The 143,594-nt window shown below is 44.1% G+C and overlaps 4 protein-coding genes across 8 annotated transcripts; 2 read left to right on the top strand and 2 right to left on the bottom strand.

Annotated features, from left to right (window-relative positions):
• Positions 1-41,342: 41,342 nt before the first annotated feature.
• Positions 41,343-55,258, bottom strand: HIF1AN (hypoxia inducible factor 1 subunit alpha inhibitor). Its single transcript, XM_046652039.1, has 8 exons — positions 55,064-55,258; positions 54,537-54,787; positions 51,674-51,822; positions 49,630-49,775; positions 48,563-48,669; positions 48,085-48,148; positions 47,745-47,855; positions 41,343-46,890 (listed from the first exon to the last, which is right to left on the bottom strand). The coding sequence occupies exons 1-8, from the start codon at positions 55,238-55,240 to the stop codon at positions 46,846-46,848; spliced, it is 1,050 nt and encodes a 349-aa protein (XP_046507995.1). The 5' UTR covers positions 55,241-55,258; the 3' UTR covers positions 41,343-46,845.
• A 5,739-nt stretch (positions 55,259-60,997) lies between these two features.
• On the top strand, positions 60,998-65,610 carry NDUFB8 (NADH:ubiquinone oxidoreductase subunit B8). The gene is made up of 5 exons (XM_046655204.1): positions 60,998-61,156; positions 61,409-61,535; positions 62,809-62,908; positions 63,314-63,469; positions 65,430-65,610. Exons 1-5 carry the CDS (start codon positions 61,072-61,074, stop codon positions 65,520-65,522), a joined length of 561 nt encoding a protein of 186 aa, XP_046511160.1. The 5' UTR covers positions 60,998-61,071; the 3' UTR covers positions 65,523-65,610.
• Positions 65,611-67,899: 2,289 nt separating this feature from the next.
• On the top strand, positions 67,900-98,212 carry SEC31B (SEC31 homolog B, COPII coat complex component). Of its 5 annotated transcripts, none has more exons than XM_046654671.1 (26): positions 67,900-68,132; positions 70,646-70,732; positions 71,055-71,178; positions 77,773-77,968; positions 78,172-78,267; positions 79,234-79,377; positions 79,746-79,888; positions 80,748-80,847; positions 80,979-81,140; positions 82,000-82,134; positions 85,033-85,311; positions 87,195-87,269; positions 87,533-87,631; positions 87,987-88,086; positions 88,611-88,789; positions 89,061-89,187; positions 89,568-89,713; positions 90,457-90,630; positions 91,140-91,301; positions 94,265-94,442; positions 94,866-95,180; positions 95,438-95,496; positions 95,806-95,952; positions 96,239-96,358; positions 96,764-96,891; positions 97,120-98,212. In XM_046654671.1, the coding sequence occupies exons 2-26, from the start codon at positions 70,654-70,656 to the stop codon at positions 97,259-97,261; spliced, it is 3,609 nt and encodes a 1,202-aa protein (XP_046510627.1). In that variant the 5' UTR covers positions 67,900-68,132; positions 70,646-70,653; the 3' UTR covers positions 97,262-98,212. The 5 variants fall into 5 exon arrangements, with proteins under 5 accessions (XP_046510627.1, XP_046510628.1, XP_046510626.1 ...); XM_046654670.1 differs by lacking the exon at positions 67,900-68,132 and adding an exon at positions 70,506-70,564 and having other exon boundaries at positions 82,045-82,134; XM_046654674.1 differs by lacking the exon at positions 67,900-68,132 and adding an exon at positions 70,507-70,564 and having other exon boundaries at positions 85,033-85,263; positions 96,820-96,891.
• Positions 98,213-102,162: 3,950 nt separating this feature from the next.
• Positions 102,163-125,303, bottom strand: WNT8B (Wnt family member 8B). The gene is given in 7 exon segments (XM_046648706.1): positions 102,163-102,708; positions 102,921-103,043; positions 103,045-103,064; positions 103,846-103,971; positions 104,835-104,973; positions 105,708-105,741; positions 125,236-125,303. Coding segments are annotated over 7 exon segments (1,056 nt in total).
• Between the last annotated feature and the right edge of the window lie 18,291 nt (positions 125,304-143,594).

The following is a 143,594-nucleotide window of genomic DNA, read 5'->3' as shown; positions in this document are numbered from 1 at the left end:
ACTCTGATCAAATATCCACTCAGTATTCAAATTTCCCTGAATCGGTTTCTAATCCAGGTCCACCCACTGTATATGGTTGATGCAGCTCTGAAGTTTCTTTTATTCCATAAATTACACTTTCTTTCCTTTTTTTTCTTGCAATTTATTTAATGAAGAAACTATGGGCCATTTGTCCTCTGGAATTTCCTTCATCTGGATGTTGCCGATGGCCCTCCTGTGGTATCATCTAACATGTTTCTCTGTCTCTTTAAATTGGCACATTCTAGAGTTGCTTGGCTTTACGTTTGATTTTTTGGAAGAATATTTTACAGGTGGTGTGAACTTCCTATTGCATCGTATCAGAACCACATAATTTTTTCTCATTTTTCTTTTTATTATATTAAGATTAATCAATGGGTTCAGTAGCTGTCAGCCAGATCTATCCATTATAAAGTTCCCCTTCAGCTTTTTTCTCTCCATCAGCTTTTCACTTAATGGTTTTAGCAGCCATTTACTATCATTGACTAGATTCATTATTTCATTAGGGGTGACTGTATTTGTTTTGAAATTGTTTCTTTTCTCAAGCTTTTTATTTTGAAAATTTTCAAACCTACAGAGAAGTCCACTGTTGCAGTGAACACTCATACACCCTGACCCAAAGGGACAATTTATAACTATTCCCCACATCTTCTTCTTCTTTCCCTTTCTCTTTCTGAAACACTCATGTTTTAGTTGCTGACATAAATGACACTTCACCCCTAAATACTTCAGCATTTATCTCTTAAGAACAAGGACATTTGGGGCCGGCCCCGTGGCCAAGTGGTTAAGCTCGCACACTCTGCTTCGGCGGCCCAGGGTTTTGCCAGTTCGAATCCTGGGTGCAGACATGGCACCGCTCATCAGGCCATGCTGAGGCGGTGTCCCACATGCCACAACTAGAAGGACCCACAACTAAAAATACACAACTATGTAACAGGGGGCTTTGGGGAGAAAAAGGAAAAACAAAATCTTTAAAAAGAATAAGGACATTAATTGGTACTGCACAGTGCAATGATCAATTTCAGGAAATTTAGTGTTTGCCTAATATATGAGTCCTTATTCAAAACCCCTCAATAGTTCCAATAATGTCCTTTATAACTCCCCCCACCCCCTCCAAGATCTTCCATGGCATTAGTCATTTTGTCTTTTTAATCTCATTTATTCTGGAATAGTTCCCCAACTTTTTTTTTCTTTCATGAATTTAGTAGTTTTGGAAAGTTCAGGAAGCAGAGTGTCCCTCAATTTGGATTTGTCTCATTGTTTCCTCATGATTAAATTCCAGTTAAACATTCTGGGCAGGAACACCACACAGGTGATGTTTCCTTCTCAGTGCGTCACAGCGGGAGGCACATGATATCAGTTTCTCCTGTTACTGCTGATGATAAGTTTGATCATTTTTAAGGTGGCATCATTCAAATTTCTCCACTGAGAAGATGGTCTTTGTCCTTTATGATTACTACATTATGGGGGTGGGGAGGGCGGGATTTGAGACTGTGAATATTCTGTTCTCTAAGCATCTTTTATGCAGTGGTTTTAGCATGCATTGATAATCTCGCCTGAATCAGTTATGAATACAGTGGTTACAAAATGGAGAATTCTCTAATTCCTTCTACCTTTATTAGTTGGCATTTTTCTGTAGTGGCATTTACTTTTAATAAGGGAGGCTGTTCCCATATCGGAAGTCTTGATAGAAATGAGGAAGCTGTGCTGGTCGGGACCAGAGATGACTGTGGTCTCTGGAGATCCCGTGCCCACAGAAGCAGTGCCACTAAGCAACAGCCTAGGTGTCCCTGTGGCCCCAGGGACACCTTCCCACAGGACCAGGTATCCCTATGGTCTATAAGGGCCCCACCCCATACAAGCAGACACAGCCATGGTTTCCTTGAAAACTACCTGCAGGATCAGGTATGTCCATGATCTCTGAGAATACTACCCACAGGAACAGACAAACCCGTGGTACATGGAGAATACAGGTGGAATGCAGGATCGTGTACACGAAAAGTCTGCAAGGAACACCACTCCACAGAATCAAATCTAGCCAGTGTCTTCAGAGAACACTGCCTTCTGGGTACAGCTCCAGAACACACAATAGCTCATTATGGCTTCTCGCCCTGATTCTTTACTTAGTTCTTTTGACGCTTTTTTAATCCTAGAGTAGTTTACTGGTTTCTTGGCCCAACGCAGTTAATGGGACACTTTGGTGCGCCTACTGCCTCTGGTGTCGTGGAAGGCTAGGCTGCCTGCTGGGCAGGGAAAACCCAGGTCTGAGCCTTCCAGCTACTGCTCCTGGGATGAGACAAGACAGTCCTACTCAATGGATGACAGGCAGACTCAGTACCAGTTCTGGAGTGGGCTGACCTGCCACCATCTTGGAGCCCTTAGGAAACAATGAAACAGAGCTTCTGAAATGGCAGTTGTGTAAGTTGCTAGAAGACTCTTCCTACTAAAGAAGAGATAACTTCTTTAAGTCAGCCATGTTAATAAGACTGCAAATGAAAAAAATAAAATAAAAAGGCTGCAAATGGCAGAAAGAAACCTGCGCTAGCTTAAGAACAAATGGATGTTTACTGGCAATATCCAGAAGTATCTCACACACCCAGACTAGGGAAGGGCAGCTCTGTGTCCCCAGAAGCTGAAGCCCATTGGCCTATCCTTCGTGCTGCCATGAAAGTGACTCTCCTTGTAAGCATCCCAGCCTCCAGGCCCATTGGTTCAGATCCCACCTCCCAAGAGCAGGAGTCTGATTGCATTAAGTATCTGGCCTTACCTCACTCAACTGTGGCCAAATGTGGCTCCTAGGAATCCACTCCTGAGGGTAGGAAGAGTACTTCCCAAAGATGCTGGGCAGACACTCCAATAGGTGCATGTCACAGAAATAAACTCACAAACTCTCCAAAGGATGGGCAGATAAAAACTCTTGAGAAGAACAACTCCATCGTAAAGGGCAAGGCCTTGCGTCTAGGCTGTGCTGACCAGAGTTGAAAGATGGAGCCAACAATGTCACTTTTCCAAGTCCCATGGGCCAATCACACCGTAATAGGTCTGAAGGGACGTGGTATACAAGGGGAGGTATATCCAGAAGGTGCAGTTCTGAGTGTCTGTAGATGTCTGGTCAGGTTGAGGCTGGAACACCAGATACGGATCCAGCTTCAGGAGTAGAGGCAGGACTCTGCATCTCCAGATGGTAAGGCTCACCCAGCTTCCTGCCACCCGATCCGTTATAGGACATACACCAAACCCTCCACCTTGGCCTCAAATCCTAGAGCTCCTTAGGTCCCTCTCACTCACAGAACCGAGTTTGAGAGAAACACCAAGGGCACATCAGTGGTATTGGGTATTTTTGAGCCCCATGGAGGATTCAGTCCTTTCCCAGCTCAGGCTGTTACCCCTGCCCACTTTTGGAGAATTCTGGTTAGTGGTTTCTTCTCACCCCTAGACTTTGCAAAATCCAAACACTAAAAGTTTACAATAAACGTGTACCTAGACCGTGCACCAATTATAAGCTGCGCCTGAGAAAAATAGCACGTTTTTTTCTTAACAGTGCTCTGTCTTGGTGTACCCGCCCCCGCGCCCAGCCCAGGCAGATATAAGCCAAAGCAAATGCAGTCAGAGCAGGAAGCTGTCCCCCAGCTCTCTAGCCACGACAGAGGAGCCTGCCCAGGTGAGACTCAAGCTGCTCAGGCAGGACCTCTCCAGCACACTGATAAGCAACTCTCCTAGTTGGATTATTCCTTCTATCAGTAAGTAATGTCTTGTTTTATTCCTATTAAAGCTTCTGCTCTTAAATTCTTGTCTGATATCAATATTGCCAGCCCAGCTTCCTTTTGGTTAATATTTGCCTAGCATTCTTGTTCCATATCTTGATTTTCAATCTTTCTGTGACTTTACGTTTTAGGAAAATCTTTTGTGAACAGCCTATGCCCGGATTTTTAAATATCCAAGTGGAAAGTCTGTTTTAATGGGCAAATGTGATCTGTCTGCCGTGATTATGATTCATGCATTTGGACTTATTTCTATCATCTTACTTCGTGTTTTCTATTTTCCATGCTTTCCTTCTGCTTTCCCTTTTTTATGCCATCTATAGCATTGATAAAGTTTTTTTTATTCTGTTTTTTAATCTTCTAGTTTGGAAGTTAAACATCGTAGTTCCAGAGAAATAGAGTTACTGTTAATTTTTTTTAACATGCATGTTTTACTTAACAAAGACTAAAGTTAATCTATATTTCTGTTCTCCTCAAACAATAGAAGAATCTTAGAAAGTGAACCAACCTTGTCCAATTTTTATGTTATTTGTTGATTAGCATTTTTGTTCCACCACATTTTTATACTCTTTCAAAATGGTAATTATTGTTATTATTTAGATTTACCTGCATATTTACCAATTTCTTTGCTCACTATTGCATCGATTAGCCAATTCCTCCTTTTGTGAACCCAAAAGGAAGAATTTTCTTCTCACTGAAGTCTTAGAAATTCCTTTAGCAAGAATCCATGAATAGTAAACTCTCATTTGTATCTGGAATTGTCTTTATTTTACCTTTCTGTATTGAATGGTAATCATCTAGTTATAGTATTCTAAGCTGACAGTTACTTTCCTTCAGCATTTTGAGGCTGTAATTATTTATCTTCTGGTTTCTGTTGCTCCTAATGAGGAGCCTGCTCCCTGTCTGACTGTCATTATGCTGGTAGCTTTTAAGACTTTTGTCTTTGATGTTCTGCAATATCACTACAATGTGTTTAGATGTAAACCTATTTTTATTTATTCCTCTCAGAAATTCAGTTGTACTCCTTCTTACTGAGAATTCACTTCTGCATTCAATACTGGTAAGTTATCTACCGTTGTATATTCATATGATGCTTCTCTTCTTTTTCTCTCTGTTCTCTTCTGGAATTCTTAATATCTCTGTTGGACCTTCTCATTTTATTCCTTACGTCTCATTATTTCTCCTTCATATTTTCCATGACTTTAATTCTGTGAGCTGCATTTTAGGTATTTTTCAATATGTTTTCCAATTCACTAATTCTCTCTTCAACAGTGTTGTCAACTGTTTAACCCCTCCATTGAGTTGTTTTTATTTAAATATTTTATTTCTAGAAATTCTTTCTGGTCCTTTTTCAACTCTGCTTTTTTTGTTCCCTGTTGTATCTTATTCTTGCCTTTTGAATTTTATTCTTTCCTTTATTTTTTGGAACATTTTAAATATATTTATTGTAACGTATTTTCCATATTGTTTTGTTACACATACAGTTATTTGAATTCTCTAATGTATTGTCTTTGCCGACTCTCTTTCTTGTAGTGGTTCATTTCTTCTTGTGGTTTGTAGTTTTTGCTTGTGAACTCATCTCTAGCAGGACTTGGTTTCTGTGAGATGCTTATACGCCCTTGGCCATGGAGCAGGCATCGTGTTGAGCAGTTTTGCACCTGCTGGGACCCTACAGGTTTCACCATTTCTGGACCAGTTTATTTATTATTTTCTTGAATTGAGTTTCCCACATCTTGTGAGTAGTGCAAATTCACACCACACATCTATGTTTGACACAGGCTTGGGGTTCTGATTTCTCACAGATGATTCTTATTCTACCCTCAGCCCCAGAAAGATGACAAGCTTCTCTACCGAATCCTCATCAGCGAATGGCATTTTCCGGTTCCTGCTACATGGATAAGTAACCCTTCACGGCTCCTAACTTAATAAAGGGAGCTCAGTTTCAGCTCCCCAACATGCAGATGTCTGGGGCTCACTCTTCTGTCTTCATCACTGTTAGACTCTAGCTCTTGTGACTTATTGCTGGCTCTAAGGTCTCTGTGAACTCCCCCTGGTTACTTTGGCTCTGAGTTTTCTTTTCATTCCTGGATCTTAGGGATTTCCATTTATTGCTTTAGAATGTGGTTATATACTTTTCAATTGTCATATTTTATATGTTTTTAAATTTATTATATATATATAATTATGAAGTTTATATTTCCAGTGGGGGACATCTTTCCACATCAGTTCACTCTGCTGCAGTGACCTGAAATCCCCTTATATTTTTGTGTTTATGATCCAGTTCCATCTCTTCCAATAAATTATGAACACTTTTAAGGACAGAGAGTATTTCCTATTCATATTTTTATCCCACTCAAGTACCTAGCCTAGTTCTTTGCACTGAGGAGGTCCTCAGTGAATGTTGTTATTTTTCTTATTGTTATTCATTTTACTATCACCAACCTCAATGTTCAGGGGTGACAGAAAACCAGATTCTGGATCTGCTATGAGCATTTAAAGCATTCATCAGTCTATTCAGCCTTTGGCATTGCTCATCTGAATTTCATTATTCATGAACAACATCTTCCTCAGTCACCTTCAAGGACAAGTCATCATCTATTAGACCAATGTTTCTCAAAGTGCAGGTTGCAATCCATTAATGGGTCATGAAATCAATTTAACAAAATAGAGTAAAATAGAAAATAACCTACGAAGGTGCACCACATATGAAGGTGTAGGTACTGCTTATTGAAATTTTTGTTTCAGATGTGTGTTTGTTTGCATCGGTGTATAAGCACGCTGGGTCACCAGGCAAAATGTATCTGGGGCTGTAAGTCAGTGTAAAAATGATAGTCACTGATTAGATAATAGTCCACTTTTCCCTGAGACCCCATTCAACCTACCACCTATTTCTAAGAGGCCGATCTTCAAGAGTATTACTTGAAAAGCTAGGAAAACACAAGGCCTATCTTTCCCATGTGAAGTTCTTAGAGTATGACATCATGCTCCGGGACACAAAGGCCCACAGTTCCCTGGATTGAAAGCTCCACACATGGTCAAGGATACCCAGTGAGTCCTGAGAATCACAGCTATTCCCTGTGCTCCAGGCCCCTGTACTCCACCCTAATACCCCAGCAACTCTCTAGGCAGGCCTTTCAGCTGCTGCTCAGCAGGGTTTTGAGAGCCTTCAGTGCTGCTTCTCCAGGGTCTTGACCCCTAGACGGCTCTTTGAATGTGGCTCTCAAGGCCACCATGTAATATCCACCTGGGAGGACACCTGGGCAATTACTCCCCTGCACTCAGCTCCCAGGGACACCATCACCTGCAGAACTCCCCTATGCAGTCTAGAAAGCAGACGCATCAGCTGTAAAGACTTCACTTTGAGCATCAGCATTGTTATCAAGAAGGACCCCAGCACTTGTTCCTCCTCTGTACCATCTTGAACGTCTGCATATCACACAAGGATTCAACCCATTTCATATACAATGAACCCTGGTATGAAGGGTTTTGAGCCTCATTTAACTTCCCCGTTCAGTATATCCCAAGGTTTCACAATGGAAGAAAGAGCCAATTATCTCTCTGAAAAATCAGACTGGTATGTGTTGAGCTCCTACCCTGTGTCAGATACTTTCATACGCACTATCTCGTTTAATCTTTACAGCAACCCTATGAGGTCAGTATGATTATCCTCATTTTACAGATAAGGCATGTGAGGGTCAGAGAGGTTAAGTAACTTGCTAGAGGTCACCTAGCCGGTAAGTGATTGCTGAGCTGGGATTTGAACTCCAGTTGGGCAGACTCGTGACCTGAGCACTTAACCACTATTCCATACAGTCCTTCGATAAAGGAGCCTCTCTGTCAGTAAGGACATGGACTCCAGGACCAACTCATGCAGAACCAGAGCTTTCTCTGCATGACTGGCCTAAGAAGTGACCTGACCAGGCTGTAGATGCCTGCTCTCCAGCTACATCACTGTGTGTCCTTGGGCAAGTCACTTACCTCTCTGAGCCTCAGATTCCCCATCTATACCAATACTTGGACTATCTCCCTCAGAGGCTGATGCAAGGAAGACATAAGATAATTATGTGAAAGTATTTTGTAAAGCATAAAGTGCTTTGCCAATGAAATATCCTATTATACAAAGCCACATAATGAATTAGCTGAGTGTGTCTGCATTTTCCCTGTTGGATTGGGAACCCCTTCATTGGCTCCTGCTGCTCTTAGAATCAAACTCAAAACATCAGTTTCACCTGTGAGTCCTGCATGTTATGACCCTTTGTTCACTGCCCCTTTCTCAATGTGTTCCAAGTTTGCTGGCCCCTCTGTTCCTACCTCAGGGCCTTTGCACATGCTATTTTCTCTACCTGGTACATTTCTCACCTCTATCTACAACCTCTACTCTCCCCTCCCGCTTTGCCTAACTAACTGCTTAACTTGTAAATGGCAGATTAATTTCCTTGGGGCAGTCTTACATGACTAGGTAAGGTCACCCTATTACACACTCTTATAGCATTCCCTGTGCCTTTCTTCTTAGCATTTTGGAAAACATTTACTTTGCACCCTGTGTATAGTGAGGGTGGCTGTTTGTGGTTTAATATGTGTCCTCCTCATTGGAGGGGAAGCTTGGTGAGAGCAAGGGCCATATATGTTTAAGCAAGTGTTGCCTCCCCAGCAGCTGGCAGAGCACTTGGCACAAAGTAAGGGCTCCACAGATATTTGTGGAACACATTTGAAAAATCAATAAATGTGAGCAGAGACTGCTTTACTCATATTTTATCACCTATTTGATGTGCAACGAAGGTTTGTTATGCTACAACCATCTTGAGACTGGCATTTCTGAGCATGAGATCCATAAGATATAAATAGGTGTTACAGAAGAAAAATGGTCATGTAGTCAAATAATCTGAGAAACAGAAAGTTACATGAATGCAAACAGGATTTTAACTTTTTTTAACCACAGGACATCTTAGAGCCATGTTGGGGCCCTGACAGATGTCACTGCAGAGCAGAGCCCCCAACTCAACCATAATGCGCATGTGGTGTGAGTGAGAAATAAACCTTCGTTGCCCTAAATTACTGAGAGTGGGGATTGTTACAGCTGCATAGCCCAGTCTATCCTGACTAACACATCATCCATACTGAGTATTTTTTTTTGTCTAGGGACACTTTATGTTTTTTATTGAGGTAACATTGATTTATAACATTATATCAATTTCAGATATACATCATTAGATTTTGATTTCTGTGTAGACTACATCATGTTCTCCACCAAAGACTATTACCATCTGCCACTGTACACATGTGCCCTTTTACTCCTTTTGTCCTCCCCCACTCCCTTCCCCTCTAATCTTCCACCAATCTAATCTCCATATGTGTTTGTTTGTTGCTGTTTTTTAATCTTCCACATGTGAGTGAAATCATCAGGTAACTGTCTTTCTCTGACTTATTTCGCTTAGCATAATACCCTCAAGGTCCATCCATGTTGTCACGAATGGCAAGACTGCATATTTTTTATGGCTGAGTAGTACTCCATTGTGTGTATAAGAACATCCAACCCTCTTCTTGGGAACCCCTCTCATCTCAGGAAACTGCTAAGAATAAAGCAATTGGTCTTTAAGGGACACTTTCCCGACTGCAGAAAAATGTCTCCCAATCTCCAGCCTTTCCCTGTCCTCTGCATACTTGCCTGCATTCATTTATTCATCAATAAGACAAATATTAGAAATAATATAGTGTAGTGCACAAAAGCACGGATTTTGGAATTGGACAGAAACTCAGCTCTACCACCTAATAGCTATGAAGCCTTGGGAGAGTTCCTGAACTTCACTGAGCTTCAGTTTCCTTCTCTATAAAATGGGGATGATAATCCTTCCTTCAGGTAATGATTAATTGAGATACGTATGGAGCATTTAGCGTGGTGCCTGGCACGAAGTAAGCACTCATCAGTGCTGGTTATTATTACTGATATTCTTAAAATAGAACTTTCAACAACCTGCACTTACCTGGCTCACTGGCTTAAGTGACACCATCAATTCCTTTGTAAAACATGCTGACTTACACTCATGGCTCATCAAACGTCCGTGGCTAGGACGCCGAGCACTTGTACTCCCCCCATTTGGTTGAACTGCATGTTTACCAAGAGTCATTTGTTTTTAACTCAGCCTGTTTATGCCAGCTGTGCATATTATTCTTATTATATAATTTAACTAAATGTTACATAAACCAATAAAATATGAGTACAAAACTAATATTGCTGTTTGGAAAGATTCCATAATAGCAAGTTGATAAAAATTTTTGTTAGCAAATTATGCATTCGTGAAACAACTGGAAAAGAAGGGAGAAAATCATTTAAAAAATCTAGGACTCTGCACTCAGATTGTTTCTCAAGTACTTTTCAGTTTCCAACCCATGTTAAAGAAAACAAAACCAAAAATGGCAGCCAAGGCAATTTGGGTGGCTCATGCAAGAAAGACGATGGGATGCCAATCAGCATGCCCATACACAATGACAGGTCTTGGCCCTACATCTAAAAACTGGCGAGCAACTATTCTTTTATTTGTTTTAATCTAAAAATAAAACATTTAAGGTATTCAGAGGCAAACTGAGAGGTGATCCCAGCTCTCTAGAAATGTACGGTTCAGAGGGGGAGACTGAAAAGTAAGTTATTGATCCTGGTTGATTAGAATTCAGGTTAATGGAGCAGAGGGGAGGGGACGTCTAACTTAGGCAACTATGTGTAGGATTCCTGGAGGAGGTGACTCCTGAGCTGGCTCTGTCCTCCCCCACCTCTGTCCTTCAACTTCTTTCAAATCTTCCTCTAACATAAAAACCTGAAACTTGACCTCCAGCTTTGCCCTATGGTTCCCCTAATTTCAGGTCCTAGTATTGACAAAACCCCAAAGAGTGTTAGAGGGGATATGGCTGCCCTCCCTGGCATTAAGGGGGAGCCCTAAGGATCACAGAATGCCTTAGGTACCTATCATACATGCATTTCTTTAGACCTTCTGCGATTCTGTATGTATTTTCAGCTGTGCCCATCTCCCAGGGTGAGGTCTGTGAAGGGCTTGTGCAAAGCAGTGCTAATTTTCTTTGATCATTTTTCAAAATTAAACTTTTTATTCTAAGATGATTCACATGCATGTGTAAGAAATAATACACTTTACCCACTTTCAACAAGTGGTAACATTTTACAAAACTATAGAATAAAATCACGAACCAGATATTGACATAGATATGGCTGTGGTACAGAACATTTCCATCACCGCAAGGACCTCTCGTGTTGCCCATCTATAGCCGCGCCCACTTCCCTCCAGCCCTCACTCTCTCCTTAACCTCTGGCAACCATCTGTTCTCCATTTTTAAAATTTTGTCATTTTAAGAATATAGTATAAATGGAATCATACAGCATGTAACCCTCTGAGATTGGCTTTTTTTTTTTTTTTTTTTTAACGCAGCGTAGTTCTCTGGAGCGTCGTCCAGGTCGTGATGTACAGCAGTGGGTCATTCCTTTTCATTGCTGAGCCGTAGTCTACGGCGCGGATGTACCACAGTTTATTTGCCCGTTGAAGAACACTCATTCACTGAAGGACATTTGGGTTGTTTCCAGTTTTGGGTTATTATGAATAAAGCTACTGTGAACACTTGTATACGGTTTTGTGGGGACGTAAGTTATCATTTCTCTGGTGTAAATGCCTAGGAGTACAATTACTGGGTTATATGATAAGTGCATGTTTCATTTTTAAAAATAAATTTTCAAACTATTTTGTAGAGTGACTGTACCATTTTACATTCTCATCAGCCATGCATGAGTGATCACTTCTCTGCATGCTTGCCAGCATTTGGTATTGTCACTATTTTTTTCCTTTAAGCCATTTTGATAGGTGTGTAATGATCTCTCATTGTAGTTTTGTTTTTCATCACCCTGAATATCTTTTCATGTGATTATTTGCCATATGTATATACATAGCACATATGTATATCCTCTTTGGCAAAATGTTTCTCTTCATGTCTTTAGCCCATTTTCTAATTGGATTGCTTGGGTTTCTTACTATTGAGTTATAAGAGCTCCTTATATTCCAGATACTAATTATTTGTTGGATATGTGATTTGCAAATATTTTATCCCGGTCTGTAATTTGTCTTTTCATCCTCTTAACAGGGTCTTTCAACAGAGCTAAAGCCTTAGATTTTGATAAAGTCCAATTTATTAATTTTTCCTTGTATGGATCATGCTTTTGGTGTCAAGTCTCAGAATTCTTCGCCTAGTCATAGATCCTGACAATTTTCTCCTATGTTCTTTTCTAATGTTTTATAGTTTCATATTTTACATTTGAATCTGTGATTCATTTTGAGTTAATCTTTGTCTAAGGGGTGAGATTTAGGTCAAGGTTCTTCTTCTTTTTTTTTTTAACCTCTGGATATCCACTTGCCCCAGCACCGTTTGTTGAAAAGATTATCTTTCCTCCACTGAATTGCCTTTGCACCTTTGTCACAAATCAGCTGGGGCATAACTGTGTGATCTATTTCTGGATTCTCTGTTCTGTTCCATTGATTTATACCTCTACCAATACCACACAGTCTCGGTTATTGTCGCTCTATAATGTCTTGAAATTGTATATATTGATTCCTCCCACTTTATTCTTCTTTTTCAAAATTGTTTTAGCTTTTCTAGCTCCTTTGCCTTTACAAACAAATTTTAGAATAATTATATTTACTCAAAAAAATCTTGCTGGGATCATAAGAATGGTGTATCGGTTTGAGGAGAACTGCCATCTTTATGAAGTCTTCCGATTTGTGAATATGGTACGTCTCTCCATTTTTTAAAAGATCCTCTTTGATTTGTTTCATCAGCATTTTATAGTTTTCAGAATATAAGTCCTGTATGTGTTTTTTTAGATTTACACTTGAGTATTTCATTTTATTTTTGACTGATTATAAAAGTATTTTATTTTAAATTTCAGTGTCCATATGTTCATCACTAGTATATAGAAATACAATTGATTATCTATATTTATCTTGTATCTTGCAACTTTGCTGAACTCACTCATCAGTTCTAGGGGTTTTTTATTTGTTTGTAGATTCCTTGGGGTTTCCTAAGTAGACAATAATGTCTTCCTTTCTGATCGGTACGCCTTTTATATCCCTTTCTTGCCTTATTGCCTTAGCTAGAACTTCAAGCACTATGTTGAAAAAGAGTGATTAGAGTAGACATCCTTGCTTTGTTTCCAGTCTTGAAGGGAGGACATTCAGTCTGTCACCATTGAGTATAACTATAGCTGTAGGGTTTATGTGGATGTACTTCATCAAATTGAGCAAGTTCTCCTCTATTCCTATTTTTCAGAGAGTTTTTATATAAACACCACAAAATGCTGTTGAATTTTGGCGAATGCTTTTTCTGCATCAACTAATATAATCATACGATTGTTCTTTAGCTTGTCAATAGGGTAGAATACATTGATAGATTTCTTAATATTGAACCAGCCTTTCATGCCTTTCATGCCTTTTATTTCATGGAATAAACTCCAATTGGTTGTGGCAGACAATTCCCTGTATATATCGTTGGATTTGGTTTGCTAGTATTTCGTTGAGGACTTTTGCATCTATATTCAAGAGAGGTGTTGGTCTTGCAGGGTGTTTTCTGTGTGTGTACTGTCTTTGTCTGGTGATATCCAGGTAATAGTAGCTTCATAAAATTAATTAGGAAAGTGTTCCCTCCTCCTCTGTCTTCTGGAAGAGATTGTACAGAACTGCTGTTTATTATTCCTTAAACGTTTGGTAGAATTCCTCAGAAAAACTGTCTGGGTCTGGACATTTCCTTTTTAGGAGTTTTAAAATTATTAATTCAACTTCCTTAATAGCTAGAAGGCTGTGAAAATGATCTATTTCATATTGGGTGAGTTGTAATTTGTGTTTTTGAAGGAATTTTTCCGTTTCATCAAAATTGTCAAATTTAGTGTAGAGTTGTGTGTAGAGCTGTTCATAGTATTCTGTTACCCAGTTGATGTCTGCAGGGTCTGTGGTGATATCCCATTTCACTCTGACATCAGTAATTTGCGTCTTCTCTCCTTTTTCCTTCATCAGTCTTACTAAAGGCACGTCAATTTTATTGATCTTCTCAAAAACTCAGCTCGTTTCACTGATTTTCTCTATTTTTCTGTTTTCAATTTCATTGATTTCTGCTCCTATCTTTATTATTTCTTCTTCCTTTGTGTTTATTTTGCTCTTCTTTTTCTAGATTCTCCAGGCAGGAGCTTGTATTGATTTGAGACTTTTCCTCTTTTTTTTTTTTTTGGTGAGGAAGATTGGACCTGAGCTAACATCTGTTGCCAATTTTCATCTTTTTCCTTGAGGAAGATTGTCCCTGGGGCCGGCCCGGTGGTGCAGTGGTTAAGTTCACACGTTCCGCTTCTTGGCGGCCCGGGGTTGGCCAGTTTGGATGCCGGGTGTGGACATGGCACTGCCTGGCAAGCCATGCTGTGGTAGGCGTCCCACATATAAAGTACAGGAAGATGGGCACAGATGTTAGCTCAGGGTCAGTCTTCCTCAGCAAAAAGAGGAGGATTGGCAGTAGTTAGCTCAGGGCTAATCTTCCTCAAAAAAAAAAAAAAAAAAAAAAGATTGTCCCTGAGCCAACATCTGTGCCAGTCTTCCTCTGTTTTGTGTGTAGGATGCCCACACAGCATGGCTTGATGAGCAGTGTGTAGGTCTGAACCTAGGATCCAAACCTGCGAATCCTAGACTCCCAAGGCAGAGCACACAAACTTAACCACTATGCCACCGGGCCAGACCCCAAGAGACTTTTCCTCTTTTCTAATGCAGGACTTTAGTGCTATAAAATTTCCTGTCAGCACTGCATTAGTTGTGGCCAAGAAATTTTGATATATTGTATTTTCATTTTCATTGAGTTCAATGTATTTTTTTAATTGCAGTAACATTGGTTTATAACATTATATAAATTTCAGGTGTACATCATTATATTTTGATTCCTGTGTAGATTACATCATGTTCACCACCCAAAGACTAATTACAATCCATCACCACACACACAACTATAGTTGAAGACTTCAACCCCCTTCACTCTCCTCCCTCCCCCCTTCCCCTCTGGTAACCACCAATCCAATGCCTGTCTCTATGTGTTTGTTTGTCATTGTTTTATCTTCTGAGTGAGATCTTATGGTATTTGACTTTCCCCCTCTGACTTATTCCACTTAGCATAATACCCTCAAGGTCCATCAGTTTTGTCACAAGTGGCAGGATTTCATCATTTCTTACGGCTGAGTAGTATTCCATGGTGTATATAGTTCAATGCATTTTTTATTTCCTTTGTGACTTCCTTTTTGACTCATGGATTATTTACAAATGTGTTGTTTTGTTTTGAAGCGTTTGAAGAGTTTCCTGTTATCTTTATGTTATCGATTCCACTTTTAAAAATTCCATTTGTGGTCAATGAACACACTATTTATAATTTTAATTCTTTTAAATTTGTTGAGGTTTGTTTTATGGCCCAGGATATGGTCTTAGTGTACGTCCCATGTACACTTGAAAGTAATGTGTATTCTACTGTTGTTGGATAGACTGTTCTATAAATTAGATCCTGTTGGTTGATGGTGGTGTTGAGTTCTGATGTTTCTGGTTGGTCTATCAGTTATTGAGAGGAGGTGTTGCAGTCTTCAACTATAGTTGTGTATTTTTCTCTTTCTCTTTTCAGCTATATTATTTTTTGTACCACATATCTTGCAGCACTGTTGCTTGGTGCATACACACTTAGGATTGTATGTCTTCTTGGTGAATTGTCCATTTTATCATTATATCATATCCTTTTCTGTCTCTGGCAATTTTCTTTGCTCTGAAATCTAACTTGTCTGATATTAATATGGCATATGGACTGATATACATATAGACTCCTGCTTTCTTTTGATTAATATTTTGTGATATGTCTTTTTCCATCCTTTTGCTTTCAACCTACCTATATATGAAGGTTATATTTTATATTTGAAGTGCATTTCTTGTATATTTTCTCGTATATTTCTTGCATATAGTTGGGTCATGATTTTTCATCAATTCTGCCAATCTGTCTTTTAATTGGTGTTTATATCATTTACATTTAATGTAATTATTCATATGTTAGAGCCTAAGTCTGCGCTTCTTTTTTTTTTTTAAAGATTTTATTTTTTTCCTTTTTCTCCCCAAAGCCCCCCGGTACATAGTTGTATGTTCTTCATTGTGGGTCCTTCTAGTTGTGGCATGTGGGGCGCTGCCTCAGCGTGGTTTGATGAGCAGTGCCATGTCCGCGCCCAGGATTCGAACCAACAAAACACTGGGCCACCTGCAGCGGAGCGTGTGAACTTAACCACTCAGCCACAGGGCCAGCTCCAGCGCTTCTATGTTTTATTTCCTGTTTGTTCTCTCTGGTTTTCATTTCTGTGTTCTTTTCCCTGCCTTTTCATGCATTACTTGAACATTTTTTTAGAATTCTGCTTTTATTTTCTATGAGGTTTTTGAGAATATCTCTGATAATTTTTTCAGTGGTTTCTTTAGGTATATTATATGCACATATCACATAGAGCGTACTTATACAAATCTAGATGGTATAGCCTACTACACACCTAGGCTACTTGGTACTAACCTTGACCATCATTGTATATGCGGTCTGCCATTAGCTGAAACATTGTTATGTGATGCATGACTTTATTGTATTTCTGTATACTAGCAATAAACAATAAGATATGGAAATTTTAAAAACATACCATTTACAATAGCATCAAAAAATAGTAAATACTTAGGGATTAATTTGACCAAAGATGTGTAAGACCTGTACTCTGAAAACTATAAAACATTGCTGAGAGAAATTAAAAAAGACCCAAATAGGGGCCGGCCCAGTGGCGCAGCGGTTAACTGCGCATGTTCCGCTTTGGCAGCCTGGGGTTCGCTCGTTTGGATCCCAGGTGCAGACAGGGCACCACTTGGCAAGCCATGCTGGGGTAGGCGTCCCACATATCAAGTAGAGGAAGATGGGCATGGATGTTAGCTCAGGGCCAGTCTTCCTCAGCAAAAAGAGGAGGATTGCCAGCAGTTAGCTCAGGGCTAATCTTCCTCAAAAAAAAAAAGACCTAAATAAATGGAGAAATATTATGTTCAATATTGTTAAGATGTCAATACTCCCCAAATTGACCTATAGATTCTGCAATCTCAAAATCCCAGCAGGCTTTTTATGTGTAGACATTGACAAATGGATTCTAAAATGTGTATGGAAATACATAGGTCCTAGAAGAGCCAAAACAACTTTGAAAAAAATTTGGAAGGCTTACACTAACTGATTTCAAGACTTATAAAGATCCAGCAATACAGTGTGGTTCTGGTATAAAGACAGAAAAACAGAACAATGGAGCAGAATAGAGAGTCCAGAAATAAACCCGCACATAAATGGTCAGTTGATTTTTGACAAAAGTACCAAGGCAATTCAATAGGGAAAGAATAATCTTTTCAACAAATGATACTGGAACAATTGGATAGGCATATACAAAAAAAAAAAAAAATCGTTGACCCTTAATTAGTTTGAAGAGGATCCTAGACCTAATATAAGAGCTAAATCATAAATCTTCTATGAGAAAACACAGGAGAAAATCTTAGTGACCCTGGGTTTGGAAAAGATTTCTTAAATATGACAAAAAAGTGCAAACAATTTGAAAAATCAATAAATTGGACTTTAGCAAATTAAAAATGTTTGCTTTTCAAAAGACATTGTTTTAAAAAATTAAAAAATAAGCCATACAATAAATATAGGAGAAATTATTTGCAAAACATATATCCAGCAAAGCACATATGTTCTAGAATATATACTGAACACTTACAGCTCAACAGTAAGAAGACAACAATCCAATTTTTAAAATAAGCAAAAGATTTGAACACTTAACCCAAGATGATATACGGATGGCAAATAAGCACCTGAAAAGCTGTTCAACATCATTAGTTATTAAGAAAATGCAAATTAAAACCAGAATGAGATACCACTACATACCCACTGGAATGGCTAAGGTTAAAATGCTGATCATACCAGATACTGGCAAGGATGTAGAACAATTGGAATTTTCATACACTGATGGTTGGTGTGTATAATGGTGCAACCAATTTGGAAAACAGTCTGACAGTTCCTTATAGAGTTAAACATACACTTACTATATGACCCCGCCATTCCACTTCTAAGAGAAATAAAAGCATGAAGATTTTAAACAAATGTTCTTGACAATTTTCTTTGTAACAGCCCCAAAGTGGAAACAACCCAATGCCCATCAACTAGCCAATGGAGAGGCAAACCGAGACACACTGCTGTGTGTTCATAAGACGGACTGCTACCCAGCAATAAAGGGGTGAGCTACTGATACACGCAACCGCACGGATGAATCCCAAAATAACGATGCTGAGTGAGATAAGTCAGAAACAAGGAAGAGTCCACTGACATAAAATTCTATAAAATGCCAACTAACCTGTACTGACACAAACAGCTTAAAGTTTGCCTGGGGATGAGGGTGCAGGCTGAGGAGGGGGAGAGAGGGATCATAAAGGGAAATAAGGAGACTTTGAGGGTCTGGATATGTTCATTATCTTGATTGTGGTGTTGGTTTCATGAGCGTCCGCATATGTCAAAACTTGTCAGATTGTTCATTTTTATTACGTGTAGTTTATCATTTGTCACTTATACCTTGTATAATGATATAAAAGAATATTCTTTGGCCCCACCCCAGGCCTGCTGAATCAGAAACTGTGGGAGTGGGCAGTTTGTGATTTCACACTCGCTCCAGGTGATTCTGATACACAGCAAAGTCTGAGACCACTGATTTAGGCGATAAACTCCTAGCGGATGGTTGAAATAAGGCTCTAGCTTGGGGCACAGTTGTCCCTTGGTATAGAGGGGATTGGTTCCAGGGACCCCGCAGATACCAAAATCCGTGGATGCTCAAATCCCTTGTGTAAAATGGCGTCATTTTTGCATACAACCAACACACATCCTCCCTGATCCTTTAAATCATCTCTAGCTTACTTATAATACCTAATGCAATGTACATGCTGTGTAAATAGGTGTTATATTGTATTGTGTAGGGAATAATGACAAGGAAAAAAGTCTGTGCATGTTCAGTACAGACGCAACTATCGTAGGCCTTTCCATCCACAGTTGGTTGACTCCGCAGATGCCGAATTTGTGGCTAGGAAAGGCCAGCAGTACAGATTTGAGAGCCACCCGCTCGGAAGCCATAGCTGAAGCTGTAGGACGAGGGGATTTAGAGAGGAAAGAACAGAAAGCAAGAAGTGGGGACTCAGAGAAAACCTACCCTCAGGAGACAGGAAGAAAAGAGGAGCAGGTGACAGAAGCAAGGAAGCAGCCTGCGGTTAGCAGAAGGGACACAACAGACGCTGAGGAAGGGGTTTTAAGACACCAGGTCATCAATAACGATGATACCAATGTGGTACCTTATATCTGCCTAAGTGCTGTCCAGTTTCCAAATCATTTCCATATACGTTAGTGCATGCTCCATACCACAGGTGGGCAGACAGCACCGATAACGTTATACCCAGTAGGCAGCACAGTCTGCAGGAGAAAGCCCAAGATGTGGAGTCAGACAGACCTGGTGGAATCTGCCTCCTTCACTTACTCAAGTGTGTATTTGATCAAGTTTCTTGAACTCAGTTTCCATTTCCCTATTTTCAAAATGAGGATAATTCTACCACTAACAGGGTAGAATATCTGTGATAGGTAAAAGGACTCACAAAGCTGTTAGTCTGTTAGAGAAGCTGTTAGAGAGGATGGCTCCAGGAGAGGGACTTGTCTTATTTCCCATTTGTCTCCCACAGCACCTTGCACACCATAGGAGCTCAAGAATTATTTGAATTGAAAGACTCAGAGGAGATTCAGAAAGTGGCCAGTGACTGAGATGGACATAAAAGATGGAGAGAACCGAGGTTCTGAGTTGAGGAGCTTGCTGGACCCGCCTCCCTTGCTGACGTCTATATCTGCCACCATTTCCGTGCCCCTTACCAAAACTGCAAGTCCCCGGAGGCTGGAAAGTGAACAGGTCTCAGAGGAGGACTTCAAAGGCCTCACCCCAGGCTCCTGGCATCTCTGGCAGGGAGGATGAAGAAACGGATGGTCCAAAAAAGAACCCGAGGCCAGGGCTGAGTTGCTGGGTTTTGGAGGAAGCCTGCCTGGGTTGCTGAGGGGAGGGAGGAGGGGAGGGAAGGCTCTCTACCTTCCCAGGTTCCCATGCGTCTTCACTGTCCAAATCCAGACCCCACTCGAGGCAGCCTCCATCACACAAATGACACATCTTATTATGGGGTGCAGAGGGTGACTCTTAAAGACAGAAGCGGGGGGGGGGGAAGAAAGCAGAGAGGGAGGACATGGGAGAAGGAGGAGAGAGGAAAAGAGGGACAGAGGGAGACAGAGAAGGAGGAGATAGGATAGAGTGTTGGGGGAGAGGGAGACGGGGTTGGGGGGGAGGCGGAGAGAGACAGAGAATTTTTCCCAAGCAAGGAAATTACATAGTTAATAGAAACAAGTATCTAACAGTTGATAAACAAACATCCGGGTCATTGAGTCTGATTGTCTTTCCAACTGTCTGCCCCGCAATTTATCTGTTTATCTCTATGTCCATCTCTCTATGCATCCATTCATGTACCCATTTCTCTCTTTCTGCATTTTTTTTTTTTTTGGTGAGGAGGATTGGCCCTGAGCTAACACCTGTTGCCAATCTTCCTCTTTTTGCTTGAGGAAGATTGTCGCTGAGCTAACATCATGCAAATCTTCCTCTATTTTGTATGTGGGATGCCGCCACAGCATGGCCTGGTGAGCAGTATGTGGGTCCATACCTGGGATCTCAACCCAAGAACCCCAGGCCACCAAAGCAGAGCACGTGAACTTAACCACTATGCCACGAGGCCGGCCCTTCTTTTTGTTTTTCACTTTGTCTAACTAGCCAGATATCTGCATGTCCTAGGTTTGATGACCTGTCTTTTTCCTCCTTCTCATTTGTTTTTCTACCATTTTTGATCTATCTAATCACCCGGCTGACTATCCCATAATATACCCATAATATACTTGCCTGCCTGGTAGTGATCTGTTTATCCATTTTCCTTCTCTCAGTCTCTCTCGCTCACACACATACCTCCATTTGTCTATTTGCTGATCATTCTGCTTCTCTGTTCATCTGTCTGGAGTTGGTACATACATGAACACACTATCCATCTGCCTCTCTGATGGTCTGTCAACCTGCCCGCCATTTCCATCTGTCCATTTCCATTTAGCTATTTGTACAACTTTTTGTTCATCTTTCTACTTTTCCTCCCTCCCTTCCTCTCTCTCCTCCTTCCTTCCCCCGACCTTTCCTTCCTCCCTTCCCTCCACCATCTATCTACAGCTGTTCAGTCATTCATTCGATAAATATTTATTGAGCACCTACTGTGTGCTCAGCTCTGTGCTAGTCTGGGGATATTAAAGGTGGTTAGTAAGATGTGGTTCCTATCCTCAAGGAACTTGTGACCGGGAACTTACCATGAAGAAGAGTGACAAAGAAACCAACTTTCCCCACATAGAGGGTGAGGGCTGATGTGGCGCTGTGTACAGGAGGCCATGGGAACACTGAGAAAGAGAATCCCAATCAGACTGGGGCCAGAGAAGGTTTCCTGGAGGAGTCAGTGGCCTGTTTGTCTGCATATGTCTCCATCTGCCAGTCCTTCCATTTATCCCCCCATGCTCCAATCCATATTTCCATTTGTCTAATGCATCTCTGTCCTTCTGTCTGCTTACTTAGTATCCATCTACAAACCATCTGCCTATCTCTTTGTCAGTTGAAGAATCTGTCTATTGTCTAACTGTTGGTCATCTTTCTATCTGTATGTCTTTCTGTCTATTGGTTGGTCTCTCCAAGCGTGTCTCTCTCCAGTTCTCCATTATTTGTCTGCCAATTTGTCGTTGATTTGTGTTGTAGTTAGGATGCTTTTGGCTGCAAGTTATGGACGACTCTACCAAAAGTGCCTTAGATGATAAGAAAAATATTCTCTCACATAACAAGAAATTTGGGGGCAGGGAGATTCCCAAAATGGTTAATGTGGCCCAGTGGCATCATTCAGCACCCAGATTCTTTTCACATCTCTCTTTTGCCATCCTTGGCATGTCACTTTTAACTCAGGAGGAACCTCAGGGTCTCAAAAAGGCTGCAGCAGCTCAGCACATTACATCTTCATATAGCAAAGTCCAAAATCCAGAAGGAGAGAGGGGGCACATCTCTTCCATAGGTCCTTTTATAAGGGTGATGTAAATTTTCCCCAAAGGCTCTCTAACAGACTTTCTCCTACATTTCAATGGTCAGAGTTGTATCACATATCCATTCCTAAATCAATCCTTGGCAAGGCGAATGGAACTACTATGATTTTCCTGGACCAGCTAAGACTTACCTCTGGGGCAAGGGAGGGGTTCAACCCTTCCCAAAGCCCTTGGTCTCCAAACACCGAACAATAAAGTGGATTCCATTAGCAAGGAAGGAGGATGCAACACGGGACATGGCTGTTGGGGAGGTCCATTCTGTATGCTGAGCTATACATCCATCTTCTCTGTGCAATCAGTTGTCCATCTATCTGTCTATCGATTGATCTGCCTGTCTGTTGGTCTGTCAGTCATTCCTGGAGATTGTCTGACTGCCTGCCTATTCATGTCAGTCTGTGTGTCTATTGGTACGTCTATTTATCTGTGTCTCTATTTGTCTTTTGGTCTGTCTATAAATAAATCTATTAATCAGTTTGTGTGTTTAGTCAGTATGTCTATCTGTCTCTGTTCTTCCATCCATCTTGATTTTCTGTCCACGATTGCCCTTCTCTCCCTCACCTGTCCTGTATTTAACAAATGGATATCTCGTTTCCTTTTCCCCCACAGAATAGTCTGAAATAACTCTTGAAACTCATCACTCCGGACAAAACACAGACCCCAAGGCCCAGATCTACTAACAAGAGAGATGGCAGCAGGGACAGAGAGCCAGAGTTCCCAGCCCACCACCCCACGGGGCACCATCTCCTCTCTTCCCAGGTCCTGCCCAGAGATTCAGCTGCTGTGGTCTCTACCCGTGGAGGTCAGGCCCTCCCTAAGCCATCTGAGCTCTGAGTGATTTCATTCATTCATTTACTTTTGAGCAAATATTTACTGAGCACCTACTATGTGCCAAGCATGTCCTTAGGTGATGGGGATACAGAGGGGATAAATGGTTCTGCTGCTATGGGGCTTACAGTCTGTGCATAGACATGTCCACACATAGCCACACTCACACAGGCTTATACACCATGATGGGTGCTCCCATGTGCATGCACACACCGGTTCTCAAATACGTGTTTATTCAGACATACACAGCCACACTCAGGCCCTGCAAACATTTGTTGAACCTAATATGTGTATGGCATTTAAGTCAGTGCTGTTCAAAAGCACATCTTACATACACACATGCACACACATGTACACACACTTACACAGTTAACTGCCCTGGGACCCCAATAGCAGAGCACAGGACAGTGGCCCAGGAGTCTCATTTCTGTTCCCACATCTAGTCTTGACTCCCTGCATGACCTTGAGTAATGACTTCCTGACCTTGCAGTGCGCCCTTGTCCAAAAGTGGGACACCTGCCCAGGGATGACCCGTCCTCTCATTCCCTTGAACTGCTCTACTCACGCTCCTGATCGGCACGGAAGTTGCTTCCAATCTGTCTCTCACTGAGAGCACGTCCCTTTCCCTCCTCTCCTCTCTGCCTGTCTGGCTCCCTTCGTGTCTCTGCAGGGTCGCCCCAGACAGTGCTCCTGCCTCTGTGTTTCCCTTCAGGGTGAGACTGCGTTCAGGCATGGGTCTGTCTGTGTGGTGCTGGAGGATTAGGATAGAGTGTTTGAGTTCATGTCTGAGTATACATTTGAGCTGCTGTGTATTCCTATGTGTGTCTGCTGTGGGTCTCTGTGTGTCTTTATCCAAGTGTGTGCGCACACACACACTCACACACACACACACGAGTGCCTGGCTCCCCTAATATGCTGAACGGACCATTACGCCTCTTGCATGTGGGGCTGGGGGTGGATGGGGGGGACAGAGGGAGGCAGCAGGATTCTGTAAGAACATTAAATCCCAAATAAAGTAGAAAATATTTTTTAAAATTACCGACTTCCCGTTTTCTCCGAAATGGAGTGAAACGAGGCTGGTCCCGAGGCGGGGGCTCCGCGGGGCCAGCCATTGGAAAGGGGCAGTGCTTTATTTTTTATTTTTGTAATAAGAGGAACTGAATTAGAAAAAACGGGGAAGGAAGAGCAGAGTCAGATTGTTAAAGGATTCAATGAGCTGTGGCCAATGTATTCGAAAGGTGCTTAAGGCAGCAGAGCCGCTCACCAAACACACACTCGCATGCACGCACACACACACACAGTCACACACAGCCACACCAAGGCACCACACGCCGCCATCACACTCACACGACCAAGACAAAGGCACATTCAGCCACACTCACATTGAGACACACACCCAGAGACACACATAGGGCACACAGACACACTAAACCCATCCCCACACATCCCACACAGAGGCAGCACACACTCCAAGATGCACATTTCCATCTCAGGTGCCCGGGCAACTGAGATACAACTCAAGACACAAAATAATCTCTTGCAAACAGATACACACAATGATATAAACGCCCAAAGACAGACACACACATTCACAGTCACACAAAGACACTCACACTCAGCATTCCTGGATCTACACAGTATTTTCATAGATTTTATTACAACTGCCAAATAGACATCTAACACCTGTAAAGTCACCGGCACAACAAACTCATCACTAATAGAATCCACGCTTACTGCCATACTTGTTCACTCACCCAGACCCCACCATGACTAGTACACAAAGACATTCAGGCCCCAGACACACCCACACCATCACACACAGTCACCCAACACGCCCCACGCGCGATTATTAACAGTGATACTGCACGTTTACAGAGAGATTTACGGTTGGACATTTATTTCAGTCTATTTAAGCCCCACAGTAATCCTGTGAAACAGATGCCCTCATCCCTACTCTAGAGATGAAGCATGGAAGCTCAGGGAGGTTAAATGACCTGCCCAAAGCCACACAGCGGCAACCCGCCAAGCCAGGACGCCAGCCCCCTGATTTAAAATTTAGATTCCCACACGCAGAGAGCTGAGCAAACACAAACACACGCGGTCTTGCTCACACATTCTTGTGCACTCAGCCTCCCACTCATTGATTGACGCAGGTTCAAATCCACATCCACAACAGTAACCCGCGTGTGGCGCGCACAGCCTCGCGCGCAGTCACCCTCTTCTAACGCCCTTTCTGGTTTTCCGTTTCTCCAGTGGCCTCCTAACCCTGCCTCCCATGGACAGGCTGAGCCCAGGTAATTTTTTAGTGGACAGAGAGGGGGCTGGAGCCACACTCTTCTCCTTCCACCTCTGAGCCGCATTCCTCCCACCCCACCGAAAGAAACTCCCCCTCGTGGCTGCCCCCACCCTCGCCTCGGGGCCTGGGAAAGGTGAGCTCCAGCTTCCCCCAGCCTCACTCCTCCCACACATTCTAACCAAGGGGACATTAAAAAGTGCTGACAGGGCAGGGGAGAGGCCACCTGCCTGCCCGCCAGTCGGGCCACTTTCATCTCAACCGCCTCCTGCCATAGCCTCCCACCCTGGCCTTCCCTCCCCCAGGTCCTTCCTTATTAATCTGGCCCCATCTGCTCAGCCCCGACCCGCCCAGTCGCCCCCCCATCTCCCTTCTCCCCTCCAGCGCCAGCCAGCGGGGGAGGCTGCAGCTCCCCAACATCCCAGGGGTGCCAGGCGGAGGCTCCACTCCCTGCATCCATCGTCCCAGGCGCGTGCAGAGCGCCTCCAACAGTCCCTGGGAAGCTTGTTTTCCTCTGGATTTATGGCAGAAGACAGGGGTCTCCTACACCCCCCAAGACACACAGACACATCACTCCACCCGAGCCTCGCCCGGTCAGGGCACGCATCCCACACACCGATGGTCCTACATTCCAGGGCACAGCAACATGCACAACCACCCACCCTCAGCCACACCCACTGTTGTTGTTACATCAAGTAATACACACCACAAGGACAGTCACACACAATGACACCCAGAGGAGACTTACACCAACAGTCACAGGATAACAGTTACTCACAGTGGTCATCATTTAGAGCACACGGTCAACACATCCACACATAAGCACTCACATGTACTGACACAATGCATCCACACCACACACTAGGACACATCCTGTTGGACGCCCATAACAACAATGGAACAGTACCTGGCCCACAGTGGCACTTAATTTAATATTTGTTAAATTAATAAATGATATAGTAGCAACACATTCTCACACTACAATGCACACATAAACCTTAGAGCCAAAATGCATACGCCACAAAAAGTGGAAACAAGGCCTGCTAAGAACACCCCAAGCAGCATGTGACTGAAGTCAGAAAAACAGGCAGAAGGAGATGGAATGAAAGGACCCTCACCGGGACAGGCTTGAGGACACGTCACTCAGTTACCTTTTGCAACTGGACCCATCTTTCTGAAACGCCAGTCGAATGCTAGAACAAAGCCCCAGCACTCATCTCAGTTGCGCGGCCCCATCCAGCATGGCTCCCGCTTCCCGCCTCCAGCCAAACTGGCCTTCTCTCATCCCACGCCACTCCGTCCTGCCACAGGGCTTCGCACATGCTGCTTCTTCCACCTGGAACACCCTTCTCTCCTCTATTCTCCCAGTTTACCTTTAGCTCTCGGCTCCAGGTCACTTCCTAACTAGGCTGAATCCCCACTCTAGGGACTAAATTTTGCGTCCCCCCAAAATCCATGCATTGAGACCTAATCCCCAAGGTGATGGTATCTGGAGGTGGCACCTCTGGGAGGTGATTAGAATGGGATTAGCGCCCCTGTAAAAGCAACTCCAAAGAGCTCCCTGGCCACCAGGTGAGGACACAGTAAGACAACGGTGTTCTATGAACTGGGAGCAGGCCCTCACCAGACACTGAATCAGCCAGTGCCTTGATCTGGACTTCTCAGCCTCTAGAACTGCGAGAACTTAACTTGTGCTGTTTATAAGCCCCTTGGTGTACAGTGTTTTTGTTCTAGCAGCCCGAATGGACTGCCAGGCCACCTACGAGCCCGCCTATCCACTGTTGGTCATCTTCTCACAGAGGTAGTTTTTCTGCCCGCATCGCTAGACTGAAAGCCCCATGAGGGCACACAGTGTCTTTGCTTCCACTGACTCCCAGGACTGGTACCTAATAACCCAAGAGCCTACTGTGTACCCAGCACACAGTAGCTGCTCAATAAACATCTGCCAAGTAAGTGAACGATGAACACAAAGTCATAAAAAAACACTAGAGGGACAGCTCAGCTAGAAGTTAGTAAGTCTTTGAATACTAGAAGCGGGAGGAATTTGGGGAAATCCTGAGTTTTCGCTCTTGCTGTGTGACCTTAGGCGAGTCCCTTCATCTCTCTGGGTCTGTTTCCGCGCCTGTAGATGAAACACATCAGACTTTCAAAATGTGCTCTGTGGAGCTCTCAGGGTTCTCGAGAGCGCCCAAGGCTGCTATGGGCAAGGGCTGGGGCAAGACGGAGCAAGCTGGAGCCATAGCACCTCTGTTTTTATGTGTGTGTGTACGTGTTTTCAAAATTGAATAGAAGGTTCCAAAGTTTAAAATATTCTTTAAAACCCCTAGACTAGGTGACCTCTAGTTCCCTTCCAGAATATTACAGTGCCACAGAAGAAAATGCTTCCCAAACGGTAAAATAGCAGACACGTGCTGCTGTTTATCTACCAGGTTATCTGAGTGGACCCCCCACCTGCAGAATTGACAGAGGAAAGGAGCAATAAGAATTGAATGAGCCCAATTGGAGGAGGAGTCCTAGAGGAGAGGAGTTTTCAACGTCCTCTGCTGATTCCTGACTCTGGTGTCAGACTCAGGGGCCAGGGAGCTGGTGGGGGAGGGATCAGGGCACCACTTCCCAGCAGGAACTGTGATCAAAGCAATGCCGAAAAAGGCAAGTCCGGCCTGAATGGGAGTCGCAGACGATGATGGGGGAGGGGAGAAGGGCGCAGGGTAGTCCACAAGCTTTCTGAAAAGCCCCACGCACTGAGGGTGGCAAGCAGGAAAGAACTCTACAGGCATGTCACCATCCGGGAGCTGACCTTTGTCCTGGGGAGGGAAGGCGGGAGCACAGGAGTCTCGAATCGCCGAGTCTGGAGGGCACAGTAGGAAAGTCAGATAAATCAGGATAGTCACAGGCCACGGGCTATCCTTTTCTCTGCCTCCCTGAGGCCAGGGCAGAGGAAACAGCCTGAACTGGGGCATAAGTGAGGGGTGAGGGGCACAGAAAGGCCACAGAACTGAGCCTGGAGAAATCCACTACTTCGTACCTAAGGTGGGGCTGGTTCCTTGGGAACCCCTTAATTCAGAGAAGAACCCCCACTTGTGTTCCTTCCCTTCTCTCAGCCTGTGTTTCCTCTCTCTCACATTCACCCTCTTCAACCTGCCTTGGGAACCACAGCTCCATCCCCGTCTCCTTGAATTCCCAAACTCCTCCAGCCCACAAGCCACCTTCACCCACTGCCTCCTCCCCCTGCGGCCTCACTGCCCACCTCCAGCCTCCACCCTGCTGCTGTCCTGAAGTCACTTGCTCTGGAAGCAGCTGGCCGCTAGGCCTCTTCTCTGCGGTCCCTGTGCTGGGGATGCCCTCCCGGAAGCCCTCTGCGCCCTCCTAGTTCTCCGACTCATTCGTCCCAGCAACTCTGCTCCTTCCCTCTCTGCAGAAGGGGCCCAGGCTCAGCCTCAAGGTTCCAGTGGTCCCCGTCCACACTCTCTTCCATGACCAACTTATCTACAAGCAGGGCTTCAGATTCAACTAGCAACCCCATTGGAATGAGCCCCCAAAGGGGCCCTGTTTTATATGCGTATTGAGTGTCATGGGTACTCAATAGGTGTGGATTAATGCCTCCCAAATCGGTACTTCAGTCCTGACTTCCAACCGGCATCTCCAGCACCTCAGCAGACATCTCCTCCCAGACTCCCCATCATCACCTTAAGTTCACTGCGATCACCTTGAGTCCCAAACCCGCCCACCTCTCCCAGAATTCCTTCCAGGTTACGTGCCTGCTGGATCCAGCCTAGCCCACTCTCATTCACGCATCTTCACACTGGGCAGTCTTCCTCCAAATGTCCCTCAGTGTGCTACTTATCTGCACGCCCAGCCCCAAACCCAGCCCAGCTCATGTGCCTTTACTGCCAGGGTTTGTTCCCACTCCCCTAATGAGCCCCAGATTCTCTCCTCCCCTCCAACCTCTTCCCCGGCTGCAGGAGCCATCTTCCTGAATATGGCAGGGCCCTGGTCCAGAACCCCCTGGCTCTCCACTTTTCCTGCTCAGTGCCCAGACCCTCAGCCTGGCCTTCTGGGGTTTGGTCCCAGCCCACCTTTGCAGTCCTCCTCTGCCCTCCCCTCCCCTGCAGGAAGCCTTGCCTCCAACAGGGTCTGAGACTTCCCAGGCCCTCACAGACCTCCAGGTTCAAGCCGAATGCCCCACACTTGCTCCAGCTGCTCCGATCTCTGCAACTGCTGCTCTTCTGAGGAGGTAAATCCCAAGCATCCTTTCCAGCTGAGTTTCTCCTGCACACTCTCACTGGGATGTGAGTGACCACTATTACCACTCCTGAATCCTGCCCACCAGAAGCCAGGGGCTCTTCCAGGCTACTCTGACAGCAAAAATGTCCCTGGTTGAGAACCACTGGTTGGAAGCTCACCTTTCCCCCGCTCCCTCAGCCTCTCTAAACACCAATATGCCCCACGACCTTCTTTCCTTCCTCAAAGTCCTTAGCTTCTGGCTGGAGGCTGTGAGGAATACAGATAATAATAATGATAATAATAACAGCATCGCTTAAGTAGCACTATGTACTAGACACTGTTTTAAGTCCTTACATATATTAATTCATTTAACCCTCACAACAATCTATGAGATACTATTACTATTAGCCCCACTCTTCAGATGAGGCAAGTGAGGGAGAAATTAAGTAACTTGCACAAAGTCACCTACCTTGTAAGTACCTGATAAAAAGACATAATAGAAAACACAGACTTTGGAGTCAGAAAAACCTTTTGAACACTAACTCTGCCACCAACTGGCTGTGTGACCTTGGCCAAGTTACTTCCCCTCTCTGAACCTCAATTCCCTCCTTTGTAAAAAGGTAATAATAGCACCTAATTCATAGGCGGTCTTGTGAGAATTAAATTAATGTAGAACAGTGTTTGGCACAAAGCAACGCTTTGCATCTTTCTGCATCTCCTCGTGTTCTCTCCACTCAGAGCCCACCTCAGATACTTAAAAAGAGTAACAATGACAACGCCTCACATTTAAACTCAGGCTCTTGACCCGCACTGTTCCATCAAGCCTCCCAGGCCAGCCTCTGGCAGCTGTTCCTCCCTCCCTCCCTGCCCTCATGGTGTCCTGGCCTCTAGCTCCTGAGCCTGCTGTAACCTGGTCGCACCACAGCTCTCTTGCTCCATCCTGCTCCCAGAAGCAGAGCATCAGATCTGGCCCAAGGCAAACTCCAGCCCAGCCCCACCGGGCAACACATCAGATGCCCAGACTGCTCCTTCGATTCCCGCCTTCCTCTGTGGCCCTCCAGCCCAGCCCCGCCCTGGCCACCTGTACTTGAAGGAGCTGACCTCAACCTTGACTCCGGCTTTTAGGAGATCGAAGCCCGGGTCCAGCTGGAGCCCCTCGACTTCACCCCTTTCTCCCCATCTCTCTGAGACTTTGACCTCTTCCAGGCTCTGGCTCCCTGTCCTTCCTTCCCTTCTAGAACTTGCTTTTCCCATGTCTGCCCTGTCTAGTAGCTTCAGTCTCTTTCTCTCTGATGGCTCCTCCTCTGTCCTCTATCTCCAGACTTGCTCCTCTCCCCCTGGCTAACAAACCTTTGCTGCAGCTTCTTTTTCAAAATACGGGCCTGTCTCTAATCTTCTGTGAATTTCTCAAAGGATAACCTACGTTTGTCTACACTTGCTGCCCCATTGCTTCTCCATTTACTCACTCTTTAAACCCTACCAGGAGGAAGATGGGCATGGATGTTAGCTCAGGGCCAGTCTTCCTCTGCAAAAAGAGGAGGATTGGCAGTAGTTAGCTCAGGGCTAATCTTCCTCAAAAAAAAGGAAATAAATAAAAATGAACCCTACCATTCTGCTGACTTCTTAATCACCAACTCTAATGACCTTCCCTGGGTCCTCACCCCCAACTCCTACCCCAACTCCTCTTTTGAGTTCGAGGCTGTGGCCACCCACCCTGTGTCTCCCTCCATCTCAAGGATTCCACTCTCTTGCTTCCGCTCCCGCTTACCTGGGAAACGCTTCTCTGGCATGTTCACGTCCTGCCCTGAAACCCTCTTCTCCTCTCTTTGTCTCCTTGGGTGCTCTCCTCTGCTCCTCCAGCCTCAGTCCTCACTGTCTCTCCTGTGAGCCCAACCCTGAGTTTCCTCCCTCTGGCTGCAGCCTCACACCTCCCGCTGTAGCAAATCTCTCTGCCCTTCTCTCCCACTCTGCCCCAACAGTCACCCAGCCCTCTAACCACGCTGGTTTCTTTACTGTTCGAACCTCGGAGGGATTCAGGCCTCTGTAGCTTTGCTCCCCTGTAGACAGACCAACACGCTCCACCCTCTCATCCCAATGTTTTTTGTTTTTTTCATTTTTCATAAAATCATAGTCAGAAAAAAATAGCTAAAAAATAAATCCTACCCACTTTTTGCTGCGGCTCCAGCTGCCCTGCTCTAGGGAGCCTTCTCCCGTAGGCGCTCGCCCACCGCTGACTGCCCAGGTGTCTACTGCAGAACACACAACCCACGGCCTGACTCTCGCGCGTCTCCCTTTTCTCTAGGTAATGTGTGAGTCTCGTCTCCCACACCAGGTGCTGGGATCCCCAGAGGCTTAGAAGGCAGGGTGTTCACACTAGGTGTCCGTTCCCAAGGATCAAGCTGGGGGAGACTCTTTCAGATGGTGTCTAAGTTCTCTTCAGCTCCAGTGTTCAAGGATTTGGGATTTGAGAATTCTCTCTAGAATGTTCCTCTGGGAAGGTCTTCAGAGTTTCTGGAAGGTGTTTTCAGTTAGTAGACATCCACATGTCATGAGCTGCTGATAGGAGTGCCCCCTTTTGGGGAGCTGAGCCCCAAGAGAAACCAGGAAGGTCAAAGGTTACTCTGTGTGTTGAGGTAGGGCAGAGGAGGGTATCCTGGAGACTGACTGCCTCTCCTCAAGTCAGTCAGGAAATCGAGGAAGGTCCTCTGAAATCTCACTGCATAACCTTCCCCTCCCTGTACACGCGCACGCACACACCTTCACCTAGCCCCCTGGGGCAGGAAAGTTCCCCCAGAAGTTCTTAAGGAGCATCCCTCTCCCCTGTTACTCCAAAAAAGGGAACAGTCAGAGCTTGGGCTCAATGCCTCACCACAAATCACAAAGCATGGCTGCCCCCACGGGGCTTCCTTGAGCATCGCAGTCTCCATCATCCCATCTTCTTGGCCCCATCATGATATAACAAACCTCCACCTCCAGCCCCTCAAGAAAACGCCAATGTATTCCACCCCATCCTTTCCTCCTTGGCCCACCCTGACCTCATTCCCTTTAACAACACATTACACACTACACTCCAATACTCACACACCCTCATTGCCCCACGGCTAAGCACTCCCCACCCCTGGTGCTAGCACCCCAACTCCTCAATGGCCCTCAGTTCATCCAATCCCCCCAAGTCTCAAACACCCATTTTGAGCTTAAATATTGTGTCCCCATCTCCAGACCCACCCTCCTCCTCCCACCATCCTGGCTACAGTCATCTGGAGAGCAAAACTGTGGACTCTAGTCAGTCCAGCCCCACGATCGCCACACTGTTCCTCCTGGGGGCTCCGAGGAAGAGAACTAATGTACACTCGGTAGCCTTGCATGTCCTAGGTCAGTTTCTCAAAATGTGGTCAGAGGACCATGGACATTAGAACCCCTGGGAGTTGGTTAAAAAAACATTCCTGGGTCCCATCCAGAACTACGAAATGATGGTCGTGGGGCCAGAAATCGGCATTTTCAACAAGCTCCTCTGGTGACTCCTTTCAAAGTTCAGCATCATTGCCCCAGATGCCTGACTCGTTCAATCCTAACAACTCCATGAACTTGGCGATGTTATTCTACTTCCAACAGTTAAGTAACCCAGGACATACAGAGCTTAGGGAAGTTGGTGACAGTCGTACAGCCAGTCAGTGGCAGGGAATTCGGGCCCCTCTATGACCCCACAGAGATGGAGTTCTCCGTAGTTCTGCCATAGGAGCAGTCCTCTGCACCCTGGGCTTCACGAGGGCAGACAAGAGGCCGCGTGCAGAGTAGCTCAGGCCGGAAGGCGCAGCCCTAGCAGGAGCCACATCTGGATTCCACGTGTGTCTGCGCCGCGGGCGAGCTTTTCCACAACCCCGCAGTCTTCTGGCCACACGAGTCCCGGCCGGCTGTGCCTAAGCGGAGCGGCCCCGCGGGCTCCTCGCAGTGGGGAGTGTGGGAAGCGCCGCTGCGGCCCGGCTGCCCACTCTGCCTGCGCCATTGGCTCAGGATCCCCGCGTGGAGCGAGGGCGCCACGCTGTGACACAAGTGGGAACTGCACGTCCCGGGGGGAGAGCGCTGAAACGGTGGTGCTTGTGGTCCATTTTGCAGGTTCCTTCCCACTTCACTGCTCCGTTTTCTACCCACTTCCACGCTGACCCCCATCCTAGATCCCTTCTAAGTAACCCATAATCCCCCGACTTCAGGAAGCCCTGGGATGAGATCTATAGGCCAATGCCTCTGGGTACCCACAGGAACTGAGGAAAAGTAGATCCCATATTTTCACCCAAATCCCAGAAAAGTGCTCCAGATACAACTGTCTTTGCCTGGGGCCAAGTTATCCACTCCTGCCCTTCATTCTAGAACCGCAGCACCATAGAATTTCTGGCAAGTTTCCGGCAGTATTCAGGCCCATTAACATGCTGGCTGCTTGTTCAAGATATTCTCTCATTTGACATTGACTTCTTTTAAAAAAAAGGACCTCAGAACTGGACCCAGTATTCTAGAGGTGGCCTGACAATCTCGGAAAGCAGTGGGGCAAACGCCTCCCGTGACCTGGCTGCTCCTTTTTGGTTAATGCAGGTCATGATTGTACCAGAGCTTTAGCAGTCACGTCACACGGTTGACTCTTATTGAGCTTGCAGTCAACTACACCCCCCGGGTCTTTTCTCCATGAACTGCTGTCAAGCTGGGCCCGCCTCCCACCCGGTACTTATGTAATTGATTTTGTTTTAACCTAAGTGCAGGACTCTACATTTATCCCTGTTAAATTTAATCTTGTTGGTTCCAGCCCAATGTTCCAGCCTGTTGACATCGTTTTGAATCCTGACTCTTTCATGCAAAGTATTAGCCGCCCCTCCCAGTTCTATCACCGGCAAACCTGATGAGCTGCCGCCTTGGTCAGTTGTCAATAAAAATGTCAGACAGGACACAGGCCCAGACTGGGCTCCAAGGCATACTGCTGGAGACTTCCCTCTAGTCCAGGCCGCCATGGACCCATTAATCAACCCTCACTGGGTCTGGCTCCTCCCCAGGCCTCATGACCATTTGGTTCAGATGTCTCTGCTACATCTACAGATACCGTGAGAGGCCGTCGGCTGCATTGCTGGAAATTTCTCCTGCGCCAGGCAATGGACCTAACACCATGGCCATGCCCGCTTTCTACTCTCCAAACCTCCAGCATCATTTATTTAACCATAACTTTAGGGGATTATAGACTTTCAACAGCGCCCCTTCCTGCATTGCTTGAGGTGTTAAGATGTTTCTGAGCTTCTGGATCTCCCCGGGTGTAGCCAAATATTGTTATTTCCTATCCCATCATCCTACGCCTCCTGTGAGACCTTATTCTCACACTTAAAATTCTCTCTCCTACCGCCCTCTCCTGTCTACAAATATGTGCCGTGGCCTCCCTCACCTAAAAAGCCTTCTACTAGCTGCCTCCTTAAACTGTAGTTGGGTTCTGCCTCCGTCCTTCTCTTGAAAACCCAAACACTTCCAACCTCACCTCCCATGTCTCCTGAACCCTCAGCCATCTGGCTTCCATCCCTCAGCTAAGTAACCACATTGCCCAGACAGTGAGCAGGGATGGTGGGAATGGGGTCCGGGTTTGGCAGTCTGAGTCAGAAGATTCACAACCAAGCCAGAAAGATCAGGTACAGTCAGGTTTGGGAGCCCCATAAAACAGAGAGCCTGGGACCCCTCACGCACCAAAGTGAGGCGGTGGTCAAACTACGAAGGTGATCAGGAAGTTCACAGGAACCGAGACATGAGGTTAGAGCCCAGGCAAAGTGGGCAAGAGAAGACCTGGCACTGGTCTGGTCACAGGCAAGAACAGCAAACACGAGAAGTCCGAGCCTGGGAACTTCTTACGTATTTCCTACAGGGGCCGGAACCAGCCCTGGGGCCAGGTGGCATGCAGCCTGGCCAGAGTGGGGACGAGGAGAATAGAGAGGAGGGCGGGGCCCGCACTTTTCCTGAGCCCTCATCCCAGTCTATATATCAGGTGTTAGGAACCTCAGAGAACCTCTAGTTCAGGGGTCACACGTCCAAGACTTTGTGTGGGCCAGACAGGTCACTCAAGTGAGAGACACAAACCAGGCGAAAAGTACCAACATGAGGAGCGAAGATTACGGCAAACTGGAAGGAACATGCCCAAAGCAGGGGTAGCCACTCAGCTCCAGCCAATTGTTGTCATATGGAAAATGTGATTTTATTGTTGCCAGATCTTATTTTCCAGAGAAGCCAAAAATCTGGCTTGTTAGATTAAAGTTTATCTTAAATGTTGCCAACTAATTTTTTAAAAACTCAAAAATATGTCTGTAGCTCTGATTCGACCCATGACAGCCATCTTAACTGCGGCCAGTGGCCTGGTAGCTGGAGAGCTAAGCGGCTCGGGTTTGTGGTAACGCTACGTTTAGACAGAATCTCTCCTGGGAGTTTCCTGATACCCATGAGGGTGACTCTCATGTACGGAAATGATTATCCAGAAATTACTTTGGTTTTAAAAGTTACATTCAATTTTCAAAGTAACAAATTCAAAATCTTAGTTCTTGTCTAAAATTTTAAATTCAGCTTACAAATATTATTTTGCTTATAAAACAAACTAGATTTAACGTAGTTAATATATTTGATTTCCTTAAGTACTTCATTTATCTGATTAAAACACACCTTCCCAAATACTCAATTATTATACCTCCAATAAATGTATAAATACAGCAAATCTTAAGTTATTTTAAATGTTCCAAAACTATAAACTTAGCAAGATTTCAACTTAAAATTCAAGTCAAAAAAAAATTACTCAACACTCTTCAGTTGGTATTACAAGGTAAACCTGTTCATCTAAGAGGCAAATTCTCTTCCACATGTCAAGGATTTAAAATACAAACTGCACAGATTCCTTAAAGCCAACATAGTAACGCTGGGGGGTTGATGGTCTTAAACATGTCTTGTCCTTCATTCTTCGTTATCCAGTGTTAAAAGATGCTTCCCTAGCAAGGAAACAACTGATGCTACCGCGTATATTTTGGAGGATGCCTTCTCAGATGGCTGAGGTTATAGAACAACCAGAAACATTGGTTGGGCCACTGAGTGGATTCTAAGAAGGGACTCAGAAAGTCCTACTTGTGGCCTCTGAAAGCCAAGTCACAGAGCCTCCATTACTTAAAGAGGTAGTCACACAGGTCATATCTCTGGGTTTGATGCTCTTTAGTACCTAACTGCATTTTCTCACAGAAGTCTAGAACCCCACCTAGGCTGCCATATACCTTGACTGGGTGGTGCATTCCCCTGGCTCTGAAAACACTTAAAAGTTTTCTCATCTTGACAACTTCTGGGTTGGTTGTGTTTTTTCTTTTTTTTTTTTTGCTGAGGAAGATTATCCCTGAGCTAAAATTTGTGCCAGTCTTCCTCCACTTTATATGTGGGTCGCCACCACAGCATGGCTCATGAGTGGTGTAGGTCCACTCCTGGGATCCAAACCTATGAAGTGGAGGGTGCCTAACTTAACCACTACACCACAGGGCCAGCCCCTCTTTTTATATTCTTTCTTTCTGAGAGGACTACAACTCCTACAGGTACAGATGGTCCTCACTTATGATGGTTGACTTACAATTTTTCAACTTTATGATGGTGCAAAAGTGATGTGCATTCAGTGGAAACCATATTTGAAATGTGTAATTTTGATCTTTTCCCAGGTTAGCGATATAGGTGATACTCTCTCACGATGCTGGGCAGTGAAAGTGAGCTGCTGCTCCCAGGCAGCCACGTGATCACGAGGGTAAACAACCAACACAATTATAACCATTCTATACCCAGACAACCATTCTGTTGTTCACTTTCAGTATCACATTCAATAAATGACATGAGATACTCAACACTTTATTATAAAATAGGCTTTGTGTTAGATGATTCTGCCCAATTGTAGGCTACTGTAAGTGTTCTGAGCACATTTAAGGTAGGCTGGCCTCAGCTATGATGTTTGGTAGGTGTATTAAATGCATTTTCAACTTCTATTTTCAACTTGCGATGGGTGTACAGGGATGTGACCCCATCAGGAGGGGAGGAAGATCTGCACTAAGATGACAGCTGGCTGAACGCAGGACTCTCTCACAACTTTGACTTGCAGTCACAATTCCTAAGTTCTCCAGGCAGAATGCTGGTCTCCTCACGCTCAGCTCATCGTCCTATCCTCCACTCCACGCTGCCCCTCTTCAAGCGGCTTTTCCCTCTAGCGTTCAACACCCACCTTCTTTCTTGAAACTCTCACCTCTCAACATCACCCTTTCTTCATCCCACCCTCATGCCGACTAGATGCCCACAGGATCCCTACTCCATCCCCAATACTGTAGAGTCCTGCCCCATTCTCCATGATCCTCCCTGACTCATTACACTTCTTCAGTGCAAATGACCTCATCCTAGAAAAGAAGGGAAATCTGATATTATTTGTTCACACTAAGGCATGGACAACAGAATCTCTCATATGCTGGGTGTACTGGACACTTCCTAAGGGAAAAAGAAATGAAAGAAAGGGAACTAACATTTATTGGGCACTTACTAGGTAGGCACTAGACACTGAGCTGTTTCACTTGAGCTGCTCATTCGTTCTCAACAGCGACATGAGGGGATCTGTTAAGAAACCAAAGCTCTGAGATGGTAAGTAATCTGACCACCCCAGTGTTGGTAATGGCGAAACCAAGGTTCAAACCCAGTCCATGTAACTCCAAAACATATGCCCTTTCTCACCACACTGCTCTTCCTTCTTAAATCAAAACAAGATCCTACGACTCAAATGTTGGCAGAGAGAAAGAACAGTGTTTTAGTGGGAAATGCTGCTTTATTATTCCTGCTGGAAATGTGAGAGGCTCTAATCTGTGAACTTCTGCAATTCTGTGACCCACCCTCTCTGGAAAGCTCTCCTAAACCCCCACCCAACGACGACCCAACAACTAACAGAGAGTGCTCGGTTTAGACAGCATTTTTGCACACCCTGTCCCACGAACCCTGTAAGGAAGGTAGTAGTAGTATTAACCAATATTAAAGACGAGGGGACTGAAGCACAGACAGATGAACATGCCCCAAATCACCCGGCCTGTGAAAAGTACACCCAAGATTCACAAGGAGGGTCACTGCCCCTGAACCTGTTTTCTTTCCACTCAGCCACACTGCGTCCTCCACAGACACCCTCCTGCCCCACTTCCTTTGTTCTTCAGGGGATCAGGTGGTAACCTAGAGCCTAGGTGTCTGCTTCTGTTCAAGACCCCATCCTAGAAAACCATGTTTGTCCCTAGCCCTGCCTTTCACGGACGTTCAGTCTCTTCCACAACCTTAAGACCTTTTCCATTTTGCTTACCCCACCCCAAGTCATCTCCTCTGTGATTCCACCTCGAACGTTGTATCTTGAGAGTCAGAGTAAGACGAGAAAAGCCCTGCTGCCAGCAGTTCCTCTCTCTCCAAGCACTAACTAAACATTGTTGACACACACTTGGTCTTCATAATGAACCGTTTCCTGAGTGCCCACGTTGAACTGGGCATTGTGATAAAAGATTATCACAAACCCTCATAACAATGGTGCGAGCCATGTGCTGTTTCCCACCCCTCACAGGTGAAGCGGCCGAGACCCGGAGACCTTAACTTACCTAAGGTCACAAAGTTAGGAAGCAGCAAATAGGGACTCAAACCCAGGAGTCACACCCACTGCATCTGTTCTTGTCATCACAAAGACCCTTGTGAGAACAATGACCACACGGATTGTAAAGAGGACGCGGTTTTGCTCAAACAACAAAGTCAAAAGCTCACTTATTCAAAAATTTGGAGGGACCCTTCTCAAGCCCATGGTCCTGCAGCCTCTAGACTAGCCAGCAGCCTCTGTGTCCATCTCGTCTCCTGCATCCCTGCCTACTGTGCCTCCAGGTCACACACACCTTAAGTGCCTCTTACCCCTTGGGCAGCAGCAGGTCTGATGTCTTCTATTTTCACTGACAGTGTTTCAGGTATTTTTGATATAGAAATTTTTGGAAGCTCATTCCCCAGCAATGGTGGTGTGATAGGGTCCTCGTGAGTCAGAGGTCACTGAGAAGAGGGAGGGACTGGTAACACGAACAGGAACATTTACGCTCATACTTCTGCTCTGCTCATGAGCCAACAACTAGACTTGCCCAAGACTAGAAGCAGGACCTTAGTCCGAAAGCTAGATGGGGAACAGGTAAAGGCTCTGAAAGAGAGAAAGGCTGGGCCCTTGCTGGGGAAGTCACTCTGCTAAGCCTTTCTTTACATACCTTATTTCATGTAACCGGGACGACATAAGTAATGTTAGCCCCATACATATGAAGAGGGTGAGTTTCAGGCGGTTTGTCATTTACCCAAGGTCACATAGAATGACAGATCTAGGATTCAAAGCCACGTGTGCAAAGTCCTCATTCTCGACCACTACCCTATAGGGTACTATACACTACATATTCAAGAGGTAACAAAAACCTAGTCCAGGTGTAGCTTAGATTTTGGTTAAGGAGCAGTGCTTCCTTGAAGGGCAGGATTGACCTCAATGACCAAGTGAAGAGGTTTTAAGCAAACTGAATAAAATAGAGCAAAATTTTTAGGGCCCAAAGAGGCAGCTTCCAAGGCTCAAAGCCAAAGAAATCTAGGAGCCAAAGAGGTGAACGCAGTGACTACAGAACGGCCTACAGTCCAGAGATGGCTTGGCATAAGCTAGAGTGCATTCTTCTTCACCCATGGGGTTGGGAACCAGGGTGAGGAGAAAGAGGATGTGAGTGGCTAGAGAGGAACTGCAGAGGGGCTGGCTCAGAGCAGGGGTGGAGAGGAGTGGCCAGGGATGGGGCAGAACTGAAGAGATCAGTGGGATCTCAGTGCGGAAGAGGCCGAGAATCCCAGGCAGCCAGAATCTCTCTCTGGCTGATGTCTGAGTAATGGGATCCAGCATCTCTTGCAAGTAGTGTGGCTCCAGAGGCCAGAATGCAGCCTTCTGTGGAAGATGACAGCGCAGGGGCTACAACTGAGCCAGTCCAATCCATCTGTACTCTAGGACAATCCTGCCCAGCAACCAAGTGATTTTCAAAGATTCCTGTGGCTGACCAAAGGGTTTTCTTCTTTTAAGGGCTCATCACCTGGCTATTTCCCAGGAGTGCTTAACAAAACCCTTAAACATGGAGGCATCGAGTGTTTATTGAGATTGGGAGAGAGAAGCCAAAGGAGAAATTTATGCCTTTTACTACTCCCCAACCGGTGCTTATCTTCCAGATAGCAGCTTAGACTGTGTCACTTCCTGCAGGAAGCCTACTGTGAACCCTGAGCTCATCAGGTGCTTCTCCTCTGGGCACCTATAATGCTAATTGCCTGCCTCTGGCCCCCAGTGAACCGAGAGCACATGGGTAGGGACTAGCACAGGGCCTGGAATGGAAATGCTCCAGGGAGCTCCACAAATGCTCGCTATTGGGATTCCAGTCTTATAGTTTTCTGAATGCCCCTCTGTCCTAGAACAATCTTAACACATATATAATTTAAACACATTGCAGGGCATAGAATAAAACTGAACCAAGGGAACCTGATTTGACTGCCACAGTGCCTCAGAGTGTGAGGCTGGCAACAGCTTCTCCAGGTCTAACAGGAACTCATTCGGCTGTCCTCACACAGTGTAAGAATAGTTCATACCTGACAACTTCTCGACCTGGCCCCAGGCTGGTGTGCACAGTGGTAAAGTGTGGCTGACCAGGCAGAAGGCATCAGACGCTTCTCTATTTCCCTCCCTCCAGGATGGTTTAAGTACCAAGGCTCTTCTCTCTGCCCCCACCTCAATATGGGTTCCTCCAGGGTTCTCTTCCTTGGTGTTCCCTATGCTTTTCTTGGGAAGGAGAGTAGCCCTGGAAATCTGCTTAGAAATCACTGAAGTCAAGTTTCTGGGTAAGTCACATAATAAATATAACCACCACCACCACAGCCATTTATTAAGTGCTTGCCAGGCACTGTGCTAAAGCTTTACAAACATTGTTTCAGTTAATCCGACATCCCTGAGGTAGATATTTTCAACATCGCCCTTTCCCCGACACACACATCATCACAGTTCAGGAAATGAGGCTCAGAGAGGTGAAGTCAATCAACAAGGTCAAACCCAGCTGGTAAGTAGCAAAGCTAGACATCTGAACCAAAGACGGCTGACTCCAAAATCCATGCTTTTAAACACTACGCTAGATTGTTGCACACTGGAAATTCAAGGACAAATGCTCCTTCCCAAAATACTACCTGACGACCAGACTTCAGGTGGGGAAGGCGGCCCAGCTTTTTAACTTCTTTAATAACCTACTGTACACACTTGGAGGAGTGAAGAGGCAGTCTGGGTATAAGCTGACCACTGGGTCCCTCTCTCCTGCACTCGTTTTCAAGGCCTTTCTCATCCAAGACCTCCACTCCTGACATATGACTACTCAATATGCTGTTTCCCTTCCAGCAAATGCTGAAATGCAGAGGTCAGCCAAACCTGGTGACTCAGAGCATCGCCAGACACCTGAGAGAAATTAGGAGACATTCACAAAATGCCCACCACCCCCGAACGGCTGGACCCCAAGGACACAGGTGGATTTAGATGGAAACAAAACTTTGTGTCTTCTACCCTGGCTTGTCAGGCCCAGCCGGGCCCCACTCCTGGAGCCTTTCTTGCCCAGTCCCCCCGTCACTGGCTCTCCACTGTCCACGATTCTCTAGGTTCTCTCTCCTCACCCATCTCTGGAGGCCTCACTGACCACAGGCCCCTGGGCCTCAAGGCTGCCAGGGTCTCAGACCTCGTCCCCCAGAACCCAAAGTGCTCAGCAGGGCTGAGGATCCCGAGACCTATGAGGATCGAATAGAGCTGAGTGAAGATGAGCAGAAAGGGCCACCAGAGTTAGAAAAGCTAAACCAGGATGTACGAATTGACAAACGAATGGCAAAGAACAGAGCACGGCACAGAACAAATGGACTAATCTGGGGTAAACAGACAGAACTATCGAAGGTCAGAAAAGGAAGATGACTCTAAGATGAACAGGACAACCCCAGGGAGAAGGCTCCTAGACAGTCTATCCAAATACTCGCAGCCATGGAGCTTCTGAGGAAAGGGCAGCTGGTTAGGAAAAAGGACCTTGGTGAAGGGGCTGCTGGAGAGACTGGGCAGGAGGAGGCTAAGTACGAGAAACTGGGGGAGCTCTGGAAAGGAAGCTGGAACATCTCCGTAGAGCAGGCAGATTGAGAGGACACTAGAGAAGTGCGCAGGGACTGGAGGACAAGCACGAGAGGTGCCAGGAAAAGCAGAGAGGACATGCGCCTTGAAAGGTCAGGACCTCTGGAACCCCAGGAGCAGTTTCCAGGTGCATTCCAGAGCCCTACTAAGCTCTGCTCTGGATTTTGAAGGGCAAAATACTCAGAGGTGGGGATTTACCAAGGGGAAAAGCACAGCCCCAACCATGAGAAGTTCACAATCCTTGAGAGGAGACAAAGACCACCACACCCCTGCCCCCAACCCTTGAGGGAGCCTCTGATCTAAGGAACCCACCAGATACAACTCACAAAACTGAGGAAAAAATACCAACCGGTGCAAATTAATATCATCCTTGAAATGTGAGGAGACAGAGGGATGAGAAGTAACTCAAGAGATCTGGGAAGATCCAGGTTGGGACTCTCCACACCTTAAGACTCAGCCTGCTGGTTAATCTCATCACTTGCCACACATCTGGGCAAGAGGCCTCAGTGCCCTCCACGTAACTACAGCTGAATTGACAGGGGGAAAAAGCAACATCGCTGGGAGGCCTCGGGTGAAGAGGTCCTCCCTGAGGAGCCCAGGGGCTTGAAGGAGCCCGGAGGTAGAGCTTTGCTTTCAAGTGATCTTCCTCCTCTCTCAACAGTCTCGAATCTAGTCCTCAGTGTGCATGATACATGGCTTCATAACCTCTGGTGGTTTTGTGTGGTTTCTTCTCCAACTAAGCAGGAGCTCCTGGAGGATAAAGACCAGGTTTTCTCTGCACCTTGCAACAGTGGAATCTAATAAATACTCGTCACAGGTGGTTATGTGGAGTGTTGATTACAAAAACATTTTCTACAAACAGCATACACATGTCAAAACTATTGTTATTGTTTGCCCTATCGCTTGCATTTGACATTCACCTCTCTGTTGGCTCATGCCTGTAGATGTCTGTTCCTGTATCTACCTCAGGCTGGGAACTGGGCCCACCTAGCCTTTGTGAAGAAATACCAGCTCAGCCCGCCTGAGGGAACAATGAAAGTGTGTGGCTCAAGAGTCTCTGGGGGGCAGAGGGAGGGTCTCCCCACACTGGGCTGGCCCACTGATAAGGATCCTTCCCTTCTCTGTCTCCTAACAGATTCAGATTAATGATCGCTCATTCCTAATTGTCAAATTTCTTTTCCTTCATCCTGTGTCTAATCACCAGTGACAGAAACCATTACGCAAATGAGAGCAGACGACTTCTCCCAACTGTTCACGTTGGTAAAAACCTTGTAATTTAGAGCTCTGATTTGTAGGGGAAGCTGGTCTCCCCCAGGCATCCTGGGCATCTGCTCAACTGATGCCCAGAACAGCCCCTCCTCCATCCCCCAAACTCCAACCCCCCAACAAATATTTGACTTCACAAAACAGTAGTTTCCTTTGTACCTGCTGGGGTAAAAATGGGAGCTTGCAACGTGGCTGACCTCCATACAGGCCTAACCCCCCACCTTCCCTGGGTGTGTCTGGCTCTATGCTGTCAGCGAGGACAGGAGTAAACAACAGAGCAGAGATGTTTCCTCTGTTGCAAGTAGAATTTGAGCCTGAATAGCCCTAACCCAGTAAGTGAAGGGAAGAGCCCTGATCTCTTCCTTGGGGGAAAAGGAGGCAGCAGAACATGAATCAAGGTTCTTAGTGATCATCTAGAACTACATCTTCAATTCTATAGATGCAGACGCATGCTGGGAGAAGTTATGGGACCTATTCCATGACACACAAGTAAGGCAATGGGATCCAGAACTCATTTTCCCATAGCTCCTTCCAGCACTCTTAACTCCTAACATGGCTTCCCAGCAGTTTCCCCAAGTCTTTAGCCTGAGCTGTATCTTCTGCACCCTCTTGGGCTAAGCCTGCCTGCACCAAACATCGCCCAGTGGGGTGAGACCTGAGGACGGCCTGCAGTACAAGGGAGAAGGTAAGGAAGGACAATCAACAGCCTGGTGGAAAAGGAGCAGCAGGGGGTTTGTAGCCAAACAGAGTGAGGTTTGAATCCTGATTGCCACTATCACTCACTCTCTCCGAGCCCATTTCTTCAGTTGTAAAATGAGAACACCCACCTTGCAAGATAGTGAGGAACAAAGATAAAAACACTAGGCCCATGTTGGGTGTCTAATAACCAGGGGTCACTATTATATCACCCAAGGATCAGGACCAATCCTGTGAAGGGCCCTCCCACTCAGTCACCTTAGGTCAGACCTATGTCAGCACAGCATCCAGCAAGGATTAGCTGAGTGGCACACGCCTCCCTGCGCACATCACCCACATCTGTGAGGGCTGAGCCAGGAATGCAGCAGATCTGTTGAGGAGAATGAAAATAATCTGCTATCTTTCAAAGTGTGACTGTGGTCAAGTTGCTCCGCCGTGTGCCTTGTTTTCTCTGCCGTGCTCCTCTTGCCCCAGGGACGGAGGATGGAGATCACTGCAGTCACATTGTCCAGCATTGGCTATATTTGAAAGAACTACACTTGAGAAGGTACCGTGTTTGCACACCCACACTACATCAGAGAACCCCAGAATGGGGGACTAAAAATAAACACCCCTCCCCAAAATACACACACAGGTGTGCACATGCATACACACATCCTCTCAGTCCATCAGTGCACTGAAACTGTAAACCGAGATTCGGGGCTAAGAGCTGTAGCTCAGACACTGGAAGTAAACCTTTGGCAAAAAAAAGAGAAAATAAACCCAGAGACTTCCAACTCCTCTTTCCTTCCAGAGAGAAGGGGCATGGAGATGGGAGTGGAGGTGAGAAGACACAGAGCCACCACAGTGCCCAATTCCAGGGGCCCCACTTCTACTGAACAGATGTGAATGATGGCCCTTTGAGTTGTGCAGTGCACAGCTGCCCAGCTGTAAGCTGCAGCCCTGAGAGGGGTTCCCACGAGTAGCTACAAACAGAAAAGGAAATTCCTCTTCGGTGCTCCACCCATTGCCCTGACTTCTGAGGGTGTTTGTGGAACAGTACAGCGGGGTCTGGGGTAGGTGCTGGCTTTAAGAGGCAAGGCTACAGTTTTGCCCTTGCCATGAGGTGGATGACAGGTGGTGCGTCAGCTGCCTAAGCTTCACCCCACATCGTCTACTCAGCCAGGAAGCTCTGCAGACGTGGAGGATGTGACCTGGGCAGGGCGGGTCATAGGACCTGGAGGTTCTAGCCAGTCTGCCTCAGGCAGGCTGCAGTGAGACCTGACCAACATCCAATGGCTAAAACTGAGTTTAAAAGCTTTAGGCTAGGTCAGGTGGTACTGCCCTGCCACTCCCACTATACGTCCCACGGCGTAAGGTTAAGCAGTGGAGAAACTTGGTAAGCACAGAGGCAGGCCAGTGTGGACACATTTGCACACACATCCCCAGAGGCTTGCACTCCTAGAACCTAGAGAAGCCACTGCTAGGACTCCCTTGGTACCTGGCACAGGGAGCAAGAGCTGGTGCTGAAAGAGAAGCTGTATGTGCCTATAATTTGGAACTTAAGCACAATCCTTGGTTCTTGTGTCCCAAGGCTCTTTTCTATGTATGGCTTGAGCTTGAAGGTCCAAGTTGGAACCCTGTCGAATTCACTCTCAGAGGAAGCTATCTAGGCTCTCAAAGGCAAGCCTCCCTCTCACTCTCCCCATTAGAGTCCCAGCAGCCATTCCCGCCCAGCCTAGAGCTGGACTCTGTGAAAACCGGAAGGAGGCAGACGGACCCAATGGTCAGGACAGCTCTGGCCCTGCAGCCCAGGTGTAGTGGGCGTCCAAGAGCATCTCCTTTCTCTCAGGCTGAGGCACTGAGGGTGTAGGAGATAGGGCTGAGAGCCAGAAGTGGCACCCTGACCCGGAGGGAGGGAGCAAGGGACAGATACATACATGTGTGCACGCACACCTCGAGGTTGACAGACACACACACAGACATGATGACAACCAGAAGCTGGGACTCCACACACTGAATGCAGGACTTTAGGGGGGCAGAGAGAGAGGATGCTGGGGCACAGAGGCAAGGGTACGAAGTCCCTCCAAATGGGAGTGGGGTGCCGACTACCCTGCCTTGCCCTAAACACCTGCCTCCAGGGCCATGGCAAGAGTCCAGTCCATTAAGTGCAGCGTGCAATACTAGCGCTTGAAGTCTCCTGTCCTCATCAATGAAGCGGTGTGGACGGGCTAGCAGTCGCCTGGAAGGAGGCCTCGACTCCCAGCAGGCTAGTTGTATCGGCCCTTGATCATTGTGTTCAACAAGGGCCCCACCTGTGAAGAGACATGAGGAGCCAGTCAGAACTGCCTGTCCCCTGGCCCTGGAGCTGGAAGAGGTGTGTCTGGAGATGTTCAACGTCCAGCCAAGAGCAGGGACAAGGTTTCCATTCAGTCTTGTAAACCCTCTAGCCAATTCTCTTCCTGGAGGTCAACCCAGTATTCTGGGGCATTGCCCTCTCCTCTGGGTCCACCTTGTATTACCGCCCTCTCACAATACCCTCTATCTGTAAGCAGCCTTAAACAGACAGACAGAAGGTCAGAGGAGCTAACAATTCCCAAACACCCAAGAGCGTCTGTCTGCATGTTCCTTAAATGTGCCTTAAGAACATTAAATGCCTCTATATCCTGAAAAGGTCACCTGCAACTGGGGCTGGTGCCATCTCCCAATCCCACAGGTCTGCTGGATGCTGAGGCTAGCCACAGGACAGAGGCAAGAGCATTACAAATACAAACCTGCCCCATTTACCCCATAGGCCACTGGCACACCTGTGTGGGAAGGAGATCTCAACATTACCTAGAGCAGCCTGGGCACAGCAGGGAGAGTGTGAGGAGACGCTTTACTGCTTGTTTCCTGTTCCAGAAGAATCCCCACAGGGGTCCCCAGCTGGCACACCAGCCCCATGGGGAACATTACCACTAGCATGGAACAGATTATAATTGATCCGCCAGTCAAGACCAGCTCTCACCAGAAAACAAGGATTTTCCACACATACCCATAACCTCTATGGAGAGAGAGGACACCAGATACTGAAACAGAGGAGCTATAGAGAATGTGACACCCATCCTGACTTTCCCTAGTCACTCTACCCACTGAGCCACAGAAGTGTGACTTTGGAGCAGCCACATACCTCTTGTGGGTTCCCCAAGGCCTCTCCAAGCATCTTCTCAATGTTTCTCATTATGGCCACTTTCTGATGGGCTTTGAGAGGATATTCAATTCTCTTAGGGGTGGGGGCCCCCTGCAAAGGAAGCAGCAGCTCAGGAAATGCCTTCAGCAGAAGGCTTCAGTGTCACCCCGTTCCTAGCACCATCCTTCCTCCTAAAACACCCAGTTCAACCCTATCCCTCCTCATCTCCCTGAAGACCTGGGAATCACTTCCAGAGATAGCCTACTTCCCCACTCCACCCCCAAATAATTTATTGCACCTACCTCACCCCAGTCCCATCTGGGGAAAAACCCATATTCACCTTATACCAGAAGTTCACAGTGATGGTAATCCCCCCATTTAGTAATGACTCTATGTGATGCCACCTGCAAGAAAATAAACAGGCTCCTGTTGGCCACCAATACTTTTCAGAGGGAGGGATGGAAACTGGGCAGAGTCCAGCTAAGGGAATTAATGAAGACAGTATCTTTACACTCATCTCGTCAAACACACCCTTGGGGCTGAGGCAGTGTTCAGTCTCCAAGTACCAAAGCGCCAAGAACACTTTCTCCAGCCTCCAGTCTCTGGGACATCTTTGGACTTGAGCAATTCTCATCTTGTCCTAGAGACAGGGTTGCACTTCCCTCATGTTCAGTAGGCTCACATTTGGATATGCCAACCCTCCTGTAGCTCATGTAAAACCAACGCTGCCACAACTCAGAAGAAGGGACACAGAAAAGGCTTTCCAGGGGATGGGAAAGAAAAGTCCCAAGAAGCCCCTAGTCTTAGCCCCTCCTCACCAGTACATTGGGATGTAAAGAACATCACCAGGGCCAACCACTGTTTCGTAACCAACCACGTTCTGGAAATTGGGGAACCTCTCGTAGTCGGGATTGTCAAAGTCCACCTAAGAGGTTCAAGAGAAAGAAAAAAAATCAATCACCAAATTTTTATCAGTAACTACTATATGCTAGTTACTTTGGCAGTCAAAGAAAGATGACTTAAAAGCTCAAATGTTAAGTGATAAAGAATCCTAGGCCTCAGTGCTCCTGAGGTCAGAAGCAGTCATCACAGCTTGCAGGTCAGAAAATCTACTCATGGCCTGTAGATATGAGGAATTAGGACTCCTCCTTCACCCAAACCTTCAGAAACTTTCTCCCAAACAAACATTCAAACCAGCAAAGACTCCTACATGAGGTAGGTAGGCAGCTTTCTCCTCAAGAAAGGAAAAGACCTCTCTGGTTGGCCACAAAGTAACCATATACGTCACTTAGATCCAGAAAAAACATTAAGCAACGTATCTTAATTCTACTCACCCTTCTCCTTATCAAAAAGTAGCCTCCATAACAAAAGAAAACAATTACTAAATCTAATGGAGACATACACATTTTGCTCCATGAACTTGTATTCCAATCAAACAAGATAACCAGAGCCTACCAGCATCAGTGATGGGGTCAGCTCCAGAATTAGCTCTATGAGGCAATTTACACAGTCATGCATCACTTAACGACAGGGATACATCTGAGAAATGCATTATTAGGTGATTTCATCGTTGTGCGGACACGATAGCGTGTACTTACACAAACCTAGATGGTGTAGCCTACTACACACCTAGGCTATATGGTACTAATCTTACAAGACCACTGGCATATATGCAGTCCATTGTTGACTGAAACGTCATTATGCGGCACATGACTATGCTTATAATCATCTGGGGACCACCACATGGGCCTGGAATATGTGAGCTACACTGTGAAATTATCCTCTGAGTTTGTCCAAACCTGGCAGACCACCACAGGGAAGGGGAAAGACGCGCTAGCCTTGGGTCCCAAGAGTTCTATACCCTCCTCAGACCACACAAGCTCACCTGGCTCTGTCTGTCACATGGGTGATGCACAGGATATGGGTAGAGGCACTCAAACTGATCCGGAGGGAATAAAATGCATCGCTTGTAGCCTTTTATCTGAGCAAAGAAGTTCTGCTGCTCATCATAGTGAGCAGGTGTCACATTTCCTGTAGGAAGAAAGATATTTTCTTATTTAGAGCAGTGGCTTTATTGCACAGGCTGGAACAGCGGCACCAGTGCTGGAGAGAAACCCGGCCTGCCCTCCCAGCTAAGGGTTCCGCATCAAAATTTCAAGCAGAATCAGGGAGACTGCAATTACAACACTCAGCAAATGAGGTGTTACACTTTTAATGGGTAATAAGTCTAGCAACCATCACTGGCTAAGGGTTCACCACCAATAAGCAAAGTAGACTTTCTTAAATGATGGCTGCTGCCCTTACTGGAAGCAATAGCACATTAAAACCATACTCACAAGTCTGGCAAAGGAATATACTGTATATTCTTGTACTTTTCGTGACCATGCCAAGAATTCAAGCGCAACAAAACAATAGTTAGAAACAAGTGAAATGACTGTTATCAACAAGGCATGCATGATCTTCTTTGATAGAATTAATCAGTCATGTTAAATTGTATGAATATGTACTTGCTTTGGGTAGCTCTTCTGGAGCTCAAAGATTTTCAATCTTTGCTCCCACTTCAACACACCTGTGGGATGCAACACTTCTTTAGAGCAACTGGGGCTATTGATTCTCATTGCAGAGAGGGATATCAGATTCCTGAAGAGTGTGGTATATTTTCTTAAGGCAAATTATTTTAAAAGCCATCTTGACTTAGTTCTGCCCTAGTGCATGCTCCATCTATTCCTTATAACTGGGGCTGCCTCTGTTGTTTATCCTTTGCACAATCCTTGAGAGCTGAAGGGCCCTCTGCAGCATATAGAGTTTAGACAATATTCCCCAGGTCAGCCTGGGTGGGCCAGGACAGCTGCCTTATTAAGCGCTGAGAGTCCACATGCATCCTCAAAAGAGATTTGCTCTCTCCTCTCTACCTGAGGGATCCACTTCCCTACACTCCACGACAGGACAGGAAGGCAACAGAAAAACTCAGTCAAGTAAACCAGAAGTGGCCCCTGGCAGGTGACCAAGAGTTGGTTTCAAAGGGGCACATTATCTAATTCATAACCTGCACTGCTGGAAACCTTTACTGATACTGGCAGCAAAGGCTCCAAATCTGAAGAAAGGACAATCAAGGGGGAGAAGAGACTTCAGAGCCCAGTGGTGAATGACAGTGAATAATTATTCTGCTTCCTTGTTCAATCCAATTTATTTGCCACTTACTAAGTACCTACTATGGGCCTGGCAGTGAACTGGTGCCAGAAATAAAAAATAACTACGAGGCAATGACCCTGGCCGGTAAGTAGCTCTCCTTCTCCTGGCTGGAGTTTAAAGGCTTCTCCTTTTATTCAAAAGAAGAAAAACCAACAGAACATATTTACATATTTCCCTGTGCACGCATAAAATCCTCTAGCAGAATATGCAAGCAACTTATAACATGTGATGCCTCCAGGGAGGGAAACTGGGAGGCTGGGAAATAGGAGTGGAAGAGACATTTACCACTAAATGTCTATTTATACCTTTTAAATGTAACCCCATGAATGCATTATCTATTCAAAAGGTAAGGTTCAACTTATATTGGAAAAATAAGTTTCCCTCTTCTACTGGCACAAAAATCTTGTGAGTACAGAGAGATCCAATAGAGATAAGCAGTATTTTAGAGAGATCCCTAATATCTGAGCATACGTACTCACACAGCAGCTAAGGAAAGGAAAAGGGAACTTTCTTTTCAGAGTGCATGAAACTAGCTTAAAGACATAACACACATTATCTCATTTAATCTTCATAGCTATTTATAGGATTATTATCCTGTTCTCTTACAGATGAGGAGGCTGAGGCTTAACAAAGCTATGCGACTTGTTCAAAGTCATGGAGTGAATAAGTAGCAGAGACAGGATTAGAAATCAGGTTATATGACTCCAAGCCATGCTGCTTTCCGAAAGATTTCTTACCTTCCATGCCGATGAGCAGCAGGTTGGAGGTCAGCTGCCCCCAGCCACGCTTTCCCTGTTGCTTATTAATCCAGTTCCAGTTAAAACCCAAGAAGTCCATGACAATCTTCCTGCCCACAGTGTCATTGAGTGTTTGCTGCAGATACAACCTACGTTCCCCAAGAAGAGAATCATTAGTGCATGTACACACAGTTCCTGGCATGGCCTCCCCACACCTGGAAATCCAAACTCAGACCCACACCAGCATCTCCCACAGAGAGCAGATACAGTCATGGGAATTTTAACCAACACGAATTCTCACAGAACTGAATCCTTACGTACTCTTCTTTGAGTTCTGTTCAGCACCAAACATTTTGTTTTAAAAAGTGATTCTTAACCTTTTCTGGGTAACAGGATGAATTCTTTAAGGATGTAAGGAAGACTCCCCATAAAAATGCACACACACACAGAACTTTCACACAATTTCATAGATTCCTTAAAGCTTATCCATAGACCCTAGAGTGATGAATCAGCCTTGTCCCAGAGACTCTCAGGGTCCAAGACATCCCCTTTGGCCCTCGGTAGCCACTGGGGTACATACATTACTCTTCACCAAGAGCTAGCTCTCTCCCTGTTCAGAGGAAGAGTTATTCCTCCGTATCCTCTGGAAGCCAGGCTTGCTTATTTAACTTGCTTTGGCTAATGAAATGCGCAAAGAAGAGATTATGTTGCTTCCGAACTGTTATTTTAAGAACTAGAACATACTACCAACACATCTCTTTCCATCTGCAACAACAAGTGCAAAGTTTCAGATGGTAGCTGCTGGGGCAACGTGGGTCCCAAAGTGAAAAAGATGATCTAAGAGCAGAGCCTCCAGGTGCACCACGATGGGCGTGTAGCATGGAAATAAACCTTTGTTGTTTCAAGTCGCTGAGCTCTGGCACGAAGCCTAGTTTATCTTAACTGACTCAACCACCTATCTGTAGCAGCCTTCTACAGAGGAAAGAAGACACCTCATCAGGCTCTCTGCAAGTCCAGGGCTCCTAAAACGTCTCAGGAACGTCAGAAGTTACTGAAGGGATATGAGAACCCAGACACACTTGAACAAGCCTCACAAAAGCTATTAGTCAGGGCGCAAACCAGAAGAAAAGAGACAGAAGCACTCCTGTCCTGGTCCTGAGAAGACTACTTCAAAAGGCTCGAAGGCATCTCAGTGCCCAGAATCATAATGTTTAAGGCAACATTAATTAGAAAACTTGATAAGCTGGAAATACTAGCTACCTTCTGGGGACATGGAACCCTCCAGACTCGAATGCAACCTTTTGACTCTCCCCAGAGATTATAAAATACATGTTCATACAAAAAATTTGCAAGTTAACTCTGAAAGAGTCAGGAACACTCCCAAACATGAACCTGAGCCATTTCTGTTATACCTTAACCAGAATTGCTCAAAATAGCTCAAAGAGGATCCTAATAGCCTTTAGCCCAGAATCACAACCAACTGTACCATTTTACAGTGGAGTTGGGTGGTGCTAAAGTCAGATGGTAGGGCAACAGTTGTACACAGTAAAAGATTTTCCTGCCATCAGCCATCAAGTACAGACTACACTCATGGCTCATACGTAGGAAGGCGAAATGCTCTCACCATAGGAACCAAGAAACGTAAGTGATCGAGAAACCAGAGGATTCACGAGTCTCATCTCACACTCATTCCAGTGCACACATTCATTCAACAGAATTACACTCCATCAGCACCATTTAAACCACTCTCTCTCTCTCAACACTGGAGGTGTGTGCATGTGAGTACGCATGCTGTTAAATTTGAGGAAATCAACGCATGAGATGATTCAACAGAACCAGTCTTTAAAAGACGTAAAGAAAGATCAATCATAGTTCAGATCTTACAAACTCTCTTGGTCAAAGCCTTATCATTATGACGACTGCTAAGTGTCAGGAAGACCAAAAAAAAAAGGATATTTTAAATCCTTTCATTCAGCCACATACTGCTAACAGAGAGTCAGGAAGAGAACTGAGGCAGGTGACTAGAGAGGAGCCCAGGGTTGGCCAAATGTGAGACGGAGATGACCATTCACCATGAAGTACTCAGCGAAAGCAATTCCCTAGAGGCGATGTTCTAACGTGGGACTGAAAGCTGTCTGGGACCTACGTAAGAGACAGTCCTCACAAACAGGGAGAAAAGCAGAGAGGAAGGATCACTCCCGCGTGTGTGTCTCGTGTTTGCTATCATCATTGCAAGGTGGAACATCAATATGCCACCCCCCCTCTAATCTGATCTTCCCTAAGCTGGAGAATGCTGATCTCCTTCACCCCAGAATCACAAAAGACTCTGCAACTTTTCAGCTTGAACTGTCCCCAGCCAGCCGAATATTTTAGGACAAAGGCTGCAAACTAGCAATCTCAGAGTTAAATCCAACGACAGATATTCTGGTTTGGCCCCCTACAGCATTTTCAAAAATTTGAATTAGCTGCCCACATTTAAAAATCAAACAAATTTTAAATAAAAACTCTGATTTCTGGCTTCTCTTGAAAAATCAGAGTATCTGGCAACCCTGGGGCTGCCCTCCCAAATGGAAACAAGAGAATCAAGTAATGACTTCTCATTTTGAACAGGGCCTATGTCTTCCGCTTCATCACAGCTTTCACCCAAACAACTTCACTCATTCGTTCCCCTACCTCACCCTGCCAGGCAACTGTGATTCTCACTTTATGAAGATGATGAATCAGAGAGTCACAGCTCAAGTCCAGTCATTCCCTCATCCCTCAAGGTAGAGAACTCACCCAACTCCTCCATATCCTCAAACAAGTCCAGGAAAGGAAAACGGATGTCCTAGATCCAATGGAAAACCATGATCTGGGAACTTACCTCTCTTCCCCTCCTCGCTGCTGTACATTCTGCAGTTTCTCAACAAACTCATGAAATTTCATTTCTTCCCTGTTGGACCTCGGCTTAAAGTTCTGGAAATTAGCCATCTTCTTCTCATCATAGTACAAGAACTTGTGGGTGCTGGCACTGTACACAGAGAAGTCTCCGTTGCCAATATTCTCTTGCAGGTATTCCAGGTCCCATTTCAGGGCAGGGTACACAAGATTTGTGTCGGTCAGTACTACAGGCTCCTAAGAGAAAACACCAGATGAAGAGAACAGATGAAGTCGTCCCAAGGAGCTGGGGGATTCTTGTCCCATGATTCCAACTACTTGCCAACTTCAAAATAGTTTCTCCTGCTAACACGAACCCCCCAAGTCCCACTTCTCCTGGCCTCCCTCTCCATCGCCCCTTAGGCCCTAGTTCACAGCCCTGCCAGCGCCCCACCTCTATCACCATTCCCTTTGACCTCTCCTCCCAACCTGGTCCCTTCCCCCTCCCCCTTGAGACGCGGCCCCGCCCCCTACCTCATTCTCGATAAGCTCCTCCGCCCGAGGGTCGCCCTGACTCAGACGCGGGATGGGCCGGGTCGGGAAGCTATAACTGCGCAGTTGGGACTCATCCCAGGCGGGGCCAAGGGCTTCGGCCTCCTCCCGGGGTTCTCCAGAGCCCGAGGCCGCGGCCTCAGCCGCTGTCGCCGCCATCTCCGCCGCTAGGGACGGCCCCACCGGAACCGGAAGCTCCGCCTATTCCGGAGAAAAAAAACACAACGAAAACCATAGAGATGGGCTGCGCAAGAGAACGGTCCAGAGACGCTAAGAACGCGGAGCCGAAGCTTGGGGGAGCTCCTTCTAATGGTGACCTGCGGCTCGCCACCCTAGGCTCTGCCCTTGAAGACCGGCGGCTAGTCCCCCTTTAGTCCCACTGAATAGAGGTGATCACTCGGTTAACCAATCCACAAAATACTGCTGCTGCCGCAGTGTGCCCAGGCCTACACAAGAGGCAAAGAAGGAGGAAGGTTTAGTGGGGCGTTAAACTTTACACTCATGGATAGGGAGAGAAGCAAACTCTTGACCTACCTAAGGAAGTCAGAAGGAAAAGCAATTGTCCCATAAACGTTGCGCAAAGGTTGTTCTGAAGGCCTAGGCAAAAGATATATGGCAAATTGAATTCTTTTAAAATCAAAGATGGTTTTCTTTTGTTTGGCATCATTTGATTTTTCTGCCTGTGTCACCCTCTCTCCTACTTGAAGATGTTTTTGCCATGGGGCCAATGTTATCAGTAGTGGCCAACCATGAGCATCCTACATTTTCAAACAATTTATATTGGTTATAAAAGGTCCTATTAATTACCTCTATTGCTTGCTTAGACCATTCTTAGGCTGGCTGTGGGAGGCCAAATTCTAAGATGGATCCAAAGATTTCCATCCCATGGTGTACATGCCCTGTGTAACTCTCCCCCTTGAATGACGGCAGGAGTTATAAATATGATCACTCCTTCGATGAGGTTACATTATATGGCAAAAATGTAATTAAGGTCCTTAATCAGTTCACTTTGAGTTAATCAAAAGGAGATTCTCCTGGGGGTTAATCAAAAGGAAGAGTCCTGGATGGGACTGACCTAATCACTCCAGCTCTTTAAATCTGAGTCTAGAGGTCAGAGACAGAAATCAGAGAGATTTGAAGCTGAAGAAGCTCTCCTGTTGACCGTGAAGGAGCAAACTGCTATGTGGCAGAGAATGGTGGGTAGGCTCTAGGAGCTGAGAAAGGCTCCTGATTGACAGCCAGCCAGAAAGGAGGGATCTTAGTCCTACAACTGCGAGAAACTGAATTCTGCCAACAACTGCTGAGCTTGGAAAAGGACACAGAGCCTCAGATGAGTTAGCAGCCCCAACAAATACCTTGATTTCAGCCTGGTGAGACCCTGAGCTGTGACCCAGTTAGCCCGTGCCTGGACTCTGGACTCATGGAAAGTTTGAGATAATGAATTGGTGTTATTTTGGGCTGCTCAATTTATGGTAATCTGCTATGCAGCAATAGGAAACTAATACACTAGCTTAACTATGTAATTATGCTGCGTAGTAACTATGCTGCAAAACTGATATTGGGGTTACCTCTGTGGAGGGTTTGGGGCTGTGGCCGCAATTAAGGCTTTAGTTTTATCTGCAATGTTTGAATTTTTACAAGAATATTTGTAACCTTGGGAATTAAAAATAAATTAGACCAAGAAGATTCATATTACTAAAATCAGGAGTGAAAGAAGGCATATTACTACTGACTTCACAAAAATAAAAAAAAGTATAAGGGAATACTATGAACAGTTGTATTATAAAAAATTATATAACCTTGGGGCTGGCCCCGTGGCTGAGTGGTTAAGTTCGCGCGCTCCACTGCAGGCGGCCCAGTGTTTCGTTGGTTCGAATCCTGGGCGCGGACATGGCACTGCTCATCAAACCACGCTGAGGCAGTGTCCCATATGCCACAACTAGAAGGACCCACAACGAAGAATATACAACTATGTACTGGGGGGCTTTGGGGAGAAAAAGGAAAAAATAAAATCTTAAAAAAAAAAAATTATATAACCTAGATGAAATAGACAAATTCCTAGAAAGGCACAAACTATCATAACTGATTTAAGAATAGAAAATTTGAATAGATTTATAACAAGTAAAGAGATTAAATTAGGAATCCAAAAACTTTCCACAAAGAAAAGCCCAGGACTAGATGGATTCACTGATGAATCCTACCAGTCATTTAAAAAAGTATTAACACCAATCCTTCACAAACTCTTCCAAAAAATAAAAGAGGAAGGCTCCAACTCATTCTATGAAGTCAGTGTTACCCTGATATCAAAATGAAACAAAGACATAAACAAGAAGAGGAAACTACAGACAAAAATCCCTTGTAAGTATAGATGCAAAAATCCTCAACAAAATACTAGTAAACAAAATTTATACCACATAAAAAGGATTATGTACCATGACCAAGTAGGATTTATTCCAGGAAAGCAAGGTTGGTTCAACATCTGAAAATTAACCAAATTGATAGAAGAAAAAAAATGTTAAAAGGCACAAACATGCAGTTATAAAATAAACGTTATGGGGATGTAATGTACAGCACAGTGTATTATTTATGTATAACATAGTATAGTTAATAATATTGCATTACATATGTGAAAGTTGCTAAACTTAAAAGCTCTCACCACAAGTGAAAAAATTTTGTAACTATGTATGGTGACAGATGTTAAGTAGACTTACTGTGGTGATCATTTCACAATATATACAAATATCGAATCATTATGTTGTCTACCTAAAACTAATATAATGTTATATATCAATGATACCTCCATTTAAAAAAAGAAAAAATCACATGATCATCTCAATAGACACAGAGAAAACTTTTGACAAACTCAAACACCTTTCAGGATAAGAATGGGGTCCCAAAGGACACCATCATGAAAGTGAAAAGACAACCCACAGAATGGGAGAAAATACTTACAAATCATACATCTGATAAGGGATTTGTATCTAGAATACATAAAGAACTCTTACAACTTAATAAAAGACAACCTAGGGGCTGGCCCCGTGGCCGAGTGGTTAAGTTCGCGCGCTCCACTCCAGGCGGCCCAGTGTTTCGTTGGTTCGAATCCTGGGCGCGGACATGGCACTGCTCATCAAACCACGCTGAGGCAGCGTCCCATATGCCACAACTAGAAGGACCCACAACGAAGAATATACAACTATGTACTGGGGGGCTTTGGGGAGAAAAAGGAAAAAATAAAATCTTTAAAAAAAAAAAAAAGACAACCTAATTAAGAAATGGACAATGGACTTGAATAGACATTTCTCCAAAGAAGATATACCATGGCCAATAAGTGCATGAAAAGATACACAAAGTATTTTTTTTAAGATTTTATTTTTTTCTTTTTTCTCCCCAAAGCTCCCTGGTACATAGCTGTATACCTTCAGCTGGGGGTCCTTCCGGTTGTGGCATGTGGGATGCCGCCTCAGCATGGCTTGATGAGCAATGCCACATCCGTGCCCAGGATCCAACCTGACTGCCGAAGTGGAGTGCATGAACTTAACCACTCTGCCATGGGGCTGGCCCTGATACTCAAAGTCTTTAGTCATCAGGGTAATGCAAATCAAAACCACAATGAGATACCATTCACATCCACTAGTATGGCTACAATAAAAAAAGACAGACAATAGCAAGTTGGTGATAATGTTACCGCACAAAATTGGTTCTCTGCTTGATGCACGTAATGAGCCAATTAATTATGGCATCAGCCTTTGCGGGGAGAAATCAGCTTTTATTCTGCGAGATCAATCTTCAGGGAGACAGGGGGCAAGTGTCCTCAGATCCATCTCCTTGATTCAGGATTTGGGGCAAAATTTAAGAGGTTAGGGAGAATAGGCTGGCACACGGAAACACTGGAGGGACAGGTTTTGATTAGTGAGCTTCAAGCATTTATGGTAAGGTTTTAAACACTTATGACAGGGTTCTAAACATTTATGATGGGGTTCTAAACATTTTTGATGAAGTTGGGAAGGAATTTGAACACTGGATCTTCCTGAATGAGGGACCCCTGGCTTCTGACAGGAGTCTGACTTCCAAATTCCAGTCACGTCCCAGTTCTTTGGTTCCATGAGGAGGAGGATCTTTAGTTTTGAGGTTGTTTCAGGCCACGATTTCTTCTTTTACACATGCGCTGGCTACATGACTTTACAGATTTTCTGAAATGCAATTCTTAATCACTCTGTTGATAAGAGATGGGGTCAGTTGAACTGGTTCTGGAGGGCGTGCAGTTACAATAATATGGAGAAATTGGAACCCTCATACACTGCTGGTGGGAACATAAAACAATACAGCTTCTTTGAAAAATAGCTCGTCAGAAAGTTAAACATAGTCACCCTATGATCCAGCAATTCTACTACTAGGTATGTGCCCAAGAAAATTAAAAACATACACCTACACAAAAACTTGTACAAGAATGTTTACAAGCAGTATTATTCATAATAGCCAAAAAGTGGAAATAACCCACATGTCTGTCAACTGATGAATATATAACCAAAATGTTGCATATCCATATAATGGAATATTATTTGACCATAAAAAGGAATGAAAACTGACACATGCTGTAACATGGACAAACCTTGAAAATGTTACTCTAAGTGACATAAGTCAGACACAAAAGGCCACATACTGTATGATCCCACTTATATAAAATGTCCAGAATAGGCAAATCCATAGAAAGTAGATTAGTGGTTCCCAGCAGGTGGGGAAACATCCTAACCGATATAGGGTTTCTTTTGGGGTGATAAAAATGTCTTAGAATTAGATAGTCGTGATAGTTGCAAAACTTTGTGACTATACTAAAAATCATTTTATTGTACACTTTAAAGGGGCGAGTTTTATGGTATGCGAATCACATCTTTATATAAGTTAATAAATAAATAATTAATTAGACCAACTCTGTTTCTGACGCAAATTAGATCAGGGTTTGCTAGTGACTGAACACAGATATTGTCCAATTATTCTGAACATCAACTAGTGATGCTCATTTACAAGAAGGCAAATTTCTGCGAAGTAGTCCACCTCAAAATTTATATACCGAATAGTACATATTAGTTTTTATTGCTCTGATATATATTCAAGAATGTCTGTAATAATGGATTCTGCTCCAAAACAGTGATCACTCTAAAAGTTGCTGGAAATACGTGTATATTTACACCGCGTAAATTATGCAAATCCCACTTGTGTAAATAAAGTGAAAACATATTCATATGCAAATATAATAATGCCCCCCATTCTTCTGTTAAGCTAGTGTTTATTAGTTGTGGTCCAGCTTGAAATCTGCTTTTGCAGTCGTAGCAAATCTGAGGCTTTAGGCGATCTCCCGAGAGAGGTCTCTGGTGCTAGGATTTGTTTTACAGTTGTTAGGTTGAGGTGACAGGGACATTCAGATGTAAACACGGACTGAAACTGTGGACCCAGTTTGGGCCGATTTGTGTGTTGCTCTCTGCATCCAAATGAAGGAGATCAACCAATTTGGCGAAGAGAACCAAAACAAGCAAGACCAAGGACTGAATCTGAAGGATAATCACGTTTGGGGATGGAAGGAGGAAGTGCCAGTGAAGGAGAGGAAAAAGGAAAGCAGTCAGAGAAGAAGTTAAGACAGGCTCATTTCATTTGTACTGCTCCTGGAGAAGATGGGTCACCTGTCCGCCTGAGATGCTCAGGTTCCGAGTCCCCATCATCCCTGCATGCGTCTACGTCAGCCGAGGGAGAAAAGGGACACGACAGTCTGAAATATCAAAGTAGTGAGTAGCTTGGTTTTTTTCCTTCCCGTTTTCCCACTCTGCCTCTATCCACCCGCTCATCTACCCTTTGGTTTCCCCACGCCGTGCAAGCCCCGCCCTTGTTGAACCCTTAGGACTTTCTTCTTTATCGGCTGCCTGGTCGCGTTTGGCCCGGCTCAGCCGCCGTGACAAGGCCTTTGCGCATGTGCGGGGTGAAACTGAAAGAAGGTGAAGATGGCGGCGGCCAGGGCCGGTGTCCTGGGAGTCCGATGGCTGCAAAGGGCAGCCCGGAACGTGGTGCCGTTGGGTGCACGGACAGGTCCGCGAGAACAGTGTGGGAAGGGGATGCCTGAGGTTTGGTGTGTCAGGGGCAGGGTGGATGTCATGGATACCACGCCGGCCGTGTCCGGGCAGGGGGCGGAGGTGAAGTTGGTATGTCCAGAAGAGGGGGTGGAGGGTCTCGTGGTCCTGCGAGGTCTGGGCTCCGGCCTCCGCAGCCACTGCAGCCTGATGCCGTCAGGGTGGCAGGAGGAACGGGGTCGCTTACGACCTGCTCTGGTATGTCCTCCAGCCTCCCACATTACCAAGGATATGCTCCCGGGACCCTATCCCAAGACCCCAGAAGAACGGGCGGCCGCTGCCAAGAAGTATAACATGCGGGTGGAAGACTATGAGCCATACCCGGATGATGGCATGGGGTGAGATAGAGAGGGTCTGTTCGCACCTTGGTAGTGATGGGAGAAGGCCGGCTGGGTTTGGTGGCTCGACTCTGACCCTTTCCCCCGAACCTGCTCGTGACCCCTCAGAGTCAATGGAGTGGTTGCTTTTCTCGGTGGAGGGAGATGGGAGGGGATTGGTGAGCAGCTGCAGTCAAGAGGATTTCAATTTTCTCCTTGGCTCAGGCTGTTTCCTCAAATGAGGAAGCCGAGGTTTTAATAGCTCCCTTGAGGACCCCTGAATAGCAGGAACCTTCCTTGGCTCCATCCCGAGCGCAAGGTTTCATTTAGATCGAGCATCTGCTGGGCTCAGGTGCTGTCATTCAGGAGCTGGACTCCTGTCATGAGAACCTTATTTGTAGATGTAGTACTCTATATATGTGTGTATATCTTTCTTTAAAAAGTATGTTTGCTGTTAGGGCTGTGGAAATCGGAGCAACTTAAGTAGATTAACAGCCAAGTTCCTTACTCCAGTTGATGTTAGCCATGCTCTGCCCGACCCCGCCAGCCACATAAAATCCCTATGGTTAATTATCTGAGCTGATTACTGTGATCACCCCCATTTTCTGTCCTAGCATCACTCTTTCAATCGTGGTTTCAGCAGCCCGTATTTTTCTTGTTTTCCAATCATCTTCTGTGACATATGTCCAGTTGTCATCATTTCCTGTGTTTTATTGAGTTGTGGACAAGAGCAGCCTTGGTAGCAGTCTGTGTAAGTTGAACCTGGATTTGTTGGTGAAAACCCAGTTTAGCAAGAATTCCCTTGGGGTGTTTGAGACATGGAGATGTATACCAACTTGGTTGTTGAGGAACACAGTTGCTATGAAAACAATACTTTTCTAATCTGTACCCTTTTTGTTTTTATTCCAATTAGCTGGGTGACCTTGGGTTCAGACCCTAAACTTCAGTTTCATTTTCTGTCTAATGAGGGAATCAGAGTGATTGATGTCCTAAATTCCCTTCCAGCTCTAACATTATAACCTTTTGTGACTTTTTTTGTTCAAAAAAGGTAAGAAAAGCTTGTATATGTTATGTTTCAGAGTTTGACATGAACTTTTAATTACCATTTGGACCTCTGTGGTTAGTTCTATGCTTAGTGACTAGAACTTGAGATTTTGATTTGAAAGTCAGTTCCTTCGTCCTTAGAGGAAGCAGTTGTCTCTGTCATTTGGCTTCTCATCTCTGACATGAGGAGAGTGAATTGTCTGAGTGAGGCTGCTCAGAGCCTCTTCTAGAAGTTCTTCCTGTCTCCCAGGTATGGCGACTACCCGAAGCTCCCTGACCGCTCACAGCAGGAGAGGGATCCATGGTATGACTGGGACCACCCAGATCTGAGGCTGAACTGGGGTGAACCGGTGAGAGAACCATACCCGTTTGACTTTTCTTCCTTCTCCCTAATGTCTTCCTGAGGATTCTTTCTTTAACTCAAATGGCACTTCTCTGTCCAAGTAATAATAAGGTGTTCTGAGCAAGGAAGCAAGGTCTGGTGATCTGAGATCTGAGGTTCCATTTGTGGCACGTGGAATGGGACTTTTGGGAATCATCAAAGCTCTGTATTGTGAAAGTTGTGAACTTCCATGATTGAGCTGTCTCTGATCAGCAGGACGTAGACATAAGCCAGCATCCAGTCCTGTGGGCCAGAATATTGCCCAGGGCAGTAGGATGCCTTTGTCAAGCCTTGTATCAGGCTGTGATCACTCTGGACTACCTGCCTTTTTGGGAGGAGTAGTATGTGACAGTTATCTGCCTTTCTGCCTCAGATGCACTGGGACCTAGACATGTATATCAGGAACCGTGTGGACACGTCTCCCACGCCTGTTTCTTGGAATCTCATGTGTAAGCATCTCTTCGGCTTTGTGGCCTTCATGATCTTCATGTTTTGGGTTGGGGACACTTACCCCACCTACCAGCCCGTGGTGAGTATCTGAGAAGTGCTCTCTTAGGCACATTTACTTAGCCCCATTTCCTGGAGGAATGAAATCTCTGGAATAGGGATCCAGCCAATACCAAGCTTGGCTTCTTGGTAAGGCCTGGAGAGGGCCTTACGCACTGGCCTGGCACAAGTACCAGAGCACTGCTCCATGCCTACATCTTGGATCAGTCTGAATGAAAAGAAGCACTTTAGGACTAGGTGAGGAATGAACATGGAAGCCACCTAGTCTCTAGCGTTGCTGTTTGGGGACTCTACTTACCAATTATATTTCAGCAAGTGATCTTTCAAGGCAGAATCAAGGAATCCAGAGCTGAAACTTTATCCTTTGTTGGAGGTATGAAGGACATTTATTTCCCGTAGGGTACTGGAAGCAATTAAGTGTTTACTACAAGCATAGACGGTTATATTTTGGAGAATGTAAAGGACATAGAAAATATACTGTCTAGCTTTAAGGAAGTTTAATTTAGATAAGAAGAAGATTCGGATAAATGACATGAGGAACATTTGAACAGATACGGGAATTTGGCAGTTTTTGTGTGTGTGTATATATGTGTGTGTGTGTAGTGAATGTATGTTCTAAGGGGTATGAGGTGCTGTTAAGGAGAAGGGTTATGCTAGATACTAAAAAAAATACATAGGCTTTGGATTGAGGGGAGAAGTTGGAGATAATATTTGGGGCAAGAGAAGACAGGAGGAAGGAAGGAAAAGGAAAGTGAGTTAGCTGGAGTGGAATAAGCATATAAAATAGTTCCTTGATAACCAGCTGCACTGGTTGCCTGGAGAGCTGCTAAAAATTTCGGGTTCCTGGGCACCACTTCCTGGAGAACCTAATTCAGTAGCTCCACAGTGGGGTTCTAGAATCAATATTTAACAAGTCCCCAGGTAATTCTGATGTCCCGGGAGATCAGGTGTGGAAATTGCTGTGTTAAAAAATATTGTGAGGCGAGTCAGTCAGTCAGGTTGGGCAGCTTTCATTGCATGGCTAAGGGATTTGGACTTGATGGTAGAGTAACGCATTAATTCAACAAATATCTATGAGGCCCCTACTATATACCAGGTGCAGAGCATGCTAGGGATTGGGGTATAGTGGTGACTTAGTCTGTCTCTGGGCAGCAGGGAGCCATGTTGGGCTTTTGAACAGGAGAATGACATAACGAAGGCTAGGTTTTTAGGAAGATTAATCTGGGAGTAGTCTGCAGGATATATGGTAAGGAAAGGAACTGAAAGCAGGGAGGCTGCTGTGTTTGCAGTTGGCTGCTCAGTGCTACCTCTGCAGAGATAGTCAGTGTCCCGATGGTAGCTGGTATGTGTATGTGCACTGACACAAGCCTTCCTACCAAGTCCCAGGGGCCCTAGGCTGGAGAGTGCACTTAGGGCTGGTGTGAGCGCTAACTTCACTTCAGGAGAGCAAGAAACAGTGTGGTTCTTCCATTTTTCAGTTCTGTAAGCACATCACCCTTTTCTCCTCCCCTTGAGCTGTGTTCTCTGACAGCTGTTTGTTGGTAAAGCCAGCAGCCCCTAAAGCACATCCCAGTCGTGTCTCCTCTGTGCTTTCTTCCACCACTGCTCCTGCACACCTCATTTGCTGGGCCACTTTAGTGGTGGAACCATTAGAGGCTGGGTGATTTTAAGGAGATTGAGTCTGTCTCAACCCCGAGAGAGGGATGGATGCATCATCTCCTTTAGAAAGCGTGGCTTCTCTCTCTGTCTCACACACACACACACACAAAATGTAGGCACCACTTCTCTTACAATCTAGGCTTTCTCTCTGCCTTGGGCTGAGCAGGGACGAGGAGTGCTGTTCATGCCATTCTAGCCCAGCTGGATCTGACCAGAGGCTACCATGTACCCATTTACCGTGTGTGATTGTTAACTCCGAGTTGGGGGAAGCTAGGTATTGGCTGGATGTATGCTGTTCTTGCTGACCTGTGTTTTTTCCTTAGGGGCCAAAGCAGTATCCTTACAATAATCTGTACCTGGAACGAGGCGGTGATCCCACTAAAGAGCCTGAGCCGGTGGTTCACTATGAGATCTGAGGAAGCTTCATGGGCTTTGTGCCCCCCGACTCTCATTTCTAGAGATTTAACCTTAATGAAATCCCTAATAAAACTTAGTGCTGTGGTATCTGTGCCTCATTTCCACAGGAATAGACACTGCTGTGAGGAACCTTGTCCTTTTCCTTTTGTTCTGCCTGCTGTCTGTCCCCACCCTCTCCGCCCGTTGGAGACCGGAAGGCCAGGAGGGCAGAGGGAGTTAAGCACAAGAAGATGTTCATTTTGCCAGGACTGTGAAGGCAGTTGAGCAGTTGAGGGTTCCAGTTGTGTGGCAGGTGGTAAGGGTAGCTCCTTTTCCCATTTACGTGGCTGAAGAAGGAAGATATGTTCCTGATTTCCCAAGTTGGAACAAGATTTATTTCCCATAAAAAACCATTTTATAGTGGTTAGTTTAAAAACAAAATTGTACTCTTAACATGTTTCCAGTATATTATGGGATAAATAGGTGTTTCTTGACTGGCCAGGGCTGTGACTGCCTCTAATGTTATTTGTTTTAAGAATATGTATTCCTTATTCCAAGCAACTTCTAAATCCTGGCTTCTTTTAGTTGACAATACGTATATTTATGAATTAGAGACAGTTCAATGAGTTATTCTGAACTTGTGCATGGCTTTTGTTACCTTGATTTATTCAGGCACCTCAAATAGCCTTAGAAAGCAGAAAATCATGTTTTTGAGGGTCTATCTCAGTGTATCTGTATTTAAGTAAACCAACTCATTTCCTTTTCGTCCCTTTGGGGACATTTTCTTAAATTACAATCATCACCTGAAAACCTGTGCCATAAAAAAGCATATATTCAACCTGACCTATAGAAGCAATTCCATTCAAGTTAGATACGGGTTCTTTAGTGGTTGCCCAGGTAGTGAAAGAGACTTGTAAGAGAAGTGGGTACTTCTACTAAAATGCCGCTCTTTGAAGCTCTCCACTGTCTTCATTCTCTGTCCTCTATAGCACTTGATAGTCATTTATTTCACCAACATCTGTGTGCCTTATAGGCCCTGGGAATATAAAATTGAACAAGATAAAATTGCCTTCTAGTAGTTATATAGAAGAGGAGACTGGCAGTTACAAAACAAGGTGAAAAGAATTTCTAAGAGATGTGTGAGTTGAAAGAAGAATGCACTTTTTATTTTTTAAAATCATGTCCTGCTTGAAACTGACCTTATGCCTTTGGTTCAGATGTCTTTTGGAGCACTCCATCTGTGACACTTCTGCCTCATTCCCTAATTTGAGTTGCTGCCTGAGGTTCAGTATTCAACGCTGTTTACTTCCCCTCAGGTCTCATCCACTGTTGTGCTAAGAAGTTCAAGAAATATTTACTGAGTACTTAGTACATAGCGAGTGGGCAGGCACAGACAATGCCCTAAATTGTCTTCTTTCCTGACTTCAGAACTCCCAAGTCAGGAAATCTAGAGTTGTTTCTCAGTGACTTGGGGAGCCCTGTCATAACTGGCTCACTATGTTTGGAGGTATATCAGATGGAAATAACTGCATTAAATGAAAGTATTCAATCAAATAACTTAGGTCTAAGATCTTCAGCTGCCTACAGAACACTTATTTAGAAATGCCATTAATTCCCTCAACAGAAAAAATATAATCCTCTTTTCACCTCTCCCTCCAAGTGCTTAACCTTTACTAGTCACAAGAGCCTGTCCAGGTTTCCTTTACAGTCACTGCCACCGATTTAATCCAGGCCTGCATCACCTGGTAACTGATTGTTCTATTAGTCTCCTAATTTGAGTCCTGCCTCCAGCTCTGTTCTCTCTTCAAGAGGACCCATGTTGCTAGTCTCAAAATACAATCTTTATCTTATTGCATTTCTACCCATAATTTTCAGTACCTCCCAATTATCTGCGGAGTTGAATTGGTATTCCACGGTCTGTATCCAGCCCAGTCCCCCAACCATAGCCTCTTCATGGCATGGGAAATGTCAGGTTGCCTACTAGCCGATTGAGCCCCTTCTTGTGGAACGTCACCTGTCTTGCAGCTTCAAGATACAACACCCATCTCCTGTCCCTGAAACCTTTCAGGAAGCCCCTGGTCTACAGGAGCCTCAACCTCCACACACCTATATCTGTTTATTAGTTCAACCAACAGTTTTGGGGCACCAGTTGTTGCTGGGCTGCAGTGCATCACTCACGGCTATTAATGACCTCGATTGCTTTTTACCTTTTCAAGTAGGAATCTACTGATTGCTCCTGGAGCTAGGGCCAGGTCTTCTCCAATAAGTAGATGATGAGTTAGTATTTTCCCTTTTCAGAAGCTGCCCCTGGAGCCTGGCTCAAATTGAATAGACCAGAACTTTATGGTCGCAGGATCTGACCCACTGCGCCGTAAGTGCGCAATCACAGGACGGGGGGGGGAGGCCCGATTAAAAGCTCTGTATAATCTTATTATATCTTCTCCGTGGGTCAGCCGGGTCCTCCGCCTGGCGCTTCGCGGCGCGCTGGGCGAGGGGTGCCCTGCGGGCCAGGACCGCTTTTGGCCCTCCGCAGCCGCCGTCCACAGCGCCCAGCTGAACCCAAAAGCCCTTCGGGCAGGACTCGCTCCCGTTCCGCCGCACTTGACCCCTGACCTGGGCTCTCCGCACAGGTTGGTTTTCCCGGTCTGACTGGGCCCCCTGAGAGCCGAGGCCGTGCTGGGACCCGAGCGCGCCGCAGGGAGCGCGCCCTCCCCGGGGACCCCGGCCCGCGCCTGCGCCGCGCCCCGCCCAGTGAGCCCCTCAGACCCCCCGCTGCCCCCGCCCTCGGATTGGACCCGGCTCCGCTGTCCCCGCGGCGCCCGGGTCCCTCAGCCCGCCCAGGGTGTCTCCTCAGCGCTGCCCTAGCGCCTTCGCAGCCGCTCTGGGCCCGGAGCCCGCACCGAGTCTCTGCGACCTGCGGGGCGGGGAGGCCTGTCGGCAGGAGCCCGGCGCGCCGCGCTGGGGCAGGGCCGGAGAGAAGCCGTGCTCACCGCCCTCCGAAGGGCCCGGGCCGCCACGGGAGCGGGCCACCTCCAGCCCTGCCAGAGCCTGTCCCGCTCGGGTTGCAGGGTCACAGCTCTCCCCCGTTCAGCGCCCCCCTCCCCCGCCCGCCATTCTCACCCCAGCGGGCGCCCTTTTGTGAACAGATGTCTCTGAACAAACTAGTTTAAAAGCCCATCTTCCCAATTTCTAGACTGTCAGAGGTTTAAACACGTTCTGGAGTTTAGTTTGGTTTAGACTAGTATAACGGTTAAAAGCACTGGGCTCTGGAGGCCGATTTGGGGTTCACGTCTCGGCCTAGCCAGTTTTCTTCTCTGTAAAGTGGGGATGATAATAGTACTTACTTCATAGAACTGTTGTGAGAATTAAATGAGATGTGCACGTCAAACGCACTACTCGAAGCTCCTGCTTTTGTTAAGGGATCTTTCCCCAGAAACCTGAAAATGGCTTTGACCAGCAGGTGGCACTGGTGACTATAGCATGATGTGTAGTCTGTCAGACGATACCTGATGTAGCCTCAAGAGTTTAGAGGGCCCTTGGAAGTCTTGGCTGAATTGACAGCCTGAAAGTTTCTTCGCACAGGAAAGTGCGTTAGAGATTAAGTGATACTACCTCCTGTTTTTGTAGGTTGGGACTAACCTGACTGTGGCTTGCTCAAGCAGGTCACTGTGGGTCCCAAGTTTCCTCCCTCAAGTTCAGTGTTAATTTTTTGTTTAACTTTTCTGCGGCTTTGCTAGCTTGTTGGGATGGCATCTTGAATATGCATTAGAATTGGATTGGAAACCACAGAGTAAAAATGGATGTCTGCATTCATTTAATAAATACTATCAAGCGCTTATTATGTGCCAGACGTTGTTCTGGCACTGGTTATAACATGGTGAACAAAGCAGGCACAGTGCTAGGTCTTAAGGAGTTTACTTATTAGTGGAGACCAACAATGTAAATGTAAATAAATATATAATTATAAATTGCTATGAAGAAAAAAATGGAGGCTGTTTCTGATTGGGTGGTTCACCTCTCTGAGGAGGTGAGAAGCTGAGCTCAGAAGATGTGATAAGGAGCCAGTCATGCCGAGAATGAAAGACGGAGCATTCAAAGTGTAGGAAACAATTTACAGAAGCGCTAAGGTGGGAAAAAGTCAGGAGAGGAAATAAAGGCTAATGCGGCTGGGGCACAATGAATAAGGGGGAAGTAGCGAGAGATGAGGTTGAAGCAGTAGGCTGGAGCTTTTGAGCAGGGCCATAATAAGGGGTTTGATTTTTATTCTGAGTGTGATAGAAGCTGTTGAAAGATTTTAAGCAAGGAATGCTAAGATCCTATTTTTGATTTTAGAAGCTCACTTGTGCTGCTATGTAGAGAGTGAATTGGGCGATGGTATGAGTAGCAGGGAGATAACCAAGGAAGATAATTGCAGTAATCCAGATGAGAGGTGATGGTATCTTCAAATACAGTGGTGAGGGTGGAGATAGAGGAAAGTAGACAGATTAATATATATTTTGGAGATAAAATCTAGAATACTTAATGACAGATTAGAAGCGAATAAAGGGAAGGAGAGATCAAGGGTGATTTTCAGGTTTCTGGGTTGTGCAATTGGGTAGATAGTGGTACCATTTACTGAGATGAAGAAAACTGGAGGAAGAACAGATGTGGTGGGAGGAGATGGTGGAATAGAGAATTCCATTTTAGACAGACTAACTTTTAGGTATCTTTGCTCTATCCAAGTCAAAATATTTGATTAGCAGTTGTATATAAGAACTTGGAGCTCAAAGGAGAGATTTGTCTTGGAGATGTAAATCTGAAGTCATTAGGATATGCGTGATATTTAAAGTCAAGGGAATGGATAAGATCACTGAGAGATTGTCTGGTTTGAGGTTATCGTCACCAGTCGGCATGTGGCAACCAGTGTAGTTTAATATCTTTTAGGGTTTAAAGCATTAGATTTCAATAATTGGGGAAATGAATTGTCCTTACAGATCTACAGATGGTCATGTATTTGTCACCCCGTGTTGCCCTGAAATGCCCGATCCCATGATGGAGAGAGAGAAACAAGATCTGTCCACAGGTGCTCCCTGGATCTGCCCTTAAGCTTGCTGATTTCTATTTTAGTGGGCTGAGGGTCATGTCAGTTTTCTGCCACCTACAGGACAGACCATGAAGCTGAAGGAACTTGAGCGGTCAGCTGTCCAAGTGTGGAGCCCAGCCAGCCAGTACCCTGTGTATCTGGCCACAGGTATGGTAATAGGATCCAATGGAAGCACATAGGTTGAGGGGAAACTTAGTACTATCCAGAATTCTTTATTGAGCTTCAGAGTCATGGAAAGGTGGGGTTGGCAAAAGCAAACAGATGTTAAGTGTTTTTGGTACCTGGGGCAGCCTTGAACTATGGCTCAAGCTAGGCACCTCATGCTTGCTTTGGACTTAACCATTTGAGAAACAGTATACGTAGTCCTCACCTGTTCTTCCTCTTCTCCCCTCCCTAATCATTTGTACCCCAAATCCATGCATATATTGTTGCTCATATGCTGCCTCTTCCTGACTTTTCCTGTGCCTAGGAACATCTGCCCAGCAGCTTGATGCCTCCTTTAGCACAAATGGCACATTGGAAATCTTTGAGGTTGATTTCAGGGACCCCTCTTTGGACTTGAAACGCAAGGGAGTCCTTTCTGCCTCAAGCAGGTACTGTGTCTGAACTGTTGATGGGTAGCAGGGCAGATCCTGACGTAGACCCTGATGGGGAATCCTGGGAGTGGTGTGTGCTTCTCAGGGCTCATGAGGAGACAAGTGAGAGGAGAAAGGCCTTCACCAAGTTGGAGAGAAGTTAACTCTGGGTTTATTTTGCAAAAGGATTTTAAAAACACCCACTCCTAGGGCTGGCCCGTTGGCGCCGCAGTTAAGTTTGCATGTTCTGCTTCAGCCACCTGGGGTTTGCCAGTTTGGATCCCAGGTGCGGACCTATGCACCACTTGTCAAGCCATGCTGTGGTAGGCATCCCACATATAAAATTAGAGGAAGATGGGCAGAGATGTTAGGTCAGGGCCAGTCTTCCTCAGCAAAAAGAAGAGGATTGGCAGCAGATGTTAGCTCAGGGCTAATCTTCCTCAAAAAAAAAAAAAACAAACCCACAAAAAACACCCACTCCCACCTTTCTGGTCAGCAGCAGCAGCAGTGTCGGGCAGAATCATGTGATAGAAATGACTCACAGAAGCCTGGACCCGTAGGTACCTGATTTCTCTCTGAACCTAGAACCATTGGCTATTTCCTCACTTGGTTCGTGTGAGGATAACAGCCTTGCACAACATCTCCCTTTTCTGCCAGTGGGAGGCGAACGAATGATTCTTTCCTCATTGCTCTTAGGCACTGATTGGGTACTCATGGATTTCCTGGCTCTGGCAGGCTTACAGGGCTGGCTACTAGCATTTAATGGGCACATGTATATATACCAGCCACTATGCTAAGGGTTCCGCCTGTTTTATTTATTCCTCCGAATGAGCCTAAGCAATAAATACTATTATTCCCATTTTGCATAGGAGAGAGCCAAAACTGGGAGAAGCTAGAATTTAAGTCTAGGCCTGTCGGACTCCAAAAATCCACCTTCTTTTCATTATTCAACGGCTCTTTTATAGGTTTTGTAAAGATAAGGCTTATGGTCAGAAGCAATGGTCTTCAAATTTGGACCATCAGGAAAAATGAATATTCACTATACTTGTTATAGATTAAATGTAAATAATATGCATATATTACTGTACTAGTAACAAAATGCAATTTCTATAACTTTTTAGATTAAAATATTAATCTTTTTCTTATAGCCCAGAGAATTATCTTGCCCATCCCATTTTAGAGATTGGTCTGCTTTCCACCCTCTTGTGCATTGTTTGATCCATCTAAGAGATTAGACAGAAGTACCTCTTCTTTCTTTTCATGGTTTAACCTAATAATGAAAAGTTAGTTCTTGTTCTCCCTTTCTTGAGCCCCTGTATCACTTTATGATGGTATCCCTTATTTTGCAGGTTTTTTACATCTCTTTGTATTTCCAGTACCTGTACCTTTTGAAGAGCAGGCACTGGAGGGTTTACGAATAACGATGAGATATTCTTAGCCTTTAAGCAAGCATTTCAGAAAGGGCCCCTGAAAGGAGTGAGCTAATTCAATAATGTTTATACTCCTGGAGATAAGAAAAGAGGCCAAGGGCTCTTATCCTTGACCAGCCAAGCAGCAGCTTCAGCACAGTAGTGACTCCTTAGGGCTAACAGTCCCTAAGAAAGAGGCAGTATAATTGCTTAAGAAATCTTAAAACTGAATCCTAAAATCCATATGGACAGAGATTTTTGTTTCTTTTGTTCACTGCTGTATCTCTAGTACCTAGAACAGTGCCTGGCATTAGGTGCTTAACAAATATTTGTTGAATGAATGAGTGATATTAGAAACTTAGGGGGTAACAAACTAAGCATTCATGTCCACCACTTCAGTTAGTTATAGTTAGTCTTCAGTTAGTCTTAGTGCCTTAAGAGCTTTTCAGGGGTGATGATCTGTTTGTTTTGCAGCCAAGTAGATGAAGGGACCGTTTTTGAAACGTTGGTACTAAATTCAGGAATTGTGAAATTCACCTCATAGCCTGCTCCACCCTGCAGGGATTTGGGATCTATAACCCAAATAAATACTACAGTCAACACTATTGATAGTATTTCATCCCTGCTATCTTTTTCCCACCTCTATAATTGTGTCCACAGATTGCTTCTCAGTCCCAAAGACCTAAGGGATTCCCTCTGACATAGTTGTGTTGGGATCTTTCTGAAGAAATCATCTTAGACACCTCAGGGTCTAAGACAGCCACTTCTTTTTGTTCCAGTCTGGGTTAGGTTGCATCACAAACTATTGACCAAGATGATCAGGGTAGATAGAGGGCTACCCATCCTTTGCTTTATGCTTCCCTCTTTCTTTTCTTTTCTTTTTTTCACCTTCTGTGTGGTTTAGTGGAAAGCACAGTTGTGTTGGGTTGCAGCCTTGGCTAAAGCTATGTGACTTTGAGCAAGTTGAGTTCCATCAGTGGTCTTAGGTTTCCTCACTTATGAATAAAGAAGAGGTTGTACAAGATGACTTCTAAGAACGTACTGAGCTCCAAATTCAGGCCTTATGTTCAGTTTCTTATTCCCTTTCTTTTTCTAGCTTAGTCTCCTTCTTTTTTCCTTTTTTCTTAACTCCTCCTTGTGTCTCTGTATTATTACACATAGACTTTTCACAATCTTCCCCTTTCCTTTGCCTGCTCTTTTCACTAGACCCATGCCCCAACCACATCTGAATCCTGAAGATCCTCTTATCCTCAATTCGTGATGCATCAGAGAAATACCTACTTAGAAATACCTGACTGAAAGGGGGAATGTTGTGAAACACTGGTGTGGGTGTAGGTAAGGGACAGCCTCAAGCTATCAATAGTCTAGAGAAAGTGCAAGGATAAATGTCACTGGATGCAATCAGAATCAATATGGATTAGCATGTGCACTGAAGCAAGCGATGTTTGGTGTGTTAGATGAATCTCGCTCAAGAAGAAGGGTTTCTGGGAGAATAATACATTGTTTATGTATTGACTTTTGAACTGAGGACGTAGCTGCTGTAGCTGAATTGATGTCAGAGACCAGTGTGTAATTTGCTACACTCCATCCTCCATCTACACTGAGGTTCTACATCTCTGAGTGGCCTCTGTAACCTCTATATGACTCATCTTCTAGTAACATGGAGAAAGTAGGTGATCTATCTTTCAGTATCTTTATCTCAGTTCTAGCTAGCTACTTGGGGAGCACTGTGACCTCTCTTTGAGTGCCTGTGAAGGAAGAACACCAAGCAGAAAAAGATCACTTTGTGTACTTCTCTTAGTTTTTCTGTTTCCAAGACTTGCCTTCTCTCTCTGGAGACATCAAGATCAGAGTAGAGAGAGTATGGGCTTTGTTATTAGACAGACCTGGGTTCAAATCCCGGCTCTGCCATCTTCTGCCCTCTTGGGCACATAACTTCTTTGACCGTGTTTTCTCCACTGTAAACTCGGGATGCATAGTAGGCACATAATAGGCTGGTGCATACTAGGCATTCAGAAAAGTAGTTCTCCTCTTGGACAGCTATTGCTCCACTCCACTGCCTTCATTCCCCAGTTGGGAGCACTACCTTCAGCGTGCTGTTTGACTTTTAGGAAACTTAGATTTTCTCAGCTCTTTTGGCCTGGATGTGGGCAAACTCTATTTCACTTTAGTTCACTAGCGTGAGGTTGGGATTTTTCAAAAAGAAACTTACTAAGCAAATAAAAGCAAAATCCAAAACAGAGAAGTACATAAGTCATGGAAGCAAGAATTTATACAGCACATATTCCTAATCATAAGGTAGCTGAAGCTTGGCCTCAGAGGAGCTTAGTTGGTGCTACATTCAGGTCTCAGACATCTCAGTTTCTTCTCTTCAGCCTTATCTTTTCTTGCCAGAAGCATAGCCATGAGCTGGTTGTTAGGGCTGGGTTTATCTTGATGAAGTTCAGCTTCTTCCTGTGGTGTTCTAGGCCGGTATGCACTCTCACGTATCTGTAGCACAGTGGTTTTCAACCCTGGCTGCTTGTTAGTATCACCTGGGGGCTCTTGTTAAAAATGTAGACTCTGAGGGCCTATCTCTAGAAATTCTGCTTCACGAGGTCTGGGTGAGAATCAAAGAACCAGTGTTTTCTTTAGGTGCCAGCCATCATTCTCTGAGGCTGTATGGTCTCCATCATTGCCATCATTATCATGCGAACCTCTTTATCAGAGACTTCCACCTGTATTCTCATATTTTGAAAGTTCCCACCTTGCTATACAAACTCTTTTCCCTATACACCCTCCTTAAATCTCTTAGCTCCTATTTTCAGGTCAAAGGCCATCTTTTTTGTTTTTTAACTTTTTATTTAAAAAATATTAAAACATAGAAAAGTTGCACAATGTTACAGTGAACAGTCATATACCTTCACTTAGATTCAGCTGTTAAGAGTTTGTCACATTTGCTCACATGCTTGTGCACTCTCTCTACACACACACGCATGCACATGCATGCACACACAGAGCTACCTGTGTATTCCCTGTCCATTTGCAGAGCAGAGATGCTTGACACTCCTTGAGCTCACTGAATAGTGAAGTCCCCTTCCTTGCCTGACTCATCCCAGTTGTACCCACTCTCCCAGGTGTTCGCCATCGTGTCCTATTTGGGCTCCAGCTTCACCCTCACTAGTGATTAACAATAGGAATGTACTTTATATATGCTTACCGAAAGAAAATCATTTCGTCACATCCTATGTTCTGCATTTTGGTCACTCTAAAGTAACTGGGCCCTTTTCTTCAACCCTTTGGTGACACCCCCTTGAGGTCTCAGGTACCTTTTACTGTGGTCTCGGTCATGTGTTCTGACCACACTGAGGTCACTGGACCGCTTCTACCATTCCCATGTGAGTTTTTCACTGGCCATACCCTCCTCCAATTCCTCTGTGACCTATTATGGGCTTCTCTAGCTACTCGTTAACTTGCCCTCTGCCCACACTGAGCTCTAGCCCCTGGATGTCATGGCAACCTCTTGAGCCAGTATGGAACACACATTCTTTTGCCACATTTTTCTGAACACATTAAAATCAGTGCAACCTTAGAAAACATAGCCTTTCTGACAGTAGCTTTAGAGCCACCATTTGTGTCAGCTTTGCTCTTTTGTTCAGATGCTGACGTCCTAACTGGTGCTTAGCTCCTCACTTCTGACAGGTTGGCTCTGCTCTAATGACTGGCCCAACAGGTTCCTGCCCAGTCACCCCACTCAATTTCTTTGCTGACTGTCCCAAGGTGTGGGAACATTTCATTTCAGTTGGAGTCTAATGAAATCATTTGATGTGAAATCTGGCTTCTCTGAAGGGCTGTGGAAATATCCTTGGCTAGCAGCTGTGAAATGGAGGACAGACCATCTATGAGGCTTTGGAGATTTCACATGCTTTCCCTAAGGCTTTGCAGAGGGCCTAGGGTCCACCTTTTTCTTTTCTGCAAGACACTGGCAGTGTCTTGTTAGAAGCATCCTCAGAAGGCCAGAAAAGTGTTTCCCAAGTGGTGTGTTTATTCTTTGTGCCTCTCTGTCTCTAGGGCTGGCCCATTGCAGCCACGTAGCAGCTCAGTGGGCCAGTCACACGGGAGAGGCATGAGGTGGAGAGGTCCTTGGGTCTTTTCTCACTTCCACCTTGAGAGGGAAGAGGGGATGGCAATTGTTGGTCTCAGGAACCTGCTTTGAGTCAGGTATAGAAGAGTTTGGATCTTCCTCTAAATAGAAGACAGCATTCTATGATGGTTAAGAACTCTGGTTCTCATAAGAAATGATGAAATCCGGCTATCTATGACAGCGTGAGTAGACATTGAGGGTATTATGCTAAGTGAAATAAGTCAGAAGGAGAAAGTCAAATACCATATGACCTCACTCATAAGTAGAAGATAAAAACGACAGAAAACCACATGGCAACATAGATTGGATTAATGGTTACTAGAGGGGAAGAGGGGACAGAGGAGGGCAAAGGGGTGATTAGGGACACGTGTGTGGTGATGGACTATAATTAGTCTTTGGGTGGTGAACATGATGTAATCTACACAGAATTCGAAATATATTATGATGTACATCTGAAAGTTATATAATGTTATAATCCAATGTTACTGCTATAAAAATTAAAATAAAAATAATTTAAAATAAAAGAACTCTGGCTCTGAAATAACTTGGGCCTGGCTTTGAACCTTGACTCTGCCACTTCCTACAGAAGTTTCATAACTTCTCTGTGCCTCAGTTTCCTTACCTGAAAATAGAGTTAATAATAATACTCCATGGGCTTGTTGAATATTAAATCAGCTAATCCATGTAAAGCACTTAAACAGTGCCTGGTATATAGCAAGTATTCAATAAGTGTTAGTTGTTGATGAGTTGTGAAGATTAAGTGAAGTAATCTATTCGAAGTATTTATCACTGGGGCTATATAACCCCAATAATAGTAACTTTAAAAATAGTCTCCCCACACAACTCCAAGGCAATGGCCTCCTGGCTTCTAGTATAACACAGATGGAATATTTATTCAGAGAAGGGGCAAGATGGGGCAGAGGAGACCTCTGTTCTGTGTCTGGGAAATGAGGGAGACGGGGAGGCCCCAGCTAGGGGTGGGGATGCCTGCATAACGGCAGAGGCTGACAAAGACACCTACCCTCTGCTTACTGCTGTGGGACCTGAGTTGGTGCTGATGCCAGTTCCTCCTCTTTGTAGGTTTCACAAGCTGATCTGGGGGATCTTTGGCACTGGGCTTCTGGAAGGCTCCGGGGTTATTGCAGGCGGCGGGGACAATGGCATGCTTACTCTGTACAATGTGACCCACATCCTGTCATCGGGGAAGGAGCCTGTGATTTCCCAGAGACAGAAGCACACCGGGGCTGTCAGAGCCCTCGACTTTAATCCTTTCCAGGTACTGCATTTCAGTTGGTCAGACATGGCCAAGCCATAGAGCAACAGATCTGAATGGAAGCATTCACTTGTGACCTCCAGTTTGTAACTCTGAACCTTCCCCAGGCTGTTATGGGGGAGGCTGTAGCAGTCCCAAATGGGGCTCTCTTTCCTGCTCTCATCTCTTCCCGGGAGGGTATCTCCAAAGGCCTATTCTTCATACAGGGCAATCTCCTGGCCTCAGGGGCCAGTGATTCTGAAATCTTCATTTGGGATTTGAATAACCTGAGTGTGCCATTGACCCCAGGATCCAAGTCACAGGTGAGGAGGCTCTCAGGGCTGCCTGCTTAGAGTGTGCAGCTGATTTTCCCAGGGAAAGTCTTGGGTTCTGGAGACAGCCAGAGCACAGGAGATTTCAGTCTTTACCACTGGAGGGCAGTAAAGCTCCACCGACTAACATGCTACCGGCCAGATAATAGCAGGAACTAAGGGAAGGGTAAGGGTGGGGGGAGGGTTGTGGTCATTAACCATCCTAGGAGTTTCTGGAAGGAAAATGAAGAAGGGTGAGGAGTAACAAACATTGAGTGGAGGAGTGAGAATACTCTTTATCATAGTATAGCTTAGGCAGGGTTAGGTAGAGCTCTGGCCTCAGCGGAGACGGGGCAAGAGTAGGACACCCAGATATACCCTTGTCCTTTGTGTGCGGAGGGCCAGCCTTGGCTCTGTGTCTGGTTCTCCCGTGCATTTGGGGGTCTGGGGTATCTTTGTCTCTTGAGTGTACCTGTCTGTCAGTCTGTAACTGGGCCCATCTTTTTGCTTCCTGGCTTTTCTCTATCTTATGCTTACAGTATCATGAGGTAAGTTAAGTGTGAATTTGTTAGAACCTGATGCCCTAAAAGTAGCAATGGCTTTTCTTTCTGCCTCACTCTCTCTGGGCTTCCTGGGTGTCTATGTTTCCCTCCCTCCCTCACCTTCCTCCTTCTCTCCCTCTCTCTTTGTCATAGACAAGAGGGCTGCTTTTAAATCTTGCCTCTGTCCTCTCAGGAACACCTTGGGATAGGAGTAAAACCCAAGTGTGCCTGCCATTCTTTCAGCTTCTTACACCAGTACCCTAAAGGATCCTGTCCGCAAAGTTCAACGCCTAGCTCTCTGAGACTGTCTTGGTTTGGAAAGCCCCATGTTTACTCTTGGACTTTCTCTGGGTGCTTGGGAGCAGTGGAACAGCAGATGTCTCTTGGTTCAGGGGGTGACAAGTTGTCCTCCACTTCCCACCCCATCCTGCCTCAGCAGCCCCTAGAAGACATCCGGGCACTCTCTTGGAACCGGCAAGTTCAACACATTCTGTCTTCTGCTCACCCCAGCGGCAAGGCAGTTGTGTGGGACCTCAGGAAGAATGAACCTATCCTCAAAGTCAGTGATCACAGCAAAAGGGTGAGTCGTAGAGGCAGAATTCAGGCTTGGACTCTGGCTTCTCTCTCATTTGTAGCCATTGGAACTGCTCTTTCCCTGGCCAGGGTTCTGCTTTTCGTTGTTGCCCAGGTGGATTCAGCCCCTTAGCAGATTTCCTATTGAGAGTGAAAGCTTAGGGAAGCTAAACAGAGCTGATCTGGAGGCTCTGTTTATTCAGGGTCCTTACTTATTCAGGGTCATCAGTTATTCCTTGATGGCTGTGATGTTCCGAGTCACATAGGAGAGACCCAAAATCTACCCTCAGAGTAGTCCCCTTACAACTGGGCAGAAAAGGTTCATAACCGAAAGAGTCAGGTTACATCACCCATTGGGGTCTGCTTTGTTCACAGATGCACTGCTCAGGACTGGCCTGGCACCCAGACATAGCCACCCAGTTGGTGCTGTGCTCGGAAGATGATCATCTCCCAGTGATTCAGCTGTGGGACTTGCGTTTTGCCTCCTCACCCCTGAAGGTGCTGGAGAGCCACAGCAGGTAGCATCTCAAACTCCATCCACATCCTTGGTGGAGGGTGAGGAAGGGAGTGCATAACTGACCTGGGTAGGAGGCAGTTATGCCTCACTTTAGTTACCAAACATCCTTTCTGGCTTTAAAGCCATCCCAGTGAACACACAGTCACCCAGTCCTACCTCCAACCCCAACCAAGAAGAGTCCTTTAGACCCAGAAGTTATGGAGAAGAGCCTGAGATTCCATCTAACTTCTAGAGATGTGAGTGGGGAAGGGGTCATGAGAAATATTGGAGCCAGTGTTTAGTCCCCCTGGGACAGTGCCCACGCTCTGATCTGAGGATAATGCTCATTTCTTTAGATGATAAAGTTGCTTCCTCCAAGACTTATTCTTAATAAAATAACCTTGGCTCCTGTCTATCCTGTGAATAGGCCTGCCTCTGAAGCTGTAGCTCTTGGGTCGACAGCTGAGAAAGCAGCCCCATGGTCTGTTCTTTCTGACTAAAGGGCCATTTTGCCTTTATTACCTCCTTGCAGACTTGTGAGAATTAGGTCCTCACTGCCCTCCCGGCCTAAAAGCACCCAAAGGGATAGTTGTTTGCCTGATTCATAGTCCCCACTGTACTATCAGGAAAAAGAAGCAGGCCATCCTGCAGTGACTTTTGGGAGGCAGAGTGGTAGAGTGTGTAGTGCGCAGGCTCTGGGGTTTGACTTGGGTTCTGGCTGTGACTGCTGAAAGTTACTCGATGTTTCAAAGCCTCATTTTCCTCATTTGTAAAATGAAATTGGAATGCTTATTTTATAGGGATGAGATTTATCCCAGATATATAAGGCACCCTTTTATAGGCATTCAACAAATGTTAGTTCCTCTTTCTTCCCTTTTTAGGGGGATCTTGTCAGTGTCATGGAGCCAGGCTGATGCTGAGCTGCTGCTCAGTAGTGCCAAAGATAATCAGATCTTATGCTGGAACCTGGGGAGCAGTGAGGTAGGCTGGCCCTCCTATGGGCCTGCTGGGAAGGGAGATGAGCGGGTAGAGGAATCCCGACTGCAGCTCTGTGTTCTGGGTTGCCTTACCTAAGTCAGAGTTTCCTTAATGGTTGTGTTCCCTCATGTTAGGTGGTATATAAGCTACCCACACAGAATAGCTGGTGCTTTGATGTCCAGTGGTGCCCTCGAGACCCTCCAGTGTTCTCTGCTGCCTCCTTTGACGGCTGGATCAGTTTGTACTCTGTGATGGGTAGGAGCTGGGACGTCCAGCAGATGAGACAAGCTGACAAGGTTTGAAGGGCTAGGTGGAGAATGCTGGAGGGAAGGGGCTGTCTCTGTTTGGAGGCAGAGAGGACATATGGCCTTGGAAAAGTGGGGACTACTGGAGACTGGGAGGCCCGGGCCCTGGATTTGGGAGAGTAGCCCATCTTCCTGGGAGGATGTCAGTTTCTGCCACAATACAAAGGAAACCTTCACCTGGACTCTTTTTTTTCCCCCCATGTTTTCATTTACGTTTTTTTAATTGAGGTAACATTGTTTATAACATTATATAGATTTCAGGTATACATTATAATTCAACTTCTGTATATACTACGTTGTGTTCACCACCAAAAGTCTCAGAATTTCCGTCTTACACTGTACAAATGACCCCCTTTACCCATTTCATCCTACCCCCTTCCCCTTGGGTAACTACCAATCTGTTCTCTGTATCTGTGCATTTGTTTGTTTGTTTATCTTCCACATATGAGTGAAATTATATTTGTCTTTCTCCATCTGACTTATTTCATTTAGCGTAATACCATCAAAGTCCATCCATATTGTTGTAAATTTTATTTTTGGATGTTCCCTGTGGTATTTCAGGGACACTGGACTCCATGCTGGGACCATTATTTTGGAAGTATGAACTGTCTTACCACCTTCTCCTATAGATCCATTTTGTATCACACTCTATAGACCTTGGATGCAGTAGACTTCCCAAGAGTTCTGTCCTCACTAGCAGTCCCATCCCCATCTCCTAGAATATGGGAGTCCTGCCTTCGTGGGCCAAATTGAGTCTCTCATGGATTCCTCCCAAAATGGAGTTTGTAGGTAGAGTTACTGGCTAAACCATCGCTTCCAGCTGGTGATGCAGGTGTCCTTTTACTCTCAGATCTCTTCTTCCTTCAGCAAAGGCCAGCCTCTCCCACCATTGCAGGTGCCAGAGCAAGTAGCTCAAGCATCATTGATACCTCCCTTGAAAAGACCCCCCAAATGGATGAGAAGGCCAACAGGAGTTTCATTTGCTGTAAGTGTAGTGTGTGTGTGTCTATGTGTTCGTTAAGCCTACTGTGTGCGCAGCATGGAGCTATGTTCTGTAGGAGATTTATTCCCACTGCCTGTGTCTCAGATCAGGTCCTACTTAACGCTCAAGCAGAGAGTTACGATAGCTTCCCTCACTACCCCTTCACTCTGCCTGCTGCGCCAGTCTCGTCTAAAAGGAATTGATTGCTGTAGACTTCTTGGTTATGGAGAACAGCCTGAGGTTCCACCTAGTTTTTCTTTCGCTCTTACATGTCTGGACTGGTAGTGTATGGGTTAGAATACAGAGCAGGAAGGAAGAAAATGCAGATTCCATCCTGTCACTCCTCTGTTAAAAACCTTTGACCCTCATTGGCTTATAGGCTCAAGGCCAAATATACACAAGGCCCCATTTACCTTTCAAGTTTCTATCCTCATGTGTTCCCTATGCTCTGGTTACATATGACACCTTTCTGTTCCACAGATAATTCATCAACTCTGCTGCCTCTGCCTGTACCCTACCCTTCACCTTCTCTCCTGGGCCAGTGAATCATACTGAAGCCTTTCAATGTTCCTCACTTAAATACCACTCCCTGCATGATGCCCATCTTCAACCCAAGTCAAACGTACCCTCACTTCCGTAATCTCACAGATTTATACTCCTGTAATGATACATTCTTTTTTTTTTTTTTAAAGATTGGCACCTAGGCTAATAACTGTTGCCAATCTTCCTTTTTTTTTTAAGGATTGGCACCTGGGCTAACAGCTGTTGCCAACCTTTTTTTTTTTTTTTTTCTGCTTTATTTCCCAAACCGCCCCCACCCCGGTACGTAGTTGTATATCTTAGTTGCAGGTCCTTCTAGTTGTGGGATGTGGGACGCCGCCTCAACGTGGCCTGACGAGCGGTGCCATGTCCACGCCCAGGATCCGAACCCTGGGCCACCGCAGCGGAGCGCGCGAACTTAACCACTCGGCCATGGAGCCGGCCCCAATACATTCTAACTCTACTAAAGTTATTCATATACATGTCTGGATACCCCACTAAGTAATAGACTCCTTGAGGATAGGGACTTCTTGTTATTTTTATCCCTAAAGCAGTGCTTCCCAAACTTTAATGTGCACACAAATCACCTGAGGTCTTATTAAAATTCAGGTTCTGGTTTGTTCGGTCTCGGGTAGGGCCAAAGATTCTGCTGGTCCAACAAGTTCCCAGGTGATGCCCTTGCTGCTGGTCTGAGTGAGGAGTAGCAAGGCCCTAGAGCACCTAGCTCAATGGTTTAAATATTAGATTTGAATTAAAAATGGATGTGTATGGGGCCGGCCCAGTGGCGCAGCAGTTAAGTGTGCACGTTTTGCTTCGGCGGCCTGGAGTTCCCCAGTTCAGATCCCTGGTAGAGACGTGGCACTACTTGGCAAGCCATGCTGTGGCAGGCATCCCACATATAAAGTAGAGGAAGATGGGCACGGATGTTAGCTCAGGGCCAGTCTTCCTCAGCAAAAAGAGGAGGATTGGCAGCAGATGTTAGCTCAGGGCTAATCTTCCTCAAAAAAAAAGATAAAAACGGATGTATAAAAGTAGAGGTTCTTGTTTTCAGAGTCAGTAGTTTTATTAGGGAGGTAAGACCAGTGCACTGAAAAGGAAGTGAGGTTAAGAATTCTGAGGTCAAGAGACCTGAGTTCCTACTATAACTCTGTCACTTATTGGCTAGGTAACCTTGGGCAAGTCACTTGCCTCAGGACTTCAGTATTCTTATCTGTAAAATAGGGATAGAAATACCTGCTCAGCTTATGTTAGTGAGTTGGCATGAACCTCAAATAAGAATATATGTTGGCACTTTGTAAAACTATCAAGTACTATACAAATCAGAAGTTAAGATGGTTTTATTTAGCACTAATCTCGTGTAGATTTTGTGCTATAGGAGTCAAGAGAAGAATTCTGACGGGGAAAGTTCATTAAGGAGGGGGTCTTAGGAAGGGAAGTAGTGAATGGTGGGGGAGTAAAGCAGTGGTTATCAACCACGCTGCAATTGGAATAACCTGAAGAACTTTAAAAAATACTGATGCCTGGTGTCACCCCCAGAGGTTCTGATATATTGTCTGGGCTACAGCCTGGCGGCTTTGGATAGCTCCCCAGGTGGTTTTTCGTGTGCAGCCAACGGGGAGTACTGCTGGAGTAAAGGAACTTTGCTCAGGTCTGCTTTTGTGCCAGATGCTTTATATAAAGTACCTAATTTGGTGAAGAGGATGCTCAGGTGAGGGTGTTGTGATGGGTAAAGGCACAGACACGGGCACTTTGGGGCTGTGGAGAGATCACATAAATGAGCCTGGAGAGAAATGCTGGAGAGGCAGATCTGGTCCTGATTTTGGAGGATTTTGTGCATTACAGTCAGAGGAGCTTAAGCTCTCTCCTGTGGCCTTGTGAAAACATAAGCTCCTGAGTAGCAGCAGGTATAGGGTGGTAGTCTAAGGCTTGGATTGGAGGAGGAAGACCGAGAGGCTAGCAACCTATTCCAGTAATCTAGGTATACTAGCACTGGGAATGGGACAGGGAAGGGACCTGTGTAAGAGACATTGAACAAGATAAGGCTTTGTTGTTGCTTGGCTAAAGAGTCTGTGATAATGCCAAGGTGTTTAGTCCGGGTGACTTGGAGAATGGTGGTACCAGGGCAGGTGAGGGGAAGATGAGTACCATGTGCTGCAGTTTAGCACCAAAAATGCAGAGGTGGTTTTGGTATAGGAACGCATTCCGTACTCAATTCCTGATCCTATTCCACCCCCAGGAGTTCTCTTATTATTGATTTCCAATACTAGGGTCAACCAATAGATAGCCTTTCCTGTGATCCTGACTTGGTGTTAATTTTTAACTTGAAGGTATGACCTTACCCATCTTGTTTTTCCTTACCAGTTTGGGGGGAAGCTGGTTACCTTTGGCCTCCTCAACACACTGGCCCATCAGGTGCCACAGCCTTGCCTCCACCTCGTCTTCATCAGTCAAGTCACCACAGAATCTGAATTCCTGATGCGGTCAGCTGAGCTGCAGGAGGCCCTGGGATCAGGAAATCTCCTGAATTATTGTCAGAACAAGGTCCAACGAGCATCACTGCAAAGCGAAAAGATGCTCTGGCAGTTCCTGAAAGTAAGAAGCCTGAAGCCTGGCTACTCAGAAGTGTTTCGCCAAAGCTGGGTATTCCAACCACTTTCAACTCCAGGAGATGCATGGCCACACTGTGACCCAGACTTCAGAGGCTCTAACCCCTATTAGGTTTTTTCCTACATGACACCCACCCTGTAGACACAAAATCTTCACCCTTTACCAGAGGCTCAGAGACCATTCACAGCTAGGGAACCTGAGGAGTGCAAGTGACTTTTTGCCTTTGTTGCTACTCTTGGCGATGTCCTGGCTACTTTACCAGAGCCAAGGTGGAGGCTTTCACAGTACCATGCCAAAGGGCAGATAAGGTGGTAGGAAAGGAGAAGAAGGGAAAAAGATTGGCTGGAAGAGTACATTGTCATGAAAAGGCTTTGAGTTTGTTTCAAGTCACACAAGGCAAGTCATTGTGGTGGGACTCAGTGCTCTACTCTGGAAGCATGGCTTCAGTTCCAGTGCTAATTTAATTTCAAGTTGCTTATGACACCAGGAGGAGAGCTATACTTGTCAGAGGAAATGGGCAAATGAGAGGAGAGGAGTGAAGGAAGAAAGAGAAATAACTGATTGGACAGGCAGTGAGAGGATTATTCAAATCTTTGGGATTGTAGGAAAGAATAAAACAAGAAGGACAAACTCTGTCCCTGTGTGGTCTAAGAAGGACTTGGGGGTCTTTGCTTCAAACATAGTGGGACTTTATGAAGGTAGACACCAGGAATCTGGAAAAGAGAAAAGGATTTGAGAAAGATCATCAGCTATAGAGTGAAGCTAGAAAAAGGTGTGGGAAGAGTAAGAAATGATGCTTTTGTTATAAGCAGGATACAGGTAATAGTCCTGGAATAGAGGGAGTCATCAGGAGTTCGGCCTTTACTTTGCTGAACAAAGGAGGCAGCGGTGCCCATAGGACAGAGGGGAGTCTGGTCGAAAAGCTACCTAAGAGCTGTCCGTCATGATGGTCTTGAAGCTAAATGTGGATGAACATCTCCAAAAGAAGAGTGTGGAAGAAGGAGGGAGCCCTGAGAGACTATGAGAAAGATGGTAGTCAGAATTCATGGTTCTGTGTAGGATAAATGAAGAGCCCAGGCCAGCTAACCCAGATTAGGGTAGGGCTTCTTGAAGGCTCAGCCGTCAGGATCTGCAACACTGAGTGGGTAGGCTGACTTTGTTTACTATATCCATGCAGCTTCCACCAGCAGTCTTTTCAATGAGACATTTAGAATCACAAGACCACTGTAGGCTCTCTTGGCATCAGTATCCTCAGAAGGATATGGGACGGGAACCACAGCTTGTCAGCAGGGCAGCATCAGGTGGTTCTCTTCTGTGAGAGTCCTTGCAGCAGTTCAGAGTTCTCTCCATCAGTTCCCCAGATGACAGCTCAGGTGCAAGGAGATGAGATGTACATCAGGCAGGTGCATAAGTTGCCCTGGCCCAGAAGCCTTACGCCCTCAAGGGGCAATATCTCTTGTACCAACTCCAAAAGCATAGCTTCTAGAGTCCCTGCAAGGGATCTGTTCAATTACAAGAGTCCTTGCAATCAGGGAAGCCTAGAGCATGGTGTCCACATGGATCATAGTTTAGATAGTTCCAGTCTAGATCAAATTTACCAGTCACAAGCAGTGTTGCCTAGAAACATAGCTGACACTTTACTCTTATCAAGTTACCAGGATAACAGATTTAGGAAGTCAACTGAAGGTCCAATTCTCATGCAGAAGGGGAAAAGGGCTTTATTAACACTATGCCCACAGCCCAGCGGGACTCAGATCTGGGGAGAAAAGGGAAGAGATGATGTTGGCCTCAGTAGGGCACTTCTGGTAGTACAAAGAACTATGTTTGAGGGTACACTGGCACAGATGACCAGCTGGTGTAGGAGAGGGTCATTCACACTCATTTAATGGAGACTTCTGTGTTCTGCGGTTCCTTAGGTGACCTTAGAGCAAGACTCTAGAATTAAATTCCTGAAGCTATTGGGATACAGTAAAGATGAGCTTCAAAAGAAGGTAAGCTGCTTTCACATCAGACACATGTGCTTGATGCAGAGAAGAAGAGAATCCTGCCACTGGAAACCATCTCAGAATACCTCTTCCTGGGCTTTATTAATGTGTATACAGACATTTTACCTCCTGGAGTTAGGCTTTTTACCAGGAAAATAGCTCAAATATCTTAGAGAGTCCAGTTGGTAGGGTATGGAAGTGGGAAGAAAGCATAAAGCTTGTTTGACCTCGTGCTGGGAAGTGTGTTACTCATAGGTCTTTCCCTGCAGGTGGCCACATGGTTGAAGAGTGACATGGGGCTGGCTGAGAGTCCTCAGCCCAAGGGAGATGACCACAGCAGTAACAGACAACAGGCCTTCCACAGCCAGGTGTGGTAAGAACCCAGCCAGCTGGACCTAGGGTAGCCCAGGAGACCTACCTTTTGGGCATCTTCCCCTCCCTGGCCCTTTGCTTTGCTCTCATGCGGTGCTCAGCTTCTGTAGAAGTCTTCAAACTCCTCACTCTCTTGGAGCCACTGTGAGACACAGAGTTCATAAGCTTTTCAGCTGGAGTGGAGCTGTATTTTAACCATGAACTAGAGCCCTTCCCAAACCTTACCTGGTTATTCTTTTAGCTTTACCCATTGAGGGCCAAATAGTAGAGCTCCCAGGGAGAACTACTAAGCCAGCTCTCTGTCTTCAGGGTTCATTTCTTAAGTAGCCACCTCTGCCCTTCCTTGAACAGGCCTCCAGACACACCACGGAAGAAGCCTCTGCCTCCTCAACCTTCTTTGATGAGCTGATCCCTCAGATCTTGACTCCATGGGCGATCCCCATCACAGAAGGTAGCCTGACCCTGAGGGAGAGAAACCCTCTGTGTAGGAGTAGGTGGGATCAGAGTTTTCGGACTTGAGGACATTTCCTTCTTGTCCCCTGCCTCCTGCCTCCCTCCCATCATCACAAATACTGGGTGATTCTGTTACCAGTTAGAGCTCTCTCTGGCTGTAGATTTTCTTGGATGGGTCCTTCCTATGGAAGGCCCTCTACCAAGATATTTTTTCTGTCCTTCTGTACTCTTGCTTAAAGGACTGTGACCCTGTTCTGGCTGAGCTGCACACATCACACCTGTGATACTGCCACTTGAGTCTCTCCCTCATCTTGGGTCCTGTCCTTACATAGTTATCACTGGACTTGAGCACCCCAGGACACCCCACTACATTTTGTTTTGAGGAATGAAACTTGGGAATTTGTTTGGGGCAAGGGAGGCTGAGTGATACAGAGATATAGGAGGTGTTCTCTGGGCTCTGCAGGAGACAGGAAGCTAGGGTCCGAGGGCAGGCTAATATGGAGGGGATGCCTCTGCCTGCAGACACTGATGGACTTCTGAGCCAGGCTCTCCTGCTTGGAGAACTGGGCCTTGCTGTGGAGCTGTGTCTGAAGGAAGAGCGCTTTGCTGATGCCATCATCCTGGCCCAGGCTGGGGGTGCAGATCTGTTGAAGCAAACTCAGGAGTACTACTTGGCCAAGAAGAAAACCAGAATCTCCTCGGTAACTGCCCACCATGCAGGGGAGGAGGGGAGGCCTTTACTTGGACCTTGTCAGGTGGATGCCCACACCTTGGGACTAGTGTTTAGAGGATCTGCCTGTCTCTCTCTCTTTCCACTCTAACCACCCCTACCTCTCCCCGAGCCCCTAGTCAGTGGTCTAACAGGAAGCCTGCTCATGAGTGAAATTTTTTTTAGCATATCCCTGTGTGTGACTCCTGCTGCCTGTGCTGGATGGATGGTTGATGGCCTCCTGCCCCCTTTGCCCATTACAGCTTCTAGCCTGTGTTGTGCAGAAGAATTGGAAGGATATGGTGTGTGCCTGTAGCCTGCAGAACTGGAGAGAGGCACTGGCCTTGCTACTGACATACTCAGGGCCAGAGAAATTCCCTGAGCTTTGTGGTAAGTGGCCCTAGGCTTCAGGATGGAGTGATGTGACTCCAGCATGGAGTTAATGGGCACCCTGAGGGGAGAGGTAGAGGAGCAGCCCAAGCTCTGGGAGGCCAGGTCATGTCGTCAGGGCCAAGGTCTGGCTCAGCTCAGAAGCAGGGACACAGTGCATGCCCCTTCTTTCCATAGGGATCATTTGTTTTCCTGTTTTTCTTGTCACATCTTGATGCAAGAGCTTTGCCCTTCACTGTAGAGCAGAGTTAGCCTCAGTTGCGCAACACCGCTGTGGTTACTTGTCCCGTAGCTCGTGGTCCTCCACCTATTTCCAAACAGGAGGAAGAGGAGGAGCACAGGGAACCTGTGACATTAAAGACGTTTCCATCTCTCTACAGACATGCTGGGTACTCGCATGGAGCAGGAAGGCAACAGAGCACTAACTTCTGAAGCCACACTCTGTTATGTGTGCTCAGGGAGTGTGGAGCGGCTGGTGGAGTGCTGGGCCAAATGCCACCCGGCTTCATCCCCCATGGCTCTACAGGTATCCCTTCTCTGTGGAGCCCCGGTCCCTCCATACAAGACCTTTAAGAGAGGCTAGTAGTGGGAATGTGCAGGGACATCAGAGGTGAGTCTTCTGGGTACCCAGGCTGAAATCAGGGTATTAGGGAAGAGAGAAGGACCCTCAGTGTCTGGGACCTTCTCCTAGGGATAAGCTATCACCTCCTTCCCTCCTTCTCAGTTGGGGAAGACTGAGCGGCAGCTGCTTAGGTATTAATCTTCATAATTTTTTCCCACTTCAGATTTGGTTACACAAGTTTATTCTATATTTGAGTAATTGTCAGGCCCTGGGCCTTCTATTAGCTGCTATGAAAGCTTCTGTGGATCTAAATTATAACAGATACTCACTCTGCAGGTGACCAGAGAAGGTGGGGGTCACAGACTTATGGGGAGACAAAGTCACACATGAAACAATAGTATAACAGAGTCTGAAACTGATGATGTACTAACAGAAAGGGTAAAGAAAGCAAAAAAAGAGGCAGAGATGTACGAGATTCTAAGATCCAGATGGGCCTGGTCGAGCCCAATGCTAGCAGCTTGGGAAGGGAGGCCAAGTGGCCCTTCTCTAACTGTCATGTCTCTTGTATATCCTTGCCTGCTGCCTCCACATGGCTATGGCCAGGTGCCCTCATACCCACAGTGGGAAGTCCCTGGGTGAGCTTCCTGGGCTTAGAGAGCAGGATGTGCTTTGAAGAGGGCTGACTGCCTTCGTCCTTGTTCCTATAGGACTTGATGGAGAAGGTGATGGTCCTTAACAGGAGCTTGGAGCTACTACGGGGTCCTAATGGGGTGAACCCGGGCCCTGCCACAACCTACAGAGTCACTCAGTATGCCACCTTCCTGGCAGCTCAGGGCAGCCTGGCTACTGCTATGAGCTACCTACCTAGTGACTGTGCTCAGGTGAGTGGGGCCATGTGGAGAGAGCAAACCATTTCATTCAGTCGTCTAACACTGGCTGAGCACTTCCATGTTCCAAGCACTATGCTAAATGCTGAAGCTCTGAGGATAAATAAGATTTAGTCTTGCAGGAAGCTCACAATCTCTTGGGGGAAAAGCAGACGTTAGTAATTTATAGTGCCATAGCCGAAGCTTTTACCAAATGCGGTGGGACTCCAGTGAAGGGGCTGGTTTTGCCTGGAGAAGTCGAGGAAGGCTTTGCAGTGGGTAAAACAGTTGAGCTGGACCTTCAAAGACAAATAGCTTCCCCACAGATGTAGGGCATTCTGGGTAGAAAGAACAGTAAGAAGGGAGGCTTGGCAGGGCTTAGGGACCTTTGAGCCGTCTAAGGTGGTTAGATTGTAGAGACTCAGCTGAAGGTTGAATGCTATGTGGGGCCAGGCTCGGAAGAGAGTATGATTGCTTGTTTTAGTTTTGCTTAACACAGTTCTTCTGTATTATAACTTTTATAGCTACCAGTTCAGCAGCTGAGAGATCGACTTTTTCATGCCCAGGGTTCTGGTGTCCCAGGCCAACAATCTCCTCCTTTCCCCTTCCCCCGGGTTGTTGTGGGAGCTACCCTTCACTCCAAAGAGACACCGTCTTACAGATCAGAATTCCAACCTTCTCACCAGGTAAGGCCTTGTTCATTTATTCAAAAATACTTACCAAGTGTCTACTAGGCCTGGTTCTAGGCACTAGGAATATATCAGTGAACAAAAATGATGAAAACTCCTGCCTTCATACAGCAAAAACTCAGTTATTTTTCTAACAACTCTTTATTGAACAACTGCTAGGCTCTTAGAACAGAAAGGTGCACAAACCATGATCTTTGCCCTTAATTAGCCCTTAAATAGATATGTAAAAAATAATTACAGTAGAATTCATAGATGCCATGATTGGGGTTAAGGTGTCATGAGATCACACAGAAGAAAACATTTTACTCTGGGGGGCAGGGGAAGTTTAGGGAATATTCAGATTAGGGAATATTCAGAATGAGTATGATGAAGCTGGGGTAACAGGTAGGAGTTAGATCAGGAAGGACCTGGCATTCTGTGCTCAAGAGCTCAGACTTGACCCTGAAGGTGGTCAGGAGCTATTGAATGGTCTTATGCAGCAGAAGGGCTAGCTGTGTGTCTAGGAAGGGCAAGGTTGGATGCAGTTAGGAGGCTAGAGCAAGAGATAATGAGGACATGAATGACCTAAAGCTGGAGAGTGAGGTTGGATTTAAGATATTTAGTAGGTAGAATTGACAGAAATTGGCGATGGTTTCAATGAGTGTGTGAAGTGGTGGGACTGACCTCCAGGTTCCTGGCCATAGTCCCCAGATGGGCAGGGTGCTGTTAACTTATGTTAACTCGTAACACCAGGAGCCTACTAGAGGGGCTAGGGAACAAAATCCTAGGGAGATTGTAGATAGAGGTATCAGGAAGAAGCTCTGATGATTCAACCTGTTCCACTTTTAATTCCCACTCTAATTTTCTCTCGTCCCTCCCCCACCTTCCCCCTCCCTCTCCCTCCCTCATCTCCCTTCTCCTTCCCTTCTCTCTCTCTCTCCCCCTTCTCCCTCTCTCTTTTCTATTTTGAAATAATTATAGATTCACAGGAAGATGCAAAGAACTGTACTGGGAAGTCTCATGCATCCCAACTCCATCCTACCCCATGCCAATGTCCCAGACAATCACAGTACAATATCAAAACCAAGAAATTGACATAGTGTAGATTCAGACTTCACCAGTTTTACATATTCTCCTGTGTGTGTGTTTGTGTGTATAGCTATGTAAGAATTTGTCTTTTCATCCTTTTAACAGGGTCCTTCACAGAGCAAAAATTTTAAATTTTATAAGGTCCAATTTATAAAGTTTTCCTTGCATGGATTTTTTTTTTTTTTTATGAGGGGGTCGAGGTAGCGCAGGTCCTCCGGCTCCAGAGAACTGCTGTGCTCAGGGAATCTTGATGTTCCCCTCTTCCTGGTCATCCTTGACATCTCTGCCTGTATTAACTTGAGTGGAAAAGAGAGTCTTGGGGGAGGGGGGGAAATTGAGAAAGAAAATGCGTGTGCTTGGTTCCTCCACTCCTTCCCCCATCCCCGACCAGGGCACGCGCCTAAGTGCAAATGGGTGCAAAGCCTCCTGGCTGTGTAGAGAGAATGCTTGCAAGCATTCTCCAGAGCCAGGTGTGCTTGCACAAACGTGTGTGCATCTGTGATTTTATGTGCGTGCAGACATGCATGTGCACTATTGCCTTGCATGGATTTTAATTTTCATGTTTTTGTCATATAGATCCTGACATGTTTTGTTCAATTCAAACCTAAGTATTTAATTTTCTTGAGTAATTTGAAGTCAGATGGTGTTGCATTTTTAATTTTGGTTTCCACTTGTTCATTGTCAGTTATAGAAATGCAATTGATTTTTGTGTGTTCATCTCATATCCTTTGACCTTTCAGTGTTCAGAAATGAGTTTCCTGAACTCATTTATTAGTTCTAGGATTTCTGTATGGATTCCTTGGGATTTTCTATGTAGACAGCCATATTGTTTGCAAATAGAGACAGTTTTATTTCTTTTTTTCCAATCTCTATGTGTTTAATTACTTTCTCTAGCCTTGTTGTGGTACTAAAATAAGAATGGTGAGAATGAAAACCCTTGCCTTGTTTCCAATCTAAGGGGGGAAATTTCAATCTTTTGCCATTAAGTATGATATTAGCTCTAGGCTTTTTCTAGCCGTTCTTTATGAGGCTGAGGAAGTTTTTCCTTCTGTTCCTAGTGTACTGAATCATGAATCAGGGGTGAATTTTGTCAGATGTTTTTTCTGCATCATTTTATATGATCAAATGATTTTTCTTCTTTAGCCTGTTGATATGGTAGATTACACTGATTGATTTTTAAATATATGAAACCAATCTTGTATGATCTGGTATAAATCCCACTTGGTTGTAGTATATTATTTTTTATATACACTGTTGGATTTGATTTGCTGAAATTTTGCTGAGGATTTTTGTGTCTAAGTTTGTGAGAAATATTGGTCTGTAGTTTTATTTTGTGCTGTCTTTGTCTGGTGCTGCCATCAGGGTAGTACTGACCTCATAAAGTGACTTAGGAAATGTTCCTTCTTCTGTTTTCTGAAAGAGGTTGTCTAAACTTTGTGTTAATTCTTTGAGTGTTGGTAAAATTCTCTAGTGAAACTATCTGGACCTAGAGATTTCTTTTGAGGAAAGCTTTTTAATTACTAATTTAATTCCTTTAATAGTTATAGGACTAATCAGGTTATCTAATTTTGGCTGAGTTTTGGTAGTTTTTGGTTCTTGAGGAATTGGTCCATTTCTTCTAAGTTGTCAAATTTAGGAATGTAAAGTTATTTGTGGTTTTTATTTATTATCTTTTTAATGGCTGCAGGGTCTGTTGTAATATTCCCTGTTTCATCCTTGATCTTGATGACTTGTGTCTTCTCTCTTTGTCAGTCTTTATAGAGATTTATCAATTTTGTTGATTTTCTTTTTGAAGAACTAGCTTTTTGTTTCATTTTCTCTACTGTTTTTCTATTTTCAATTACTTACCTTTTTTTTCCTTTCCAAGTGCTGACCCTTTTTTCTCTTCACAGGTTCTAGCTCCATCTCAAAGGCCAAGGATTTTCACACCTCAGTCATCACTAGTGATGCCCTTGACACCTTCCCATCCTAGCTCTTATCAGGGCTCCAGAATGCAGAATATAAGTGACTACAGGGTACCTGGGCCCCAGGCAGCCCAGCCTTTGCCCCTGGGCCCTAGGGTAAGGCCTGGTGAGTGACTGAATGAAGGTCTGTCTGGGAAGAGCACAGAGTAAAACAGTTGGCATGGCCAGCTTGGATTTGGGAAGCGCTATATCTATCTAGTGAGAGGAGCTTGGAATTTGAAGTCTGAATTCCCAGTACTATTACTTACTGGCTTTATCCTGTGGGCAATATACTTAGCCACTCTGTTTCTTTTGAAAAATGAGAGTAGTTGTTATGTTGGTCATTTTAACCCCACAGGATTGTTTTGAGGGTCTAATAAGGAATATAGTTAAAACTACTTTGTGAATGATGGATCTCCACACACATGTATTAATCATTTATTATTATTAGAGTTTCTTTTTTATTGCTGCCCTGTTCCTCCCTGATATGCTCTGAGTCTCTCCCACATTGAAGTTTGGTGGCAAATGACCTGTTTCTGTTCCACTTCAGCTTTATCTCAGCCACAGCTGTTAAGAGGTCAAAGGGCACAAGATCTTAACCCCATGGGATTCCCTGGAACATGGCCTCTTCCGGGTCCACCTCCTCCTGTAGCACCCCCAGACATCATGCAGCCTGGCTCTGCCTCTCTGCCTGAGACTCCTCGACTGATCCCTCTGCTTCCTGTGAGACCACCAGGTCTCAGCCCTGTGAGCTCCCAACCCCCAGTCCCTCCTGTCAGCTTTCCTGTGGCACACCCTCCAGGAGGGCCAGGAGCTCCATGCTCTAGCACCCTCCCAACCACTGGCATCTTGACTCCTTATCCAGGTCAGTCTTCCTTCCATGGCTTCCCTCGTCTAGGTCATTGCCTGTCTCTCCTCCCCTCCCCACTACTACCTTGGGAGTCTCTTCCTCAAGCCAATGAACTGGGGCCCCTTGGGTTGCAGAATGTCAACTGAGTGTATGGCTGGTCTGCAGAGGGAGGTGTGATGGACTCCAACTGAAATAATTTTGCTGTCCTTCAGACCAAAAATTTCCAGTGTTCCTGACTATGCCCCTAAGACCTCTATCTTTGTACTATACAGGACCTCAAGATTCCTTGAAAAATTCTCCAGCTCCCAGGGGAAATCTCCAGAGGAAAAAGGTCAGTGCATCTCTCCCCGCCCACCCCCTCATACATTCACCAATGGCTCGCATTCTAGTTCCCTGCAGAATGCAGCCCAGTCCTTCCCATTCTCAGGCTGCACTCTGTCCTCTCTCTTTCTCCACTCATTGTCTTCCCTTCGGTCCCCTCCTCTTCCCTTCTTACATACATATACCAGTCTCCCCACTTCCCAGTTCCCCACTTACTCTTCTGTCCCCTTGTTCACTTGTAATCTCTGCCACTCCCTCAAACCAGGGCCTAAAGAGTCTCTCAGCTCAGACTCACGTGCCGTTCTTTCTCTCTCTTTAGTTACCAGAGACATTTATGCCCCCAGCACCAATTACAGCTCCAGTTATGTGCCTCGTCCCTCAGCCACAAGGAGTCCTTTCTTCCCAGCCCCCTGTTGCTGGTATGGGCCATGCTCCCCCTGGAACGCCAGGAGAACTCAGCCTGCAGGTGACAAGAACAATGTGCTCCCCTCCCTTGGAAACCTCTGGCCTTCCTTGGGTGTGGAAGAGCAGGGAGCATGAGGATGGGCCTCATTCCTCAGGGTGGAGGCCGACTCTGAGCTGAAGGAGATGTGTGGAGGGGCAGATACCGAGTGTCCCTGCTGCAGAGGAGAGAGCCCCTCTCCGCCACTCTGCTGTGCTCTAGTGGGAGCAATGTGACACTGAGTCACTGAGGACTGGTCCTTAGGGAAGCCGGCTTGCTTGTCTCTCCTATCTCCCTGCTCCTTGTTCAGCAACTTCAGCAACGGCTACCCAAGAAGATAGAAAGGAAGGAGCTGCCCCTAGAGCATCAGCCCTTGAAGACCAGTTTTGAGGCGCTTCTACAACGCTGTTCCCTGTCTGCCACTGACTTAGTAAGTCTGAACGTTCACCACAATGCCCCCCTTACACCCGAGCTGGTTCCAGACCCCTTAGCTATAGCCCTGTTCCTTGTGTGACTCTTTTCTCACTGTCCCTTGACATGCTGTCTGTATCTTACAGTTATTTGATGTCCGTGTGGAGTGGGGGGAGGGGTCATCGCTTCTGAAGTCCAGCTCCTTTGTAGCTGGACCCAATAGTATCAAGACTTAACTCTTGGAAAGGCAGCAGGGAGGACTGGAAGGAGGGTGAAACCAGGAGTAAGGAAACCTGTCATTCATTCACTGGCTGTGCAAGCTTGAGCAGGTCACTTACCCTCTTTGGGCCTCCAGTCCTCCTCTGTGAAATGAAAGAAGTAGCATTAAACCATTCTAGCTCTAATATACTGTGATTCTTTATAGTCCTATGTAGTGTTAATCTTAGTGGCTGGAGTCAGAATCCATTTCCCTCCCTGCAGAAGACAAAACGGAAGCTGGATGAGGCAGCCCGACGTCTGGAATGTCTATATGAGAAGCTCTGCGAGGGGACAGTAAGTGCACTTCACAGTGCTGCTCTGCCTTCTGCCCTTCCACCATCACCCATGGCCAATGGGAGCCCAGAGTCCCCTCCCCTAGGTCTCACTGACCTGAGTTCCCCACCAGATACATACATCTTGTCTGGACTGGGCTCCAGAACTTAAGTCTTCTCTTATCTCTTCCCTGCTGCCAGGGAATGGGCTGGATTGGGCTTACTAACCTAAGGGTCAATCCCTTTACAGCTCTCGCCTCATGTCCTGGCTGGGCTCCACGAGGTTGCCCGATGTGTGGACGCAGGAAGCTTTGAGCAGGGCCTCACAGTGCATGCCCAGGTGGTGGGCTGCAGCAGCTTCAGTGAGGTCTCCAGCTTCATGCCTGTGCTGAAGGCTGTCCTCACCATTGCTCATAAGCTGCATGTGTAAACCAGGCAGCCTCTCTTGCCAGGAGGTCACTTCTACTGTTACTTCACTTCTCCCTGTGGAAAAGGAGAATTTTGGAACAGATTCTGTTTGTTTTTCCCAACCTTCTTCCCTTGCTGCCTGGTATTTGATGCTGTAGGCTTGGCTCCAAACCAGCAGAGGGCCTGCTCTCTGCCCCTGTATGCCTGGCCTGCCAGGAGCTGCCCATGGCTCTCTCAGCCTTTGAGCAGAGTGTAGAGCTAGTTCTTCACTGTCCCTAATACTGCGCTCCTGGATCTGGAGCAGGGTGTCTTCTCCTCCAGGGATATTCTGTTTAAGTGGCTTCTGAGAGGGTGGCAGGATCATTACTTCCAAGTCTACCTCTGCTGTACCCATCTTGTGGGTCTTTTGTTTTTCCCTTTCTGTGGGTTATGAGCCTTACCTTCTCCTTGCCTCTGACTTCATGTTTCCAGGTCCATATTTCTCTGAGCCATGGAGACTAGGATAGATTTGACTGTTGTTTACTCTTTGAACAAGTCGTGGACATGAGGGATGGGTGCTGAGCAAAACTAAGAGAAGGACTTTTGACCCTTTTTAAAGGGAACTTCTCAGCTGCCAGCATTATTAAGGGTGAGCCAAGTTAGGTGGAAGGTGGCAGGGGTGCACTACCAGTGGGGAACAGCTCCCGATTTGACCCGTTTGCGCACTGGCCCAAGGCCTTAGACCATGCATTCTGTGATTATAAGCCCAATTCTGGAAGAGGAACCATATTAAGGAAAGGCTCTCTCCTAGCGCTGTTCCTCAAGGGTTGGAGGCCCTTCTGCCCCTCAGCCCCAGCATTTCTCAGGGCTGCCTTCTCTAGCTGCACCTTTATGGTTGGACGCTGCGTTTGAAGCACAGATGGACTTAATTTGCAATAAAGCTGCTTTGATTTGGTTTCCTGAGTCATCTCCCAGTTATTTTCTCCTCTGGGTCCTATTTTGCCCTTATCTCTCTTCTTCCTAGTCCTCTTTGTTCTTGCTCCCTATACCCTATTAAGGCAGGGGAGAGGCTTGGGGACAAATGGGGAGTCAAGAGAGTTGAAGAAAGGAGGGTGTCACTGAATTAGGCTGCAAGCCTCTCTCCTTGCAACATTTGTGGCCACTCTGCTGTGTGTATGTGTGTGTGTGTGTGTGTGTGTGTGTCTGTCTGTCTGTCTGTCTGTCTGTCTCCATCCGTGCCTGATGTGCAGCTCCAGGGTTTTCCCCACACCACTTCAGGGCACACAAAGAGGCTGGGTGTGAAGCCAGGGGCTACTGTCTCTAATCCTGTTGTAGATCCCATCATGTCTGCAGGCTAGATGTGTGTGTTTGGGAGGAAGGGATTGTTAGGCAGTATTTGTTTGTAAAGCCACTTGCTCTTCAGATAATACTTGCACTAACTTCTATTGATGAAGCAGTGTGAGCCCCAGCAAAGTCCTTTCCCAAAGTGTCTTTGAAGCCAAGAGCCCATTGAAGGGAAGAAAGGCTGGGAGAGGGGATTAGTTTGTTCAGCAGCTGTGAATTTCAGTGGGAGGTTGATGAACTCTGAAGTCTTTGTTTAAATTACAGGGGGGGAGAAAAAAGCCGCTGCTGGAGTGAGAGCCCCACTTGGGGCCCTGAACTAACACAAGGAGAAGTCTGAGCTGCAGGGAGCTGTGTACTGACTGCGAAGACTTTTCCCAAACACTTTCGGAAAGGTGTTGTGAGAAGAGAAGGGGGCGGAGTGAGGGATTAGCATGTGAAATGAAGTTTTCATTGACTCCAGTGGGGGTAGAAGGCTATTTTAATGGCATTTTGTTCTCCTATTTTCTCTTCTTGAGCTCTTTAGAGATATTGTTTTGCTAAGGCAGGCTTTCTTCCCCTTCTTTCCAGTCTGCGGATTGCCTCTATGGGAGCCAACATAAATATTTCTCCTCTAGGAATGCAGGTTAATTAAAAGGAAATGAATGAGTGGAAGCATCCAATCCAGACCCACAATAGGCGAGTGCCCTGGCCTGCCCTCCCCTCCCACCACCACCAGCACCACCAGCGCAGAGCACGACCCTATCTCTGTCTTTGCCCTAACCTGCTGCTAAGGCCAGTCGAGGCTGGGATTCTTTTCAAGAAAAGAAAACCCTGCCTGTGTGTAGGCTCACAGGCCAGGGACAGGAAGGAGACAGTGTTTTGCACCCCCCCACCCCCGCCCAACTAGTGTCCTTGTCACTTCTCAGGACCTCCCTGTTTCTGTCCTCTTGTTGAGACAGATGGGCTCCTAAAGAACACACAAGAGGAGGGAAGCGGCTTGGGTTCCAGTACTCACCCCACAGTAACTTACTAGTTGGTGGAACAAGTCAGACATCTTTCTCAGCATAAGTTAAATCTGTAAAACAAAAGATTTGACTAGCTGACCTCGAAGATGTCTTCCCAAGCAGCCACTCTGGAGTTGTCCACACTTGTAAAGGGGAGCACAGCACTGAAGACTGAGTATAAGAAAGAACCTAAACTCCATGAACACGGGGAAGTCTGTGTGTCGTTCACCAGTCTGTTTCCACTCCAGTGTTTGTTGAATGAATGAATGGATAATGAATAATGCAAGAGCGGGGGAAAAAGCAATACAGATCTAAGATAGCTCAGTAATGTTTTCTTTATAGAACTCGAATCTGATATCAATCATATCCATTTGGGAATACAAAACAAACCTTTGAAAGAACTTTCTGGCAGCATGACGTTTTGAGTGCTGATTGGAGTTATCAAACATGAAGCAGAATAGTTCTCCTACGTTTATGCTGAGAGACCTCCTGGAGAATGCAGCTTTCCTTTACAACATTGTACTTTTATATTTTCTTGCCTTGCCAGATTTTCTTACTGTACACTATCAAGTAATTCTGGCAAGTGGGACAGCCAGGTTAACATATGCTGCTGTTTGATTAGGGATGAAGGGCAAATTGGGAGATTCAGGAGACCCGGATCAAAGCTGAGGGAAGGATCAAAAGGCCTTTTGCTGACAGAGCTGGAAATGAGGCACTAGGAGACCCTCAGGGGAAGTGTGTCCCCTGTAGGGAAGGAAGGGGATCCTCTCTCCTCAGTAAGCGTTAGTAGGACCAGAAGATGTGTACGGATGAGGCCAGTGGTTTGGGGTCCAACCTGGCCACTGTTCCCTTTGGAATATGGGAACCCTTCAACTCTCACAGGTCAGCCCCTAGAGCCTCAGCCCCTGTTACCTACTTGGAGCCGTACTCCTCCGTGCTCTTGCCTACTCTGGGAGAGCTGAGATGAGGTTGTCTAGCATTTGACCTTCTACTCCAGAAGAGCTGCCCGACCCAGGGCTGGCCTAGGGGAAGGGAGCTGCCTGAGAAACTCATGGGGCTACAGAGTGTCCGTCAGGCCTTGGCTCTTCCTTTCCCAGAGCCCAATTTCATCATCAAGTCCCTACCACTCTGCTTCTCTCTGAGAGGAGGAGCAGAAGGCTCATGGCCCATAAGTACAAGCTCTTGGCTACTGAATGGAAGATTTATGTGGGTGATTTACCAATCCTTGGCAGATTAGCCTCAGTCAGGTCAAGCTAACTACTCAGGCCAACGGAGAAGTGAGGCTGCATGGAGGAGGGTATCCTGGCAACGTGGGAGGGAAGAGAGGGCCTAGAGGTCGTTATCTTCCACCTGCCCTCCCCTATGTCCTCAAGAATACATTGAGTACCTTGAGGGGAAAAGGCACATGTCACAGGGACTGCAATAAATTAAAGTTCAAGGTGCTGAACCTCCTATTAGCAACAGTTTCATTGTAGGAAGTTTACTTACTGAAGGCAAAGTATCCAGTGCCCTGAAGTCTGCCTGTTTGAGAACCAGGTCAGTGAAAAGGAAGGGTTCCAGCCTCTCCTTCCTTCTGATCTGCCTTTGGAGGGGAAACCAGGGTCTGAATGGGAAATTGGCTTTATTTAGCTCAGTCTGACTCAGAGGAACAGTGACCCTTGGGGAAGGAAAAGAGGTAAAATTAGTTGCTAGGAGGAAACAGGTTAGGAACAGGGAGAAGGCTACTTTAAAGGATAGAAAGTGACTGGTAATCTGCCCTTCTGTAGTTTTCGACATTGTGGCTATGTGTCTGGAGCACCTGGGGTGATTGTCTAGGAAGGCCATTGCCCCACTGGTAAAGTCCATTAGAAACAAGGTATCCCAAGGATGAGTAGCACCATGAGTTTTCAGCAAGTCAGCACTCTAGTGTTCCCACTGGCTCCATCTTCAACCCCTGCCTCTAGGAACCAACCCTCAAAGACATGCTTTTTCCTGGGTCTGTTTTCTCGCAGTTTCTCTTCAGGGAAAGAGGGAAAGGAGAAGGGGAGAGAAAGCATTAGAGATTCCTGGGAAGTCCATGCCAATAGTTAGCAGAATCAGAAGCACAGGAGGGGCTTTTCGGATGGAAGATGCAGCTGTGGTAGAGAGCTGGCCACAGAAAATGGGGGCTGGGCAAGAAAATAGGCAAAAGAGAGAAGCCGTGGCTTGCCGTGGCTTTCCCCGGCCCTGCGTTAACTGAGAAGGGTTCTTCCAGTTCCTTAGGCTCCATAGGCTAGGTCAGGCGTCATGGCAGCTAGGACAGGGAGGAGGAACGCCTATTTCCAACCTAGTCCGAGGAAGATCAAAGCTCTTAATCAAAGAACAGAGAGTTCTCAGACCTAAGTGTGGGCTGTAAGGACGATTCAGACCGAGCTGGAGAGCGCAGAGGAATTGGGGGAAGATGTTGGAAAGTGACAAACTCCGGAGGGATTGCAGCGTCTCTCCCTCTCGGGATCCCTGGGCTTGGGAATGCGAGGCCCCCATTCCCTCGGTTCCCCTATTACTGGGATCTCTAAAGGAAGCCAAGGACAAATGGGGAAAAGAGAGGGGAGAGGAGCCCCTTAGGGTGTTCTCCCGGGTTTGTGCGCCGCGCCCCCCCGCGGCCGCTCCGCGCGGCTACAGAAGTACTTGGTGACCCGCCGGCGGCACTGCTCGCAGCGGACAGCGCAGCACCAGTGGAACTTGCAGTTGCAGCTGGACACGGTCTCGGCGCGACGTTCCTCCACCGCCAGCCCGCAGTCCCCGCACAGCCGGCGGCAGCTGCGGCGCTCCCAGCGGCCCAGGGCCCGCCCGCGCCGCAGGCACTCTCGGCCTTCGGTGCCCAGCAGTCCTAGCGTTTTGTTCTCCAGGCAGTAGTCCGGGGAGTCCTCCAAGTGCACCAGCTCCCGCGTGGAGATGGAGCGGAAGGTGTCGGCTATGGCGCCGCGGCCGGCCGCGCTGTTGCCAGCGCCCTGCAGCAGGTCCACCTTGAGAGCTGCATGGTACTTCTCCTTCAGGTGCGCGCCCACCTCGCGGAACTCGGGCAGCTGCAGCCAGCAGGTCTGTGTGGTGCAGCTGCCAGACACGCCGTGGCACTTACACGTGCGTTTCATGGTGCCCTTCACAGCCTGGAGAGAGAGCTAGAAGTGAGCGGGCCAGGGACTATGTGCGTGGGGAGTCGGCCTGGAGCGGGAGGTTGCGAGGCGCTTAGCTAGTCTACAAGGCCAGCTCGCTTGGTACCTCGTTTTTCCAACCTGTTGAATGAACTGAAGAGCTGTCTGCGTTTAGGGCTGGTAGTGAATGGAGCCAACTGCCTAACCCCAGGGGCTGCAGGACTCACCTTGCGGCCAGCCTCGTTGTTGTGCAGGTTCATGGCTGCCCGGGCATCCTGTCCTGTCTCCAGGGCATCCACGAACTGCTTGGATATTGCCTCTCCGAAGCCCACGTTGTCACTGCAGCCCCCCCCACAGCCAGCCTTGGCCCCCTGGAAAAGTGCAGGGGGAGGAAGGTCATTGAGCAGGCGAGCGCGGAGCCTCCTGGGCTGCTGTTTCTAATTGGGTTTGGGGGATCTGGGATGGAGAAGGGTTAAGAGCCTTGTCTTCAGGTTAGTTTCAGCCTAGATTTCTTTTTGCCACCTTTGCGCTCCCGCTTCCAGCCTCAGCCAATCGCCTGTTCAGAACTCCATGACGTAAGTAGTTGCCGAGTGGATTCCCCGAAAGGCGCCGGCGCGCCCCTCTACGTACAGTGTTTGCCTTTGGGCAGTGTGTGCACGTGCCTGGCCACCGTTTGACGTCCGGAAGGGACGAAATGGCACGAAAAAGATGAGGAAAACGCAAGCATTGACACAGAGAGAAAGGTGCAATTGAAATAATGAACAACGAAGTTGGAAGGTGAGTTGCAGGGCAGAGAGGATTTAGAAGAACAGTGGAGGCAAAGAGTGGAAAGGAGACAGGGATAGGCAACAGGGAAGGACGTGCCCCCCTGTGTGGGAGAGAGTAACAGGACTGAATCTGCAGGGTGTGGTTCCCTTATCATTATTGTGTTTAAATTAGAGAAACCACTCAATCAGAGAAGCAGAGCCCCAAGCTACGTTTAGCCTGGTTTGTCACTGTAGACACGGTTGGGCTTAAAGTGGTTCACCTTCATTTCCCTCAGATTTCGAAGAATACAACTCTTCTTCATCCCACCGATCTACCCACCAAACTTTTTATTCCTTAAGCGAATTTTACTGGCCTGCCCTACCCACCCCTAATATTACTACTCACCTAGTTGTCCATTGCGGGAGTCATCACAGCCACAGTTGTCAAAATCCCCAAGGCTGCAGTTTCTGGTCAGAGTGTACATGACGCCAGCAGAACTGATGGCATGTACAAATGCTGTCTCCCGATTAGCTGGCAGGAAGCAAGAATTGGGTGAGTTAGAGGGAGGGGTTGTAGCCCAAAGAAATACTAATCCTGCTACCTTCCTTTAATACAATCATTATGCCCTCTTTTCCCAGCTCCATCCTATCTCCCCACCTTTATAATGGACCTTACTCTTTTCCAGGGTCTGCTCCAGCCCTGGTCTCAGCCCTACTCCTCTCTCCTCCCATCTATTCAGGTCACACATTTTATGAGCAGGTGGCTAGATTATTGTTGACATACATGGTTGTAAAGGATTTAGGTGGGAAAGAGCCTAAGGAAGAAATGGGGGAAGAGACGAATCTGAAGGCCAGGTTGTAAAGAACCCCTCCCCACTTCCTCCTGGAACATTGAAGTCTAAGAGGCATGCGCCAGGCAGTCCTGAAAAGAGCCCCTGATTGGTAGCTCTTGCATTTCCAGCATGGCCACTCTTGATCTTCTCCAAGGGAATCTGATCTCCAAGTCAGTTCCCACTTGTCCTGTATCTCTCAGCTGAACCTGCTGAAGGAAGGAGCTAAGAGGCATGAAGAATTATGACCCCTACCTACTTCCTGATGTTATTCATATTGTGAAGAATCCTTCAGCCAACTGGGAGACCAAGGATGGTATTGGATGGGGGTGAGGTAAGGTCCATTTGTGGAGTAGTGAGAGTGTTGAGGAAGAAAGAAAAACCTCTATAGGTAGGAAAGAGGAGCTGGAGAAGGAACAGAGAAGATCCCAGAGAGCGAGATGACCTGAGAATAGAGACCAGGTGAGGAATAAGGGTGTAGAGGAGGCAGGGGGCCATCCCTGGAGAGTAGGGCTCTAACCTGTGGCCAGGGGGTCCAGGGAGCTGTGGCCGAGGCTTTCCTTACCACTGCGAAGGCCGCCATGGCTGGATAGCTGCAGGGCTCTCTCAGGGCAGTTCCAGCGGTCCCAGGCGAACTGGTACTTGCATTCTTCAATACCACTCTGGGCACCAGCTGCCACACTGCTGGAGTAGATCAGGTAAGCCTGCAGGGACACGGGGCTCAAATTCAGACTCACAGCTGCTGACCTTGGGAGGCATTTGCCCTAAAGTGTCCAAACCCCTCTCCTCCTGTCCACTCTCCCATCCCTCCAAAACAATGACAGAATAGGCAGTTTAAATATGCTGTCTCATTTAGCATCACAACTAACCTTGTGAAATAGTAAAGCAATTTGCCCAAGGTCCCACAGCTAGCAAACGGTACGAACAGGAATGAAATTCAGTTTTACCAGACTGCTGGACCTCACTAGCCTTTATTCACTATACTATTCTGCCTCTCCAGAATGAGCCCAAATTACATAATTCGTGAATTTTCAGTTGTTCTCATCCCATTACTATCTTAGAAAAGAACATTTTGGGGCTGAAAATGTCCTTAGAGATCATGCGGTACAATGCCAGCACTGTAAAAATGAAACACTGCATCCCACCACTGCACTGAGAAGCATGTGAGACTGTGAAAGGCTGTGGACTTTTCAGGCTCTGGAAATTCTGGCCATAAATTTAAAATCAATATTCCTGAGTTCTTGTCTTGGCTCTGATACTAGTTTGCTGTGTGGCTTCGGGAGTGTCTAACCCTCTCTGTGCCACAGTTTTTCTGTCTATAAAATATACTGCATAATAAAATATGTGGATATAATGAAAAGAACTTGACATGTATAGTCTTCAGTCAAGAAACTAAGATTAATGACATCCAAATAAATCAAAGAAATTTTTTTCTCACCTTTGGACCAGTCATCAGGAAATTGTTCACTGACCTAGAAGAGAGAAAAACCACAGAGCATTATGGACACACACCAGCTCATTTCAAGGGTTGTAAGGATTACTTCAGCAAAGACAATTGATAGGAAGAAAGCAAAAATGGTTTTGCCAAAAAAAAATTATGCATACGGAATCTATTAAAGATAATTTATTTAGTAAAAAAGAATATGCACAAAAGGAGCTAGTATTATGCTTTCTTTGGATTTTTAAAACTTCAAATACCAAAATGTTGGGAGTAATGCTTGATCATTATTTTGCCATGGGGTGGGAAGAGAGATAGCATTAACCCTCTACCGTGTACCAGACGCTCCAGTCTCAATATTTCACATGTTGCTCTTGTAAATCCTTGCTATGTCGGGCATTATTATCCCTATTTTTAAAATAGGGAATCTGAGACTCAAAACAGTTCTATATATTATACAAGCTCACCCAGCTAATGAGTGATTGAAGCAGGATTTGAATCTAGATCCTTCTGACTCCACAGGACTCTGAGAAGGATAGTTCTCTAATCAGGAAGAGGTAAACAGTGGAATATCTTTCTAGGCATTGAGTCATCACTAAATTCCAAAAATAAACAGTCTGACTCTAGAAAATAGTTTGGCTGTTCCTTTCAAAACTAAAAATGGACTTGCCATACAACTTAGCAGTTCCACCCTCGGGCATTTATCCCAGAGAAATGAAGACTTATTTTTACTCAGGAATTTGTACTCAGATACTTGGAGCAACTTTATTCATAATAACCCAAAATTGGAAACTTCCCAAATGTCCTTCAAAGGGTGAGTGGTTAAAAAAACTGGTACATCCATCCCATGGAGTGCCACTCAGCAATAAAAAGAAACGAACTATTGAGACATGCAGCAACTTGGATGAACCTCAGGGAGATTGTACTGAGTGATCAAAGCCAATCTCAAAATGATTTCATCTATGTAACATTGTGAAATATGTAATTACAGAGTTGGAGAATAGATTTGTGGTTGCAAAGGGTTAGAGATGAGGGATGGGTGTGGCTATAAATCACCAGAGAGTCTTTTGATTATAGAGTTAAGTGTCTTGATTGTGGTGTGGTTATGCAAAGCTCTACATGTAGCAAAATCGCATTGAGCTTTACACATATGTACACACACACACAAGTGAGTGTAAAACTGCTGAAGTCTGAATAAGCCTCGTGGATCTTGTACTGTAGTTGTAAGATGTTAACACTGGGGGATACTGGGGAAAGGGTGCATGGGACTTCCCTGAACATTTCTTTGCAATCTTTTGAAAATCTATGATTATGTTAAAATAAAATGTTACATACATATATACATAATCTGGAATGCCAGAGATTTCGTGAATGGACTTCAGTATAGGCATTTGGATATTAATCCAAATATGTTACCTATTTTATCTTTCTTTTCTTGATTATAATGGAAGAAAGTAACATGGAAATCATTATGTATTCTTCCATGAAAGTTAGTGTACCCTGAAATTCTAAAGGCCAGTAAGATGCTGGCCATCATCAGAAAATGGGTTGCAAATGAAATAGACTGAGAAAGTTCAGTCTCTTGTCAGAGGCCAAAAGAGCTTGGTTGACACTCTTCATACAAAACACACACAACACCTAAAGTGTGGGTAGTTTTTGAAAAACACTTTTAAAAAACTGGGAGGCTGCTGAATGAGAAAAGATGAAAAAGATTAGGAAAGAAATGAAATAGAATTTTAGAAAATCGTAAAAGACTACAGAAAACTAGGGCCTACTTTTTAAAGCTTGGCAGGCACAATTAAGGCAAATAAAAAGCCCAGCTCTCTTGGGGATGGTAGTACCAAAAAAGCACAAAAATATGTTCAAAATCATTTAAATGAATTCACAATTGCCAAATCCATTATGGGTTTGGAGATGAATTTCTGATCCTCGAAGACTGGTGTCAGAGGAGTTGGCCAGGCCCTTTGCCTGAGAGAAAAGAGCCTGATTTTGCTCTGGCTCAGAAGGGCAATCTTTAAGTTATGAATAACTTTCAAAGACTTTTGGACGTTACCAGGCCAGACAGAGGCTGGTTCCCATTCCACAAGCCCGGCAGTATCAGGAAATAAAACAAAGCAACACAACAAAAATTGAGGGGCAGATCAGGGAGAAAGCTGTGCCAGGAGCCTGGGCGAAGAGACTTCCTGGGAGAGGATACTAAGTTAGAGTCACAGAGAGGGATAGGCAGAGATACTAAAGGAGTCTTCTTTCCTCAAAGATCCTACAATATGTAAAGCTTTGTATGATATGTTGATCTAGCCCATTGATTAATCAATCAGATTTAATTGAGCACCTGCCATGGGACATGACTGTAGGCCTTATTTGGACAAGATTCCCACAAATTGACTTGTGTTGTTAACCCCTTGAGTTGTTTGCAGACATATTTGAACCATTATGGCTGGCTTACTCACATCCAAAATATCCAGTATCAAGAAAAGACTGTGTGTCCTTATGGTGAGCACCAAGGGAGGAGGATCTAGTTTTTGATTAATGAGACGATGGCAAGATTTCCTTTTGGGGGGTAAAATATAATATGTATTACAGAAAGTATAGTAAGCATGTGATGTTAGAAGTTGGGAAGAGAGCCATAGAGAAAGAAATTTAAGTGTTTGTGTGGGTATCACCTAGGGACAGTTATATGATTGAAGGAAAGATGCTAACAAACAGTGGAAGATATAAAGTTTGTTTAGCAGATGGAGGGAACACTATAGAACATGGTACAATCAGCCTACTCCTAGACAGAGGTACAAGCTTCCCATTCCCCGTATGTACAGTTGCCGATGATACTATCCAGATTGGGCATCATTCAAAGGGTTTATGCCTTCCCGAACCCTCCCAACTGTTCTCAGAACTTTTATTTTTGGAAAATTAGCCCTGAGCTCACATCCATGCCCATCTTCCTCTGTTTTATATGTGGGATGCCTGCCGCAGCATGGCTTGATGAGCGGTGCTTATGTCCATGCCCAGATGTGAATCGGTGAACCCCAGGCCGCCGAAGGGGAGCTTGTGAATTTACCACTATGCCACCAGCCCAGCCTCTCAGACCTTCTCTTGAACTCCAGACAAGAATATATCCAACTATATTCTTTTTTTTTTTTTTTTAAGTTTGGCACCTGAGCTAACGTCTGTTGCCAATCTTTTCTTCCTTCTTCTTCTTCTTCTTCTTCTCCCTAAAGCCCCCCAGTGCATAGTTGTATGTTCTAGTTATAGGTCCTCTGGCTCTGCTCTGTGGGACACCACCTCAGCATGGCCTGACAAGTGGTGCTAGGTCTGCGCCCAGGATGCAAACCAGCAAAACCCTGGGCCGCCAAAGCGGAGCACACAAATTTAAGCACTTGGCCATGGAGCTGGCCCCATCCAACTATATTCTTGACATGTCCACTTCAATGTTTAATAGGTATCTCAAACTTAATACATCCAAAAACGAACTCTTGTTTTGTGAGGAAGTTTTGCCCTGAGCTAATATCCATTGCCAATCCTCCTGGTTTTTGTTTTTTGCTTGAGGAAGATTAGCCCTGAGCTAACATCTGTGCCAGTCCTCTACTTTGTATGTGGGTTGCCACCACAACATGGCTGATGACTGGAGTTGGTCTGCACCCAGGATCTGAACCTGCAAACCTAGCTGCCAAAGCAGAGTGTGCAGAACTTTAACCACTTAGCCACAGCCCTGGCCCCCAAAACTGAACTCTTGATCTCTGCTGCCACCATCCCAAATCTGTTCCTTCTCTAGTCTTCCCTGTCTAAGCAAAGGACAGTTCATCCTTCTAGTTGTCAGACAAAAATCTTGGAGTCATCTTTGACTCCTTTCTTTCTTTCACATCTTGTATTCAATCTGTCATCAAATCCTGCCAGCTTCAGCTCAAAATATATCTGAACTCTAACCAGTTCTCAACACCCTCACTGCTGTCACCCTGGTCCAAGCTGCCATTGTCTCTCGCTTGGATTATTGGTAAAGCCTACTAACTGATCTCCTTGCTTCCACCCTTATTCTCCCACATTCTATTCTCAAAATGATTGGTCCCTTTAAACATTGATCTCTTTAAAATATAAATCAAATTTTGCCACTCTCTGCTCAAAATCCTCTAGTGGTTTCCTATCTCACATACAGTAGAAACCAAGTTCCTATCATGGTTTATAAGATCCTACACAATCTTGCTCCCAGTTATGCCTGTGGCCTGATCTACTGTTCTTCCCTCGCTTGCTCTGCTCCAGGCACATGATCTCCTTGTTATATCTCCAACACATCAGGCACCCTCCAGCCTCCGGGCCATTGTGCTTGTGGTTCTCTCTGCCTAGAACGCTTTTTACTCAGATGTCCACATAGTGCGTTCCTTCACCTGCCTTGGGCCTTCTAATCAAATGTGTTATTCTCCTTGAGGCTTTCCATGATCATCCTATTTTAAATTGCAACTCTCCCCATCCCCTTTCTTTGCTTCATTTTTCCCCATGGCACTTTATCATCTAAATCTATGTTTTACATCTTTCTTTGTTTACTGTTTCCCTCCTCCCACTAGACTGTAAGCTTCATTAAAGGCAGATTTCGTTTTTGTTTTTGTTCACAAGGTATTACCAGGGCCTTGAACAGTGTCTGCGGATAGTAAGCATTTAAAATAACGAGTATTTATTTGTTGAATGAAAGAATGAAGGAACTCACATTTAGAGATGGGAGTAGGAAGAAGAATCATCTGAGGAAACACAGAAGAAGCTGCCATCTAGAGAGAGAAGGGAATAGGAGAGGACCCCTCATTCATGCCCATGGTGTCAACTACCATGGTCATGCAATGTCTCCCAAATCTTTACCTCCAGCCCTGACTTCCATCTTGAGATCCAGAGCCCTGTTTCCAAATGAATGCTGGACTTCTCTACTGGGAATGTTTCAAATTGTAAAGACAGTATGTTTAAAAGCTAACATCTTCCCTGCCAAACTAGCCACTTCTGACTTTACTGTTTTTTCGTTAATGGAACCACTATTTCTCCAAATCTCTTCCAATCCACTCTCACCATCCAATAAGTATTTAAGATCTGTGTGTGTTTTAGTTCTATCATATTTCCCAAATAATAGTTCCCTCTTTTCTCTCTCACTGTCATAGCCTTAGTTGTGGCCTCTGACCTAGACCACTGTAGATACTCCACTAACTGACCTCTCTACTTATAGTTTTTACCCCACTCCAATCCAGTGTATAGTCTGCAGCTAGGTCAATCTTCTGAAAGCCTGATTCTGATATCATTCTGCTCAAGAATCTTTCATAGTTCTCCAACTCTTGCCACCCACGGCACTCCATAATCCGACCCTACATACCTTTCCAACCTCATTTCCAGTGAAATATCCCTCCTTGTTCAATCCTCTAGTCAAGCTGAACCAGTTGCTATTCCTGGACATCCATAAGTTCATGCCTCCATGTCTTTGCTCATGCTGTAGTGTTAAATCTTGCCTATTCTTAGTATTTTCAACCAATTGTGCTGGAACAACCGGATATACACATGCAAAAGAATGAAGTTGGACCCATACATCACACCATATACAAAAATTAACTAAAAACTAATCCTAGACCTAAATGTAAGAGCTAAAACTATAAAACCCTTAGAAGAATATGTAAGTATAAATTTTTATGACCTGAGGTCAGGCAATGGTTTTTGTAGATATGATACCAAAAGCACAAGTGACTAAAGAAAACAATGATCAATTGAACTTCAATAAAGTTAAAAACTTTTGTGCTTCATACAGCACTATTAAGGGGCCGGCCTCGTGGCTGAGTGGTTGAACTCGCATGCTCTGCTTTGGCAGCCCAGGGTTTCGCTGGTTCAGATCCTGGGCGTGGACATGGCACTGCTTGTCAGGCCATGTAGAGGCGGCATCCCACATGCCACAACTAGAAGGACCCACAACTAAAATATACAACTATGTACTGGGGAGATTGGGGGAGAAAAAGCACAACAACAACAACAAAGCACTATTAAGAAAGTAAAAAGAGGGCCGGCCCAGTGGCACAGCAGTTAAGTTCGCATGTTCTACTTCAGTGGCATGAGGTTCACTGGTTCAGATCCCGGGTGAGGACATGGCACCACTTGGCAAGCCATGCTGTGGTAGGCATCCCACATACAAAGTAGAGGAAAATGGGCATGGATGTTAGCTCAGGGCCAGTCTTCCTCAGCAAAAAGAGGAGGATTGGCAGCAGAGGTTAGCTCAGAGCTAATCTTCCTCAAAAAAAAAAAAAAGAAAAACAATAAAAAGTAAAAAGAGGGTCCAGCCCCGGTGGCCTAGTGGTTAAGTTCAGTGCATTCTGCTTCAGTGGCCTGAGTTCAGTTCCTGGGCTCTGTTAGTGGCCATGCTGTGCTGGTGGCCCACATACTAAAAAATAGAGGAAGATTGGCATAGATGTTAGCTCAGAGCAAATCTTCCTCAGCAAAAAAAAAAAAAAAAAAAGAAAGAAAAGAAAAGAAAGTAAGTAAAAAGACAACCTGCAGAATGGGAGAAAATATTTGCAAATTGTATATCTGGTTAAACACTTTTATCCAGGATATATAAAGAGTACTTACAACTAAACAATAAAAAGGCAAATAACTCAATTAAAAAATGGACAAAGGATCTGAATAGACATTTCTCCAAAGAAGATATACAAATAATAAGATGCTCAACATTGTTAGTCATCAGGGAAATGCAAAAAGAATTCGCACCCACTAAGCTAAAATAAAAAAAGACAGACAATAACAAGTATTGGCAAGGATGTGGAGAAATCAGAACCTTCATACATTTCTGGTGGCATTGTAAAATGGTACCACTACTTTGGAGAATATTCTGGCAATTCCTCAAAAGGTCAAACGTGGAGTTACCATGTGACCCAGTAATTCCACTCCTAGGTGTAGACTCAAGAGAATTAAAAACAAGTCCAACAAAAACTTGCACATGAATGTTCATAGCACCATTATCCATAAGAGCCAAAAAGTACAAGCAACTCAAATGTCTAGCAACTGATAAGTGGATATATAAAATGTGGTATATTCGCACAATGGAATATCATTTGGCCATAAAAAGGAATGGAGTACTGGTATGTGCTACAACGGGGATGATCCTTGAAAACATCATTCCAGGGGAAAGAAGCCAGAAACAAAGAGCCATAAGTGTATGATTCTGTTTATATAAAATGTCCAGAATAGGCAATTCCATACAAACTGAAAGTACATTAGTGGTTGCCAGGGGCTGAGGGAAGCGGGAATGGGAAGTGACTACTAATGGATGTGGGGCTTCTTTTCCGGGAGATGACAATGTTCTAAAATTGATTGTGGTGAGGCTTGCACAAGTTTGTGAATATACTAAAAACCATTGATTTGTACTTTAAAAGGGTGTTATAGTATGTGAATTGTGTCTCAACAAAGCTATTATGTAAAAATCTTATTTATTCTTCAATAAGTATCTGGTTCAAAAGCCACAACCAGCACTTCTTAAAGCCTCACAGCTGCTTTTTGCTACCTAATATTAAAGTTTTTCTTTATTCCCTTATGCTTTACTGTAAGTAGGGTCTGCCTTAATCATCTTTGTATCTCCTCCAGCTCGTAAGACGGTACCTTGAACTTAGTAAGTACTGTATAAGAACGCATTGAATTAAAGAGTTTTGAGAAAAGAATGGAAGGATCATCAGATGCAGCAGAATATTTAAGGATAATAAGGACTGAAAAAAGATTTGGGGGATACGAGAAGGAAGTCTGGGGTAAACCAGTGCTGCCACTAATTTTCTAACAGTGAGCAGATGACCACGCTACGTTAGCAGATGACCATCCTGCAAGAGCAACAGACAATGACCACTGAGCATACGTATGCAGAGGTTGGTGTCATAATCAAAACTTTTAGCAAAGTCAATCTGACACATTAATGCTGTGTATAATTGTCATTGTGCTTCATAGTCATTAGGCACAAGTGGTGAACAATTTACATAAATAACTGCAGTTAGTTTCACTTTTACACTGCCAAATAAAAAGGTTATAGTTGCCTCTTCCCTTTCGTTAGTCTTCCACTACGTCTACTGACACCATACACCATTTAATTTTTATCACGCAATAATAGCTAATGTTCACTGAGTGTGTCAGGAACACTGCTGACTGCTTTACCTGTATCATCATATTCAAGTTTCTTAACAACCTTATGGGTTAGGTACTGCACTATTTATTGAGTGCTTATTCTTTGCGCACAAAATACTATTTTAAGTGCTTTAAATGTTTGAAGCTCATATAATTGTCACACTTATATGTCTTCCTTTTTACAGACACAGAAACTGAAACATAGAGTGGTTAGCCAGCATCACACAGCTGGCCAAGTAGTAAGCCAGGGTTGGAAGCTAGTCAGTCCGATTCTGGGGCATGTACTCCTTCACTGCTTTGCCTTTCTGCAGCCCATATTTCTCTTTCTTTCATTCCCATCTGCTAATCCAGGACTCCTGATCCCCAAGAAGTTCTCGAGAAGGATTTCTTGAAGGTCTCAGTGATGTTTTGCGCACATTCACGATGAAGCTCAGTTAACTCTCGCATTGTCTCTGCTGCTTTTCTATTCTTCCATTGCCCTAGCCCTCCCTTCTGCTTCCCTGTCCACCCAGCACCTGAGTGCCAGGCATGGGCTCTGCTTTGTCTGAGTGCCATCACACCCCCAGCCACATTTTTGGGGGATTGTTGCTGCTCACACTGGATTCAATGCATAAAAAAGTAGGGACGAACAAATGTGCCACCTAATCATGGGGGAAACTGTGCAGGGGGATGGGGGGGATATATGGGAACTCTGTACTTTCTGCTCAAGTTTTCCGTAAATCTAAAACTTCTCTAAAAAAAGTTTATTAATTTTTTTAATATAGGGGGAAATGTTTTTTGACCCCTTTTAGTGTTTTACTTTTCCACTTGGGTATCAAAACTGCCATTTGTGTACAAGGTCTTATAGGGCTTTAGTAAAATAGTTCTCCCAGTTTTTGCTTGTAACACCCACTCCTAGTCACACTCCAAGCTCCTCCATGGGCTGGAACCGAGAGGCTTGCTAGCAAATTCCGGAAACAAGCTTCGTTGCTGGAGCCTCTCAGTTCCCTTCCTTTAGAGTAAGGCTCTCCTGGGAAGGCCCCACAGTCACTCATTTAGGTAAACTTCTGGGGTCTGCAGCCTTGCTAATTCTCCTGACCTGCCCATATATGCTGAATCCAGGTGGCGGGCCCAGCCTGGAACCCCTTCAAAAGGTGGTCCTTTCAAAGGGTACCGTCCTTGCAAAGAAAAGGGTGGTTTAAAAGTATTAACTAGAGTCTCTCCGGTGTTCTGTTGATAGCTTTCCTGGCCTCAGCCTTTAGGAACCTCACACTAAAAGTGCCTTTGCCCACCCAAGAGCGGTGTACTGGGCCTTGGCACACTGGCTGTTATTGATTCATCCACCCTGGACCTCTTCCACCACCATAATGACTCTGAAGAGTAAGTGCCAGTGCACTTTCTGATTTTAGGGAAGACTGTTTACTTCCTTGGGAGCTGGCAGTTTCCACTGGCTCAAAAGCAAATACATGAGGACTAGGGGCTGGCCGGAGAAGCAGGATAATTCCTCAGTAAGTCTCTCACTGAAGCTCTAGCCCTGCCCCTGTCCCCAGATGCGTGAAGAGGGTGACTTTGGTGAGAGCTTCTCCCCAGATCTGCCCCTGGCCTTACCGTGAGTGCCCGTGGCAGAGGGCGTGAGCAACAACCGCACTCCACCAACGCCCTTTAACTGTCAGGTTGCCATGGTTTCTGGCGTGGGCAAGACTGGACTTTTGCCCTACCTCCTGTCTCCTTGTGTCTGTCTTGCCTTGGCGTTCTTTTGGAGGTGTTCCATCGGTCTACGACAGTGGAATGCAAACTATAGTGTATGTAAAACTGAATAAGCTTTATGGATGTTGTACTGTAGTTGTAAGATGTTAACACTGGGGCAGGCTGTGGAAAGGGTGCATGGGACATCCTTGTACATTTCTTTGCAACCTTCTGCAAATCTATATAATTATATAAAAATAAATGCTACTTGCCTATATACATACATAATCTGGAGTTCTGGAGATTTGGAGAATAGACTTCAGTGTAGGCAGTTGAAAACTAATCCAAATGTATTATCGCATAGAGTACATGAGAATCCTCTGGGGAGTTTATTAAACGTGAAGGTTCCTGGGCCTAAGTTCCAGAGATTCTTGCTGAACAGTGGTGATGGGGAAATGGGTGGTAGGGTTCTGCGTGCACACACTCCTGAGATGGTTGTTTTGCAGATGATCCTCAGAGGCCACTTCAAGAAACACTGGTTCAGAGGGAGGACAGGGAAGTGCCTACAAGCATCTAATACCTAAGTAATAATAATAAGACTCAAATTATTGCTTTAATCTTCTGGAAAATTGCTGCTCCAACTGCAGCAGTAACACATTGGTGGACATTCCCTTCTTCTGTATCTGGATGGGGCACCTTCTGGTTTGGGTAGATCTCAAAGCTCTCACTAGTCGGCTTGAGGGGCTGGGTCTCTGACTGCACTGAGCATTACAGTCACAGATCTCTTTCCTTGCTGCAGTTTTTCTTGGTGTTGTAGTGTTTTCCTGGCAATTGCAGCTGATCTGTTTATGCCTACCTTTCTCATACCAGGAATAAAATATTTGGGGGGGGGGCAGCGAATATGTCTGCAAGGATTCTGAGTCTTTGTCCAGGGGCCATGTGTCCTCTAGGAAATATGCTAACTCCTTCCACTTACGGAAGTCTTTACCGCCACAGCTATTATTTTATATTCTTAGGCTGCCTCCACACTCATGTTGTCAACCCTGAAGCGAGTCTTGAACTTGTTCGTTGATCTATACTTTTTACTATAGGCTTCTAATGCCATCTCATGCTTCTCCCAAGTTAATTTACCAACAGTAAGAATTTGGGAGACCAGTCAGCTATCTCTCTCTCTCTCTCCCCCGCCATCCTTCGTTCTGAGCTCTCACAATAATGTTTTACTATAAGTGGCTTCTGCTGTTACTTGCTCTCATCTAGGCTGGTTATCCAAATTGTGTCCTTTTATCCTGTCTTGACTACCTTCTGCCACAGCTCCTCTAATATCAACATTTACAAGTTCTTTCCCCTTCCTTTTAACGTGTGTCTAAGTCCTTGACAGTCTCTTCATTATGAAATATCTTGTCAACTCTTGTTAAACCACTATCCGCAGATACAGATGCTTCAGTAGTTTTGAGGCTGTAGGTAACTGCTAGAGCAGAGCGCTGTGCACTTTCTATCATTTTCCATTGCTTCTCTGGTCTAGAGACTTTCTAACCTGAAACACCTTGGTGGCTATAACGTGGCCGTAATACAACCACAATTCAAAATTCTTTGATCTAGGGCACTACAGCTCCTCAAACCCCACACCTTTCAGCATTATGCAGCTTCTCTTGTGGGCTCTATAGCCTCCTGAATTGTCTATTCCATAATCAGCCTGATCACCAGCAAAAATTTTTCCCAGGGAGCTGGGACAGGAGGGGAAGGACTTTGGTTCAACCCAAATACAAATGCCACAGCTTCTCTCTTAGCTCTTGGAAAGTCTCCATGTTTCTTTTGTTTGTTTGTCTTTTCTTACCTAACATTTATTATCTAGATCCATACAGTCTGATGTTCAAAGCCCCTCTTCACTTGATACCATTTGAAGAAAGTTACTTTATTTTACCACCTTAGGAAGTTCACAGGAAATTTCAAGTTCCCATTCTCTGGCGGCTACATTTAATTGTGGACGAGTGACTTAAGCCACCATCCAATTCGTTTCAACCATTTTTCCCCATTTGGGGGCGTTCTGCAAACTAGCGTAGCCCATGAGGCAGTCTGTAGTCCATCACACTGTGTAGTTAGCAGTTTAACAGCCATGGGGAGAACACATGCCTGATTCCACATAGCCTGTGGTGCAGATGGGACCAGGACCGGGAGTTCCAAGCACCATGCTATCTTCAGGCCTGCTTCTCCGTTTGCATGACCAGGACCTTGTTACTAGGCCAGGTTTGTGTGCTAGACTCCCTCTCCCGTCAGTATGAGAGTTCCTTCCCAGGAAGGAATTAGTCTCAAGCAGCAAGCTTCTTGCAGGCAAACCTCATTAGTTTGCCAAACGTGCCCTGATGCATTTAATCCCAGCGGTTGATGTAGCTTAGGGTTAAGTTAGGATTCCCTTTTCCCTTACCCACATATATTATTAAAAAGCAAAGATTCTGAATATGAATCTCCAGAATTTGGTGTTTCCCTCTCAATGCCCAGGACTTCCATCTCAATGCCCTTTGATACCCTCCTTTGTTCTGCCTCCCTTCACTTTCCCCATGAGTCTGAATAACTGGTTTGGCATTTCCCTACCCTTTAGTCTTGTCTCTCAAGGTCCTTAAAAATCTCTGGGTCATGAAGCTCTGGTTGGCCTACTTTAGGAGAGATCATCTGATTACAATAATTTGAGGTGATGACCAGGGGAAAGGAGAAGTGGCAGTGAATGAATGTAGATGCAGCTCTCCATCTGGCAATTTGGCAGAGAGTACAGGGGGAAAAGGGGAAAAGGTTAAGGGGAGGGCCCAGCGTAGGGGAGTTGCCTGGATCTGTAGCTATAAGGTGCTCCAGTGAAGCACCTTTCTTTTAGGATGAATGTCTGACAGCCAGCTTTTCACCTCATAGAACTCCCAAGATGCCTTGGGCTGGGGAGAGCCCAAAGACAGCTCTTTCTGAGCAAGTTTCCTATGATTCACTCTATCCTCCACAACATCTGACCCACAGAACACATGCGCACCAGCACACACACTCAGAGATGCATACATGCACACAGTTACCTAGGAGGCGGGTCTTGCTAATGACTGTGAAATAATATCTCATTGGTCAAAAAGCGTTCCTCATTACCCCTCTCTGACAATCCCCAAGGATATTTAAGCTACGAACAACTCACTGTACAATTAGAGAGAGTTAAGTTTAAACTGCAATTTTTTTTCAAGGGTGAACAGCGTGACTAATTCGTACCCATTGTAAAGTATAAATAATTGAAATCAGGCTCTTTCCTAGTTAGCTAGGGGAAGGGATTAGGAAGTAGAAGACACAAGATATATCTGAAGTCTTAAAGGGGCAAGAAGGGGCCGGCCCGTGGCCAAGTGGTTAAGTTCACACGCTCTGCTGCAGCAGCCCAGGGTTTCACAGGTTCGGATCCCAGGCACGGACCTAGCACCACTCATCAGGCCACGCTGAGGCGGCATCCCACATGCCACAACTAGAAGGACGCACAACTAAAATATACAACTATGTACTGGGCGGCTTTGGGGAGAAGAAGGAAAAATTTTTTTTAAAAATCTAAAAAAAAAGGGGGAAGAGAAATATTCAGAATTTCAAACACAAGTTTCCTCCTACTTAAAAATTTGTCAAGAGGGAGCAAAGGTGATGTCAATGGAGAGATCCATTTCAGTAGGGCAATGGAACAGAAGCCAGATTGCAGTGAGTGAACAGATATGAAATGAAAGCCACTAGTGTAGACTCGTTGAAGGAGTATGGCATTGAAAGGAAAGGGAGAAAGAAACGACTACAGTGAAGTTGAGGCCAAGTGAAGAGTATTAAAGGAAAAATTAAGGACTATGTAGCTTTTGGTCATATCCCCATATCTATTTCATGGATTTAAACTATATCTCTTTCTTCAAAGGAATTCAGCTCTATAAATAATTCTCAATATTTTTTTATAAATGTGAACTTTCTATATTATAATGCAGTGCCCTAAAATAAGGGGGAAAAAAGGCTTGTAAACAAATTGGCTAAAAGAAAAAGTTGAACAGGTGCATTAGTTTTAGTAGTAGTCCTTATGTTAAAATTTATATTAAAATCTCACATTATCTCAAATCCAGTCCTTGCCAAATAATTACTGGCAAAGACTGTATAATAGCCCACAGGACAACTGTGTATCATGGGTCTGCAAAAGTCTGAGACTTCAGGCAGATTCCTTCCCAAGCAAATCACAATGTTTCAAGGGATAATCTCTTCCTCTGAAACTGAAGGGTCATTTGTATTCCAGGATATTTTATAGAGCAATAGGCTGTCTTTCCTCGTCCTTGTTTCCTTCCTTCTGTATGTATTGTGGCAAATTCTGCTGAGAAACACTGAGCTACAGAAAAGCACTTCAGCACTTAGCATTTAAATGAGGACTCTAACTGGGAATAAGCTGTGCTCATAATCTGTTCCCTGGTCTAAGGAACAGCTCAAACCACTGTTCCCAGAAAGCCTGGGATTGCAGGAACCTCTTCCAGGATCGTTATGGAGGCAGAGAATTTTGTTTTGTTTTTTGATCTTGTTACCCTGGTCCCTGTAGTATAAACTTTAGAAAATATTCATGTTCTCAATTGGGCTGGTGGATACAATACCAGTTTATTTCAGGATCAAGAAGGTAGGTGTATGTGGTAACTCTAAAAATTATCCTATGAAACAACCAGGTTAACAGTTTAAGGTAGGAAAATTGACAGACTTTGGCACTTTGGTGCCATTTTTACTACTTAATGGAAAAAAATCCAATGGATGGTAAAAATATTCTCTCCCCATCCAACCCAACCATCTCTTTCTATTGCTTTTGCTAACCAGTCACAGCTCAAACAGAAAGAAACTGAAATAAGTATTTGAATAAATTTTCTCTCTTTGCTAATTTGTATTCTCGATTTTTTTCCCCAAAGGCAGGCATACCCGTATGATATTCCCCAAGATTTACTCTAATGACTGGCTCCAGATAGGACGCTGTAGGAGATTCCTTTTCCTATTCTCTTCTCCCTATTTTGAACCAGGATAGTATTTGAAAGATTTAAACCAAGAGAAAGACATGCAGTTGAAAATGCTACAGAAAGTATAGATGAAGCAAGACTAGCCAGGGGTTGATAACTGTGGAAGCTGAGTGATGGGGGTTCCTTATACATGCTGTTCTGTCCATCTTTGTAAAAAAAACAAATTTGCCATAATATAAAATTAAACAATAGAATGCTCCTGAAGCAATAATCTATGCAGTCTTGGCTCCACCAGACACCTTGGATTAACATGAAGAAATGCCAGACAGGATAATATGGCCAATCTATTGGTTCACTATTTATTACCCTGGATATTGGTATGGAATGGAACCTTAAGTGTCTGACATGGTGAACATGAAGAGCATGAGTAAAGGGAAAGGACTGAGATTTATGGCAGCAAAAGAGAATTACAGGGTTTTTTTTTTGTTGTTATTGTTTAAAATTTTATTTAAAAAATACAATTGTCCATATCTAGTTGCACATATAAGAGAATTACAGTTCTGAATGAAGGGAAAGTTCTTCCTTATGTAGGACGGTTTAAGCTTGGCCTGGAAAACATAAGAATTTTGTTTGTGGAGCTGATAGAAATACTGAACTATTAGTCAACTTATAGGATCTTATTGAGATTACTGGAACATAGCCTCATCATGTGCTGATACCGGAGGATGCTGAAGTTGGGAAAACAACCTATTAAGAAAAGTAAATTTGGACTGGTCAGATAATGGTGAATTTAAATGATCCCCTTATGGTCTGATTTCTCTTGGCCTGGAGAAATCTCTGACCTAAGAAGCATACAGAGAAATGATATGATCAATAACAAGGGCCTACAATAAAGATTGAGAAAAACAAACCATAAAAGTTTGGCTTGTAATGGGACTGGAGAGTCTGTCTAGAGTGGATGGTAGTTTCTTTCAAGAGGCCCTCGGAGTATAGGTATATTTCAAATGGGAGGCAATGGGGAATGTTATTTATGTGACCCAAGCTCAGAGTTTCCCCCAACTGTTAACCCAGCCTGAACTTTTACCTAGGAAGAAAAATCTACTTTCTGAACAATGAGGGTTTATCCTAAGAAAAATTGTATTGACCTCTCTCTAAGCCCTGTGAATTCTCCTCTGCCTTTCTAATGGAAATAGAAAAGAGTAAATGGAGCCCCGGAAAAGGGGATTTTATTAATAGTCCCAAGAGAGACTAGCATTACCCATTATAGGAGAGCATTAAACCAATTGTCCCAGCTGGGAAAAAGATAAAAAGGTAAACTCTTTCCATGAAGGAGAGAGGGATGGCTTGAAACGCCTTTTCTTCTGGTCCCTTTTTAATACCCCATTTATCTCTATATTATAACAATTAGAGGAGATCCTTCTTTGTGTTTTATTATCATCCACACACAAAAAGATGAAGATGCACCGGGGAGCATCCTCCTCATCGCTTATACAAACTGGTTCTATAAGAAAAGTTATAATGAAGTGTCTCTTCTCAGGACCTCATAGCCCTTGTAAATACTAATAATTAGTAGTAGTAGTATTCATGGCGGAGGATATACAGACTCTGAAAGGAAAAATGCAGGGCTCAAGTTATTGAGGAAATCAATGACAAAACAGGGAATTAAACTGCTCTGATCGTGACTCAAGCCAGTGGAAGGACTTCCTACGGTGCAGCTGCTAACCTAATCCTGCTCAGAGTTACCCTATGAATCCCAACCTTTTTTTAATGGACTATGAACTTTTTTTAATTGACCAAGGAAGCCATTAGGTTTGTGAATCTGTTATATTGGCATGTTATTTTTCAGATTCCAAAACAATTTCTTTTATCTTACTTTTTATTTTCCTAACTTTAGAGATCCCTCCTCGAGGATGAGAATTCCTTTCTAATGTGACAAAGTTGAGTGGATCCTCGCTTGATTGCACTTGTTGTTTTTGCATCTATTGGTGGGGAAAACTCAACAAAAACTTAACATGACCACAAGCTACCATGAATTCAACCATTTTTAAATGAATGTGTGTTTTATTGTTCATAATATACATTTGAAAAATGGTAGCACATGTATGTGCAGGACAATAATTTTAGCTTTAGATGATGCTTGATGAGAACATGGATTCAAAGACACTCCCCCTACAATAACTGAAGCCCTTGCTAATTAGGGGTTCTGCATATAATTATAAGATGAAATTTCAAGAGCCATAGAAAGATTACTCTAAAATATAAATGTAGAGAACCAGGGGATGATGTATTTCAAAAGCTGCCTTAAAACCCAAAGACTTGCAATAAATTCTTGCTCTATGCAAAGAAACTGACCCTGTTTAAATCCTTTAGAAAGAAGTGGAGGTAGTGATGTCTGTTAAAGGATGAGAGCAGAGCCGTAGTTAATCTCTGCCTCCCAGTGCATCTTTCTGATTTGGTGATTGAGTTGAGCAGAGAGCATGAGAACCGGACAAGACCCAGTATCATTCTAAGACATCATTTGGAGCAAAATGAAGGCAACAGTTAAGGAAAAACATGTTCAAGGCCCGTTCGTTCCAGATGAGTGAGTATTGGAAGTGGAAAGTCAAATTGGTTCATCTCTGGCCACCATCGTAACCATCATCGCCATCTGCTCGGCTGTATGATGCGTTCCCATTCTCTTTTTTTGAAGCCATTAGGATTAAGAAAAACAAATTCAAAGGAAAGATTTTTCTCAAGTTGCTATAGGATAATTCTCTTCAGAAGTGTCCCAACTAGAAGAAACTGTGAAGAATGCTTTTCTCCCCCCAATTATTTGGCATTGAGATACCTAGTAAAATTACATATTGTAAGTGAATGTCATCTTTATTCTCTCCTTTTCAAACTCAGGAATTTCTGTTGATGGACTCTTTTAGAGAGTAATTTCAGGCAAGCCTACAATTGAACAACCAAGCAGAAATTGTGGTTCTCTATTTGTTAAATGCTTTTGAGGTCCTTACATAAAAGGTTGATAATGAAGTATTAAGAGAAACATCTGAAAGGCTGCGGTTGGTCAAATTTCTCTGCATGGCACAAAGGAGAAGATGACCTTATGCAAAACCCTGATAGTGCCATTATCAGAATAATCAAGATTTAATGCTAAATTTAAAAATCGCGTTTCAAATGCTACCAAAACCAGACTCTTGGCAAAGTATAAATGTTTAATTCAAATTGGGGCTTATTGGGGAAAAGCAGTTAAAATCTAATTACGTTATACAGGAGATTTGTACATTTTTCTCCTCAAAGTCAGGCAAAGCGAGAAGGGGCTCTTAAACCCTGTTTTTAAATTAGAACTTTCATTCACATCTCTTTTTTCTCTTTTCTTTTTGAATGCAGACACTGAATTTGGACAGACAAGCAACCCAGCCACCTTTCAGTGTGGCTGTGTCAGTATCGGAATGAAATGAACATGACCCCCTCCCCAGGGAAGGAACCCACAGTAAAGGTATTTTTTATAGAACAATTCTCCACACTGCCCTGGTGACTGGGGAAAGGAATCTCGTGTTTCTCTTTTGCTGATACTGAATCAGCTGAAGAATACCATGAACATCAGTAGAAATGCTCTGAAATAGTCTCCTCTCCCTTTTGTCTTTTTGTTCCCATGAGCAGGAAAGAAGAGAGTTTATGTTTGAACACGAAATATTTAATTAAAATGCCAATTAAAAATTGACCAATTATTTGGTGGTTCAATTGTTGTAAATTATTGCCTTAACTTGCAGATCATTGTGTTAATTTGGCATACTTCTTATCAACTCTCTAATACAGATGGCTATACTCATTTATGATAAGAAAACACTCTCAATTAGCACAGGATGCTGATTTCAGCAAACAGATTCCTATTCTTGCTTCCTCGACAGTTTTGTAGCAGTTGCATTCATATCTTGGGTAAATAGATGGTCACAATGAGAAATGATAAAGAGAGAAACTGAGCTTACATCTTAATTGGGGAGAAACTCCAAATACCCAAATAGCAATGTGCATTTCCCAGGTCTTACATCTCTACATTATTTCGTACTTATTAACATTTCATGTATAGATACTTTATGTGGTTTCCAAGAGCTAAATGAAAATGATGATAATGTCAGCTATCATTTGTGCAGTGGTTTATAATTTGCAAAACACTTTCACACACATTATCTTGTTTTCTGAGCAATTTAGAAATATTTGTAAATTGAACAAACTCAATTTGTAGAAAGTTCAGATTTCAAAAATATTTTATTTCAAGCATGTTTGTTAACCCAATACCAACTCACTAGCTCAAGTTAATTTTTAATCTCTAGGATGTGATGATATTAGTGGTTATTTAGAATATTCTGAAAAAAATTAAAGTTAAATCAGAAAGTGCAGAATAAGATCCCACTGAATTTTGCCTCCAGCCTTCACCTGAAAGATCAGATTCAACACACAGTAGCACTGGCTTTGAACTACCTTCCTCTTCTCCACCGGGCTACATCAGGATTTGGTACAAAGAGCTATTGTCCGTTTCCCCAAAAACCACTTAGAATATTTGTGGTATGGCAATTTATAAAAATAGGAACCCCCCATCTTTTAATCCATCCCTTTATTGGTCGAGTCCTAAAGATTTACTGAAATCAGTCATAAATTTAGGAAGAGCCCTACTCCATTGAGCGGTTTTTCCTAGGAGAGATCCCAAGGCCTCCCACATTTCTGGAAGTGAAAATGGGCTCTCTCCCTTATAGTACATACATTTACCTATTCCCAGTTCCAGGTAGGAAGGAGTCCAGGTTACTTACCAGGTGTGGCTGAGTTGGAGGACACAGGTGAAAAGAAAGATGCACACAGAAGGCTTCATAAGAAACATAATCCTCTGTAGTAACAAGGATAGAAAATTCTGAAATCTTGGGAGACAGACAAGATGGGGAAGTATTCTCCTCAGTGGTAGTGGGATGGAATTCTCCTCAAACCTCAACTTCCTTGGTGTGTAAGCGATCCCAAACAGAGTTAAGGGGAGGTGAAATGGAGCTGCCAAACTCCCAAAGAAGAGATTATCTACTTAATTAAAGTTTTTTTTTTCCCCTCTAAGTCCTTCAGCCAATCAGAACTCAAGTGCCAGAGAAAGATTGAGTCGATCAAAAGAACACTCCAGGATCCTCCCAGACAAATGCAGAAGAAGGGGACGAGGAAAAGGGGACAAAGAGAGGAACACGGAGAAAGAGGACAAAGAAAGAAGGGGGGGAGGAAAAGAGACATAGCAAATCCCCTCCACACAATCACTGCTTGAGTCTCTCTCCTCCCTCTTCCTATGCCCTCCCACCCCACCACCACCTCCCCCACCCACGTATACTCACACAGACACAGACACCAGGAGAGCCTGGTCCCCAAGGGGATTTAGAAGGGACTGTGCTTTCCGGGTTGTCCTTTGCGGGGCTTTGAGACTTAATTTACATTCAGGATAGCATTCTTTAGAGAAAAACATACCATGTACTGTGTGGGTGAACCTCAGCCCTCTGATCTGAGAATGCGGGCATACGATCCAATTGTCTCTGGTATTCTCTCTCTAAGTTAGAAAGAAGCTTAGGAAACGTTAGGGAGCCTGATGGTTTCTTCCTTTCAATTTTTCCATCAAACACTTACTTGTGGAACACCTATTACATTCTCAAACCTACCCTGGGGGTTGTGGACATTTTTAAAAACCAAACCATGAAGTCCACCCTAAAGACATTTACAATCTAGCAAAGTGATAATATAAGAATGTAATTTAATAAGGTATTAAATTGCTACCAACTGACTATAAATCATATAGGCTTAATTTGGGAAGGTTTTCTGAAGAAGGTAGCATTTGAGCTTTAAAGAAGGGATGAGATTTCAGTAGGCAGACAAATCCTTACCCTCTTTAACTCAGGTGGTGAAGCCAGTAGGGCGCCCAAGCTTCTTGCTCAGACATCTCTGAGTTGCTGTTCCTTCTGTTCCACTAGGGAGGAAGGGTCACCTCAGTCACAGTGCAGGGGTCCTCAAAGGGCCCCCAACTTACTTCCACATGGCCACGTCTTCTGCTTTAGCATCCATGTCACCTTTCCTCAGGGCCCACCAGAGACAATTGTCTGTTTTCTTCCCTTTATCCTATTTCACTTGCTTCAAAACCCTCTCTGGCAAGATCTACACTCGCAAACTGAACTGAAAAATAAAGAAATTATTATACTAACTCATCATCTAGATTATTCAGACCAGATGATTTAGGACTCTTCTCTTCCTGAGTATTTTCACCAGGTGACTTTGTTGTCCACCTGGAATCGTCCAGACCAGGCCTTCATTGGGAATTCCTTATTGTGAGATGAGCTTGGTCAGTTTTGGCCCTTGTACAAACAACTTTAGGTTCTTCACTCTCTCTTTGATTCCCCTAGCTTTATTGAGGTAGAACTGACAAATAAAAATTGTACATATTTTAGGTGTACAACTTGGAGGTTTGATATACATATATCTTGTGAAATGATTACCACATCAAGTTGATACACACATCCATCACTTCTCATGGTTACCGTGTGTGTGTGTGTGTGTGTGTGTGTGTGTGTGTGTGTGTGTGGTGAGAACACTTAAGATCTACTCGCTTAGCAAATTTCAAGTATACAATACAGTATTGTTAACTATCGTCACTATGCTGTATGTTAGATCTCCAGAAATTATTCATCTTATAACTGAAAATTTGTACGCTTTGCAGGTCCTACACTCTTTCATCATTCAGAAACGGAGCAGCAGAGTCTACTTAAGATCCAGAGTCAAGTCCTAGGGAGGTAAGGAGCAATGACTCCTGGGTTTCAATCTTGATCTCTTCCCTGACAACAATAGCGGACAGGGTTCTTTCCATTTACTTGACTAGGGAATTCCCAAGGGATGGAAAATCTTGTAGGAGGGAAAACAGACTTGGGTGATTTTATTTTATGTATTTATTTATTTATTCATTCTGAGGAAGATTTGCGCTGAGCTAACATCTGTTGCCAATCCTCCTCTTTTTTTGCTGGAGGAAAATTAGCCCTAAGCTAACAACTGTGCCAATCTTCCTCCACTTTTTTATGTGTGGGTTGCTGTCACAGCATGGCTAATCAGTAGTGTAGTTTCCCATCCAGGATGTGAATCTGCAAACCCGGGCCACCCACGTGGAGCATGCCAAACTTAACCACTAGGCCACAGGACCAGCTACCAGACCTGGGTGATTTTTATGTGCAAAGGGAGAGCTAATTTTAAACAAGTTTCTCCCACTGCTTTAGATTTTTTTCCCCAAAGGAAAAATTTATACCTTTATTGTTTTGTACAAAATTAATGCATTCTCATTGTGAAAACTTCACCCTAACAGCAATATATAAAGCAGAGCACAGTCCCCTGTCATGACCGTCTCCCTCTCCTCCCTCCAAGATAACTATTGTTAAGTTTTAGATGGCCTTTCAGATTTTTAAATATATGCATATCAATATAAATATGTATATAAACATTTTTCACAAAAATGAGATTATATGGATTATATTTTGCAAATTGCTTTTTTCATTTAATAACATATTATACAGTTTTCTACTTTAGGGCCTAAAGATCTCTCTCTTTTATTTTTTAAAGAGCAGGATAGTATAAATTGTCAGGTATATAAATTGTCAGCCATTTTATTTTGCTGAATATTTGGGTTGTTTTCAATCTAGCAAAGGAATTGACAACTTTTTAATTTATTTCTATTTGGATTTAAGTATTGCTGTTTTAGTCACTTTGATACGGAGAATAGAATATCTTGATGTTGTAGATACAAGGGATTATACATAAAAGTATGATTTCCACAGGGCTTTGCATTTGTTTTCAACTTTATAACCTTTTTTAAAAATTGAGATATAGCTGACATCATGTTGTATAAGTTTAAGATGTACAACGTGTGATTTGATACATGGCAGTATGATTACCACCGTGATCATCTCTCACAGAATCATCATTTCTTTTTTGCTATGAGAACATTAAGCTCTAGTCTCTTAGCGACTTTGAAGTTTAAATAACCTTTTTAATCTCGTCCCATCTTCTCCAAATCCCAGGTCTGACGTTTCCTCTCAGTGTCCTCAAATCAAGGGTTCCATGTAAAAATGAACTACATTTGCATTGTTCCTCTAAAAATGAACTATATTACATTATTCAATAACTTTTAACATTGTAGATATTTGAAAATAAAGTATTCTTTGTTCTCCTGGAATTTTATATCAGCAACTGATGTATTGTAGCATTTTACAATCAAATTTCTTGATCTTCTACCCAAGTTTATCTTCTGAAGATATTTGCTTGATAACATTCTTTTAGACCTAAAAATGTGGAAATTAAGGCACAGGGCAGAAAAGCAATATACCCAATACTCTAAGTGACACTATTCTTTTAAATTATCATTGTTAATGTCCTGACACTCTGCTATATTGTTGAACCCCTATTTAAATCTTTGATAGCGGCACATTTGCTTTGTTGTACTTTTTCCTGAGAAAATATTGAAATGTTAATTTGTCTTTATACTTAATTGGTAAAACCTTAATGGTTTATGATGTGTCAGGCCCTGTGTAAGCCCCTGAATTATAGTGATGGAGGAGGCTGCCACCACGTTTATAGTCTTCCGGAAGAAACAGACTAGTAAACACTCAGCAGTGCTAAGGAAGAGATATGTGTGGAGTGCTATGAAAGCATAGAGGCCGTGTACCTAAAGGAGCAGGGAGAGAGAGAGAAGATGCAAAGACTTGGCTGAGTCTAAAAAAGTGAGTAAGAGTTCGCCAATAGTGACAGAGAGGAAGACGAATCCAAACAGAAGGAAAAACAGAAGACATTTCAAATCTGTGAAGCAACAGGGTGCATGTGGAGAACTATAATCAGTCGGTTGTGGCTGGAGTGTGTGTGATGTGGAAATAGAAGGCAGACCAGAGAAATTAAGTAGGATGCCAGTGGGAAGGGCTTGTGCTAAGGAGGTTGGACTTGATCATGAAGACAGTTTAACCCATCAAAGGGGGTTAAGCAGATGTGTGCCATAAAATTTGTATATCGGAAGGATTATTTTTTGGCAGTGATGAAAGGTGGCTTAGATGAGACTAGATGCAGAGACAATTTAGGACCAGTTGCAGAAATCCAGGTGAGAAAAGACAAAGGCTGAACTATAGTAGTGAATAAAAGAGCATGGATTGGATGGCTATTTAGGATAACAGAGGCTGCTATGACTGAATATTTGCTTGGCACTTCATACTCATTAAGTATTCAAGGTTCATTTGTTAATGTCTAATCTATTGTTCTCCATAGTATTTTAAAAAATCTATTAAAGTTGATCTGAGGACAATTAATATTTAGGTAAAAGCATCTTTTTAGATTTAACCAGGTATCAAAAAAAAAAAACCCCTCTATACACAAAATAAAAATACTAATAGAAATATTTTCGACATATATGTTAAAAAGTGAATTTCTGTAATATATAAAGAGCTATTATTAACCATTAGGATGAAAAAATAGCCCTATTTAAAAATGGCTAATTCATATGGATAGGGTCTTCAATAAATGCAGAAATAAAAACATCCAAAATGCAGATGAAAATATTCAGCTTTACTGATTGTAAAAGACAGATTAAAACAATGAGACATCACCTTCATTTATCAAATTGGCAAAGGTTTAGAAAAATGAGAACTGATATTGACAAAGATATTGTATTTTGTCAAATGGTCATTTTATATACCGCTGGTAGGAGCGTGACTTAATCCAATGCTTTGGAGAGCAATTTGATAACATGAATTTAAAACTTTGATCATATTAACACATTTTGACCCAATAATTCCACCTTTAGGAATTTGTCATAAGGGAGTAATCAGATAATATTTATCAGGATGTATATTCAAGGATATTTATTGAATTATTATAAACAATAGCTTTAGTACAACACTTTTGGAGTGTCTATCTATCCAGCTCATAATGATTGCTTTTATGGTCTTTCTCCAATGGGCAGATAGACCTATCCAATGGGGGTCCTCCAGCGACAATTTTGTACCAAATGGCAGCCTTTCCCCACCCCCACCACAAATGTCATGTGTAGGCTGGTGCTATCCCAGCTGAGCCAGTCAAGTATCCTTCTCTGGGAATTTGGATGAGTGAGAGAGTGACAGGGAGAAAATAGTACCTCCGTCAAGTCCAGCTTCTCAGTGTCTCCTAAACAGTCCGTGTATTTATTTTTCAAAAATAAGAATACCGAGAGCAGAAAGGAGAAGCATGGGATAGCAAAATGCTTTCTAAAGTAGATGACTTAGAGAATCTAGAAGCCCTATAATAGAGGGTGGAAGGGGCCAAAGCTGAGCCTAAGTCTTTGTACAACCAAAAAGGACTATGATACCTGACAGAGAGTTTAATGTTGAATAACATGACTTGTGGCAATGATCCTCTTTCACAGTAATGACTTTGACTCAGAATTCCTTCTCTTTGTAGGGAAAGTCTAGGCAGGAAGTAATCAGTAATTCAGGAGTCCTGGTTAACCTATTCCTTTTTATTTTACTGTTCCATTTCCACTGGCTTTTCAAGGATGCTAAGAAATATGCCAAGACTAAGAAGAATTGGTATAGAAAACTGATTTGTCCTGTGTATTAGCTTTGTAGGGCTGCTGTAACAAAGTACCAGACTGAGAGGCTTAAAACAGTAGAAATGTGTTATCTCACAGTTCAGGAGGCAGAAGTCCAAAATTAAGGTGTTGGTAGGATTGGTTCCTTTTTGGGAGCTCAGAGGAAGAATCTCTTCCAAGACTTTCTTTTTGCTTCTGGGGATGGCCAGCAATCCTTGGCATTCCTTGGCTGGTAGGCTCACCACCCCAGTCTCTGACTCTGTCCTCCTATGCCACTCTCCCTGTGTGTCTGTGTCTCTACATCCTTTTCTCTTCTTAAAGACACCAGTCATACTGGATTAAGAGCCCACCCTACTCCAGTATGACCTCATCTTAACTTAACTAATTATGTCTGCAGTGACCCTATTTCAAAGTAAGATCACATTCTGAGGTACTGAGGACTTCAATGCATCTTGGTGTCACAATTAAACCCATAACACATGGTATGTATAACTTTAAACATTCAATTCCAGCAAACCTTGTACTCTTATTCAGATGTTGTATAATCTCAGATTTTAAAACTCTGGACCTTTTCACTTGGGTGGTCAAATCCCACACATCAGATATTGGAAAGTTCTGTGATTCCAGAGTCTGCATTTTGCATATTGAGCCCTTTCTCAGGCCATTTGATTTATTTTAGGGAGAATTCTTCGTTTATTTGCAGAGAGGTAGATACTTGGCTGATGGAGGGAGAATGGAGTTGATGGGCTGACTGCTCTGTATACAGACTTTAAATTAATAAGTACCACATCTCACTAATTCCCTCTTTTGTATCTGGTGTTTCCCAGTTAAAATCTTCTCCAGGATTCTGAAGAACTGATCAGTGCCCTTGGCTGTATCACCCTGCACATGTACTTTAGGCAGTAGCTTCCTCTTCCTGGCTTCATTATCCTTTCTTTATTCATTCTCTACCTTCCAAATATTGGTTGAACTCCTTCATTTGCTCACAGGCTCCCTCATTATTCTCACCACTGTAAATTTTATTTATTTATATGTTATTTATTTGTCATCATTTTAATGGGGTGCAGTCCCAATAGGGAAAGGGAAAAACTATATGTTCAATCGGTCACCTAAAACTTGAGGATACATGTACTTAATATTTTGATAGATATCACCAAATTGCTTTTCCTTTTCGATATTTATGCTTCTCAATTCTTTTTCTTACTTTATTGCATTGGCTAACCTTGAATATAATGTTAGTAGTGGTAGTGGGCCTCCTTATCCTATTTTAGTGGAAATGCTTCTAATATTTCATCAAGCATGATTTTTTTTCTTCTTCTCCCCAAATCCCTCCAGTACACAATTGTATATTTTAGTTGTGGGTCCTTCTAGTTGTGGCATGTGGGACGCCGCCTCAGCAAGGCATGATGAGCAGTGCCATGTCCATGCCCAGGATCCAAACCAGGGAAATGCTGGGCTGCTGAAGTGGAGCGCATGAACCTAAGCACTTATGCATGGGTCCAGCCCCTAAATATGATTTTTGTGTAGGTAAGTATCCTTAATCAGACTGAGAAATTTTCTTAATATTTCTGCTGAATTTTTAAAAAATCTGTAATAGGTTTTGATCTTAGTACTTTATCTTGGTAGTATCTATTGAGATGATAATAGATCTTCCTCCTTTAATGTATTAATATAGTGAATTACATTAGTATAGTTCCCAATTTAGAACCATTCATAGATTCTTGGGATGAACCTTTCTTGGTCGTGATGTATTATTTTATGACAGTGCTATTATTCTGACAGTGCTGGATTAATTTGCTAGCATGTCACTTCAAATTTCCTCTATGAGCATAGGTAAAATTGGTCTGCCTCTTTTCCTTTTTTTAATGCCATTCTTGTTTGGTGTTGGTAGCAGGATTATGCTAGATTTTTGGAATGAACTGGAGGAATTTCATCCTTTTCTAAGCCCTGGTACAGAATTCCCTGGCATTCTTCTCAATTCTATTCCCTTTGTTCTCTCCCCAGACATATCATTATTCTGAATTTGGTGCTTATAAGTCCCATGCATGTTTTTGCTTTAACTACATACATATGTATTCATAAATAATATATAGTATTGTTTTGCATGTTTATAAATGAAAATTTATACAAATGCAATCATATGTCATGTAGTTCTACATCTTCCTTGGTTTTTTTCTTTTTTAGGTATTTATTCATGTAGATACATGTAACCTTGTTTCTTCATAAACTACTGTGTAGCATTCCTTTCATGAATGTACTAAATTTTATTTACTCATTGTCTCTTGGTGGTTATTTAGGGTTTTTTTTTTTTACACAGATATTCTTGTTTTCTGGAACTCAGGTATCAGAGTTTCCATAGAATATATAGCTATAAGTGGAACTGTTGATCCAAAAAATGTGCTCGTTAGCTTTGCCAGATTTTGCCAAATTTTTCTGCAGAGTATTCATACCAATTTCTATTCCCACCAGCAGTATGAGAGTTCTTCTTTCTCCACATCTTCACTATATTTGGTATTAATCATATTTTTAATTTCTTCAATCTAATGAGTGTGAGCCGGTGTCTCATTTTAATTTGAATTTTGTTAATTACCTATGCAGTTATTCAGATCATTATTCTGTGAGTTGTAATGAATTTATTTTCAGTGTTATGGAGTATTCAATTGTATAAATAGTTCACAATTTGTCCATTTTACTGTTGATGGTATTTGAGTTTGTCAGATCTTTCGCTAGTGTGTGACAGTGCTGCTATGACATTCTCATACACATCTTCTGTTTACATAAGCAGCAATTTCTTTACAATCTTCTTTACAAAGCAGAATTCTGTGATCACATGGTTAATGCATCTTCTACTTTACAAGATGATGTTCAGTTATTTTCCAAAGCAATTTTCACAATTTACACTCCAGCTAGCATTTTACACTCTGTGAGGCACTTTATGATGTGTGCATTCAAGTCTTCCAACTACTTTTTCTATTGGATTATTTGTCTTTCCTCTTTAAATGATATATAAGTTCTTTATATACTGTGGACCTTAAACCTTTGTCAATTATGTGCATAGCAAATATCTTCTCCAAGTTTGAGGTATGCTTTTTTTTTTTTCTTTTTGAGGAAGATTAGCCCTGAGCTAACATCTGCTGCCAATCCTCCTCTTTTTTTCACTGAGGAAGACTAGCCCTGAGCTAACATCTGTGCCTATCTTCCTCTGTTTTATATGTGGGACGCCTGCCACAGCATGGCTTGATAAGCAGTGCATAGGTCCACACCTGGGATCTGAACTGGAGAACCCTGGGCCACTAAAGGGGAGTTCACGAACTTAACCACTACACCACGGGGCTGGCCCCTGTGGTGTGCTTTTTTTGCTTTCTTTATGCTAGTGTCTTTTGATTATAGAAATTCTTACTTTTAATGTTATAATTACTAAAATGTAATAATTTAGTGTTATTATCAATAGTAATTTGTTCATATTATTATTATCATCATCATTTATGGTTTGTGCCTTTTTATCTAGTTTAAGAAATCCTTCCCTAACCCTAGGTTGTAGAGAGAGTCTCTTATATGGTGTTGAATTTAACAAATAAGTATATATGGAATAGTACCTAGCACATTAGAGTAAGTGCTATATAGGTTAGCGATTATTGATATTATTAAATTTTTAGATGCACATTTTTCACAATTTAGCATCTGTGGTAGGCTGAATAGTGCCCCCCCCCCAAAGATATCCAGGTCCTAAACGCCGGAACCTGTGACTGTTACCTCACACGGCTAAAGTTACTTTGCAAATGTAATTAAATTGAGGATTTTGAGATGGTGAGATTTCCCTGGATTATCTGGGTGGGCTAAATGTAATCACAGGTGTCCTTATAAGACAGAGGCAGAGGGACATTTGACTGCAATGACAGAAAGAAGGTAATGTGACAATGGAAGTAGAGAAAAACTTGAAGATGCTATGCTGCTGGCTTTGAAGATGGAGGAAGAGGCCATGAGCTAAGGAATTCAACTCCAGAAGTCAGAAAGGGAAAGCGAATGGATTCTGCCCCACAGCCTCTGGAGGGACCATGGCCCTGCCTACACTTTGGTTTTGACCCATTGAAACTGATTCCAGACTCTAGCTCTAGAAGTGTAAGATAATGTGTGTTGTTTTAAGCCCCACATTTGTGGTCATTGTTATGGTGGCCATAGGAAATAAATACAGCATCTCTTATAATTGATGGAGCTTACACTCCCTGCCAGCCAGGCAGCAGTCGTGGTGTAGTTGTTATTCCCCACGCAGACAGGGACTTGGTTGTTACTCCTGATCTCTTTCCCAGACAACTGTAATCCTTTGACTTTTCAAACAACAGAGTATTTAAAGACTATGTGGAAAACTACTATAAGTCCTGGCTATTGTCTGAAATATTCTGTTGACACATTTTTGTCAATCAAGGAAATGTTGATATCAAAATTTGCAAAATGGGTGCCAGTGGGTTGGAAGAAAATCCTGAAGACAGGATGGGGCACCCTTTAAGGAACAAAGGGTGTGTAGAAAACACAGAATTCAAGACTGTTGCCAAGAACTATTCATAAGATTCAGGCTCTGAATAGGAAAACATCTTGGGAATATTTTAACCAGTTTATTTCCCTCATATTTTCTTTTTTATGCATGCACATAAAATCTACATTTAAATAAGTTTTTAATAGTATAAGATTAAAAATTCTAAGTAATAAGAAAGCATTATCCTATAGTTCAATTGTCAGTATTTTTCCTCTCTTAAAATAGTGATGCATCATAGAATAGTTGACATCTGAGATTCTATGAAATTTATTTTTGTTGTTGTTGTTGTTAACAACCTGTGCCTTTTGTGTCTTGTTTGAGAAGTTCTTTCCCACTCATAGATTGTAAAGATAGTCTCTGATATTGTATTCTAAAAATATTATAGTTTGCCTTTTATGTTTAGATTCCAGATTCACTTAGAATTGATTTTTGTGTATGGTGTAAGTTAGGAGTCGAATTTACTTATTTTTATGTGGATAACTAGGTAAAAGATAGCTATTCTTTTTCCATTGCTCTTTATTACCAGTTCTTTCATCAGTCAAATTTACATTTATTCTTTTCTTTTCTTTTGCTGAGGAAGATTCGCCCTAAGCAAACATCTGTTGCCAATCTTCTTTCTGCTTGAAGAAGATTCACCTTGAGCTAACATCTGTGCCAATCTTTCTCTATTTCGTATGTGGGTTGCTGCCACAACTTGGCTGTGACAAGTGTTGTAGGTATTTGCTTGGGAACTGAACCTGGGTCACCAAAGTGGAGTGTGCTGAACTTAACCACTAGGCCATGGGGCCACCCTCACATTGGCTACATTTTTTTCTCTCTACATCAGTAAGATAACATTTTAATTAGTAGAGATTTATAATAATTGTTTATATTTTGTGTGGCAAGTCCTCCCATCTAGTTTTCCTTCAGAATCTCTTTGTCAATTCTTCCCCCTTCCCAAAACACTTCTAGGATCTTGATTGGAATTGATCAGATCTACAGATCAATTTGGGGAGAACTGGCATCTTCACAACACTGAATCTTACAGTCAATGGGTATGATATAGCCCTCCATTTATTCAGGTCTTCTATAATGTTTTTCAATAAAGTTTTATAATATTCTCCATCAAGAATTTAGATATATTTTTTGTTTAGTTTTTTGTGTTTTTTTGTTGGGTTTATTGCTAGCTACTTCATATTTTTTATGCTACGGTAAGTGAAATCATTTTTTTTAAAATTGCATTTTCTAACTGGCGTATAAAAATTCAACTGATTTTTGTATATTGGCTTTGTATTCAGAAACATTATTTACCTTAATTCTAATATTTTGTGGTATAGTCTTTTGTCTTTTCTATGTTGCTACATCTATATAATCTGACAACAGTGACTGTTTCTTCCTTCTGTTTCTTTTTGTTGTTTTTCTTTCTCAGCTAAGACGTTTAGATCAATGTTGAATAGAAGTGATGATAGTGGCAACCTTTGTCTTGTTCATGAAATTAAAGCAAATCATTTGACTGTTTCACCATGAAATAAGATATTTGATATGGCGTTGTGATAACCAGTCCCCAAGACGGCCCCAAATGATCTTTGCCTGATGACATTCACACCCCACCCCTGAATCAGGCTGACCTGTGTAACAGAATATTGTGAAAATGATGGTGTGTGACTTCTAGGTTATAAAAGATATTGGTGTTTCAACCTTGCTCTTTTTTGGAAGCCAGATGCTGTGTTGGGAGCATACTCAAGCAGCCCTAGGGGAGGGCCAATGTGGCAAAGAGGCCTCTTGCCAGCAAGCAGCATCACTGCCAACTCTATGAGTGAGCCATCTTGGAAGAGGATGCTCCAACCCCAGCCAGGCGTTCAGATGATGGCAGTACTGGCGAGCATTCTTCACTGAAACTGTACGAGAAACCCTAAGCTAGAACCACCCAGCTAAGCTGTCCTGAATTTCTGACGCACAGAAACTATGTGAAAAGACAAATGTTTATTATTGTGTTAAGCCATTAAGCTTTGGGGTGAACTGTTATGTAGTAATAGATAACTAATACAGGGAGTTTTTGTAGAAGATTTGTCAGACTAAGAAAGTCCCCATCTATTCCTAGTTTTATAAGAGATTTTAATTTTTTCCTTTTTCTCCCCAAAGCCCCCCAGTACACAGTTGTGTATTTTTAGCTGTGGGTCCTTCTAGTTGTGGCATGTGGGATGCCGCCTCAGCATGGCTTGACAAGCAGTGCCATGTCCGCACCCAGGATTCAAATCGGTGAAACTCTGGGCCACTGAAGTGGAGCGTGCAAACTTAACCACTTGGCCACAGGACCAGCCCCTATAAGAGATTTTTAAAAATTACAAATTGATGTTGAATTTTATCCATCTAGTGAATGAACATAATATCTTTCTTTAATATGCAAATATAATTAGTTATACTGGTTGATTTTCTAATATTAAACCAAGTTTGCATTTCTAGAATAAACCCATCTTGGTCATAACATATTGTGATTTTTGTACATTATTAGATTTAGTTTTCTAACACTTTATTAGGATTTTTTGCATCTATGTCACTGAGTGAGTGTGACCTGCAATTTTCCTTTCTCATAAAGTCTTTATCAAGTTTTGGTATAAGGATTTCGCTAGCTTCACAAAATTAGTTGGGGAATGGTTTAGCCTTTTCTATACTCTGGATTGGTTTATATAAAATGGAATTGTTTGGCCCTTGAAATGTGCATTAGGACTCACTGGTGAAACAATCTGGACCTGATTTCTTTGTGGGAATATTTTAAGATATTGGGTTTTTTTGTTTTTGTTTCATGAGGAAGATTGACCGTGAGCTGACACCTGTTGCCAATCTTCCTCTTTTTGCTTGAGGAAGAGCGGCCCTGAGCTAACATCTGTACCAATCTTCCTCTGCTTTGTCTGTGGGATGCTGCCACAGCATGGCTTGATGAGCGGTGTGTAGGTCCATGTCCAGGATCCAAACCCATGAACCCCAGGCTGCTGAAGTGGCGTGTGCAACCTTAACCACTATGCCACCTGGCCAGCCCCTTAAATTATTGTTTTAATGACTTAATGGCTATAGGATTATTCAGGGTTTTTATTTACCTTTGAGTCAGTCTTAGTAAATCACATTTTTTTCTGGCAACTGGTTCATTTCATGCAAGTTTCCAAATCTGTTGATATACATTTTTTCATAATTTGTGCTTATTATATATTTAATCTATCATATTTATAGTGTTCTCATTTTTATAACTATTACTATTTGGATCCCCTTCTATCTCTTTTCTTGATCAATCTTGCCAGAGGTTTTTTTTTTTTTTGCTGAGGAAGTTTAGCCCTGAGCTGACTACTGCCAATCCTCCTCTTTTTTCTGAGGAAGACTGGCCCTGAGCTAACATTCATGCCCATCTTCCTCTACTTTATATGTGGGAGGCCTGCCACAGCATGGCTGATGAATGGTGTAGGTCTGCATCCAGGATGCAAACCCACGAATCTGGGCCAACAAAGCACAGCATGCTGAAATTAACCACTATGCCATGGGGCCAGCCCTGAGGTTTTTTAATTCTAATAGTTTTTTCTAAAAATCAAATTTTAGTTTTGTTAATCCTCTCTGCTGTATGATTTTCTTAAGTTAAAGTGCTAAGAATTTAGAACAGTGTCCAGCACATAGAAAGTGTAAATGTATGTAAAGTATTCTTTTCTGATTTTTTCTTTACTATTTCTTTCCTTTTACTTTCTTTGGATTTATTATGTTTTCCTTTCTCTAACTTCTTAAGTCGCAAGCCATTTTGTTCTTACTTTTGGATCGCTTGCTCTGGGGGAAGCCAACTGCCATGTGGGGGGCACACTCAAGCATCCCTATAGTGATCATCTTCTCTTCAAAAGCGTTTAAGGTTATGACTTCCCTTCTAAGTACTGCTTTAGCTGTATCACATATGTGGTATATTTATGTCACTCAGTTCTAAGTATTTTTTAATTCTTAGAGAATATATACTTTGTAATGTTGTATATCTTCCAGATGTGTCCATTAGGTAAAATTGTGAATTATGTTGTTCAGAATTGTTAAACCTTCCTGACAAATTGATTTTCTTTATCTCAAGTAGGACTTTTCGTCTTTAAGTTTATTTTGTCTGACGTTAGTATAGCTAAGCAAATTGCTGTTGTTGTTAGTGTCTGCCTGGCATATCTTTTTCCATCATTCTACTTTAAAATTTTCTGTGTCACTGTGTTTTATGTCTCTCTCGTAAACCTTATATAGATAGACTTACTTTTAATCAATCTGTCTTTACTTTAAATGTAATCCGTTTACATTTATTGTGATTTCTGACATAGTTGAATTTCCTGCTGCCATTTTTCTGGGTGATTTCTATTTGTCCCACCTCCCCTCTATGTATCTTTTTCTATCTTTCCCTGTCTTCTTTTAAAGTGATTGAATATTTTTTTCATTCCTTATTTCCCTCTAGTAAGTTGGAAGTTATATGCTCTCTATGCTTTTAGTGTTTACTCGTGAAATTTTATTATCCATACCCAACTTTTCAAAGTCCAAAGTTAATCAGTGTCTTTACTCCACTCTAAACAATAAAAGACCTGTAGAAAACTTTGACTCCAATTATCTTCCTCCCAATTTATATGCTATTATTGTCATGCACTTTAATTCTATCTGGTTTTACCTAAACTCCACAAGACATTATCATTATAGTTTCATCTAGTCATTGCTTTTTTGGATTCACCCACATATCTACCACTTTCTTGGCTAATTATTTTATCTGTGATCTCAAGAAATAGATCATTTCCTCTACCTTAATTACAACATTTAGTGTGGTGTGGTGGCAAACTCTCTCAGTTTTTGTTTGAAATGTTTTTATTTCATTCTTGTTTTTGAAAGACAGTTTTACTGACTGTATCATTCTAGGTTTATAGTTATTTTATTTGGTAATATTAAAGATATTATTGTTTTCTGGATTCCATTGTTCCTACTGAAATGTCAGCTTAAAGTCTAATAATTGTAACTTTGAAAGTAGTGACTTTCTTTCTGTTTGCTATTAAGATATTATTTTTGCTTTGAGCGTTCTGCAGGTCCACTATGCTGTTTCTAAGGGTGGGTTTTTTTTTTTTTTTTACTTAACCTTCTAGTGATTTGTTGTTTCCTGAATCTGTGGTTTGATGCTTTTTATTAGTTCTAGAAAATTCTCAGCCATTTTTCTCTTCAAATATTGCATCTGGCCCATTCTCTCTCTCCTCTTCTTCTAGAATTATGATTGAGTCCATGTTAGTACTTTTTCACTGTACCCTCCCTTACCTCTCTTATCTTTCTTGTAGCTTTGTTTTCTGAACTGGATTTTGGGTAATTTCTTCACATTTTGTCTTCCAGTTCACTGACTGTCTTTCTTGGCTTCCAGTTTGCTTTTAAACTTATTCATTACATTTTAAATTTAAATTATTATATTTTTCATTTCAATAAATTCTATCTACTTATTTTACAATCTTTACTGTGATTGTTGTAGTCTCTTGAGCCTTACCCACCTTTTTTATTTCTTCTTTTATTTTTTAAAGTATATTAAAATATTTATTTTGAATTCTGTGATTGATAACCCAAATATCTAAACTCTCTGAATGGAGTTGAAAGTCTGTTTCTCATTCTGTTTTTTCTTTCTGGCTCTCATTCATAATACTTTGTTTTCTTATGTGTTTGATGATTTTTTACTGTGAGCTTATATTTCTTAGAAGTGTGTGTTTAGGAATTCTTTGAGGCCTAGTGAAAAGTGGGTCCTCCATAAAAGGATTTAGTTTTGCTTTTGTCAGGCATCTAGGAAACTTTCCAACACAGAAACTTTGAAATAAAGTTTTCATTTTAGGTTTGCTGGACTACCTGACTCTCGTGAATTCAGACTGTGAATCTATGAAATTCTCAGGGGAATTTTTCCATTTCTATGGTGTGAGACAGGAAAAATTTTCTTTCAGTCTGGAAAAAGGGCATCAATTTTTGTTTCTAGTTTACTTTTATGTGGAAGGTATAATCTTTTGGTAGCCCTGGCTTTACGAAGGAAAGAGAGCTTTCTTGTTAGACTTCCCACCTTGGGAGGGCCCCAGGCCATGTATTCTTCAATAACCCATTAAACCCTGAAAAACAAAATTCAAGTTTGTTTAAGTTTGTCAAATGCCTTCAGAGGAAAATCTGGCTGTATGCTCAACTTACCCTTTTGAGTTATTGCTTTCACCTATTTAACTATTGTTTTGGCCTCAGAGTGTTCCTTATTATCTTGTCAGCTCATCAAATTCATTCAAAAAGATTTTTTCAAAAATATTTTATCCAGGAGCTGGCCCCGTGGCTGAGTGGTTAAGTTCGCACGCTCCGCTGCAGGCGGCCCAGTGTTTCGTTGGTTCGAATCCTGGGCGCGGACATGGCACTGCTCATCAAACCACACTGAGGCAGCGTCCCACATGCCACAGCTAGAAGGACCCACAACGAAGAATATACAACTATGTACGGGGGTGCTTTGGGGAGAAAAAGGAAAAGAAAAATTTTTTTTTAAAATTTTATCCAGGATCCAGCCCCGTGGCTGAGTGGTTAAGTTCACATGCTCCGCTTCGATGGCCCAGGGTTTTACCAGTTTGAATCCTGGGTGCAAACATGGCACTGCTTGTCAGACCACGTTGAGGTGGCGTCCCACATGCCACAACTAGAAGGATCCACAACTAAAATATACAACTATGTACTGGGGGGCTTTGGGGACAAAAAGGAAAAAATAAAATCTTTAAAATATATATATATATTTTATATATATATATATTTTATCCAGCATATTTAGATTTTTTTCAATGTAAGAGTTGCTCAGGATATTAGTCTGCCATGCTAATAGAAGTGGAAGTTCTGGATCAAGCTTCTTCATTGTATTATGCAAATTTTTTGTTCTTCTGTGCGTGAGTTTATTATTCCTTTATTTTTAAAATAGATTTTCTATTTTACAACAGTTTTGGATTTACATAAAAAAATGATTATTTAGAGGGTTCTCATACACCCCCACACTTAGTTTTCTCTATTATTATTATCATCTTACATTAGTGTGGTTTATATTACATTTGTTACAATTAACCAATCAATACTGACATATTATTATTAGCTAAAGTTTACACATTATTCATATTTCCTTAGTTTTTACCTAATGTCTTTTTTCTGTTCCACAATCCCATTCAGGATACCACATTATGTTTAGTCATCATGTCTCCTTAGGCTTCTCTTGGCTGTAATAGTTTCTTAGACTTTCCTTGTTTTTGATGACCTTGAGAAGTATTGGTCAGGATTTTATATAATGTCGCTCATGTGGCAATCATCTGATATTTTTCTCATCATCAGACTGGAGTTGTGGGTTTTGGGAAGAAGACCACAGAGATAAAGTGCCATTTTCATCACATATTAAGAATACATACTATTAATGTAACTCATCACTGTTGGTGTCGACCTTGACCACCTGGCTGAGGTACTGTTTGCTGGTAGTATTTGTGTTCAACTGTAAGGTTACTCTGTTTTTCCCCCTTTCCGTGGTACAATCTTTGGAAAGAAGTCACTATGTGCAGCCCATATTTAAGGAGCGGGGAGCTATCTTTCACTTCCTCGAGGGTGGAGTAGCTACATAAATTATTCGAGATTCTTCTAGATGGGAGATTTGTCTCCTTTCACTTATTTATTTATTCATTTCATTTATTCATTTCATCTATTCATTTATTTGTTTCATATTTTATTTATATCAGTAAGACTCATAGATATTTATTTTATACCTTGAGTTATAATTCACTATGGCTTTGTTTATTTTCTTGTTCAAATTGTTCCAGCTTTGGCAGTTGAACCTCTCTCAGTTGGCTCTTGTGTCCCTTTGGCACGCCTCCGTCACGTGGGTCTATTGTTGTTTATGGCTTTTGTTTTTGTTCTTGAGCACTTCCTTACTTTCTGGCAGTACAAAATGTTCCAGGCTTAATGTTGTACATTTCCTGCCCTAGTCTTAGGATCAGCCATTTCTCTAAGGGTCCCTCGTTCTTTTTACTGGAGGATGGGTACTAGAACAAAGA

This window comes from Equus quagga, chromosome 2 (assembly GCF_021613505.1).
Source record: "Equus quagga isolate Etosha38 chromosome 2, UCLA_HA_Equagga_1.0, whole genome shotgun sequence".
NCBI lineage: Eukaryota > Metazoa > Chordata > Mammalia > Perissodactyla > Equidae > Equus > Equus quagga.
This window is presented reverse-complemented; position numbering and strand designations above follow the sequence as displayed.

Excerpts from the sequence above, each read along its gene's own strand:
- HIF1AN (XM_046652039.1), bottom strand. The coding sequence starts at position 55,240 with ATGGCGGCGACAGCGGCTGAGGCCGCGGCCTCGGGCTCTGGAGAACCC. Across the intron at positions 54,788-55,063 it reads AGGAGCTTATCGAGAATGAG|GAGCCTGTAGTACTGACCGA; the intron begins GTAGGGGGCGGG and ends GTTTTCTCTTAG. Across the intron at positions 51,823-54,536 it reads CAGCGAGGAGGGGAAGAGAG|GTTGTATCTGCAGCAAACAC; the intron begins GTAAGTTCCCAG and ends TGGGGAACGTAG.
- NDUFB8 (XM_046655204.1), top strand. The coding sequence starts at position 61,072 with ATGGCGGCGGCCAGGGCCGGTGTCCTGGGAGTCCGATGGCTGCAAAGG. Across the intron at positions 61,157-61,408 it reads GCCGTTGGGTGCACGGACAG|CCTCCCACATTACCAAGGAT; the intron begins GTCCGCGAGAAC and ends TATGTCCTCCAG. Across the intron at positions 63,470-65,429 it reads ACCCCACCTACCAGCCCGTG|GGGCCAAAGCAGTATCCTTA; the intron begins GTGAGTATCTGA and ends TTTTTTCCTTAG.
- SEC31B (XM_046654670.1), top strand. The coding sequence starts at position 70,519 with ATGCCCGATCCCATGATGGAGAGAGAGAAACAAGATCTGTCCACAG. Across the intron at positions 70,565-70,645 it reads GAAACAAGATCTGTCCACAG|GACAGACCATGAAGCTGAAG; the intron begins GTGCTCCCTGGA and ends TGCCACCTACAG. Across the intron at positions 77,969-78,171 it reads TCGACTTTAATCCTTTCCAG|GGCAATCTCCTGGCCTCAGG; the intron begins GTACTGCATTTC and ends TTCTTCATACAG.